Raw genomic sequence first — 139,436 nt, 5'->3', positions numbered from 1 at the left:
CCTGGGCATACAAGTCTCGAACTCCCATCTCTCCATCATATGTCTAGCAAGCCAAGAATCTTCCACAAGACTTGAACTGGAGGAATGTGTGGGATCAAAACTGTCATGTCACCTGGGGGAGTGAACCAGACACCGTGCGTAGGGCCTACGAAATAGATGGCTCAGCGTTACAGTGGGGACAACAAACAATTGTACTCGGGACCTGAGAGGACCACTCCCTGAGAGAGACCTGCCCAATCGAAGCTATTTCCAAGCAGGTGGTCATGAAGGGAGCACTGCCCTTCAGGAAAAAGCCTTTGTGCAGCTGCGCTATTACCAGAACGGAGCAGCTTCACGACCGCATCACACAGCTCATCAGCCTCCCCATCGACACAAAGGAACAGGAGCCAATGCATGACAACCAAAGTTGCATTCATGACAGACTGCATGAAATAGGAAAACAGGTGGACTCGGCAGCCAGGAACTCCACATATGTCTTCACTCATGGATACAGAATACATTCAGCAGTGTCTCTAGGCAAAGTGGCAGCAGAAAGGTTGGCAAAGATGCAGAAGGCTTTCACAAGAGCAAACGACCCCACTTTCTACCTGCAGGGCCAGAGAGAAGACTTCTTCACAAGTTTCCACATGTCCTGCCAAGCAGTGCCCTCTATCACAGCATTTGCTGATTTTTTTATGTGACGAGCTTTCAGGAGCTCTTTGACAGGCAGTGTCTGTGAAGACTGCTCTTGATATAGCCTGGGAAAGGAGCTCTAACTCTCCAGCTTTCAATGGCCATCAATCTCAACTAGAAACGGCTATTCTCCTCTCTCTTGCGGAGGAAGAGAATGGTGAGAAGTTCAGGCAGCACATTCATTTCCCCCAACATGTTTTAGAAGGTTTCGTTGAGAAGTGTGTTAACAACTATTGCTTAGACAAGAACAATTCAAGGCTGAAGAACTTGTTCCATGTTTCCCTGAATTCGTTCCAGACTCTTGTTGCTGCTGCTAGCTTTGCGCCTACAACTCCAGTTGCCCAAGAGAACTGTGGCAATGTCTCCCTGTGGCTAGAGGAATTTGGGAGCAGACTTGGAGCTAATTCTGAACTTCCCAGAAGTCATCTGAAAAGCACTGAGCATCAAGAAAGAAAGGAGCTAGAGCTCCTGAAGGAGGCAATGAGTAAAGCTCTGGCCCCTGTGCTAGCAAACCTGAAACAGGCATTTTCCGTGCCTCATCTGAAAGCTTGGAACTGGAAACCTCATACAATCGGAGTTGAAGGGCTGCACGGCTGCTGGAAGCAATGCCCGTTGTGCAGCGCTCTTTGCACAGACACAATACGTGCTCCTGATGGGGACCACAGTGTTCACTTCCATCGCCCTCAAGTCCTCAATGGTAGCCAGTGGGTTACAAGAAATCAGTTGGTCCCTGCCCTTTGCTCCAGTCTTGTAGCAAGTCACTGTTGCCTTGTACTTGAGGATAACAAGGAAGCTGCCTATACAGAGTCTAGAGAAGCAGGAGCAGCTTCTGCCAATTGGGGCCTCACGCCAGAAAGCTCCCCGCAGGCGTGCTGCAAATGGCTTGTGTGCCGTTTCCGCTCACAATTGCAACAAGATTGCTGTGCACAATTGGAGGCAAAGGAACAACCCGTCCAGAAGGGGAAAAGTGCCCAAAGGAAGAACGAGCCACGGGCTCGGCATGGGCTTGTCAGGGACGACTCTGGGCTTTGGTTGGGCTTTGTGCTGGCGGGAGCTGTGTTGGGGCTGGCCTTGGCGGGCTGCGCCTTGTTGGGGTTTGGGTGAGAGCAGCGTCAGGTGGGGCCTGGGGGTGCCCTGGCAGACAAGGTGTGTGGAAGTGATGTGGCCATGGCATCACAATGCCGGGGTCTTTCTGGAGGTGGGGCTGGGGGAAGTGCCGCTGTCACTTTGCCTGCGAGCGAGCGAGCGAGCGAGTGTGCGAGCGAGTGCGCGAGCAGGTGGAGAGCGTGGTGTTGAGCTGGGGCGAAGGAGCGAGGCAGCGGGGTAAGAGCTGGCTCCTTCCGTCTCTCTGCAGTCTCTCCTCCCCTCGGGGCGCTCTCCCTGGCTTTGTCGCCCCCCCAGCGCCCACCACCCGCTGCACGCTCCCTCGGTGGGCACAAGTGCCACAATCAGGCAAACGTCCCCGCCGCGAAGCCCAGCCACGCTCGGGCACCATTCTGCGCCCTTGCTGCTCACCACCCGGTGTCCCCGCGTCACCCGTGGGAAAGCAGCGGCGGGAGCGGGCAGCCAGGCAAGGCCGACGGAGTGAGCGCACCGTGCCCTGCTTTTTGCAGAGTTGCTCTCGGCGGCCTTTGGCTCTTCTCCTGGTGTCAGATTGACGCTGTCGATCTTGGGGTGCGGAGGAGCGTGCACAGGGTGAGCCGCAGAGCAGAGCGGAGCGGTCAGGGTCGGGGGAGGTTGGTGGAGGGGCGTTGGAGGGGCGGTGGGGAGCAGGGCTTTGGGGGCTGCTGGTCTGCCTTGGTCGGGGAGGGGGAGGGTGGCTGCAAGGGGCGGCGTGCTCAGAGGTGGGTGCTGTGTTTTGGGTGGCACTCTTGGAGCAGGACGTGGAGGCGGAGCGCTGAGCAGGCTGCACGCTCGCGGCGCGCTTCCGGTGGCGGCATGGAGCCTCGGAGGCTGAGCGTCGTGGGCGAGTTTGTGGTGCTGAGCCTCTTTGTGGTGTGCCTGGCCCACATGCCCTCGGTCGTCAACGTCCTCACGATCCTGTGCATAGCGGTGGTGTTGGTGCTGGCGGGGAAAAGGCTCTGGCCCAAGGTAGGAGTCAGCCTGGGCATGGCCCCGAGCTGGCGCGGGCAGCGAGAGGGCTGAGGCCGCGGCAGCACCTGCAGCAAGGGCAGCCTGACGGTGCTGCGCGCAAGCCTGCCTGCAGCCTCAGCTCTGCGTGCCCCGCGCAGCCCTTCCGCGAGCAGGGCGCCTCTTGGCGCAGCGTGGATGCTCGCCACTAAGGCAGCGCTCTCTTGGGCTGTGCAGGGGCCTCGCGGCAGTGCTGGCAGCCTGGGCAACGGCAGCGTGGACGAGCCCGGAGGTGAGCAGCCCCGGCCCAGAGCGTAGGCGCGCTCGGCAGCGCCTCCCGGCCAAGACAGCCCAGCGCCGCCAGCGCCCACCGCCCTCGGCCCCAGCTGGGGCTCCGCCAACGGGCTGCCCTCGCTCACTGCCTCTCTGCCTCCTCTTCCAGCAGCCTCCTTCCTGCCCACGGTGCAGACGCAGGACTGTGCAGCCAGCCGGCAGGCAGGGTAAGCGGAGGCCTGGCCTGCAGGGGGGCTGCCCCACAGCCCTGGCCAGGCCCACCGCAGGCAAGAGCCCGATGCAGCCCAGAGCCACAGACCTGCGCCTGGCCTGGGCCCCCCAAAGAGCAGGGCATGGCATGGCTAGGGCTGGGGTCGACGCGCGGGATGCCCAGGACATGCCGCATGCCTGCTGCTCACCAACTGGGAAGCCCCTTTGCTCCTTGCCCACTGCTGCAGCCCTGGCCCCAGCGCCCCCTCCGCCCGCACCCTGGCACCCTTTGGCGTCTGCTGCCACCACCAGGGCTTCCCCCTGGGGCACCCAAGGCAGCCTCCTCACCTCCTTTCTCCCTCCCAGGCTCACAAGCGAGGACACCTTGCCCCCTCGCCACCTCCTGCCCACCTCGGAGCCGGACACGGATGGATGGAAGTTGGATGGCCCTCTCCCACTGCCACCAACCTCCATCCTGCTGGACGCTCCCCCAACACCTGCAGGAGTGCTGGGTGAGCTGCTTGTGCCCACAGCCCTCCCGCCATCCCCACCACGCAGGCGGGTCCGCTTTGGGCGCAACCAGACCGTGTTGCTGAGCGAGGAAGGTCACGAGCTGCTGGACTGCCTCCCCAAAGCCCCACACCTCGACTGGCCAGCCCACATCCCGCGCCGGTCCATCCTGCACTGTGCCTGGGCACCCGTCCCGCTGGCAGGGGAAGGCACAGTGCGGCCACTTTCACCCGCCGGGCAGTCCGAGGAGGAAGAGGACGAGGAGCCAGCGTGTGCCACCTCCCTGCAGCGCTGGCCCACCATGCAGCTCTGGAGCCCACCACCGGAGGCGCCCTCCCCTCCCGCTGCAGCCACCGGCTGCACAGCGGCCCTGGCCTGCCTGCTGTGCCCAGCCTGCCCAGCCTGCCCTGCAGGCACCTTCAGAGGGCTGCGCAAGGGCCTCCGCAGATGCGCCTCCTTCCTGCGAAGGCCACAGCGAGTGCTCAGGAGGCGCCAGGCAAGGGCCAGCTGATTGGGGCCAGCAGCAGGCTCCGCGCCTGGGCAGAGGTGCCAGTAACCAGCGCCCGCGGAGCTAGACGCCTTCGCCACCTCCGGGCCAGCGTCAATAAACCTCTGAGCAAGACTCTGCGGGAGGCGAGAGTGAAACACCATGTGAAGTGCTATGAAGGCGGCGCAGGAATGCTCCCTGAGTCTTAGGAAGCCAGCCGTTCCCCGAACTCAGGCTTTCCTGCTCCTGACAGGGCTGAGTAGAGCAGCAACATGCAAAAACATGTCTCCAGAACAGAAGTTTAAATGCTTAGCTCAGATGAACCATCACATAGGAAACTGGCTGTCGGAAGAAGTCCGTGAGATCCTTACAAAGTGCGGTGGATGTGATCCTGGGGGCACTCTGGAGCAAGATCTGAATTCCCCTGTGAATGGAGACTATGTAGCCTCCAACAGTGATCTGCAGAAAGAAGTTGTAAAACAGGGGAGAATTGATATTGGTCAGGGGGCTGAGCAGAAAGATTCATCCAAGCCATCACCCTCAGCAGAACAGTGGGAGGATCCTAAAAGGAATGAGCGTTCCAGAGGCCAAGAGGTCCTCCACTTGATCAAACACCCGGGACGAGAAAATTGCTACGCAAGGAAAAGGGGGAGGGCAGATCTTCAGGTTATCGACAAGACTGCCCTGTGTGACAGCCAGCCCAGGATTGGCAGTGAATACCCCTTCCATTTTCGGCACAAGCTGCTGATGCTGGACTACCGTGGAAGGTATCTGGTTTGCCAGGAGCATGGCAAAGCAAAAGAAGGCGTTCTGAGCACTCCAAATGCAACAAGCCTTGGCACTGAGTGCTCAGATAGTGCCTCAGATATTGACAGTGAGTTTTTCAATGCTGAGCGTGAAGAAGGGGATGCCTCTGTTACAGCAGGTCTGACACACACACATGCCATGGACCTCCAGGTGGCGATGTTTCATGGTGCCCCTGATTTCACGAGCCAGTACATTTCAACAAACCTCGCTTTGTGCCACTTGGCGCTCCCCCTCCTGCTACCAAATCCATGCACCGCACCAAGAGAGTTCCCTCAGCCAAGTTAAAAAGAGCTGGAAAGCCACGGAACAATTGGGAAAGCAGACCACAATTCAGAGGAGCAGACCACAATTCAGAGGCACAAAAACAAACCGATTGATCAGGCAGACACACCCATCGTGTCCTTCCTACGGATCGGGAGTTCTCCTTCCTCTTCCAAGGCTCAGCTCCTGAATGCTCTGCCGACTAAACACAAACACGACACTTTCTTCCACCGACATTGCAAAGGCAGCACCAAAGGCTGTCTTCTAACGACAGGTGTTGCGGAGATCTCTTGGTCCTGTGCCAGTGGCAGTGCTGATGACACTTTTGACGGCTGTGTTGCTTTTTGTAACCTGCATGGAGATGCTAGAGGTCATGAACAACAATTGCCGTTTTTACAGCAGATCTCTTCTGTGAAGGAGGCTCTCAGCTAGCTGAGTCTGACCAGAGTGACAAGAAAGGCATGAACATTGTACGTGACCCGTGGCAGTCTCAAAAGCCTTTGATTTGTCTTTTCACTGAAGAAGAGAATGTTGCATGTGGCCGATCTAGCCAGAATGTAAAAAGGGGTATCCAGAACAGAAACACAGCAGAATTAGTAGAGGAGCTGGTAAAAACAATCAGAGACCTGCTAGCAAGGTGAAACAACCTTTTAAGGCTTGATGCTTGTCAGGACACAGCTCGCCAACGTGGATTTATTGTGGCTAAAGAGGCAGAAGAGTGTGTGAGAGCCAAAGCAAAGGCAAGAACCTTGGTGGGATTCTTGACAAAGGAGAAATTGTGTTTGAGATCAAATCACAGCTACTGCCTCTTCAAGGACAACTATGGTACCCATGGTGTAAAAAGGAGAAAGAGCTCCCCCGCTTGCAGGAAAAGAGGAACAAGAACATAGAACATCATGGGAGCCAAACTGAGCCAGAGAAGTGTGCAGGACGAAGAAAGCAACTCGACAGAGCGTTCCCCCTCAAGCAGCTGCTGAAATCAGTCCTCGCTTTTCTCCAGGCACAGGCAAGAGACACCAAGAAATACTTGCTGCAGTGGATGAAGGTCTTTAGGGATGACCTGTCCTCTGAGCACTTGGAGGAACTTCAGAAAGAGTATCATCAGTGAAGGTATCAAATCCTGGAAATAAAGAAAAGCAAGGAAAAAAACCACTCTGAAAACAGCATTGATGAATAAGTTAGAAGCCCTCTCCAATGCAGTCAATGATTCATCCATTGGTCTCAAGCGTCTTTTGAGAGAAGTAGGGCAGATTCATGAAGCTCTAGAATCCTTGAACTCAAAAGATGAATGTTTTTGCAAACTACCTGACGTGGCAGTCGATCTGACGGTTTCAGGGTATGCCCTTGAAGTGGTGGATGGTGATGCTTCGTTAGTACGGTGACGATGGCTTGGGGCAATCTTTGACAAATTGAGAAGCTAGGGGAGAGAAGAGCGTTTGTTCTCTCAGTGCTTGGCATCCAGAGCCCGGGGAAGTCAAGCCTGCTGAATGCCATGTTTGGTCTGCAGTGGAACGTCAGTGCGGGGAGAGGCACGCGGGGAGCGTTTATGCAGCTGCTTGAGGTGGACGAGAAACCCCAAGAGGCCGTGGACTTTGATTACAGGCTGATTGTTGACACAGGAGGACTTTGTGCCATGGAGGTGGCCAATAAGCAGTCACTTAATGATGACAATGAGCTAGCCACCTTTGGCATTGGCATTGGCAACATGACTCTGATCAATATCTTGGGAGAAAATCCTGGAGACATGCAAGATGTCCTTCAGCTAGCTGGGCAGGCTTTTCTCCGCATGAAGCAAGTCAATCTTTCGCCAAGCTGCTGCTTTGTGCACCACAATGTTGGAGAAATAAGTGCCCAGGAACAAAACATGCAAGGACAAAGACGCCTGCAGGAAAAGCTGGAGGAAATGGCAGGGACAGCCGCCCAGCCGCCCAGCAGGCATTCTGCCATGTCACCCACAGTCACTACTTTGCTCACCTCTGGGTGGCAAGGAAACCCACGCCGGGCCCCACCCAACCCCACACACAGCCAGCACGTGCAGCAGTTAAAGAGCACAATTCTCCAAGCTGCCAAGAAGGGATCGCAGGGCACTATTTCAAGGCTCTCGAGCTTGAAAGTTCGTATGAGTGACTTGTGGAAGGCTCTGCTGAATGAAAAGTTTGTTTTCCCTTTCCAAAACACTCGGGAAGTTGCCGCAGACAACAGCTTAGGAACAACCGACAGCCAGTGGACCTGGCAGCTGGGGAGCCACATCCTAGACTTGCAAATGAAACGGAACAATCGGATTAGAAAGGGAGACGTTCCGCATGTGACCCGAAGAAGCCTTATGGAGGAAGTGCAAGATAAATATGAGCCCCTCTGGAAAGGCTTGGAACCGTATTTCAGGGAAGATGACGCCAGTGGGCTTTTGATTCAGCGGAAAGCAAGCATTGAAAATCAACCGCAAGATCGGAGAGAAGCACTTGTGGAAGAGACACAGAGAAAGTCTGCCGAGTTCATTGAACGGGAGAAGAATCAGAGCAAAGGGCATCAGAAGAAGCCAGAATGTGAACACGAGCTTGTCAAGAGAAGGCAACTGGTGGCTTTGTCGCTAAAGAAGGAAGAGGTGCATGAAGAAAAGCTGAGGCAACACTTGGCGAGCCTCTGGAAACAATGGCTCTACAAAGTATCTTCCAGTGCACCTCCTCCTGCAGAACCAAACATAAACCTCCCTGGTGAGACCACTCTGCTGGAACATTTCAAGCAAGAGCCAAACAGAGAGGAAGAAATAAAATGCTTCTTGCCAAAGGATGCATTTCCCATGGCATCCCTTGCAGGCAGTGCAAGAGATCATTGCTGCTGGAAGCTGCATTTCATTTCATCCCTTTGTATTTCAGATGCTAGTCGTACTTCCCAAAACATGTCTACAATAAACTCGCGGGCTAGCCTTCTGGTCAGGGTGTCTGCTGGTGCTGGGCTTGTGGCGGGGGTGCAGGGGGGAGTGGGGCGTTGTGTTGGGGGTGCTGGTCTTGTCGTGGGGGGTGCAGAGGGGAGTTGGTCCTTGTGTTGGGGGTGCTGGTCTTTGTTTTGAGGTGCAGAGGGGATCTGGACCTTGTGTTGGGGGTGCTGAGGGGATCTGGGTGTTGTTGTGGGGGTGCTTAGAGGAGGTGGGCCTTGTGTTGGGGGTGCTGTGTTTGTTGTGGGGGTGCAGAAGGGATCAGGGCCTTGTTTTTGGGGTGCTGGTCTTTGTTCTGGGGTGCAGAGGGGATCAGGGCATTGTGTTGGGGGTGCGGAGGGGATTTGGGTGTTGTTGTGGGGGTGCTTAGAGGAGGTGGGCCTTGTTTTTGGGGTGCTGGGCCTTGTTATGGGAGTGCTGGGCTTGTCATGGGGGTGCTGAGGGGATCAGGGCATTGTGTTGGGGGTGCTGGGCATTGTGTAGGGTTTGCTGGGCTTGTTTTGGGGGTGGAGAGGGGATCTGGGTCTTGTTTTGGGGGTGCTTAGAGGAGGTGGGCCTTGTGTTGGGGGTGCTGGGCTTGTCGTGGGGGTCCTGAGTGGTCATGGTGTTGTGTTGGGGGTGGTGGGCCTTGTTTTGGGAGAACTAGGCTTGTTTTCGGGGTGCTTAGGGCATCTGGGCCTTGTTTTCGGGGTGTGGGCCTTGTTTTGGGGGTACTGGGCTTGTCCTAAGGGTGCTGAGGGGATGTGGGCCTTGTTTTCGGGGTACTGTGGGGATCTGGGCGTTGTTTTGGGGTGCTGGCCCTTGTTGTGGGGGTGTTGAGGGGATCTAGGCCTTTTTTTTGGGGGTGCGGAGAGGGTTCCGGAGCACTCGACCAGGTTGCCCAGAGAGGTTGTGGAGTCTCCTTCCCTGGAGATATTCAAAAGCCGCCTGGCCCAATCCTGGGCAATATGCTCCAGAGGACCCTGGCTGAGCAGGGGCGTTGGACTCCAGGATCTCCGGAGGTCCCTTCCAACCTCCACCATTCTGTGAGCCTGTGATTCTGTGAAATGTTAAGGCTAAAATTTTAACACTCACATCCCAGAAGTTTTCTTTTCCTTTCTTCTCAGAATTGGTTCCCGTTGATGGTCGAGCCCATCACACACCTTCCACAATCGCCTGTAATGTGCTCATGTAGTGTTCCAATGTTATAGGTCCTATGGATTGGCATGGGGTTGGTTCACCTAGTTGATTTAAACCAGTTGAGGGAATGGTTAGAACGTACAGCTAGCAATCTGGTTTTGGAGCTAAGGAAAGGTTTTGCACATTGAGTGACTACTCCCCAAATTACAGCTTGGTTGCCACTGGCCACGCACACAGGGAGCCCCATTCCCCTTGGGATCATTCCAGTTAATATGAAAGAGAGAATCAACCGTATCGGGAATAATACCAACGGTGCGTCTATATGATTGGGGCCTGGGCATACAAGTCTCAAACTCCCATCTCTCCATCATATGTCTAGCAAGCCAAGAATCTTCCACAAGACTTGAACTGGAGGAATGTGTGGGATCAAAACTGTCATGTCACCTGGGGGAGTGAACCAGACACCGTGCGTAGGGCCTACGAAATAGATGGCTCAGCGTTACAGTGGGGACAACAAACAATTGTACTCGGGACCTGAGAGGACCACTCCCTGAGAGAGACCTGCCCAATCGAAGCTATTTCCAAGCAGGTGGTCATGAAGGGAGCACTGCCCTTCAGGAAAAAGCCTTTGTGCAGCTGCGATATTACCAGAACGGAGCAGCTTCACGACCGCATCACACAGCTCATCAGCCTCCCCATCGACACACAGGAACAGGAGCCAATGCATGACAACCAAAGTTGCATTCATGACAGACTGCATGAAATAGGAAAACAGGTGGACTCGGCAGCCAGGAACTCCACATATGTCTTCACTCATGGATACAGAAGACATTCAGCAGTGTCTCTAGGCAAAGTGGCAGCAGAAAGGTTGGCAAAGATGCAGAAGGCTTTCACAAGAGCAAACAACCCCACTTTCTACCTGCGGGGCCAGAGAGAAGACTTCTTCACAAGTTTCCACATGTCCTGCCAAGCAGTGCCCTCTATCACAGCAGTTGCTGATTTTTTTATGTGACGAGCTTTCAGGAGCTCTTTGACAGGCAGTGTCTGTGAAGACTGCTCTTGATATAGCCTGGGAAAGGAGCTCTAACTCTCCAGCTTTCAATGGCCATCGATCTCAACTAGAAACAGCTATTCTCCTCTCTCTTGCGGAGGAAGAGAATGGTGAGAAGTTCAGGCAGCACATTCATTTCCCCCAACATGTTTTAGAAGGTTTCGTTGAGAAGTGTGTTAACAACTATTGCTTAGACAAGAACAATTCAAGGCTGAAGAACTTGTTCCATGTTTCCCTGAATTCATTCCAGACTCTTGCTGCTGCTGCTAGCTTTGCGCCTACAACTCCAGTTGCCCAAGAGAACTGTGGCAATGTCTCCCTATGGCTAGAGGAATTTGGGAGCAGACTTGGAGCTAATTCTGAACTTCCCAGAAGTCATCTGAAAAGCACTGAGCATCAAGAAAGAAAGGAGCTAGAGCTCCTGAAGGAGGCAATGAGTAAAGCTCTGGCCCCTGTGCTAGCAAACCTGAAACAGGCATTTTCCGTGCCTCATCTGAAAGCTTGGAACTGGAAACCTCATACAATCGGAGTTGAAGGGCTGCACGGCTGCTGGAAGCAATGCCCGTTGTGCAGCGCTCTTTGCACAGACACAATACGTGCTCCTGATGGGGACCACAGTGTTCACTTCCATCGCCCTCAAGTCCTCAATGGGACCCAGTGGGTTACAAGAAATCAGTTGGTCCCTGCCCTTTGCTCCAGTCTTGTAGCAAGTCAATGTTTCCTTGTACTTGAGGATAACAAGGAAGCTGCCTATACAAAGTCTAGAGAAGCAGGAGCAGCTTCTGCCAATTGGGGCCTCACGCCAGAAAGCTCCCCGCAGGCATGCTGCAAATGGCTTGTGTGCCGTTTCCGCTCACAATTGCAACAAGATTGCTGTGCACAATTGGAGGCAAAGGAACAACCCGTCCAGAAGGGGAAAAGTGCCCAAAGGAAGAACGAGCCACGGGCTCGGCATGGGCTTGTCAGGGACGACTCTGGGCTTTGGTTGGGCTTTGTGCTGGCGGGAGCTGTGTTGGGGCTGGCCTTGGCGGGCTGCGCCTTGTTGGGGTTTGGGTGAGAGCAGCGTCAGGTGGGGCCTGGGGGTGCCCTGGCAGACCAGGTGTGTGGAAGTGATGTCACCATGGCATCACAATGCCGGGGTCTTTCTGGAGGTGGGGCTGGGGGAAGGGCCGCTGTCACTTTGCCTGCGAGCGAGCGAGCGAGCGAGTGTGCGAGCGAGTGCGCGAGCAGGTGGAGAGCGTGGCGTTGAGCTGGGGCGAAGGAGCGAGGCAGCGGGGTAAGAGCTGGCTCCTTCCGTCTCTCTGCAGTCTCTCCTCCCCTCGGGGCGCTCTCCCTGGCTTTGTCGCCCCCCCATCGCCCACCACCCGCTGCACGCTCCCTCGGTGGGCACAAGTGCCACAATCAGGCAAACGTCCCCGCCGCGAAGCCCAGCCACGCTCGGGCACCATTCTGCGCCCTTGCTGCTCACAACCCGGTGTCCCCGCGTCACCCGTGGGAAAGCAGCGGCGGGAGCGGGCAGCCAGGCAAGGCCGACGGAGTGAGGGCACCGTGCCCTGCTTTTTGCAGAGTTGCTCTCGGCGGCCTTTGGCTCTTCTCCTGGTGTCAGATTGACGCTGTCGATCTTGGGGTGCGGAGGAGCGTGCACAGGGTGAGCCGCAGAGCAGAGCGGAGCGGTCAGGGTCGGGGGAGGTTGGTGGAGGGGCGTTGGAGGGGCGGTGGGGAGCAGGGCTTTGGGGGCTGCTGGTCTGCCTTGGTCGGGGAGGGGGAGGGTGGCTGCAAGGGGCGGCGTGCTCAGAGGTGGGTGCTGTGTTTTGGGTGGCACTCTTGGAGCAGGACGTGGAGGCGGAGCGCTGAGCAGGCTGCACGCTCACGGCGTGCTTCCGGTGGCGGCATGGAGCCTCGGAGGCTGAGCGTCGTGGGCGAGTTTGTGGTGCTGAGCCTCTTTGTGGTGTGCCTGGCCCACATGCCCTCGGTCGTCAACGTCCTCACGATCCTGTGCATAGCGGTGGTGTTGGTGCTGGCGGGGAAAAGGCTCTGGCCCAAGGTAGGAGTCAGCCTGGGCATGGCCCCGAGCTGGCGCGGGCAGCGAGAGGGCTGAGGCCGCGGCAGCACCTGCAGCAAGGGCAGCCTGACGGTGCTGCGCGCAAGCCTGCCTCCAGCCTCAGCTCTGCGTGCCCCGCGCAGCCCTTCCGCGAGCAGGGCGCCTCTTGGCGCAGCGTGGATGCTCGCCACTAAGGCAGCGCTCTCTTGGGCTGTGCAGGGGCCTCGCGGCAGTGCTGGCAGCCTGGGCAACAGCAGCGTGGACGAGCCCGGAGGTGAGCAGCCCCGGCCCAGAGCGTAGGCGCGCTCGGCAGCGCCTCCCGGCCAAGACGGCCCAGCGCCGCCAGCGCCCACCGCCCTTGGCCCCAGCTGGGGCTCCGCCGACGGGCTGCCCTCGCTCACTGCCTCTCTGCCTCCTCTTCCAGCAGCCTCCTTCCTGCCCACGGTGGACACGCAGGACTGTGCAGCCAGCCGGCAGGCAGGGTAAGCGGAGGCCTGGCCTGCAGGGGGGCTGCCCCACAGCCCTGGCCAGGCCCACCGCAGGCAAGAGCCCGATGCAGCCCAGAGCCACAGACCTGTGCCTGGCCTGGGCCCCCCAAAGAGCAGGGCATGGCATGGCTAGGGCTGGGGTCGACGCGCGGGATGCCCAGGACATGCCGCATGCCTGCTGCTCACCAACTGGGAAGCCCCTTTGCTCCTTGCCCACTGCTGCAGCCCTGGCCCCAGCGCCCCCTCTGCCCGCACCCTGGCACCCTTTGGCGTCTGCTGCCGCCACCAGGGCTTCCCCCTGGGGCACCCAAGGCAGCCTCCTCACCTCCTTTCTCCCTCCCAGGCTCACAAGCGAGGACATCTTGCCCCCTCGCCACCTCCTGCCTACCTCGGAGCCGGACACGGATGGATGGAAGTTGGATGGCCCTCTCCCACTGCCACCACCCTCCATCCTGCTGGACGCTCCCCCAACACCTGCAGCAGTGCTGGGTGAGCTGCTTGTGCCCACAGCCCTCCCGCCATCCCCACCATGCAGGCGGGTCCACTTTGGGCACAACCAGACCGTGTTGCTGAGCGAGGAAGGTCACGAGCTGCTGGACTGCCTCCCCAAAGCCCCACACCTCGACTGGCCAGCCCACATCCCACGCCGGTCCATCCTGCACTGTGCCTGGGCACCCGTCCCACTGGCAGGGGAAGGCACAGTGCGGCCACTTTCGCCCCCCGGGCAGTCCGAGGACGAAGAGGACGAGGAGCCAGCGTGTGCCACCTCCCTGCAGCGCTGGCCCACCATGCAGCTCTGGAGCCCACCACCGGAGGCGCCCTCCCCTCCCGCTGCAGCCACCGGCTGCACAGCGGCCCTGGCCTGCCTGCTCTGCCCAGCCTGCCCAGCCTGCCCTGCAGGTGCCTTCAGAGGGCTGCGCAAGGGCCTCCGCAGATGCGCCTCCTTCCTGCGAAGGCCACGGCGAGTGCTCAGGAGGCGCCAGGCAAGGGCCAGCTGATTGGGGCCAGCAGCAGGCTCCGCGCCTGGGCAGAGGTGCCAGTTACCAGCGCCCGCGGAGCTAGACGCCTTCGCCACCTCCGGGCCAGCGTCAATAAACCTCTGAGCAAGACTCTGCGGGAGGCGAGAGTGAAACACCATGTGAAGTGCTATGAAGAAGGCGCAGGAATGCTCCCTGAGTCTTAGGAAGCCAGCCGTTCCCCGAACTCAGGCTTTCCTGCTCCTGACAGGGCTGAGTAGAGCAGCAACATGCAAAAACATGTCTCCAGAACAGAAGTTTAAATGCTTAGCTCAGATGAACCATCACATAGGAAACTGGCTGTCAGAAGAAGTCCGTGAGATCCTTAGAAAGCACGGTGGATGTGATCCTGGGGGCACTCTGGAGCAAGATCTGAATTCCCCTGTGAATGGAGACTATGTAGCCTCCAACAGTGATCTGCAGAAAGAAGTTGTAAAACAGGGGAGAATTGATATTGGTCAGGGGGCTGAGCAGAAAGATTCATCCAAGCCATCACCCTCAGCAGAACAGTGGGAGGATCCTAAAAGGAATGAGCGTTCCAGAGGCCAAGAGGTCCTCCACTTGATCAAACACCCGGGACTAGAAAATTGCTACGCAAGGAAAAGGGGGAGGGCAGATCTTCAGGTTATCGACAAGACTGCCCTGTGTGACAGCCAGCCCAGGATTGGCAGTGAATACCCCTTCCATTTTCGGCACAAGCTGCTGATGCTGGACTACCGTGGAAGGTATCTGGTTTGCCCGGAGCATGGCAAAGCAAAAGAAGGCGTTCTGAGCACTCCGAATGCAACAAGCCTTGGCACTGAGTGCTCAGATAGTGCCTCAGATATTGACAGTGAGTTTTTCAATGCTGAGCGTGAAGAAGGGGATGCCTCTGTTACAGCAGGTCTGACACACACACATGCCATGGACCTCCAGGTGGCGATGTTTCATGGTGCCCCTGATTTCACGAGCCAGTACATTTCAACAAACCTCGCTTTGTGCCACTTGGCGCTCCCCCTCCTGCTACCAAATCCATGCACCGCACCAAGAGAGTTCCCTCAGCCAAGTTAAAAAGAGCTGGAAAGGGACGGAACAATTGGGAAAGCAGACCACAATTCAGAGGAGCAGACCACAATTCAGAGGCACAAAAACAAACCGATTGATCAGGCAGACACACCCATCGTGTCCTTCCTACGGATCGGGAGTTCTCCTTCCTCTTCCAAGGCTCAGCTCCTGAATGCTCTGCCGACTAAACACAAACACGACACTTTCTTCCATCGACATTGCAAAGGCAGCACCAAAGGCTGTCTTCTAATGACAGGTGTTGCGGAGATCTCTTGGTCCTGTGCCAGTGGCAGTGCTGACGACACTTTTGACGGCTGTGTTGCTTTTTGTAACCTGCATGGAGATGCTAGAGGTCATGAACAACAATTGCCGTTTTTACAGCAGATCTCTTCTGTGAAGGAGGCTCTCAGTTAGCTGAGTCTGACCAGAGTGACAAGAAAGGCATGAACATTGTACGTGACCCGTGGCAGTCTCAAAAGCCTTTGATTTGTCTTTTCACTGAAGAAGAGAATGTTGCATGTGGCCGATCTAGCCAGAATGTAAAAAGGGGTATCCAGAACAGAAACACAGCAGAATTAGTAGAGGAGCTGGTAAAAACAATCAGAGACCTGCTAGCAAGGTGAAACAACCTTTTAAGGCTTGATGCTTGTCAGGACACAGCTCGCCAATGTGGATTTATTGTGGCTAAAGAGGCAGAAGAGTGTGTGAGAGCCAAAGCAAAGGCAAGAACCTTGGTGGGATTCTTGACAAAGGAGAAATTGTGTTTGAGATCAAATCACAGCTACTGCCTCTTCAAGGACAACTATGGTACACATGGTGTGAAAAGGAGAAAGAGCTCCCCCGCTTGCAGGAAAAGAGGAACAAGAACATAGAACATCATGGGAGCCAAACTGAGCCAGAGAAGTGTGCAGGACGAAGAAAGCAACTCGACAGAGCGTTCCCCCTCAAGCAGCTGCTGAAATCAGTCCTCGCTTTTCTCCAGGCACAGGCAAGAGACACCAAGAAATACTTGCTGCAGTGGATGAAGGTCTTTAGGGATGACCTGTCCCCTGAGCACTTGGAGGAACTTCAGAAAGAGTATCATCAGTGAAGGTATCAAATCCTGGAAATAAAGAAAAGCAAGGAAAAAAACCACTCTGAAAACAGCATTGATGAATAAGTTAGAAGCCCTCTCCAATGCAGTCAATGATTCATCCATTGGTCTCAAGCGTCTTTTGAGAGAAGTAGGGCAGATTCATGAAGCTCTAGAATCCTTGAACTCAAAAGATGAATGTTTTTGCAAACTACCTGACGTGGCAGTCAATCTTCCGTTTCCAAAACACTTGGGAAGTTGCCGCAGACAACAGCTTAGGAACAACCGACAGCTAGTGGACCTGGCAGCTGGGGAGCCACATCCTAGACTTGCAAATGAAACGGAACAATCAGATTAGAAAGGGAGACGTTCCGCAAGTGACCCGAAGAAGCCTTATGGAGGAAGTGCAAGATAAATATGAGCCCCTCTGGAAAGGCTTGGAACCGTATTTCAGGGAAGATGACGCCAGTGGGCTTTTGATTCAGCGGAAAGCAAGCATTGAAAATCAACCGCAAGATCTGAGAGAAGCACTTGTGGAAGAGACACAGAGAAAGTCTGCTGAGTTCATTGAACGGGAGAAGAATCAGAGCAAAGGGCATCAGAAGAAGCCAGAATGTGAACACGAGCTTGTCAAGAGAAGGCAACTGGTGGCTTTGTCGCTAAAGAAGGAAGAGGTGCATGAAGAAAAGCTGAGGCAACACTTGGCTAGCCTCTGGAAACAATGGCTCTACAAAGTATCTTCCAGTGCACCTCCTCCTGCAGAACCAAACATAAACCTCCCTGGTGAGACCACTCTGCTGGAACATTTCAAGCAAGAGCCAAACAGAGAGGAAGAAATAAAATGCTTCTTGCCAAAGGATGCATTTCCCATGGCATCCCTTGCAGGCAGTGCAAGAGATCATTGCTGCTGGAAGCTGCATTTCATTTCATCCCTTTGTATTTCAGATGCTAGTCGTACTTCCCAAAACATGTCTACAATAAACTCGCGGGCTAGCCTTCTGGTCAGGGTGTCTGCTGGTGCTGGGCTTGTGGCGGGGGTGCAGGGGGGAGTGGGGCGTTGTGTTGGGGGTGCTGGTCTTGTCGTGGGGGGTGCAGAGGGGAGTTGGTCCTTGTGTTGGGGGTGCTGGTCTTTGTTTTGAGGTGCAGAGGGGATCTGGACCTTGTGTTGGGGGTGCAGAGGGGATCTGGGTGTTGTTGTGGGGGTGCTTAGAGGAGGTGGGCCTTGTGTTGGGGGTGCTGGGTTTGTTGTGGGGCTGGAGAGGGGATCAGGGCCTTGTTTTTGGGGTGCTGGGCCTTGTTTTGGGAGTGCTGGGCTTGTGGGGGTGCTGAGGGGATGAGGGCATTGTGTTGGGGGTGCTGGGCATTGTGTAGGGTTTGCTGGGCTTGTTATGGGGGTGGAGAGGGGATCTGGGTCTTGTTTTGGGGGTGCTTAGAGGAGGTGGGCCTTGTGTTGGGGGTGCTGGGCTTGTCGTGGGGGTCCTGAGTGGTCATGGTGTTGTGTTGGGGGTGGTGGGCCTTGTTTTGGGAGAACTAGGCTTGTTTTCGGGGTGCAGAGGGGATCTGGGCCTTGTTTTCGGGGTACTGAGGGGATCTGGGCGTTGTTTTGGCGGTGCTGGGCCTTGTCATGGGGGTGTTGAGGGAATCTAGGCCTTTTTTTTGGGGGTGCGGAGAGGGTTCCGGAGCACTCGACCAGGTTGCCCAGAGAGGTTGTGGAGTCTCCTTCCCTGGAGATATTCAAAAGCCGCCTGGCCCAATCCTGGGCAATATGCTCCAGAGGACCCTGGCTGAGCAGGGGCGTTGGACTCCAGGATCTCCGGAGGTCCCTTCCAACCTCCACCATTCTGTGAGCCTGTGATTCTGTGAAATGTTAAGGCTAAAATTTTAACACTCACATCCCAGAAGTTTTCTTTTCCTTTCTTCTCAGAATTGGTTCCCGTTGATGGTCGAGCCCATCACACACCTTCCACAATCGCCTGTAATGTGCTCATGTAGTGTTCCAATGTTATAGGTCCTATGGATTGGCATGGGGTTGGTTCACCTAGTTGATATAAACCAGTTGAGGGAATGGTTAGAACGTACAGCTAGGATTCTGGTTTTGGAGCTAAGGAAAGGTTTTGCACATTGAGTGACTACTCCCCAAATTACAGCTTGGTTGCCACTGCCCACGCACACAGGGAGCCCCATTCCCCTTGGGATCATTCCAGTCAATATGAAAGAGAGAATCAACCGTATCGGGAATAATACCAACGGTGCGTCTATATGATTGGGGCCTGGGCATACAAGTCTCAAACTCCCATCTCTCCATCATATGTCTAGCAAGCCAAGAATCTTCCACAAGACTTGAACTGGAGGAATGTGTGGGATCAAAACTGTCATGTCACTTGGGGGAGTGAACCAGACACCGTGCGTAGGGCCTACGAAATAGATGGCTCAGCGTTACAGTGGGGACAACAAACAATTGTACTCGGGACCTGAGAGGACCACTCCCTGAGAGAGACCTGCCCAATCGAAGCTATTTCCAAGCAGGTGGTCATGAAGGGAGCACTGCCCTTCAGGAAAAAGCCTTTGTGCAGCTGCGATATTACCAGAACGGAGCAGCTTCACGACCGCATCACACAGCTCATCAGCCTCCCCATCGACACACAGGAACAGGAGCCAATGCATGACAACCAAAGTTGCATTCATGACAGACTGCATGAAATAGGAAAACAGGTGGACTCGGCAGCCAGGAACTCCACATATGTCTTCACTCATGGATACAGAAGACATTCAGCAGTGTCTCTAGGCAAAGTGGCAGCAGAAAGGTTGGCAAAGATGCAGAAGGCTTTCACAAGAGCAAACAACCCCACTTTCTACCTGCAGGGCCAGAGAGAAGACTTCTTCACAAGTTTCCACATGTCCTGCCAAGGAGCGCCCTCTATCACAGCATTTGCTGATTTTTTTTATGTGATGAGCTTTCAGGAGCTCTTTGACAGGCAGTGTCTGTGAAGACTGCTCTTGATATAGCCTGGGAAAGGAGCTCTAACTCTCCAGCTTTCAATGGCCATCGATCTCAACTAGAAACAGCTATTCTCCTGTCTCTTGCGGAGGAAGAGAATGGTGAGAAGTTCAGGCAGCACATTCATTTCCCCCAACATGTTTTAGAAGGTTTCGTTGAGAAGTGTGTTAACAACTATTGCTTAGACAAGAACAATTCAAGGCTGAAGAACTTGTTCCATGTTTCCCTGAATTCATTCCAGACACTTGCTGCTGCTGCTAGCTTTGCGCCTACAACTCCAGTTGTCCAAGAGAACTGTGGCAATGTCTCCCTGTGGCTAGAGGAATTTGGGAGCAGACTTGGAGCTAATTCTGAACTTCCCAGAAGTCATCTGAAAAGCACTGAGCATCAAGAAAGAAAGGAGCTAGAGCTCCTGAAGGAGGCAATGAGTAAAGCTCTGGCCCCTGTGCTAGCAAACCTGAAACAGGCATTTTCCGTGCCTCATCTGAAAGCTTGGAACTGGAAACCTCATACAATCGGAGTTGAAGGGCTGCACGGCTGCTGGAAGCAATGCCCGTTGTGCAGCGCTCTTTGCACAGACACAATACGTGCTCCTGATGGGGACCACAGTGTTCACTTCCATCGCCCTCAAGTCCTCAATGGGACCCAGTGGGTTACAAGAAATCAGTTGGTCCCTGCCCTTTGCTCCAGTCTTGTAGCAAGTCAATGTTTCCTTGTACTTGAGGATAACAAGGAAGCTGCCTATACAAAGTCTAGAGAAGCAGGAGCAGCTTCTGCCAATTGGGGCCTCACGCCAGAAAGCTCCCCGCAGGCATGCTGCAAATGGCTTGTGTGCCGTTTCCGCTCACAATTGCAACAAGATTGCTGTGCACAATTGGAGGGCACAGCAGCAACCCGTCCAGAAGGGGAAAAGTGCCCAAAGGAAGAACGAGCCACGGGCTCGGCATGGGCTTGTCAGGGACGACTCTGGTCTTTGGTTGGGCTTTGTGCTGGCGGGAGCTGTGTTGGGGCTGGCCTTGGCGGGCTGCGCCTTGTTGGGGTTTGGGTGAGAGCAGCGTCAGGTGGGGCCTGGGGGTGCCCTGGCAGACCAGGTGTGTGGAAGTGATGTCGCCATGGCATCACAATGCCGGGGTCTTTCTGGAGGTGGGGCTGGGGGAAGGGCCGCTGTCACTTTGCCTGCGAGCGAGCGAGCGAGCGAGTGTGCGAGCGAGTGCGCGAGCAGGTGGAGAGCGTGGCGTTGAGCTGGGGCGAAGGAGCGAGGCAGCGGGGTAAGAGCTGGCTCCTTCCGTCTCTCTGCAGTCTCTCCTCCCCTCGGGGCGCTCTCCCTGGCTTTGTCGCCCCCCCAGCGCCCACCACGCGCTGCACGCTCCCTCGGTGGGCACAAGTGCCACAATCAGGCAAACGTCCCTGCCGCGAAGCCCAGCCACGCTCGGGCACCATTCTGCGCCCTTGCTGCTCACCACCCGGTGTCCCCGCGTCACCCGTGGGAAAGCAGCGGCGGGAGCGGGCAGCCAGGCAAGGCCGACGGAGTGAGGGCACCGTGCCCTGCTTTTTGCAGAGTTGCTCTCGGCGGCCTTTGGCTCTTCTCCTGGTGTCAGATTGACGCTGTCGATCTTGGGGTGCGGAGGAGCGTGCACAGGGTGAGCCGCAGAGCAGAGCAGAGCGGTCAGGGTCGGGGGAGGTTGGTGGAGGGGCGTTGGAGGGGCGGTGGGGAGCAGGGCTTTGGGGGCTGCTGGTCTGCCTTGGTCGGGGAGGGGGAGGGTGGCTGCAAGGGGCGGCGTGCTCAGAGGTGGGTGCTGTGTTTTGGGTGGCACTCTTGGAGCAGGACGTGGAGGCGGAGCGCTGAGCAGGCTGCACGCTCGCGGCGCGCTTCCGGTGGCGGCATGGAGCCTCGGAGGCTGAGCGTCGTGGGCGAGTTTGTGGTGCTGAGCCTTTTTGTGGTGTGCCTGGCCCACATGCCCTCGGTCGTCAACGTCCTCACGATCCTGTGCATAGCGGTGGTGTTGGTGCTGGCGGGGAAAAGGCTCTGGCCCAAGGTAGGAGTCAGCCTGGGCATGGCCCCGAGCTGGCGCGGGCAGCGAGAGGGCTGAGGCCGCGGCAGCACCTGCAGCAAGGGCAGCCTGACGGTGCTGCGCGCAAGCCTGCCTCCAGCCTCAGCTCTGCGTGCCCCGCGCAGCCCTTCCGCGAGCAGGGCGCCTCTTGGCGCAGCGTGGATGCTCGCCACTAAGGCAGCGCTCTCTTGGGCTGTGCAGGGGCCTCGCGGCAGTGCTGGCAGCCTGGGCAACAGCAGCGTGGACGAGCCCGGAGGTGAGCAGCCCCGGCCCAGAGCGTAGGCGCGCTCGGCAGCGCCTCCCGGCCAAGACGGCCCAGCGCCGCCAGCGCCCACCGCCCTCGGCCCCAGCTGGGGCTCCGCCGACGGGCTGCCCTCGCTCACTGCCTCTCTGCCTCCTCTTCCAGCAGCCTCCTTCCTGCCCACGGTGGAGACGCAGGACTGTGCAGCCAGCCGGCAGGCAGGGTAAGCGGAGGCCTGGCCTGCAGGGGGGCTGCCCCACAGCCCTGGCCAGGCCCACCGCAGGCAAGAGCCCGATGCAGCCCAGAGCCACAGACCTGCGCCTGGCCTGGGCCCCCCAAAGAGCAGGGCATGGCATGGCTAGGGCTGGGGTCGACGCGCGGGATGCCCAGGACATGCCGCATGCCTGCTGCTCACCAACTGGGAAGCCCCTTTGCTCCTTGCCCACTGCTGCAGCCCTGGCCCCAGCACCCCCTCCGCCCGCACCCTGGCACCCTTTGGCGTCTGCCGCCACAACCAGGGCTTCCCCCTGGGGCACCCAAGGCAGCCTCCTCACCTCCTTTCTCCCTCCCAGGCTCACAAGCGAGGACATCTTGCCCCCTCGCCACCTCCTGCCGACCTCGGAGCCGGACACGGATGGATGGAAGTTGGATGGCCCTCTCCCACTGCCACCACCCTCCATCCTGCTGGACGCTCCCCCAACACCTGCAGCAGTGCTGGGTGAGCTGCTTGTGCCCACAGCCCTCCCGCCATCCCCACCACGCAGGCGGGTCCGCTTTGGGCGCAACCAGACCGTGCTGCTCAGCGAGGAAGGTCACGAGCTGCTGGACTGCCTCCCCAAAGCCCCACACCTCGACTGGCCAGCCCACATCCCGCGCCGGTCCATCCTGCACTGTGCCTGGGCACCCGTCCCGCTGGCAGGGGAAGGCACAGTGCAGCCACTTTCACCCCCCGAGCAGTCCGAGGACGAAGAGGACGAGGAGCCAGCGTGTGCCACCTCCCTGCAGCGCTGGCCCACCATGCAGCTCTGGAGCCCACCACCGGAGGCGCCCTCCCCTCCCGCTGCAGCCACCGGCTGCACAGCGGCCCTGGCCTGCCTGCTCTGCCCAGCCTGCCCAGCCTGCCCTGCAGGTGCCTTCAGAGGGCTGCGCAAGGGCCTCCGCAGATGCGCCTCCTTCCTGCGAAGGCCACGGCGAGTGCTCAGGAGGCGCCAGGCAAGGGCCAGCTGATTGGGGCCAGCAGCAGGCTCCGCGCCTGGGCAGAGGTGCCAGTAACCAGCGCCCGCGGAGCTAGACGCCTTCGCCACCTCCGGGCCAGCGTCAATAAACCTCTGAGCAAGACTCTGCGGGAGGCGAGAGTGAAACACCATGTGAAGTGCTATGAAGAAGGCGCAGGAATGCTCCCTGAGTCTTAGGAAGCCAGCCGTTCCCCGAACTCAGGCTTTCCTGCTCCTGACAGGGCTGAGTAGAGCAGCAACATGCAAAAACATGTCTCCAGAACAGAAGTTTAAATGCTTAGCTCAGATGAACCATCACATAGGAAACTGGCTGTCAGAAGAAGTCCGTGAGATCCTTAGAAAGCGCGGTGGATGTGATCCTGGGGGCGCTCTGGAGCAAGATCTGAATTCCCCTGTGAATGGAGACTATGTAGCCTCCAACAGTGATCTGCAGAAAGAAGTTGTAAAACAGGGGAGAATTGATATTGGTCAGGGGGCTGAGCAGAAAGATTCATCCAAGCCATCACCCTCAGCAGAACAGTGGGAGGATCCTAAAAGGAATGAGCGTTCCAGAGGCCAAGAGGTCCTCCACTTGATCAAACACCCGGGACTAGAAAATTGCTACGCAAGGAAAAGGGGGAGGGCAGATCTTCAGGTTATCGACAAGACTGCCCTGTGTGACAGCCAGCCCAGGATTGGCAGTGAATACCCCTTCCATTTTCGGCACAAGCTGCTGATGCTGGACTACCGTGGAAGGTATCTGGTTTGCCCGGAGCATGGCAAAGCAAAAGAAGGCGTTCTGAGCACTCCGAATGCAACAAGCCTTGGCACTGAGTGCTCAGATAGTGCCTCAGATATTGACAGTGAGTTTTTCAATGCTGAGCGTGAAGAAGGGGATGCCTCTGTTACAGCAGGTCTGACACACACACATGCCATGGACCTCCAGGTGGCGATGTTTCATGGTGCCCCTGATTTCACGAGACAGTACATTTCAACAAACCTCGCTTTGTGCCACTTGGCGCTCCCCCTCCTGCTACCAAATCCATGCACCGCACCAAGAGAGTTCCCTCAGCCAAGTTAAAAAGAGCTGGAAAGCCACGGAACAATTGGGAAAGCAGACCACAATTCAGAGGAGCAGACCACAATTCAGAGGCACAAAAACAAACCGATTGATCAGGCAGACACACTCATCGTGTCCTTCCTACGGATCGGGAGTTCTCCTTCCTCTTCCAAGGCTCAGCTCCTGAATGCTCTGCCGACTAAACACAAACACGACACTTTCTTCCATCGACATTGCAAAGGCAGCACCAAAGGCTGTCTTCTAATGACAGGTGTTGCGGAGATCTCTTGGTCCTGTGCCAGTGGCAGTGCTGACGACACTTTTGACGGCTGTGTTGCTTTTTGTAACCTGCATGGAGATGCTAGAGGTCATGAACAACAATTGCCGTTTTTACAGCAGATCTCTTCTGTGAAGGAGGCTCTCAGTTAGCTGAGTCTGACCAGAGTGACAAGAAAGGCATGAACATTGTACGTGACCCGTGGCAGTCTCAAAAGCCTTTGATTTGTCTTTTCACTGAAGAAGAGAATGTTGCATGTGGCCGATCTAGCCAGAATGTAAAAAGGGGTATCCAGAACAGAAACAAAGCAGAATTGGTAGAGGAGCTGGTAAAAACAATCAGAGATCTGCTAGCAAGGTGAAACAACCTTTTAAGGCTTGATGCTTGTCAGGACACAGCTCGCCAACGTGGATTTATTGTGGCTAAAGAGGCAGAAGAGTGTGTGAGAGCCAAAGCAAAGGCAAGAACCTTGGTGGGATTCTTGACAAAGGAGAAATTGTGTTTGAGATCAAATCACAGCTACTGCCTCTTCAAGGACAACTATGGTACCCATGGTGTGAAAAGGAGAAAGAGCTCCCCCGCTTGCAGGAAAAGAGGAACAAGAACATAGAACATCATGGGAGCCAAACTGAGCCAGAGAAGTGTGCAGGACGAAGAAAGCAACTCGACAGAGCGTTCCCCCTCAAGCAGCTGCTGAAATCAGTCCTCGCTTTTCTCCAGGCACAGGCAAGAGACACCAAGAAATACTTGCTGCAGTGGATGAAGGTCTTTAGGGATGACCTGTCCCCTGAGCACTTGGAGGAACTTCAGAAAGAGTATCATCAGTGAAGGTATCAAATCCTGGAAATAAAGAAAAGCAAGGAAAAAAACCAGTCTGAAAACAGCATTGATGAATAAGTTAGAAGCCCTCTCCAATGCAGTCAATGATTCATCCATTGGTCTCAAGCGTCTTTTGAGAGAAGTAGGGCAGATTCATGAAGCTCTAGAATCCTTGAACTCAAAAGATGAATGTTTTTGCAAACTACCTGACGTGGCAGTCAATCTTCCGTTTCCAAAACACTTGGGAAGTTGCCGCAGACAACAGCTTAGGAACAACCGACAGCTAGTGGACCTGGCAGCTGGGGAGCCACATCCTAGACTTGCAAATGAAACGGAACAATCAGATTAGAAAGGGAGACGTTCCGCAAGTGACCCGAAGAAGCCTTATGGAGGAAGTGCAAGATAAATATGCGACCCTCTGGAAAGGCTTGGAACCGTATTTCAGGGAAGATGACGCCAGTGGGCTTTTGATTCAGCGGAAAGCAAGCATTGAAAATCAACCGCAAGATCGGAGAGAAGCACTTGTGGAAGAGACACAGAGAAAGTCTGCCGAGTTCATTGAACTGGAGAAGAATCAGAGCAAAGGGCATCAGAAGAAGCCAGAATGTGAACACGAGCTTGTCAAGAGAAGGCAACTGGTGGCTTTGTCGCTAAAGAAGGAAGAGGTGCATGAAGAAAAGCTGAGGCAACACTTGGCTAGCCTCTGGAAACAATGGCTCTACAAAGTATCTTCCAGTGCACCTCCTCCTGCAGAACCAAACATAAACCTCCCTGGTGAGACCACTCTGCTGGAACATTTCAAGCAAGAGCCAAACAGAGAGGAAGAAATAAAATGCTTCTTGCCAAAGGATGCATTTCCCATGGCATCCCTTGCAGGCAGTGCAAGAGATCATTGCTGCTGGAAGCTGCATTTCATTTCATCCCTTTGTATTTCAGATGCTAGTCGTACTTCCCAAAACATGTCTACAATAAACTCGCGGGCTAGCCTTCTGGTCAGGGTGTCTCGTGGTGCTGGGCTTGTGGCGGGGGTGCAGGGGGGAGTGGGGCGTTGTGTTGGGGGTGCTGGTCTTGTCGTGGGGGGTGCAGAGGGGAGTTGGTCCTTGTGTTGGGGGTGCTGGTCTTTGTTTTGAGGTGCAGAGGGGATCTGGACCTTGTGTTGGGGGTGCAGAGGGGATCTGGGTGTTGTTGTGGGGGTGCTTAGAGGAGGTGGGCCTTGTGTTGGGGGTGCTGTGTTTGTTGTGGGGGTGCAGAGGGGATCAGGGCCTTGTTTTTGGGGTGCTGGGCATTGTGTAGGGTTTGCTGGGCTTGTTATGGGGGTGGAGAGGGGATCTGGGTCTTGCTTTGGGGGTGCTTAGAGGAGGTGGGCCTTGTGTTGGGGGTGTTGTGTTTGTTGTGGGGGTGCAGAGGGGATCAGGGCCTTGTTTTTGGGGTGCTGGGCCTTGTTTTGGGAGTGCTGGGCTTGTTGTGGGGGTGCTGAGGGGATCAGGGCATTGTGTTGGGGGTGCTGGGCATTGTGTAGGGTTTGCTGGGCTTGTTATGGGGGTGGAGAGGGGATCTGGGTCTTGTTTTGGGGGTGCTTAGAGGAGGTGGGCCTTGTGTTGGGGGTGCTGGGCTTGTCGTGGGGGTCCTGAGTGGTCATGGTGTTGTGTTGGGGGTGGTGGGCCTTGTTTTGGGAGAACTAGGCTTGTTTTCGGGGTGCAGAGGGGATCTGGGCCTTGTTTTCGGGGTACTGAGGGGATGTGGGCATTGTTTTGGCGGTGCTGGGCCTTGTCATGGGGGTGTTGAGGGAATCTAGGCCTTTTTTTTGGGGGTGCGGAGAGGGTTCCGGAGCACTCGACCAGGTTGCCCAGAGAGGTTGTGGAGTCTCCTTCCCTGGAGATATTCAAAAGCCGCCTGGCCCAATCCTGGGCAATATGCTCCAGAGGACCCTGGCTGAGCAGGGGCGTTGGACTCCAGGATCTCCGGAGGTCCCTTCCAACCTCCACCATTCTGTGAGCCTGTGATTCTGTGAAATGTTAAGGCTAAAATTTTAACACTCACATCCCAGAAGTTTTCTTTTCCTTTCTTCTCAGAATTGGTTCCCGTCGATGGTCGAGCCCATCACACACCTTCCACAATCACCTGTAATGTGCTCATGTAGTGTTCCAATGTTATAGGTCCTATGGATTGGCATGGGGTTGGTTCACCTAGTTGATTTAAACCAGTTGAGGGAATGGTTAGAACGTACAGCTAGCAATCTGGTTTTGGAGCTAAGGAAAGGTTTTGCACATTGAGTGACTACTCCCCAAATTACAGCTTGGTTGCCACTGGCCACGCACACAGGGAGCCCCATTCCCCTTGGGATCATTCCAGTTACTATGAAAGAGAGAATCAACCGTATCGGGAATAATACCAACGGTGCGTCTATATGATTGGGGCCTGGGCATACAAGTCTCAAACTCCCATCTCTCCATCATATGTCTAGCAAGCCAAGAATCTTCCACAAGACTTGAACTGGAGGAATGTGTGGGATCAAAACTGTCATGTCACCTGGGGGAGTGAACCAGACACCGTGCGTAGGGCCTACGAAATAGATGGCTCAGCGTTACAGTGGGGACAACAAACAATTGTACTCGGGACCTGAGAGGACCACTCCCTGAGAGAGACCTGCCCAATCGAAGCTATTTCCAAGCAGGTGGTCATGAAGGGAGCACTGCCCTTCAGGAAAAAGCCTTTGTGCAGCTGCGCTATTACCAGAACGGAGCAGCTTCACGACCGCATCACACAGCTCATCAGCCTCCCCATCGACACAAAGGAACAGGAGCCAATGCATGACAACCAAAGTTGCATTCATGACAGACTGCATGAAATAGGAAAACAGGTGGACTCGGCAGCCAGGAACTCCACATATGTCTTCACTCATGGATACAGAAGACATTCAGCAGTGTCTCTAGGCAAAGTGGCAGCAGAAAGGTTGGCAAAGATGCAGAAGGCTTTCACAAGAGCAAACAACCCCACTTTCTACCTGCAGGGCCAGAGAGAAGACTTCTTCACAAGTTTCCACATGTCCTGCCAAGGAGCGCCCTCTATCACAGCAGTTGCTGATTTTTTTATGTGACAAGCTTTCAGGAGCTCTTTGACAGGCAGTGTCTGTGAAGACTGCTCTTGATATAGCCTGGGAAAGGAGCTCTAACTCTCCAGCTTTCAATGGCCATCGATCTCAACTAGAAACAGCTATTCTCCTGTCTCTTGCGGAGGAAGAGAATGGTGAGAAGTTCAGGCAGCACATTCATTTCCCCCAACATGTTTTAGAAGGTTTCGTTGAGAAGTGTGTTAACAACTATTGCTTAGACAAGAACAATTCAAGGCTGAAGAACTTGTTCCATGTTTCCCTGAATTCATTCCAGACTCTTGTTGCTGCTGCTAGCTTTGCGCCTACAACTCCAGTTGCCCAAGAGAACTGTGGCAATGTCTCCCTGTGGCTAGAGGAATTTGGGAGCAGACTTGGAGCTAATTCTGAACTTCCCAGAAGTCATCTGAAAAGCACTGAGCATCAAGAAAGAAAGGAGCTAGAGCTCCTGAAGGAGGCAACGAGTAAAGCTCTGGCCCCTGTGCTAGCAAACCTGAAACAGGCATTTTCCGTGCCTCATCTGAAAGCTTGGAACTGGAAACCTCATACAATCGGAGTTGAAGGGCTGCACGGCTGCTGGAAGCAATGCCCGTTGTGCAGCGCTCTTTGCACAGACACAATACGTGCTCCTGATGGGGACCACAGTGTTCACTTCCATCGCCCTCAAGTCCTCAATGGGACCCAGTGGGTTACAAGAAATCAGTTGGTCCCTGCCCTTTGCTCCAGTCTTGTAGCAAGTCAATGTTTCCTTGTACTTGAGGATAACAAGGAAGCTGCCTATACAAAGTCTAGAGAAGCAGGAGCAGCTTCTGCCAATTGGGGCCTCACGCCAGAAAGCTCCCCGCAGGCATGCTGCAAATGGCTTGTGTGCCGTTTCCGCTCACAATTGCAACAAGATTGCTGTGCACAATTGAAGGGCACAGCAGCAACCCGTCCAGAAGGGGAAAAGTGCCCAAAGGAAGAACGAGCCACGGGCTCGGCATGGGCTTGTCAGGGACGACTCTGGTCTTTGGTTGGGCTTTGTGCTGGCGGGAGCTGTGTTGGGGCTGGCCTTGGCGGGCCGCGCCTTGTTGGAGTTTGGGTGAGAGCAGCGTCAGGTTGGGCCTGGGGGTGCCCTGGCAGACCAGGTGTGTGGAAGTGATGTCACCATGGCATCACAATGCCGGGGTCTTTCTGGAGGTGGGGCTGGGGGAAGTGCTGCTGTCACTTTGCCTGCGAGTGAGCGAGCGAGCGAGTGTGCGAGCGAGTGCGCGAGCAGGTGGAGAGCGTGGTGTTGAGCTGGGGCGAAGGAGCGAGGCAGCGGGGTAAGAGCTGGCTCCTTCCGTCTCTCTGCAGTCTCTCCTCCCCTCGGGGCGCTCTCCCTGGCTTTGTCGCCCCCCCAGCGCCCACCACCCGCTGCACGCTCCCTCGGCGGGCACAAGTGCCACAATCAGGCAAACGTCCCTGCCGCGAAGCCCAGCCACGCTCGGGCACCATTCTGCGCCCTTGCTGCTCACGACCCGGTGTCCCCGCGTCACCCGTGGGAAAGCAGCGGCGGGAGCGGGCAGCCAGGCAAGGCCGACGGAGTGAGGGCACCGTGCCCTGCTTTTTGCAGAGTTGCTCTCGGCGGCCTTTGGCTCTTCTCCTGGTGTCAGATTGACGCTGTCGATCTTGGGGTGCGGAGGAGCGTGCACAGGGTGAGCCGCAGAGCAGAGCGGAGCGGTCAGGGTCGGGGGAGGTTGGTGGAGGGGCGTTGGAGGGGCGGTGGGGAGCAGGGCTTTGGGGGCTGCTGGTCTGCCTTGGTCGGGGAGGGGGAGGGTGGCTGCAAGGGGCGGCGTGCTCAGAGGTGGGTGCTGTGTTTTGGGTGGCACTCTTGGAGCAGGACGTGGAGGCGGAGCGCTGAGCAGGCTGCACGCTCGCGGCGCGCTTCCGGTGGCGGCATGGAGCCTCGGAGGCTGAGCGTCGTGGGCGAGTTTGTGGTGCTGAGCCTCTTTGTGGTGTGCCTGGCCCACATGCCCTCGGTCGTCAACGTCCTCACGATCCTGTGCATAGCGGTGGTGTTGGTGCTGGCGGGGAAAAGGCTCTGGCCCAAGGTAGGAGTCAGCCTGGGCATGGCCCCGAGCTGGCGCGGGCAGCGAGAGGGCTGAGGCCGCGGCAGCACCTGCAGCAAGGGCAGCCTGACGGTGCTGCGCGCAAGCCTGCCTCCAGCCTCAGCTCTGCGTGCCCCGCGCAGCCCTTCCGCGAGCAGGGCGCCTCTTGGCGCAGCGAGGATGCTCGCCACTAAGGCAGCGCTCTCTTGGGCTGTGCAGGGGCCTCGCGGCAGTGCTGGCAGCCTGGGCAACGGCAGCGTGGACGAGCCCGGAGGTGAGCAGCCCCGGCCCAGAGCGTAGGCGCGCTCGGCAGCGCCTCCCGGCCAAGACAGCCCAGCGCCGCCAGCGCCCACCGCCCTTGGCCCCAGCTGGGGCTCCGCCGACGGGCTGCCCTCGCTCACTGCCTCTCTGCCTCCTCTTCCAGCAGCCTCCTTCCTGCCCACGGTGGAGACGCAGGACTGTGCAGCCAGCCGGCAGGCAGGGTAAGCGGAGGCCTGGCCTGCAGGGGGGCTGCCCCACAGCCCTGGCCAGGCCCACCGCAGGCAAGAGCCCGATGCAGCCCAGAGCCACAGACCTGCGCCTGGCCTGGGCCCCCCAAAGAGCAGGGCATGGCATGGCTAGGGCTGGGGTCGACGCGCGGGATGCCCAGGACATGCCGCATGCCTGCTGCTCACCAACTGGGAAGCCCCTTTGCTCCTTGCCCACTGCTGCAGCCCTGGCCCCAGCGCCCCCTCTGCCCGCACCCTGGCACCCTTTGGCATCTGCTGCCGCCACCAGGGCTTCCCCCTGGGGCACCCAAGGCAGCCTCCTCACCTCCTTTCTCCCTCCCAGGCTCACAAGCGAGGACACCTTGCCCCCTTGCCACCTCCTGCCGACCTCGGAGCCGGACACGGATGGATGGAAGTTGGATGGCCCTCTCCCACTGCCACCAACCTCCATCCTGCTGGACGCTCCCCCAACACCTGCAGCAGTGCTGGGTGAGCTGCTTGTGCCCACAGCCCTCCCGCCATCCCCACCATGCAGGCGGGTCCGCTTTGGGCACAACCAGACCGTGCTGCTCAGCGAGGAAGGACACGAGCTGCTGGACTGCCTCCCCAAAGCCCCACACCTCGACTGGCCAGCCCACATCCCGCGCCGGTCCATCCTGCACTGTGCCTGGGCACCCGTCCCGCTGGCAGGGGAAGGCACAGTGCAGCCACTTTCGCCCCCCGAGCAGTCCGAGGACGAAGAGGACGAGGAGCCAGCGTGTGCCACCTCCCTGCAGCGCTGGCCCACCATGCAGCTCTGGAGCCCACCACCGGAGGCGCCCTCCCCTCCCGCTGCAGCCGCCGGCTGCACAGCGGCCCTGGCCTGCCTGCTGTGCCCAGCCTGCCCAGCCTGCCCTGCAGGCGCCTTCAGAGGGCTGCGCAAGGGCCTCCGCAGATGCGCCTCCTTCCTGCGAAGGCCACGGCGAGTGCTCAGGAGGCGCCAGGCAAGGGCCAGCTGATTGGGGCCAGCAGCAGGCTCCGCGCCTGGGCAGACGTGCCAGTAACCAGCGCCCGCGGAGCTAGACGCCTTCGCCACCTCCGGGCCAGCGTCAATAAACCTCTGAGCAAGACTCTGTGGGAGGCGAGAGTGAAACACCATGTGAAGTGCTATGAAGGAGGCGCAGGAATGCTCCCTGAGTCTTAGGAAGCCAGCCGTTCCCCGAACTCAGGCTTTCCTGCTCCTGACAGGGCTGAGTAGAGCAGCAACATGCAAAAACATGTCTCCAGAACAGAAGTTTAAATGCTTAGCTCAGATGAACCATCACATAGGAAACTGGCTGTCAGAAGAAGTCCGTGAGATCCTTAGAAAGCACGGTGGATGTGATCCTGGGGGCACTCTGGAGCAAGATCTGAATTCCCCTGTGAATGGAGACTATGTAGCCTCCAACAGTGATCTGCAGAAAGAAGTTGTAAAACAGGGGAGAATTGATATTGGTCAGGGGGCTGAGCAGAAAGATTCATCCAAGCCATCACCCTCAGCAGAACAGTGGGAGGATCCTAAAAGGAATGAGCGTTCCAGAGGCCAAGAGGTCCTCCACTTGATCAAACACTTGGGACTAGTAAATTGCAGCAGACCACAATTCAGAGGCACAAAAACAAACCGATTGATCAGGCAGACACACTCATCGTGTCCTTCATACGGATCGGGAGTTCTCCTTCCTCTTCCAAGGCTCAGCTCCTGAATGCTCTGCCGACTAAACACAAACACGACACTTTCTTCCATCGACATTGCAAAGGCAGCACCAAAGGCTGTCTTCTAATGACAGGTGTTGCGGAGATCTCTTGGTCCTGTGCCAGTGGCAGTGCTGACGACACTTTTGACGGCTGTGTTGCTTTTTGTAACCTGCATGGAGATGCTAGAGGTCATGAACAACAATTGCCGTTTTTACAGCAGATCTCTTCTGTGAAGGAGGCTCTCAGTTAGCTGAGTCTGACCAGAGTGACAAGAAAGGCATGAACATTGTACGTGACCCGTGGCAGTCTCAAAAGCCTTTGATTTGTCTTTTCACTGAAGAAGAGAATGTTGCATGTGGCCGATCTAGCCAGAATGTAAAAAGAGGTATCCAGAACAGAAACACAACAGAATTAGTAGAGGAGCTGGTAAAAACAATCAGAGACCTGCTAGCAAGGTGAAACAACCTTTTAAGGCTTGATGCTTGTCAGGACACAGCTCGCCAACGTGGATTTATTGTGGCTAAAGAGGCAGAAGAGTGTGTGAGAGCCAAAGCAAAGGCAAGAACCTTGGTGGGATTCTTGACAAAGGAGAAATTGTGTTTGAGATCAAATCACAGCTACTGCCTCTTCAAGGACAACTATGGTACACATGGTGTGAAAAGGAGAAAGAGCTCCCCCGCTTGCAGGAAAAGAGGAACAAGAACATAGAACATCATGGGAGCCAAACTGAGCCAGAGAAGTGTGCAGGACGAAGAAAGCAACTCGACAGAGCGTTCCCCCTCAAGCAGCTGATGAAATCAGTCCTCGCTTTTCTCCAGGCACAGGCAAGAGACACCAAGAAATACTTGCTGCAGTGGATGAAGGTCTTTAGGGATGACCTGTCCTCTGAGCACTTGGAGGAACTTCAGAAAGAGTATCATCAGTGAAGGTATCAAATCCTGGAAATAAAGAAAAGCAATGAAAAAAACCAGTCTGAAAACAGCATTGATGAATAAGTTAGAAGCCCTCTCCAATGCAGTCAATGATTCATCCATTGGTCTCAAGCGTCTTTTGAGAGAAGTAGGGCAGATTCATGAAGCTCTAGAATCCTTGAACTCAAAAGATGAATGTTTTTGCAAACTACCTGACGTGGCAGTCAATCTTCCGTTTCCAAAACACTTGGGAAGTTGCCGCAGACAACAGCTTAGGAACAACCGACAGCCAGTGGACCTGGCAGCTGGGGAGCCACATCCTAGACTTGCAAATGAAACGGAACAATCAGATTAGAAAGGGAGACGTTCCGCATGTGACCCGAAGAAGCCTTATGGAGGAAGTGCAAGATAAATATGAGCCCCTCTGGAAAGGCTTGGAACCGTATTTCAGGGAAGATGACGCCAGTGGGCTTTTGATTCAGCGGAAAGCAAGCATTGAAAATCAACCGCAAGATCGGAGAGAAGCACTTGTGGAAGAGACACAGAGAAAGTCTGCTGAGTTCATTGAACGGGAGAAGAATCAGAGCAAAGGGCATCAGAAGAAGCCAGAATGTGAACACGAGCTTGTCAAGAGAAGGCAACTGGTGGCTTTGTCGCTAAAGAAGGAAGAGGTGCATGAAGAAAAGCTGAGGCAACACTTGGCTAGACTCTGGAAACAATGGCTCTACAAAGTATCTTCCAGTGCACCTCCTCCTGCAGAACCAAACATAAACCTCCCTAGTGAGAACACTCTGCTGGAACATTTCAAGCAAGAGCCAAACAGAGAGGAAGAAATAAAATGCTTCTTGCCGAAGGATGCATTTCCCATGGCTATTTCCAAGCAGGTGGTCATGAAGGGAGCACTGCCCTTCAGGAAAAAGCCTTTGCACAGCTGCGATATTACCAGAACGGAGCAGCTTCACGACCGCATCACACAGCTCATCAGCCTCCCCATCGACACAAAGGAACAGGAGCCAATGCATGACAACCAAAGTTGCATTCATGACAGACTGCATGAAATAAGAGAACAGGTGGACTCGGCAGCCAGGAACTCCACATATGTCTTCACTCATGGATACAGAAGACATTCAGCAGTGTCTCTAGGCAAAGTGGCAGCAGAAGGGTTGGCAAAGATGCAGAAGGCTTTCACAAGAGCAAACGACCCCACTTTCTACCTGCAGGGCCAGAGAGAAGACTTCTTCACAAGTTTCCACATGTCCTGCCAAGGAGCGCCCTCTATCACAGCATTTGCTGATTTTTTTATGTGATGAGCTTTCAGGAGCTCTTTGACAGGCAGTGTCTGTGAAGACTGCTCTTGATATAGCCTGGGCTCATACCATCGGAGTTGAAGGGCTGCACGGCTGCTGGAAGCAATGCCCGTTGTGCAGCGCTCTTTGCACAGACACAATACGTGCTCCTGATGGGGACCACAGTGTTCACTTCCATCGCCCTCAAGTCCTCAATGGGACCCAGTGGGTTACAAGAAATCAGTTGGTCCCTGCCCTTTGCTCCAGTCTTGTAGCAAGTCACTGTTGCCTTGTGCTTTAGGATAACAAGGAAGCTGCCTATACAGAGTCTAGAGAAGCAGGAGCAGCTTCTGCCAATTGGAGCCTCACGCCAGAAAGCTCCCCGCAGGCATGCTGCAAATGGCTTACCGTTTCCGCTCACAATTGCAACAAGATTGCTGTGCACAATTGGAGGGCACAGCAGCAACCCCTCCAGAAGGGGAAAAGTGCCCAAAGACAGATGTGATCTCTGAGCTGGAACAGCTATCCCCTCCACATAACATCTCCCAGCACCAAAACGGTCTGCAATGGCAATGGACTGAATGTATTGGCATCCCTTGCCGGCAGTCCAAGAGATCACTCCTGCTGGAAGCTGCATTTCATTTCATCCCTTTGTATTTCAGGTCCCAGTCTTACTTCCCGAAACATGTATGCAATCAACTCAAGCCTTCAGCAAAGAACTCAAACAATAGCCAGCACAGTCGGCAAGATACAAACATGGGTATTTTGGACTTCTGGACTCCATGAAGCAGAGTCTCTGCTGAAGTCTGTGATTTTAAAGTCCAACTGGACTGATAGGATCCCCTCATCTGATGGCCTCGGCAACAAACATGTCACGGAATGTCACCCTTCACCAAGGTCTCTCTCTTGTGTTTGATCCTGTGGCTCTGCTCTGTTTGTAACACATGTTCCCATGTTCATAGCTCTGTACCAGCAACAAGCAGTAAAAGGGGCCTGTTGCCTGCTCTCGCTTCCTGACGTTCTCCTTGTATGTGGGAAGCATCGTGCGGGTGCTGGCGGGGAGGCTGTGGGGAGAGAAAGTGCCAGGTGCCTTTGGGAAGGTCTTCCGCAGGAGCCAGGCCTGAAGCCCCCTTACGAAGCCTTGCTGCAGAGTGCAGGCGTCTTCTGCTGAGCCTGGCAAGAGCTGGTCGCACTCTCCTGTGGCAAGTCAGGTCCAGTACGCTCGTCTGCACGGGCAGGACTGGAGGCTGTTGTCCCAAGAGGGCCACCTCTCCCTCCTGGCTCAGCTGGTGCACATAGAGATTTGCACGGCTCCTGCCACAGACGTGCAGAGATTGAAGCAATGTGGGATGAGGGCCAGGGCGCATACAAGGTGTGAAAAGCAGCAGAGCGGCTGCAACGCTAGTCAGGCTCTCTCCTGGTCCTGCAGACTTCACTTTTTTTTGGAGGGGTGGCACATTTTCTTTCTGATTTTCAGCTATTTCTTTTTTTTTTCTCCCTGTCTTTTGGCAGATGGAGGGTGGTGGTTCTTCATATTTGAGCAGCTTGCGTGCAGGTTTTTTAAATTTATTTATGTAGGAAGTTTTTTTACGGGCTTGAAACTCTCCAGGTTTTTTTGAGGTTGTTTAGGCGTGCTGTGGGGTTCTGGGCCTTGTATTTGGGGTGCTGGGCTTGTCATGGAGGTGCTGAGGAGGTCTGGGCCTTGTGTTGGGGGATCTTGGCTTTATTTTGGGGGTGCTGGGCCTTGTTGTGGGGGTGCTGAAGGGAGCTGGCCTTGTATTGGGGATGCTGGGGTTGTTTTAGGAGTGCTGAGGGGATCTGGGCCTTGTATTGGGAGTGCTGGGCTTGTGTTGGGGGTGCTGAGGGGATCTGGGTGTTGTTTTAGGGGTGCTGGGCTCTATTTTGGAAGTGCTGGGCTTTTTGTGGGGGTGCTGAGGAGATCTGGGCCTTGTGTTGGGTGTGCACAGGGGATCTGGGCCTTGTTTTGGGGGTGCTGGGCTTGTTGTGTCGGTGCTGAGGGGATCTGGGCCTTTTACTGGTGGATCTGGGCATTGTATTGGGGGTGCTGAACTTGTATTGGGGTGCTGGGCTTGTATTGAGGGTGCTGAGGGGATCTGGACATTGTTTTGGGGGTGCTGTGCTTGTCATGTGGGTGCTGAGAGGAGTTAGGTGTTGTATTGGGGGTGCTGGCCTTTTCATGGGGGTGCTGAGGGGATTCTGGGCCTTGTTTTGGGGGTGCTGGGCTTGTTGTGTTGGTGCTGAGGTGATCTGGGCCTTTTGTTGGGGGTCCTAGGCCTTGTTGTGGGGGTGCTGAAGGGGTCTAGGCCTTGTATTGGGGGTGCTGGGTGTTGTGTTGGGGGTACTGAGGGGATCTGGGCCTTGTATTTGGGGTAATGAGCTTGTTTTGGGGTTGCTGAGGGGATCTGGGCCTTGTGTTGGGGGTGTTGGGCTTGATTTGGGGTTGCTGAGGGGATCTGGGTCTTGTGTTGGGGGTAATGAGCTTGTTTTGGGGTTGTTGCTGAGGGGATCTGGGCCTTGTGTTGGGGGTGCTGGGCTTGTTGTGGGGGTGCTGAGGGGATCTGGGCATTGCGTTGGGGGTGTTAGGGTCTATTTTGTGAGAGCAGAGGGGAGCTGGGCCTGCTACAGGGGATCTGAGGGGATCTGGGCCCTCTTATGGGGGTGCTGGGCCCTTTTTTGGGGAATCTCACAGGGTCTGGGCCTCTTATGGGGGTACTATGCCATGTTATGGGGGAACTGAGGGGACCTCGACTGTTATGAGTGTGCTAGGCTTGTTATGGGGGTGCTGGTCCCTGTTTTAGGGGAGCTGGACCTCTTTTGGGGGTACTGTGCCCTGTGATAGTGGAGTTTTGTGGACCAGACCTATTAGGGGGGGTGTGCTTCTGTGGGTGTGCTGGAGCCTGCTACAGGGGAGCTGAGGGGAGCTGCTCAGCCAGGGTCCTCTAGAGTACATTGCCCAGCATCGCGTCCAGGCGGCTTTTGAATATCTCCAGCGAAGGAGACTCCACAACCTCTCTGGGCAACCCTCCCTTCACATACTTGTACGCATTGACAAGATCACCTCTCAGTCTTCTCTTCTCCAGGCTGAACAGGCCCAGCTCTCAGCCTTTCTTCAGAGAAGAGATGCTCCAGTCCCCTCATCATCTTTGTAGCCCTCTGCTGGCCTCTCTCCAGGAGTGCCATGTCTCTCTTGTCCTGGGGAGCCCAGAACTGGGCACAGTACTCCAGGGGAGGCCTCCCCAGGGCTGAGGAGAGGGGCAGGATCACCTCCCTCCACCTGCTGGCAACACCCTGCCTAATGCACCCCAGGATCCCATTGGTCCTCCTGGCCACAAGGGCACACTGCTGGCTCATGCTCAACTTGTTGTCCACCAGCACTCCCATCCCAGGTCCTTCTCGGCAGAGCTGCTTTCCAGCAGGTCAACCCCCAGCCTGTCCTGGTGCATGGGATTCTTTCTCCCTAGGTGCAGGACCTTGCACTTGCCTTTGTTGAACTTCATGAGGTTCCTCTCTGCCCAACTCTCCAGCCTGTCCAGGTCCCTCTGAATGGCAGCACAGCCTTCTGGTGTGTCAGCCGCTCCTCCCAGTTTAGTATCATCAACAAACTTGCTGCTGGTGGAGATGAGTTGGGAGCATGCTGAGAATGTGCTAGGAAGGGACTCCAGAGCCCCAAGTGTGCAATGGCATCCATGTGGGTTTGGGTTGGGGCATGGCAGGTGCCTTGCACATGAATTTGTTGGCACTGAGCACAGCCGAGCGGCACTGACATTCTGCCTGGATTAGACCTCAGTGTTCCTTGGTAACGATAGCAAGTTGTGACTCACATGGAAATACAGCATACAAAGACCAGACTGCTCCAACTCAACCCATTTATTATCAAATACTGCAATGGATTATAACACTGACTGGGCAAGTCACTGACCTTGGCCAACTCCAGGAGTTTCAGGTCCTTGGGGCTCCAGGTGTGTTGCAGGAACTGTGGAGCAAACATGCCATAGCTACCCATCTATCTCCTTGGTCACTGGGATAGTCTCAGCCAGTTGCACATTCTCTATACTATTACACAATTCACACCTGCCTGTCTTGACAGCAGAAACACTTAAGATCACACACTGTCAATAGCTGCTGAGGGAGCTGCAAAAATACGTCGTTCTCTAAACTGGTTATACAAAGGTTCTTAACAACTAGCAAATCACAAAAGCAGTTGGCTTGGCTAAGAGCTAGAGGAAATTTAGCTAGGCCCAGGCACCTGAGCAGGAATGGGTCATGGAAGCCTGGGTACATCTTAACACGTGAAATGCACCTAATGAGTTAAATCACTAGCTAAGTCCACACAGGCTGTTGGCGTTAACTGCTTTAGCAGCTTCAAAGACAGATAGCCACTGGATTACATATAAATAAACAAGAATCTCAAAAAAACAAAATAGCACAGGTCCCCACAATTGTCAAACTGCTCTCAGCTCCCACAGTTCTCTCTTTAAGTGAGACAAATATTTGCTGAATGGAAGCTATTTTTTGGCAGTGCCATTTTCTCAGAACAGCTAGTAAAACTGGTACTTCCTCAGGAAACCTTTACTCTTCATGTGGTACTTGATCTTGGCCATATGACTGCTTGCTGCAGTAATGCTTTTCTTTTTGCTCTAACACAAAGCTGAGTTCAATGTTTGTGGCAAAAAGGGAAGAAAACTCTGACTTTCTCTTGAAGCAGTAGAACTGAGAAGGAATAAGGGGCAGGAGTAGTGCCCCTTATTGCACCCAAATCTTTGAGCAGTTAGATACAGTTTTCTTCGCATGGCTTGAGGACATGATCATAATATGTTGTGGATATACTTGTATTGCATTCTTTTAAAATGCAGAGCACTTACAGTTCTTCCTTCATATCAGCTTAGCCTAAAATTTGTCCAGTTCAGAGATTGCTTCCTGCTTTGTAATTCTCTGCCACAGCTCAGGTATTTCTCCTTTGCCTTGAAATTTCCCGTTGTACAGTTGCTCTAGCTGTCTCCTGAAATGACACACAAACCATTTCCAGTATGCTTGCACAGATGAATCAGGTAGAATGTTCCAAGAAGAATAAGGATGCCCTGCATCCCGGTATCTCCTGTAAGGGATCCATGTGTCTTCACCAATCTTGAATAAACATTCACTTGCAACACTACTGGAACAAATGTCAATAACTAGATTGTCTGTTTTGTGCCACTTGTATCCCGTCAAAACTTTAGGACGATGGAAAACAAGCTGATGGTCTCCATCGTGCTTAGACATAGTGTTTGTGCAAACAGCCCCACAAAAGGGACACTGCTCCCAGCACCCTGCAAACTGCTCAGCCAGCATTGTGTGTGGCTGCCTTTCAAATGAGCTCATATCAGCATTAGCAAACTCTTGCTTCAGTTCATCTCGCAGGGGAGCCAATGCTTCTGTCATGGCATTATTCAGGAACTCTATATCTGTTATCTTCAGATGTTCAATGCCTTTCAGGTCCCTTCTGGGCAAGTTCAGCACCTCTCCAAGTGTGCTGCAGAATTCATCCAGCCAAAGAGAGATTTTGTCATCTCTATCCTTTCTATCTTTGACAACTCTAGTTGATGTAAAAACAGCTGACTGAATGTTTTCATAGTAATGAGTAAGGGAGTCATTTAAGAACATCTCCAGCCTCCTGTTCTTATCTAAACAGTACTCATCAACAAGTTTCTCAATATAGTCCTCAAAAAAATCTTCTGGGGAATGAAGGTAGCGCTTGAATTCCTCAAAATTTTCCTCTTGTGCCAGATATTTCAATATGGAAACCTGCAGCTGAGATCTATTGCCACCAAAATCTGGGATTTTAACTTTCATGTCTCGAGCTATGTCAAGAGCTGTCTTCTCATAGACTGCCTGGCAAAGAGCTGGAGAAATCTTATTGCACAAAAAATCAGCAAAGGTTGTGATAGAAGTCGCTCCTTGACAGGAAATCTGGAAACATTTAAAGAAATCTTCTCTCTTACTCTCTAGGTAGATGGCTGGATCATTTGCTTTTTTGAATGCTGCATGCATGTCTTTAAACCTTTCTGCTGCCATTCTGCACAGATACAGTGATAAATCTATTCTATAATCTTTATTAAAACTATATTTTGCATTGCTAGGGACAGAGTTTATACCTTTCTGTACTTCATTTAGTATTTCATGAATAAAATTTCGATTGTAATCCATTTTCTTCTTCTCTTTCTTATCAATGTTTGCCCTCACATGCGCCATAATGTTCTCTGTAATGCGGTGTATGTGGTTCACCTCAGCATCATCTAAATTGGTAGACCAGAGGCTCCAACTTTTTTTCTTAATGACATGTTTCTTCAAGTCAAGAGAAAATGTGTGCTTTTTGGAAAATATCTTGATTCTCGCTGCTAGATTAGGCTCCTTAAAATAATCTAGAAGGACATCTTCCATATCCACATCAATATCAACCTTTTCTGGAGGTGGAGCATCAGAGGACACTTGAGTAACCCAGAGGACCCAGAGAGCATCAAAGTTCTTTCTCAATTCTTTTTCACTTAATTTTTGGCCTTTTAGAGAAAGAGCCAACTCCCTGCTCCTTTTCAGGAGCTCATTTTCATATTCTGACTTCCTTTCTTCCAGTTTGCCCTGGTTCTTCTTTAATTCCATAAGTTTCTCACATTTCCTTTTAGTTTCACCAAGAAGTGACTCTTTTAGTTCTTTCAGTCTCAGTTCAATGCTGGATTTCCACTGAATCAGTGTCTCACAGTCTTTGTCTTCACTGAAATACTTTTCCAGGTCTTTCATGATGGCATCACTTTTTTCTTGCACTAGTGTTTCAAGGTGTTCTACGGTGACCTTCTGCAATTCCCCATTCCGAATTCGATTGTCCAGTTTCATTTGCAAATCCAGGATGTGACTTCTCAGCTGCCAGGTCCACTGGCTAAATGCTGTTTCCAGCTTCTTGTATGTGGCAATCTCCACTGAATTCTTGAAGCTAAAAACAAAATTTTCATTCAGTAAAGCATTCCACAAGTCACTAATACGAACTTTCAAGCTCGAGAGCCTTAAAATAGTGCCCTGCGATCCCTTCTTGGCAGCTTGGAGAATTTTGCTCTTTAACTGCTGCACGTTTTGGCTGTATGTGGGGTTGGGTGGGGCCATGGGTGGGTTTCCTTCCCAGAGGTGAGCAAAGTAGTGAATGTGGGTGTTCACATCAAAGTGGATGACATCGCTGAAGCAGGTGACATCACAGAATTCCTGCTGGGCAGCTGTCTTTGCCATTTCATCCAGCTTTTCCTGCAGGCGTCTTTGTCCTTGCATGTTTTGTTCCTGGGCAGTTATTTCTCCAACATTCTGGTGCACAAACAAGCAGCTTGGCGAAAGATTGACTTGCTTCATCCGGAGAAAAGCCTGCACAGCTATCTGAAGGACATCTTGCATTTCTGAAGGATTTTCTCCCAAGATATTGATCAGAGTCATGTTGGCAATGCCAATGACAAAGGTGGCTAGCTCATTGTCATGATTAAGTGACTGCTTATTGGCCATCTCTATGGCACGAAGTCCTTCTGTGTCAACAATCAGCATGTAATCAAAGTTCACGTCCTGTTGGAGTTTCTCGTCCACCTTAAGCAGCTGCATAAACGCTCCCCGCGTGCACCTCCCCGCACTGACATTAAACTGCAGACCAAACATGGCATTCAGCAGGGTTGACTTCCCCGTGCTCTGGATGCCAAGCACTGAGAGAACAAACACTCTTCTGTCCCCTAGCTTCTCAATTAACTTGTCAAAGATTGCCCCAATCCATCGTAACGGTACGTACGAAGCATCACCATCCATCAGTTCAATGGGATACCCTGAAACCATCAGATCGACTGCCACTTCAGGTAGTTTGCAAAAACATTCATCTTTTGAGTTCAAGGATTCTAGAGCTTCATGAATCTGCCCTACTTCTCTCAAAAGATGCTCAAGACCAATGGATGAATCATTGATTTCATTTGAGAGGGCTTCTAACTTATTCATCAATGCTGTTTTCAGACTGGTTTTTTCCTTGCTTTTCTTTATTTCCAGGATTTGATACCATAACTGATGATATTCTTTCTTAAGTTCCTCAAGGCGGTCAGAGGACAGGTCATCCATAAAGACCTTCATCCACTGCAGGAAGTATTTCTTGGTGTCTCTTGACTGTGACTGAAGAAAAGCAAGGACTGATTTCATCAGCTGGTTGAGGGGGAATGCTCTGTCGAGTTGCTTTCTTCGTATTGCAGACTTCTCTGACTCAATTTGGCTCCGATGATGTTCTATGCTCTTGTTCCTCTTTTCCTGCAAGCGGGTGAGTTCTTTGTCCTTTTTACACCATGTGTACCATAGTTGTCCTTGAAGAGGCAGTAGCTGTGATTTGATCTCAAACAATTTCTCCTTTTTCAAGAGTTCCACCAAGGTTTTTGCCTTTGCTTTGGCTCTCACACACTCTTCTGCATCTTCATCAACAATAAATCCACGTTGGCGAGCTGTGTCCTGACAAGCATCAAGACTTAAAAGGTTGTTTGACCTTGCTAGTAGGTCTCTGATTGTTTTTACCAGCTCCTCTACTAATTCTGCTTCGTTTCTGTTCTTGATACCTATTTTTACATTCTGGCTAGATCGGCCAGACGCAACATTTTCTTTTTCAGTGAAAAGACAAATCAAAGGCTTTTGAGACTGCCACAGGTCACGTACAATGTTCATGCCTTTCTTGTCACTCTGGTCAGACTCAGATAAGAGAGCCACATTCACAGAAGAGATCTGCTGTAAAAACTGCAATTGTTGTTCATGATCTCTTGCATCTCCATGCAGGTTACAAAAAGCAACACAGCCGTCAAAAGTGTCGTCAGCACTGCCACTGGCACAGTACCAAGAGATCTCCACAACACCTTTCATTAGAAGACAGTCTTTGGTGCTGCCTTTGCAATGTCGATGGAAGAAAGTGTCGTGTTTGCGTTTACTCAGCAGAGCATTCAGGAGCTGAGACTTGGAAGAGGAAGGAGAACTCCCGATCCGTATGAAGGACACGATGGGTGTCTCTGCTTGATAAATCAGTTTGTTTTTGTGACTCTGAATTGTGGTCTGCTTTCCCAATTGTTCCGTGGCTTTCCAGCTCTTTTTAACTTGGCTGAGGGACCAGAGAGGGAACTCTATTTGTGAGGTGCATGGATTTGGCAGCAGGAGGGGGAGCGCCAACTGGCAGAAAGCGAGTTTTGTGGAAATGTACTGTCTCATGAAATCATCGGCACAATGAAAAATCGCCATCTGGATGTCCATGGGGTGCACATGACTCTCCCTGGTTGCAGACTCAGTGGATCCTTCACCAAAATCAGTGAAGAAATCATCAAAGGTGTCAAAGGGTTCATCCTCATTTTCTGGGATTTTTGGTATGTGTGTTACTTCTTGGTTACTTTCATCTTTGCAAAGTAGGTATCTCACTCGATAATCCACCATTAATAGCTTTTGCAAAAAGTAAAATGGTAGTTCATTGTCCTTGCTGGGCTGGCTGTCATGTAAAGATGTCTTGTATATTAGGTGGAAATCTTCTGTCCCCATTTTTCTTGGATAGTAACGTTCTAGTCCAAGGCGCCTGAGTAAACTGAGGAACTCTTGGTTTGCAACGACTTCATTTGTTTTGGATTCACTGCAAGATTTCCACTCAGATTTTGATATAGATTGGCTAGAAGGTTGTATTCCTTGAAAAGTGTCTTCCATGTCTTTGATTATATTGTGTTTTTTCAAATCATCATATGTGTCATCCAAGCATCCATTGATAAAGGAATACAAGTCTCTTTCCAGCATCTCCCAGTTTTTGCATGCGTTGTGCTTTTCAAGGAGAGTTTTTATCTCTGTGGACCATGAGTTTTTCATCTGATCTTTCATGACAACTAAACGGTCATACTTCTGCTCAAGTGACAGCTCTTTGTATTCGGGTGTTACAGTTAGACCCGTCAGCAGCAGGAAGGCCTGAGCTCTGTAAACATCCTGGTCCTTCAGACTCAAATATTCTTTATGTGCCGTTTGCATTTCCTTTATCAGGAAATTAATTTCTGGACATCCAAGGAGGTACTGAAAGGTGCTGCTTTCCACTTGGTATCCTGTGCTGGTCGTAACTAAGAGCACTAACAGTTCTATGTCTTTCTGCGCCCTGTCTCGGAGAAACTGGAGTAAGGAATAAACAGCTAGGCTTATGGTCAGAGTGGCTTTTATCTTTGCTTCATGAATAGCAGATGCAGAGGCTTCTGGTGCATAGGTGACTTCCTGGATATACTCTTTCATTTGCAGCAGTGTCTTAGTGAGATCTTCGAACTCAGAAATATCGGGAGTTTCAGGAATTGTGCGCTCAGTGTGAAATATCCATTGCATAATAAAGGAAGCCCTGGGAAAATCCTTAACAGAATACACATGAGGATCCAGTAGGCACCTCAGCAGAGATTTGATATACATGGTGTTTTCTGAAGATGACTTCTGGTAAGACAAAACGGTATTTACCAGGAACTCCTGCAGTGCTTTGTCTGACAGGCATACATTGATCCAGACACTATGATTTTTTGTTTTTTCATTCAGATTCTGTTTGAAATCTATCAACATGAGCAATTTCTTCTCATCCACCGTGACATCCCAGGCCTTCACTCCCTCTAAGAAAGCTCTGGCATCTTCCACTGCACTGACTAGCTCCTCTCCAAACAACATGCTGACATTGTGATTAGTTAGAGCTTCATATGCAGCCCGGAGGCTGATACTCATTTGATAGGCAGATTTAAAATCGTTGCTGTGGTTAGACAGGACTATATCCCACACTGGGATCAGCTGAAAGCCTCGGTCAATAACACACCAAGTTGTGTTACTAGTTACGAGCCCAGATTTCCACTGAACAAGGGAATCCACTTCTGATGGGCCTCCTGTTTTGGTCACAAAGAGCTGAATTTTTGTCTGCACATCTCTTCTGTCTTTTCCCTGAAAGGATGCCTCGGAACTGGATTTTGAAATACCAGCACTCACTCCTACATTGAAAACAAAGCTGCTGTAGCTGGCCCCAATATAGCAGTTCAGTGCTTCAGATGCTTGCCTCTTCATCTCTTCCCGCTGCTCAGCCCTGAATCCTTCCGCAGAAGCTTTCCACCAGAATATTCCCCCAAAGTGGAGGGGGCCTTGGTTTACATGGGACCCAAACCTGCTGAAGAAACTCCCACACCTGCTCTTCAGCATGTGGAGCCTGTTTGCTTCCTGAGTGATGCTCAAAAGTTGCTCAATGTCTTGCAGCTCCTGCAGGGCCGCATTCGAGAGGCGAAGCTGATGCTTTTGGAAGTAGCAGGAGGCCAGAGGGATGTACTGGTACTTGGTGGTGCAAAGGTATGTCTGCTCAGAGCGTGACCGGTGGGTTTCCTCTGACTGTGAGGAGCTCCTGTAATCTGTGTCAACTTCAACATTAAACCCCCAGAACCCGGCTTTGGCAGCGACGTTGATGCTGAACCCCAGCTGCTCCATGGCCTTGGTGAAAGCGGCTTCTGCTGCAGAGGATGAAAACTCTTTCTTCTCAAGCAGCGACCCTTGTTCTGGACCAGCGAGCTGGAATCCCTCAGGAAGGTTGATGAGCTGCTCTCGCTTTGCCAGCATGTCTGCAAGGCTGTTGGTTCTGTATATGCCCTGCAGGGCCAACCCCCCTGATGCTCGCCTCAAGACTTCCTCATCGGAGACATTCTCACTCCTGCACACTGATTTCTCCTGCTGCTCCAGATGCTTTTGGATGCTCTCCAGCACCTCCACCAATGACTTCTCAGACAGTGTCCAGTGCTCCTGGGGAATGTCCAAAGCTTTCCACAGTGCCTCCTCTTTCTTTCTTATAAACTCTTTGGTGTGGCTGCTGCTGTTTTGTATTTCTTTCAACTCCTTCAGAGCTAACCTTGCTGCTTCTTGCCTCTGTTTTGTCATCTCCAAGCGCTCCTTCTGCAACTCCTCCACAGTTTTCTTCTTGCTTGTTATTTCCAGGAGTTGTTGGAGTGCTTTTGTTTCCCAGGGATACCGTACTTCACACTCCAGCTTAAGGTAGTCTTCATATTGCAGATGTTTCAGTGCTTCTCTGCACTTAACCCCCAGTATCTCCAACAGTTTGGGGAGCCAGTATTCTGCATCCAGTCCTTCTCTCTCACAGCTTTCCACCAGTAATTTTTTAGCCAGATATCCCTTTTCAGGATCATCTGGTCTGCCCTCCTGTGAATCCATGGCTGTGAAAGAGGAAAACATACTTTTGTCATGCAAACCTGATAATTGTCTCAAGTCAGTTGAATACTGAAGAGAATTCTTCAGTGCATAAAGCTTTCATGTGTATTCAGCTTTCCTCCCACCTGCTACACTTTCTTACTGACCTTTTCCAACAATAGGTATTGATCCTATGTACTTGTTACAGTACTCTTTGACCTTTCAGAGCCTTTAATGTCAGCTTATATTTTACAGTCATTGTGTATTTGGACAATACAGTTAATGGATTTGGGGTCTGATCCGTCTCACCCTACAGTAGATGCTCCTTTTGGTCAGATGTTTGACTCTCCAGACGATAAAGGGAGTCAAACTACACAGTTCAACCAGGACAGCACACCATCCCACATCAGGCCTAGCAGACAAGGCAGGGTTGTAAAGATGAAGATAGGGAGTACCTCAAGGATTCAAGAATAAAAACACCAAGACGGAACGTTAAAAAAACCCTAGAAGAGAAAAATAGGCACTCAGGAGATGTTTGGGCAATCCATGAACATCAAGGATTCATTCCAGGGAAGTGTGGAAGCCAAGCCTTCTCCACCTGACCAATGACTGCCCAAGCAGCAGAGACTCCTTGGGGCTTTTGAGGGTATGAGCAGACTAGCATTTAGGCTGAGAGCTCAATCTAGATCACTGTGCAATCACTGTGCACTCCACGCTGTGGTGGAGTTCAGGATCTTACGAGGAGGGAGCAGGGCAATAAGTAGGATTGCAACACTGGACTTCAGGAGAGCTAACTTTGGCTTCTTCAGGGACCTACTTAGGGGAATCTCATGGGATAGGGCCCTAGAAGGAAGAGGGGTCCAGGAGAGCTGGTTAATATTCAAGTATCACCTCCTCCAGGCTCAAGAGCAGTGCATCCCTCTGAGGAAGAAGTCCAGCAAAGCAGGCAGGAGACCTGCATGGATGAGCAAGGAACTCCTGGCCAAACTCCAACAGAAGAAGGAAGTCTACAGAATGTGGAAAAGGGGACAGGCCACTTGGGAGGAATACAGGGACGTTGTCAGAGTGTGCAGGGATGCGACAAGGAAGGCTAAGGCCCAGTTGGAATTAAATCTGGCAAGGGATGTCAAGGACAACAAGAAAGGGTTCTTCAAATACATCCGAGGCAAAAGGAAGACTAGGGAAAACGTGGGCCCGCTGCTGAATGGGGCGGGTGCCCTGGTGACGAAGGATACAGAGAAAGCAGAGTTGCTGAATGCCTTCTTTGCTTCAGTCTTCACTGCTAAGGCCAGTCCTCAGGAATTGCAGACCTTGGAGACAAGAGAGGAAGGCTGGAGAAAGGAAGACTCTCCCTTGGTTGAGGAGGATCAGGTTAGAGATCTTTTGCCCAAACTTGACATCCATAAATCCATGGGCCCTGATAGGATGCACCCACGAGTGCTGAGGGAGCTGGCGGATGTTATTGCTAGGCCACTCTCCATCATCTTGGAAAGGTCCTGGAGATCAGGAGAGGGGCCTGAGGACTGGAGGACAAGAAGGTGATCAGGAGTAGTCAGCAGGGATTCCCCAAAGGGAAATCATGCTTGACCAATCTGATAGCCTTCTATGACGGAATGACTGGCTGGGTAGATGAGGGGAAAGCAGTGGATGTTGTCTCCCTGGACTTCAGCAAGGCTTTGGACACTGTCTCCCATCACATCCTCCTAGGTAAACTCAGGAAGTGGGGTTGGATGAGTGGACAGTGAGGTGGATGGAGAACTGGCTTCTCCACGATGCGACTGTAAAACCAGCTAGAACCAGCCCTCAAAGATACAGCACACAACAGACAGAGGTAACACTTAACCTTCGGATAAGATACAGAACACAATGAACTGAGGTAATGGTTAACCTTTGGACAAGATAAGGCACTATGAAGCAGCAACATAGCAACCATCCTGGGAGGTGGACACGAACCAGTCAAAAGGAAAGAGATCACTGACTCAATAAAGAAGATCGGAAGAGACTGTCACTGGCAGGCAGGGAAATAAGACTGTAAGGAATATAATTACCCCAGAATTTCTTTTTTCGGGGTCCCTCCCCGGAGGCACGAGCTTGAGCTGTTACTTTGCTGTACCGTCATTTAAATAAATAATTTCGCTGTGAGACATATGTGAGACTCTGCTCCTCAGAAACCTAGGGTCAAACTGTTTCTATAACATGAGTTGATCCAAAGAACATGAATGTCTCCCTGAGATTAGCCAGACCAGCATGGGGGAAGCGTATACATGGCTCAGCCCAACGGAGAGTATAAAACCTCAACAACTAACAAGGTTATTTCAAAGAGCAACAGGCTTGATTGGACTTCAACCCACGTATTCCTTCCCAGAGACTGGGGATGCCCAGCATCGTGATGGTGAGCATATTATAGAGACCGGTAATGGCAATCACATTGGTATTGTGATTGAGCTGTGTAAGTGTACACTTGAATTGTCATTTCAGTATATTGCTGGATGTTAGAGAAGGAAATCGTAACTGATTTAGCTTCAGCACTGTTAGAGAAAGAAATTGTTGGTGACTTAGCTTCAGCTTCGCATAAGCCTGACTCTTACTTAACATAAGTGCCTAAAGTAGATGAAGCCTGCAGGCCTCGAGGCTGAACTGTCAATGAACTCCAGAAACATTGCTAACGATATGACATTGCTGATGATGTAACTGCAAAACCAATTAAAACTAGCTAACAAAGATACAAAATTAGCTAATGAGGCTACAAAGTAGAATGCAGGAGACAAGATGGGGTATACCTGGGTTGTGGTTGACCTTTGAGAAGATAAGGGACTGTGGGAAACAGGGACATGAAAACGAGCCTGGGATGTAGGCCAGGACCTGTCAGAAGGAGACAGATACCAATCAGAAGGAGACAAGACAGCAATTAGAAGGAAAGAGACCACCAACTCAGTAAAAAAGATTGGAGGAAACCTTCACTGGCAGGCAGGGAAATAAAACTCTAAAGGGTATAATTATCCCAGAATTTCTTTGTTCGGGGTCCCTCCTCAGAGGCACTCAGTTTGAGCTGTTACTCTGTCATATCAGCATTTAATTAAATAATAATTTTGCTGTTATACATGCGTGAGACTCTGCTCCTTGGAAACCTAGGGTCGAACTATTTCTACAACACTGGATCACTCTGCTAAATCAAAAATCCCCTGTAACATCAAATATCTATAAAAATAAACTTTTTATTAAACACTGCACTCCCTGTATGTGTGGAATATCTAAAAGAACCTGGTCTTTGGTCCTGGACTTTGACATTCACCTTAGCATTTTCCACTCCTGATCCCTCGTCTCTGAATTTCCCTGTTCAATCACTCTGTTACTGGAAGAACCTACATGTTGACTGTAGCCTAGAAACAGGCCAACCAGCTATTGAAATGGCTGGCAGGGTTTTGCTCAATACTCCCATATCTGGATCTTGGCTTCTTCATGTTTCCATTCCTCACTTCTTTCTGAATATGCCTCCCCTTATCCCACCTTCTTGCTTTGCCCTTGGACCCAAGCATGCAATCTCTAATCCCACCATACCCCTTCCTAATGGACTATCCCTTCCTGACTCCTATGGAGCCACTCTTCAGCTCCCAGCCTGCTCTCTCGCCCTGCTCAGCAGTTGCTGCACTCCCCTCAAGTCCATCCCTGCTTCTTTGAGCTGGACCACTCTGCTGCTGACCTACTTTGTTCTTGCCTGCTCTTGAATATCTTTCTGCCAGCCTCGAGCTCAGCCCCTACTTGCAGAGATAGCTGCTACATCCCCAGCCTCACTTGTGTGGTCCAGCACTGGAGGGCTGCCTTCCAAACTCACCACCCTGCCCTGACTTCACCAGTCAGCTCCTGGACACAATTCTGTTTCTAGATCAGGGAAATGAACAGCACTAGGGCACAAGCACAAGTCCACAGCCATCCATGCTGCGACACTGCCAGGCCCCTGGCACAGGTGGGCTTCAGGCCAGCACACCTGGCCCAGTGCCCATCCCCAGGAAGGGTAGGACTTAACCCAGGGAAGGAGCATCCCCAGGGCAGTTTGGATGGCCCCTGGCTGGTGGGGAGAGGCTTCCAGGCTGGCCATGGCCAGCCTGGCCGGGGGCTCGCGGCAGGGAAGGGGCTGCACAGTGCTTAAATTGTGCTGCAGTAGACAGCAATTCTCTCTCCATTCAGTCGTGTTGCCAGTTCTTGAATCCAGGCTTTTCACTTTTGTTTACATCAGTCTGTCCCTGAAACCCTCTCTGGATCCCTCTTTCTTTCCAGCCTGCTCCTACATGCAACCCTCCAGCCTCATGCATACCCTCCCAATTCTGCCCTCGCGTCCGTGGGCACCATGAGTTTCTTGAACAGACTGAGGAGGAGGAGCTGCTTCCTCCATCCCACACACCAGAGCCAAGACCCATTTGTCTTGTGTGCTAGAATCCCTTCTCTCTTTCCCTGTCATCTCTCAGTTCATCCAAAAAAATATGCATCAAATACAAAGCAGAGGAGAAACAAGACCCCCCCAGCCAGTATTGCTTCCTCCCCCTCCCTGCCCCAGAGCGCAGTGAGAAAAATCATACCTTCCCTCTCCAGTGCTCTATGTCTCCCTGCGCCGTTCTCAGCCCAGCTCAGACCCTTCTTTTTATATGGACACAAGTGGTCTTGAATAAGCTCCTCTTCCTGCTTATGCAGACAAGTGAAAAGGGTTTGTCCTTTCTTGGAAATCACATGTTTTCGCAGAGAGGGCTGAAGGCAGCTTGTGAAAGTGAAACCCGGCAGTTGCCGCAGTCAGGGGAGAGTGGAGATGCAACATCCTCCGGCCGAAGGAGCCCTGCCAGATTTCTGTTCCTGCCTCCCTAGTTTTTCCCTCTTCTGTTTCTTGATTGTTTCTGTTGCTTCTGCACAGTGGTGCCAGATTTACCTGTACAAAACTGATAGCGTCTTGATGAAGCTGCTGCCTGTGATCTCAGCGTTAAAGAGAGAGCTAAGAGCAGGGGTTGGACAGCCTTCAGGACTCTGCTGAAAATTTCTCTGACATGCTTCTTTTCCCCTGAGTCCTCCTTTCCGCTTCCTATTTCACTCAGTAGCATTCTCCTTGAGCTCACTTTTGGCTCTTTCGGTCTGAAATTCTTACAGATTTCATTCATTCTCATCAAAAATGTCTGCTTCCTCTTCGTTGCATGCATTTTATGTCAATTGTTTCTCTGCAGGTTTCACAGCACAGCTGTCCCGCTGAGCTGGGCAGCTCAGGGGGATTCAGCTTGTGCTGCAGGAGGCCTCTGCAGTGAGGGGGTCCATCTGCCTCCATGGGAGAGCAATTGCTGGTTGTCTGCCTTGGGGCGAGCAGATTCTTGCTCTAGGCTTGGCTGGGCACAGTGGGAGTTTGGAGATGGAGCCCAGGCTACACCCAGGTGTGCCTAACCAAAGTCCAAGGGCTGGACACCACCCCCAGGTGCTCCAGTTCTTTCCACTTCATTCCCATTCTTCAACAACAGTCTCCTGTCATTCCTTTTCATCTCTCCTCTCCTGCACTGCATCTTTTCCCATCCCAGCCTCAACCTCCTACTCACCACAATCACTTCTGCCACCATTTTCTGCCTGCTCTGCTCTTCATCCCCTCTCGCTTCACCTCTGAATTTTGACCCTCTGATGACTCTCCAGTCTTGCCCCAAAATGAAAGAACAGGGAGTCAGGAGACAGCAACTTAGCTGTCCAACCATCTAGGCTCATTTCTAAAGAATAATGGAAGTCAACCTTTTCCCTCCTGACTGATGACAGCCCAGCCAGCAAAGACTCGTCAGGGGCCTCACTGGGGGTAGTAAGCTGACTAATGCTGAGCCAGAGAGCTCATTAGTCCTAGCTGTCTATTGTGTGCAGTAGCAAATAAATAATTGCTTTTTACTGTTAAGGTTTGAATCTCCTGCTTGCAAAGTCTCTGTCCACATGGCAAAAGGTGCCTGAACAGAGTGAGCCAGAGACCAAGGGATACAAGAGTCCCAAACTGCACACTGAGATTGGTCCCCCAAAAAGGGAGTTCATCTCCATTAAATGTTGACATCTGCTGTGTAGACGTTTATATCCAGCAGCTCAGCGTCTGTGATGCTGCTCATCACAACTCCCTTCATGATCAGTGGAGAGACACACACTCCATCTCCCCTAGAGCAGCGTCTCAGAGAGCCAAGGACTGTCTGTGTCTCGCCTCTGCCTGCACAGGATGGCTGGGGTGACCAGCTCTCCAACAGGAGGCCAAAGCTAGCGTGAAAAAACTCCAACCTTGACTGCAGAGCACATTGCAAAGGGCTACAGCAGGGTCTCATTCCCTGATTCTTGCCTTGCGCTAGTTTGTTATGAGAACTTGTCAGGGCTGGAAGACTCAATCTGCAGGAAGACAAGGGAGGAGCAGGAAGCTGCTTGTGGGTTAGGTGTGTGGGAAGTCAAGGCTGAGGCCGGGGCGGGTGGAAGTGGCATGATCTCAGCACAAGAGGCCCTGGCTCAGAAGGATTGTTTGTAGAGGAGAACAGTGCTTTGTGTTTAAGTGTGTCTGCTGGTGATACCCAGCTTGTGGGTAACACTTCAAAATTGCAGGCCTTTGACACAGATATTGGAAGTGTGCTGGAAATATCCATCTTTCTGGTTCCTGCAGGGACCCCTGCCAAAGGCATCTCCTCTTGGCTTCCTCCACGGAAAATGTTTGGAACCAGGCTGAGCCTGTTCCTGACCTTAAATGCTAAGTTGGCCATTGTGTCTGAAATGAAATGTGGAAAAGGCCTTAGAGCCAGTTTCGGTTCCATAGCCTGGCTCATCCCTCTCGAAGAAAGACTCTAGTTTCTTTGAAACAGAGAAAAGTTGAGCCAGGAATAGGTGAGAGGAAGAAAAACAGAAGTGATTTTTAAGTGTTCTGAATTTGTATAAAGAGCACAAGCCTGAGAGCTGAGAGCAGTTGCAGGGACTGCTGTTTGTCTATCCCTGAAGCATGATGTTTGTCCATCCCTGTTTTTCTATCCCTGAGGCCTGATGGCCCCTGAGGTCACAGCTGCAAACACAGTGCAGGGGGAAAAAGGCTCATCAGCATCACGGAGGGGGCACTTAAAGCTTTCCTGTAAATGTGCGTTTCCTGCCAAATAGGCCTACCACCTCCTTTTTATTTGGCCAATACTTTTCAATCTTTAGGTGCTTTAGTCCATTAAAGAACTTCTTCTTTTTTGATTATATGTTTCAACATGGTTATGAGACATGATGTGGGGTCCAAGGTCAGCACAGGCTGCCACTTTGACATTTAATTCTGCTTTTATCTATTCCTTCAGCAAGTCATCAGTAGCATTAATCAGTCATAAAGGCCTGGAAAGTCTCTTTCCAGGTCTGCCCAGCTCTGGTGACAAAGTTTTCCATATGTTCTTCAATGAGATAGATGTTTCTTCTCCTTTTTGTCTTCTCCTTCTTGTCATCTGGTTCATGACAAGAGAAAACCAAACGAAATGGTCTTTAGTTGACCATTCATAAATGCTTACATCTTATTTTTCCTTTAGAGCACTCTGAACTCAATTCCTCCGTGTCATCAGTTCTGTTCTTCCAACTTGCATCCAAAGTTCATCTTCCAACTTGCATCCAAAAGTCATCTTGAAGTTAAAGGTTCATTACACTTACCTTACAACAGTCAACACGTACAATGTCATGGAGAGTAGCATTTCTGAAGGGACAGGCAGAATTTGCTGCTTCTGAACTTGTAGCTATTGGGCACATCTGCCCACCTGTAGATGCCAGCCCAAGAATGTGCCAGCACTGTGCAGCTTGCCACTCTACCTGAATAAAGAGATCCTGAGCATAGGTGCTGATAGCTCCAATTCACCTTGCTGAACAGGTCCAAGGCCCTGCCAGGCCCAAACAGTAGATATTGCCAGCCTTGAAGCCTGCCCCCCTACTTCCTTCTTAAACCCAGACCCTCCCACACAGCTTGCCCTTGTCCCAGTCCTCCCCATGAGCCTATTTCTGAGGTCCTGCATGCCTCACTCCTCATTTGCTGAGAAGGGCTGGCAAGGGGTTGCAGCAGAGCAGTACACAGCCCATGATGGAGCCTGTCAACCCGAGCCTGTCGACCCCATGCAAAATACACCACTCCTTCAACTACACATTGCAGGCCTTTTTGTATAGTCTGCTCAGCCTGGAGTCTCTGTGGTTGGCATTGCTGAGCTGGTATTATGTCAGTCTGATCTGCCTTTCTTATCAGATATGTTCTTTTCCAAAAAGGGCTGAGGTCTCCAGTGTGGTTGTGGCTCTTCACCCAATTGGCAGCTATCACCGCCCAAACACATCTTCCTGGTTTTGTGGGCTGTCGCATTAAAAAGGACTTAAAACTGCACACACTCCAGGAACAGCAAATGGGGAAAGACTTAGTGAAAGATCAGCCATTCTCTTTGTTATCTCCTTTTATCTGCAGAAGTAGAAAAAAAAAACAGGCCCTGACATTAATGTCAGTAATTTTATCTCTTTGTTGAAATGAATGAGGCTATCTCAGCCTGAAAGATGCATTATTTTCTAGCCCTCTGCAAACTTTGACTAGTGACACTGTACAGGTCATACTGGAGTCCCTTTTGTAAGGTATTTTGCAATCTTGTAAGCTGCTCAGGCAAATGACTAACTAACCAGTGGCAAGGCTCATTTTCTGCCACAATTGGCCCGATCTGGCCATGGCAATGCTATGAAACTCTCTCCCACTTCCAAACAGGGTGGTCCCATCTAAGCACCCCTTTGGGACTGACCCCCTCTTAGCCCCTTGTTCCTACCCTACAAGTGTTGGGCTGCTGCCATGCTTACATGTGAGGCAGCTTCTGCAGAACTTTAGGTTCAATAAGTCTTTCTTCAACAAACTTATCCCCAAATGAGACATGAAGGTCTACACAAGCATAGCAAGACTTATGGGTCTTTTCAGGCTTTGCTGGAGTGGCTGTTTTGTAATGAAACTATCCACAAGTTCTGGGTCTTTGGAGAGCCTGGGCTGTGTCATCGTTTTTAAGTCAAGAGGAGAATGCTGTGCATCAGGGAGTTGGGCAAATATTTCTTCGCTACTGCACGTATGTGAGTGTCCAAGGTTCACCACAGCTTTTTCAGATCCATTGTGTTCACACAGGGAAAAGTCTGTCTTCGTTGCCATCACTCTCAGTGAGATCCATTGAGAAGATGCAACTCCATCAGTCAAGCGGATCTAGGTGGCCTTTCCAGGCTCTTGCAGTGCAGTATCTTATTGAGAAGAGCGGAATGGAAGTTCCCCATTGTATCCCCAAGCTGCAGGGAGCCTAATGAATATTAGGCAGATCTTAAATCTGATGAGCCAAACTGATGGCATAGTGAGTATTTTCTTGCTGCTAGCTCTTATAATTCCTGAATATGGACTGTGTTATAGCAACTCTTGACAGCAGCCAACATTAATACTACAGCCTAAGGCTGTCGTGAAGAAACAGAAACTCCAAGAAGGCTTCATCTTACTTCTCTGTAGCCATGGAACGATTAGGTAACTAAGGCCATTGAGTTCTTCAAAATGCTCTGCAGAGAAACATCTCTTGGGATACCTCTTTCCATTTAGTCTAGAGGGACCTAGCTGCCTAACATGAACTCTTGGACTAATTTTAAGCTACCTAAAAATGACTCTGAGAGCCAACGTCATTTGGGATCTATAAGGGTCAACAGGCAAACGGTAGCATCTGTCGTGGGAACATCACATGCTTATTGCTGAGACTGGGCACTACAGTTCATCTCAGCAAACTGTCCTGTCTTTCTTTAGAGCCTGTACCAGCTTTTTTATGCAGGACATCTTTTATTAGAATCACTCTATGATTCTAGAAAATAGAGCTAGATAGATCTTGAGAGGTCATTAAAACCTTGAGATGCCATGTAAAGCTTTTCTGAGCATGATCAATTATCTCTGCCCACAAGCACCCTCCAGAAATGGATATTTAATTCCTTATCAGACAATCTAGCTATCTGAGTGCTTCCTAGTCTTGTTGAAAAAGTTGCCCTGCCTTGGGTTTCTCTTACTATAATCTAACCCACAGAGAACACAAAGAATTCAGTTGCTTTCACTTTAGAGCTACCTCTTACATCATTGAGGATCCTCTATCATGTTTCTCCTCTTCAGCTTTTCCCCACAGGCTCTACTTTCCTGGATCTCTGGCCACTCTCGTTCATCTCCTCTGGACAGTTTGTCCACGTGTTCTAAAACTGCAATGTCCAGCACTATTGTTGTGGGAAAAAAATGGAATGCAATTTAGGTTCAGGTCAGAGCAGAAGCAGTTTATTACTATAGCTCACGGGGAGAGCACAGAGCAGCAGAGTGGCAGCCTCTGCTGATATAAACTCCTTTACCTCTTGCCTTCCCCAAGAAGGAGAGCCATAGGAACTGCCCCAGAGATGCCCTACTCCAGGCTAACCCCTGACCCTGCCAGGGGTGGATTGGAGCTAGGCGTGTTGGCTGCCCCCACACCCTTGCCAGGCCCGGGCTGACAGACGAGGTGCAACACCCAGCCATGGCACTGGGGAATTACTGGCATGGACACAGCCTGCCCACCCTCCAGAGTAATAGCTCTGGCTTCTGAGATTGCTTTGGCCAGTTCTCCAAGGGGGTGAATTCTATCAGTCCTAGAAGATCTGGAAACATTTCTCCTACCTAAATGGCCTCTAACCTGGTCCTTCCTTTTTGTAGTCTGAGCTCCGCTGCCGCTGCAGGCTCCGTTAACCATCTGGTCATACTTCACCCTCTTGGGTAAGACAGAAGCAAAATGGGCAGAACCCCCTAAATCAAGCTGTAAATGCTCCCTGCTGCAAATGGGAATGACTCTTCTCACAAGCCAGCCCTGAGCTTTTTGCGTGCCATGCTTCCACCTGACCGTCAGCCTCTTCAGAGCAGTCATGTGTTGTTGTGTTCACGCATCTTCTTTTCATCCACAAAGCTTACAGCTCTCAATTGCAACATCTGCTTTAGGTAAATACCCATCAGTTTAACCGTCAGAGCACAACTGCTTATGACTGTCAAGTGAAAACACAGGTTGCCCCCCGCTCCAAGAGAGCACGTGACCAGAAGAAGAGATCTCCCCCATCAGCTAGCTCTTCATTGCCAACTATAAATATGTATCGTTAAAGAACTGATATTTACTAATATTAACTAGCAGTAAAGATTGAGGTGGCCCTGCTCCACGCCAGTAGGGCTAGTAAATGAGCTTGTGAAAAGCTAGGGCTAGAAATCCTTACTGAGGGGCTGCTGCTTCCACTGCCGCTGCTGCTGGGATGCCCCAAGTGCGTGCGACTATTAAAGAGCCTGTGGCACCTCTAGGAGCTGTTCAAGCTTTTCCTCACTTTTATTTTTAGCGAGAGAAATTGCTGCCAGTTTTCCTGGGGGTGGTCGCCATTGGGTTCCTTTCACTCGAAATGTGGCAGTTCTTCCCTGGTGTGCGTGATTGACTCCCATGTTTTCCTAAACGCGTTGCTTTGAGAAGCGATGGTTTGCTTTTAACGCAGCTGCCTTCAAGCTTTACACTTATTCTACACCCTCTCTGAAACAGGCACCCATCACCATTTTCACATCCGGTGCCTTGAGGTTTCCGGTCTGTGTTTTTCCCGTTTGTTTGCCCCCCTTTACATTCACTAGCCTACCTTTGCGGCCAGCCGTACCGAGGACACCCATGGGAGATCTGGCAAGGAGTTGGGTGCCTGGCAAAGCACGTGAAAGCAGCCCTGGAGCGTGCTCGCTGCACCAAAACCCGCCGGGGCTGGGCATGCATATTCCATTTTGTCAACAGTGTCTAGCCGCTTCGCAGCCAGTAGCTACTTGCGCTGAGCGCAGTCAAGAGAAGGAAATAGTTTTGGTAAATACAAGCGCCTCATCCAGTCGTCTGACCTGCCTGACCCGTGCGTCCAGCAGCCTCCCATCAGCGGACCCGTCAGCACGGTTCCTGGGGCTCCCTGCGCAGTTTGGAGTGTTAATCCTTCGTTAAATCTACTCTGTTCAACCCCTCACGAACCTTGAGTGTCCACCCTTCCCTTTCCTGCCTGACAGTCAGGCCAGCTTATTGTTTTTTCTCTGAAGGAAGTGGAATCTTTTCAAACTGTGAAGGAAAAGGTCCCAGTTTAAATCACACGGTAAATTGCACACGGTGTTTTTTAGCTGGAGTTTTGTGAACCATAAGCCCACCCTGCTCTGCAGAAACCCCCGCCATCACCATTTCGCTGGGGCACTGAGTAAGCATGGTCTTTACCCATGCAGACAGCAGCAGGAGCACAGCACCCGGCAAGCACACAGATGACTCAGCACGCACAGCAGCATCTCTGCTTTTCGTCCCAGCTGCTAGACAAAGGTCACTCTTTGCCTCTTCGTGACGTTGTTGTGCAGTATCAAGGTCCGTCAGTGAAACAAAGCCAGAAGGCCTCGCCTACATGGAGGAAGCTTGGGTTAACACACAGGCGAGACCCGTGAGGTGAAATCAGTGAAGTTAGAGAGGGTTCAGTAGTTGAGAACTGCAAGGTGGCACATTGCACCTCCAGCCACGCAGCGTTCATTAACCTCTGAGCCTCTCCAAACCCTGCCTGTAATTTAGGGAAGGCCTTGCCTACCTGTGTGACGCATCTGCTTTGCCTTTGTACTCAGCGAGCAGCCCTGAAGGCCTAGGGGTCCAGGTTCTCCTCATGAAGAAGCCCTATTGAGATCCAAGGGTCTGAATAGTAGGGGAAGGATGTGGTGGACAGGGACTGAACTTGAACTGGGAGAGCAGCAGCATAGGGCAGAGCTGGGGCTCTCCCCCGTGCTGGCAGAGCCTGCAGCAAAGCAAGCCAAGAAGGCAGGCCAGAGCGTGGCACCAGGACCCAGTGGGCAGAGCAGCCAGAAAGGAGTCAGCTGGCTCCGCTGGTGCCAGTAATTTAGCAGTCCTCCTGAAATCCATATACCCTGATTTTCTTCTTTCTTTTATTTTTTGTAAGCCCCCTGCCCAAAGATCTTCCTGCCACACTCTCCACTAGGTCACGAAGAGAGGGTGGGGGGGGGCCTTTACATGCTCTGGTACATCCCTTGCTTGGATAGCATTACCCATGCTGCCATTCAGGGCTACCATGAAGGATGCTTCAGTCTCTAGGCTCTAGCAACTGGCAGGGCCCCATGAGCACTGAGCTGCCTGCCTTGGGGGTCCTACCCACTCCTCCAGCACTGCAGCATCCCCACAGACCCTTTCTGCCTCATCCCCAGCCCCTGAGCAATCCTCAATGGGGTCACAGCATGGCACACAGCAGACCTGCTGGGACGACTTCCCCCACCACCAGCCCTCCCACGTCCAGCACGCTCTGCAGCCCATCTCCCAGCCCCTCTAGGTATCTGCAGCCCCCGTAGGGTCCTTAATGTTCTGATTCAATGCAAAACTGGAGGGCCAGAGTGTGTACCTCCAGCAAGACACTTTGTAGAGGCGAAACAGCCAAGGCAGGGGAGAACCACCCTTGTCTGAGCCAGGAGAGAAAGGAACCAGGTATGAACATACCACCCATCCTGGTCAGGCACAGCAGAGAGCACAGCTTGTTCCAGGGCGGGAGAGGCAGCTGAAAGGCCTGAAGGACTCTGTACAGATCTGACCTTTTTCTGTGGGTAGGAGGAGGAAGCTCAACCACCCACGAGCTCCAGGTAGCACAATCTGGAGGGTATGTTGAAGTTGCCCTGCCAGAGCTAGGAGGGCAACTCCCTGTTGAAGAGGGGACATATCTTAGCCAGACACCCAGCGATGGAGCAGGAGACATTCCAAGGGTAGAGGCAGCAACCGGGCAGGTGGCAAGTGCTGGTGTAGGCGAAGGGAAGAAAATAGGATGGAGGGAGTCAAGCCCCTCTTGTCTTCCAGGCAAGCCCACCCTGGTGGAAGCCGCTGTGGAGGGATGCAGTAGGAATGTGCACATCCCTCTGTAATGCACGCCGCTGCTTGCCGAATCCTGCTCTACACTAGGGATAGCTTAAATCATATGAGTGCACTAGGTGGCATCTGATGCTCAGCGCAGGAGATTCAGTAACTGCGGAATAGGAGAGGGAAAAAAGAAATAGCTCCAGTTTCCACACTCTGACCTAGTCTGTCTGTGTCCACTTTGTCCCTTCAGCACCTTGGCCTGATCCTGCAGCATTCATCCAACACCTTCAGCTTAGGGAGACTCCAGGGCTGTTTCTCTTGGCTGCACAGGACACAGAACCTCTGGAGGTGACTGAGATCCTCAGCACCTTGAAAGAGGTGCTTGACACCAGGGTTTGGGGCCATTTGTCATGGGAGGCCTGGGAGGGGTGGCTGAGCTGACCACAGAGCATCCTCAGGCTCTGGTCCCCACAGCGCTCCACGCTACAAGAAAGGTGGAGGTAGAGGTGTCCCTGTTGCTTATGAACGGGTTCACAATTAACGGCCAGAAACAAAGTTTTAATACGTAACACTGGTAGCAATAACAATTAAAAGCTAGTGATAACAACAACAATAGTAGCAATACACTGTTAATCAGTCAGCAACCACACACTGAACTCCCCACACAACACAGAGCCCAGCTCACCTGTGGTAGAAGGCTGCTCCTGTCACCACCATGGAGTATTCGTTAGTCCATTTGGAGGTGCATCCCCATCTGCCTTTGCTGCTGTCCCAGCTCGGCCCGGCTTGTACTCACCCAGGGCCAAGTAGTAGAAGGAGAAGTCAGCCAGGCTGGTGGAGAACTCGGGAGCTCATAAAGCCCACCTGGCTGGGCATTTCACATCACATAGTTCCTGGCGACGTGAGAGTTTATCCTGCCCTGGATAATCTGGAATAAAAAAAACACAAAAGTAAGGGACAAGGAGAAAACAGAGGTGGTGACTGCAGATTCCTCCTCATTGCACTGGAGAAGAATGCTAGTGGTGGGCTATCACTGCCAAAACAGGGGTGCAGGCACTCACGCTTATTCAAGACGTCTTCAGTGTCCATGAAGATCTAGTCAACAAATCAGCATACTTGTACCATCTCTTCCTAAAGCAGACACTTGCACTTGACCAGAGAATCACACTCCAGACTCCAAGAGGGGCTTCTCCACACATAATAATGGAGAACAGCTGTGGTGCCAACATGTGAATCAGGTGAGATGCACCCCCACTCTGGCACTGGTAGATAAGAGCAGGGCGTCCCTATCAGGGAGCTGCTCAGCACAGTTGCAACTGCAGCAGCAGGTCTCTGCTTGGGTCAGCAGGGCATCAGTCCGGACAGCCAGAGCATGTAGCCTTAAAACCAGCAGGAAACACCAAATAAACTGTCCTCCAGCATCAAGTTTTGGGAGCACAGTCACTGTTCTTCACACAAGAAACAGGCGCGAGGGGAAGTTGGGCCAGTGTCCCATGGGACTACATAAACCCCATGTTTCCTGCCTGCCAAGGCCCTAGTGTGGAAGGGAAAGAAATGGGGTATAGAGCAACCTTTGGGCAATACTGGACCCAGTTCAGATGGGCAGGTCAGATTCTATTAATCTCATCAAAATCACACTCTGATAGGTTTCACATGTCCCAAGGACAAAACGTCACGTTACAGAGCAGCTGCCACTCACAGATTAGCAGTTGGGAAACCGAGGCAGGGAGACTGGCAGAAGTCACCCAGGAGACTAGGGACGTGGGCAGGATTCAAACCATTGGGTGCACACAGACACAGACACGCACTGCTTTGCACGCATGCAGGCTTACGCGCACAGGCACAAGCAGAGCAGGCACACATGATGCATGCACATATGTGTGCACGCAGAGAGAGCTGCATCGCGAGCACGCTTGTGACTGCTTTGCCACACATCCTGTGATCTGCGCTTTCTGCCTTGAAGGGCCTCATCTCTACGTCTAACACCCACAACAGCATCACTGCACACCGCATCTTTCTGCTAGAAAACCCCGGGGTTTTATAAGAAACTCAAGCACTCAAGCAGCGCCAAAACATTCCAGGATGAAGTTCATGCTGGTCATGCTTTCTAGCGCTGAAAGAGGAAGAGGAGACACCCTGTCTTCCCTGAAGAATCGTGAGGACTGAGTCTTTCATCCTCCCACCCAAGCATATCCCTCACCTGGTCTGAGCTCCTGTGCCAGAAGGCTTCGGTCCCTCTCTCTGCCAGCTGCAGCCCTTGCCTCCAGCATGGTCAGCATGATTTTCTCTACTGAGGAAAAATAGGTCTCCCACAGGAACTGAGTCTGCTGCTGAAGGGCCAGCACTTTGTCTTCATTTATAGATCGCATTATCGATGGGATCTGGAAGAGGCAGAGGAGGAGCACTGGGACAGAAGCAGAAATAGAGCTATGGCAGGAAGGAGCTAGCTGGCCCAGGTCTGCCTTGGGCCAGGTCCTGACTATGTAGCCAGATGCTCCCAGGAGCTCAGCATCCAGGACCCTGAGCAATTTGGAAACTGGCCCTGGACAAGGGCACTGGGCACTTGAAAGTCTTCATTCATGGTACCTCAAAGCACACTGCTACTTAGTCCTGTGCCCATCATACGGACATGGGAGAGGACACCCAGGAGGGGTCTAAAGCCACCCAGGGAGTTGTCCCTACATCTAGGCTAGATCTGTGCTCCCCACCGCACCACACTGGGGTGCTGCTCTCAGCCCTGTGTTCCCCACCATCCTCAGCTCTGCCACAGCCCTTCAGTTGCCTGGCAGGCCCTTCCAGCGGGTCAACCCCAGGCCGTCCCATGTACCTGAACCACACTCAGCCCTGTCTGCAGTGCCCTGACCGACACGGCTTTGTGCATGTGCTGCATGAAGAGGTGGGCCCACACTGCCTGACCCCACCGCAGCACGCAGGAGCATGCAGGCAGGGGATGGCCCTGCGTGGCCACGTTACCTGCGGCAAGAGCCTTTCATCTCCAATGATGGCTGCTTTCTTCCAGTCAATGACTTCGGAGAAGGGCAGCTCCCAGCTGCTGCTCAGCAGCACTGAGATGCAGGCAGCCTGCAGAGGGAAAAGCAGGAAGAGCAAGGGAGGGAGAGATGGGGCTGGTATCTGAGGCCTCCAGGCTGGAGACACTCCGAGGTTTCATCCCTTTCCACCTGGCTAGGGCAGGAGCCTTGCTCACCTGCAGAGCCTCCAGGAAGCAGAAGGAGCCCAGGTGCTGGCCCCGTGGTACCAGGCAGAAGCTGGAGCTGTGCAGCAGCTCCTGGCCATTGTACCTGCAGGGGAGAGACCCCGGCTCAGCCACAGCCGGAGACGGAGCAGGTTCACAGAGAAGACACAAGGTGGGCTGGCTGGCCAGCCCCCTCCATCTCGCATCACCCTGTTCACTGCAGTTCAGCTGCTCCCCACATCTCTTGAGTTGCCCCTGAGCCAGCCAGCCCCTGAAATAACCAGCCCCAGAGCAGGGGGACCCACTGCTTTCCAAATCAATCCCAGCCATCCCTGTTTTGTGTCACCAGCCACCAGCACAGTGCTGAGCCCCAAAGCTCTTTCCAAACCCACAACCCATCTGATTTTCAGCTCCCTGATACCATTACATAGCTGACAGGTCCCCAGAGACGGGGAGCTTCTCACCGCCTGGAGATGACAATCACATCTTGCAAAGTGGGAGAAGAGCAGAGAGGGAGGATGAGAAATCCCAGGGTGGCAACAGAGAAGCCAAGAAAGTTTGAGGGAAGCCGATAGCACCCCAAGAAGGATGGGGATAGATCAGACTCTCCCCTTCCAGTCCATGAAGAAGAGATACAGACCCAAGGCGAGCATTGCCTCTGCCAGTGGGTTGCAGGGCCAGATGTGGCCATGTTCACATCCCAGTTTTGGATTGCAAGCAAAAGGCAGGTTGGGCTCAACCCCAGCTCTAACACAAGTGGGCAAATGCACCTTTGGAAATAACCTGCTGGCGAACCAGCCCTCAGAGTGCGTTTGATGCACAGCCATTGTGTTTCTATCCCTGCTTCTCTCCTTCCTGCCCAGCCTCTCAGACCATCTCTGTCAAAGCACACACGGGAACACCCAGTGGTGGAGCTGCTGGACTCCTCATCCTCAGCAAACCTGCATGCCGGCTGGAAGGGCTTCCTGCCACAGCATCGGCCCTCCCTCTTGCCGGAGCAGGATGTTTTGCAGGGAAGCCAGAGCCCTGTAGAGAGCTGAGAATCCCTTTTGTGTAGAGAAGGAGCCAAAAACCTTTGGGAAAGGCTGGTGGTGCAGTGAGGCTGGCAGAGCCCCAGGAACTGGGACCCAGAGTGAATTGAGGGTTGAAGCTACCCAGTGCATGGGGATAGAGACCAACCTCTGACCAAGGTCCAACTCCACGCTGATCAACATGGCCAGCTCCTTTCCCTTGCCACATGATCTCCTCCTCCAGTCTTTCCTTATAATGCAGAGCTCACATTAGACCTTTGGGGCCCCAAGCAGAGATGGAGATGTATCAGTCCTCCTCCCATTCACATGGCAGCTGCTTTGCACAAATCTAGTCCTGTGCATGCCTACCACAGCATCACAGAACCACAGAGCGGTTGAGGTTGGAAGGGACCTCTGGAGATCATCTAGTCCAACCCCCCTGCTCAAGCAGGGTCACCTACAGCACGTTACCCATGTTATTGACGCACTCATACGTGCTCACACCAGCTCCAGCCCCAAGAAATGCCTGGAGCCAGCTGAATGCACACCTGCAGCCAAAGAGCAGAGCCTGCATGTGCATCTTTGTGTGCGCATCAATCCCTACATGCCTGAAACTCATTCACCCCTGCCACGTCCCTGAACACTTCACCATCGCTGTGCCCAATTGCACATTACTGTAAAGGTGATTTTGCATCTGGGAACATCCCTGTGATCCTTAGCAAGCGCTAATGAGCTTCAAAAGCAGACAGGCACAAACACAGCTCCAGCAATGCGACTGCAGCATGTGGATCCCAGCTGGGCAGAAATAGATGCTGCCCCAAAACATGAGTGGTCCCGTTGCATTAAGCACACTTCTGGCAGTTGTCTCGGTGAGTGCATGCTGCCTCTTGGATCGTCTTGTGTCAGTCAGGGAAAGGAAAGTGAACTCTGCCTCACGTTTGCTGTTCCCCGATAAGACTGGAGAGGAACCTGGCATTTCAATTAGCAGAGGTAGGAAATCGGGCTGCTGCTGTGGCTGGGCAGTACAGGAGCACACCAAGGTATTACTGATGGTGCATTTTGTCTCTTATCAGCTGAGCAGCACAGAAGAACATTAATACTTGATCGTACTTTTCATTCACTGTCCAAATGCCTGATGCTAAAAGAAAGAACAAATAGGGTCCTATAGTCAGACAGCTTAGGCTTTGAGTTTGCTATGAACTGGAAGTACATCTCCTCCCAAACCCAGCTCCAAGCCAAAGGCTGGCCCAGTCCCTCTAGCTAATAAAGAAAACCCCTGATCATTTTTGCTGGGGAGGTGAACGCAGTCCCTGTGACACTGCCAGGATGCCCTTTGCAGGCTGTAGGCGCATCTCTTCTTCTCTGACAGTTCAAGTGATTTCTTTGGCTCATTTTTTCCTTTGACCACTAATTTTTAACTCGGGGAGCCCACATTCCTCTGCCTGCTCCTTCCAGCCCTACACAAGATGCCAGCCCACGTGGCCCAGCAGACACAGCCGTGCAGACATCACCCAGCGCGCGGCAGAGTGGGGCTGGCCCCACTCCCAGGCTAGATGCAGCGGAGGGGTTTTGCCTGCCAAGACCTGCTGCTTTTTTAGAAGACCTGGCTTGTTTTCTCAGAAAAAGGCACCATTTGCCAGCCACCTCTTCCTCCGCCCCATCACATGCTGTCAGAAATGCTAACAGGAGAAGGGAGGTTGCCCTGAGCCCTCTCCCTGAATCCTGCTCTTTCCCACCCCTCTCCTGGCCTAGGTGTCACCCAGCACAGGCTGTGCGGGTAAAAGTGAGAAGTCCAATCCAGCCCCTGGGTTAACTGAGCCGGGAAGCAGAGAGACACCACCCTAATGAACCCGATGCCCATCAAGGGGCTAACGAAGGCCTGAAGGAGGAGGCCCTGTGGACTGGGGAGCACCCAGGCACAGCACTCGGGGATGCACCATGAGCTGGATACTACTCACAGCTGGAGCTGTGCACAGGGATGTAGTCAGGAACCAGCTAGAAAGGGTCGGGCGGTTTTGCAGCACAAGAGACTGCACAAGGCAGGAAGCAAGGTATAACACAGAAGGAGACGGATTAAACAGCTGCAGGAAGAGCTGCCCAGATGGAGCGGAGGAGATCTGACCCATGCCGGTAAAAGGATCCTGGTGGCTGGCACTCTTCACTCCTGCTGCTCTGCCAGTGGGCAGGTAGACCCCGGGGGAGCAGCCGGGTCCTAATCCTTTGGCCAGCCCAGAGCCCTGGCCCTTGTCCTGGTCTGTGTTTGGGAGGTGAGTTTGAGCCCATCTCGGGGTGGTCTCCTCTGCAGGCCAGGTCGACTGCACATACGGCCCCAGATGCCCTAAGTGGTGAGCTTGCATCTTCTTTCCCCCCTGCTTTAGGGACCCCTGTGCTGAGGGTTTCTCCCACCAGCAAGTCTGCCTGCTGCTAGCATGGGCTAGGGCATCTCACGAGGCAGCTAATGCAGTCATGGTTTTCATCCCTAATTCACTAAAAAGCAAAGTTTTCCAGCAGGATTTGGGGGCAAGTGCTGGGGAAGGCTGCAAAAGGAGGAGAATTGGTGAAGAGGGAGCAAACGGGAGATAGCGGCTCTGCCAGCGCCCCTAGAACTAACCTACTCGCTCCCAGACCCTCTCCTGGGGCTTGCAGGGACAGGACCACTCCATCAGGCTGACACAGGGCACAGCAAGGACTCCTCAGTTTAACATGGTCCCAGGGCTGGGCACTGTGGTTAGCCAAATTCGGGAGCGAGCTGAGACACACATATGTCGCAGCGAAGGCAAATAACCACTGGATTGGCTTGCTCAGAGCTGCAGTGGATTCACCAGCACTGGAGAATTTTAACTCAAAATGTAATGCTTTTCTAAAAGCTCTGCACTAGTTCGAAGGGGAGTTAAATGAGGGGATTCACAGCAAAGCAACCTCAAGTGATGTAAAACGCCATGGGGACACCTGCTTCTGGGAACTAATGTGGTGGCAGTATAGGCAGGTAGGAGTTCCTTCCCCTAATTTCTGATTTCCTATTGCAGAGGCCTCCATCAAAGCTGGTCACCTTTATATCAGCAGAGAGAAACAGGCACTGGCAGGACACAGCCCAACCATCCTAGCTGAGCTGCCAGCTGCTGGGTGTGGTGAATCACCCCCCCCAAGCGCTGGTTTCCTTGCAACCGCACGAAGGGGTGCTGCAGGCAACAAGCTCTGATGGAGGCTGTAGATATCTGTACGTCCTGAGATGAGTTCCAGCCCGTATGCGTCTTCACCTTGCAGTGACTTTTGGACCCGTTGGTCACTGCAACTAAATGGCAACCCAGAACAGCTATGTCCCCACAAATTTCAGGAAGGTATCTGGTTCAGGCAGACCACAGTCTCTGATAGCCTTCAGCTCCGGGTGCTCACGAAGCCATAACGCTGATGCAAAGACACAAACGCTTCTGGAGGAGAGGAGACAGAGCAGGAGAACCCCAAATCCCCCAGCCATCTTCCCCAGGCCCTGTCCTGAGACCTGACCAGCTTTACCTAAACCCTTCCTGAACGGCCCCCATCTCCCTATTGCTTGAAACCAGCAGGTCCGGTGCTCCCATGTCTCCCAGCCAGCCCTCCCAGCAGGCAGATATCCCCATCCTCACACAGCCTTTGCTCACAGCTGCCCCAAATCTCCTCACAGCAGTTTTAGGACATTACTTCTTGCTCTTCTTCCGGGCCACCACTTGAGTCCATTCCCTGGCTCCCATAGTGGCGATTTCTCCCCTGCTCTCCATGGGAAGAGGGCTGCTCTGGGCTCGCCAGCATCACTCAAATACAAATAGATAAAAGCTGGTGAAGTTTCCCTGTGCTTCCGCAGAATTATTAAAATCTGGCTAGTGGTTTAATGGCCTGTCGAGATGTTGCTGCTCAGCATGGATATGTCAGGAGCAAGATCTGCTCCTGCAAGGTGTGATGCATTAATAGGCTGGAGCGTAAGTACAGTACGGCGCCGCAGAACTAGTTGGCATTCACCGCACACCTCCAGGCACTATTTAGGGAGCTTTCTTGTGCTGGTTAGCCGCGGTGTTTTTCTAAGGGATTAAAAAGAGTTATGCAAATGTGTATGCAAAGTAGCCCCGGCCTTCTGACCCCAGGAAGCAGCCCATGTGGCCAGGAAGAGGAGTTGCTGGGCTTAAAGAAGCCCATTTCAATAGGAACCAGAATGGGAATGGCGCAGGGCTGCGGGATCCATCTGCTTCCCTTCAAAAGCCAAACTGCCTGGCTGTGTCAAGTGAGGGTCAGACCCTCAGACCAGCCACGCAGCCTTCTACCAGGAAGATGCTGCTCGGGAGCGGTTCACAGTCACTCATTATTATCTACCGAACCCACCGCAGGTGGGTGGGCAGGAGACACAGACTGGCCATGTGGCACTTGCTCCTGCTGAGCACCTCCGAAAGCCAAGGGTTCAGACTGCTCTTGGTTGTTACAGGGGGAATAACCCTTTTCCTGGAGCATAAGCACAAGTTTTACACCCTTTCTACCCTGCAGAGCCCCAGGCCAAGGAGAACATCTGGCTGCAGTCAACATCTAGTGCTGCTCGTGCTTTGTCTTCCCGCAGGGAGCTGAACGCTGAATCCTAATTCAGGAACCAGCTACCAGCAGTGAGTTTGTATTGGCTGCCAACACCAGGCTTTTCCATCCTAATTCAGCATTAGTTCCATCTTCCAGCACATGGCAGGCAGATACCCAGGCCTCTGCCACTTCTCTCCAGGGTGGCAGGACTGCAGAGGCACCACAGAGCTTGTAAACTAGGAGTCAGGTGTGGAACAGAGACAAGTGAGTTGGAAATAGGATAGAGGGCCACCAAATCATGAGTGTCTTGGAGAGCGCGGGTGGAGACTAACTGGGTATCATCTCTTCCACGACAAGAATTAAGGACCTTTGCTCTCACCCAGGATGACCTCTTATGCAGCCCAGCCATCCTTGCCCACCATGGCCACCTGATTCAGCTCCCCAGAGCATGCTGAACCCCCTTCCCGACCACACCAGGAAATTAGGCATGTCCAGATGGACCTGGCACAGAGCACACCACCTGCAAAGCTGCTTGGGGGGGTGTCCTGATACCACTGTGAAGCTTTTCATCTGCAAATAGGCTGTGAAACAGCTCAAGAGCTAGGAAACTGAGGGGATTTATGGCCTGTTGGCCTTTAAAATGACTCTTTAAAAAAAAGAACAGCCCAACAAGGTGGCTCTGAATAGTAGATTAACTCCTGCCTGCTAACCTGAGAGCTCTACATCTCCTGCTTTCAAGGCATGCACTGCTTCTAGCTCCAGGGCTATCCCCTAGCTTCAGCACTTGGCTGCCAGCCCCTTGCTCTGAGGAGGCTGATGATGGTCATGATCAAAGGCAGGACAAGGTGCAGATGGAGCTGTGGTCTCTCCTAGGCTGCAGCAGGTCTGCGGGGTGATCTGCGCGGTGGGAGCGTTCCCAGTGTGCTGATGCTCTCCCAGCGGGGAAGGAGGCCCCCAGATGCACCCTGGGGACAAGCTGTCAGTTTGATTGCTGGCGGGGGCTGATGCTCCAAGAGGACAAGATCCCACCTGGTCTCAACCAGTTCTGCTGTCCCTACACATCTGCAGTTTTAATTGCAGCAGACACACGCTAAAGGATGAGCTCGTGGGACAGTCAGGAGAGGAGGGTGTCTCGGCGCTCTCCGGTGTGGTGCTTGAGCTCCGGAGGGGCAGAGCAACTCATGCCATCCTCTCTAGCGACCTTGAGTCGCACAAGTTAGTGAAAGCTGCTTTCGGCAGCTGTTTCTTTCTCCGCTTGGATGCGCAGGTAGCGGGGAAATGTCTCTTCGCCCCTGCCGGGTCCAAATCACAGAAGGACGGGCAGCGGGAAGCGCCGGCAGCAGGAGCCGCTGAACAGGGCAATAAAACCTGCCGTGCACCACGGTGAAGGGCCTCTGCGTTCACCATCCCGCAGATAAACAGCGTCAGCAAGCCGCACTCGAACGATGAAAGCACAAAAGCCGGAGCAGGGTGAATCCCTGCCTGGGGCTCGCTTGCGGTCCTGCTCCAGCCCCTCGCCACCCACTCCGGGTGGGAAAAGAGGAGTGAGCGGCACCGAGTGACGAGATGACATGACCTGAGCTGCACATACCTGCACACGCGCATGCACATACCTGCACATGTGCATGCACATGCCCATACATGCACATACCTGCACACGCGCATGCACATACCTACACATGCACGTACCCACACACGCATGCACATACCTGCACACATGCATGCACATACCCCCACATGCACATACCTGCACACGTGTATGCACATACCCGCACGCTCTTCGGCTCCCACTTGCCCTCGCTGCCAGGCGTGACGCTGCAGGGCCAGGGCCAGGTCGGCTGCAGGAGCAGGCACACCGTGCTGGGCTAAAGGAAGGAGGGTCTTGAAGCCCCTGAGCGCCCTTCTCCACCTGGCAAACGCTGGATGGATGGCCACAGCTCCCAGACGTGGTCGGCACCCAAGGCAGAGAGCTGCACGTGGCGGCCGGGCGCCTCTGTGGGCACGGGGCTCCCCTCCCGGCGCAAGCGCGCCATGCCCCCGGCACCAGCGACCCACCCGGCTGGGACGGGGTGAAGAACGGGGACGGCTGAGCCTGTGCCCCGTTCCCAGCCCCACCAGGCAGCAGGGCCTGCAGGGGTGGATGGTGGGGCTGCACCGTGGGGGTCCCGCCTGGAGAGACTCCAGCCCATTGCAAGCTCCTTCCAGCACCAGCTCCTCCCAGGCGTGCGTGGCTGCCCGCTAAGAGCTTTTCTTGGCGAAAGACTATTAACTGAGCATTTAGGGTGGATTAGCTAAATAACTCTTTAATTTTCGTGCCGGGGCCGGAGCATGCAACGTCCTCATCTCCTTTCTGCCCAGTGGCGCCAGGGCTGGGGTAGGGGGGAGCCGTGCAAGAGCAGGCAAGCACCGGAGGGCGGGCGCCTGCTTTTCCGGCGGGCAAGGCTCGCAGGTTGGCAACGTGCACAAGAAAAAACAAGTTGCCTAAATAAACCCAAGAAATACTCAGCGTTGTGCCAAGAGTTGGTCCCTGTACAAGAAACTTGCTACCAACGCCAAGCCCCAGCTGCCCTTCCCCGGGGGAGCATCCCGCGGGGTCCACCCCGGGGCCCCGGCGGCCCGTGCAGCCAGGGACCCACACGCCGCGCTGTCCTTGGGCAGGGTCTGGCATGGTGAGGGGACACTGAGGACCCCAAGAGAGCACTTTTTGGGGTGCAGGCATGCAGGGTTTGGGAAGCCAAGGGTCACAGCCCCATCAGGGGGGATCTTTCCCCCACAGTCAGTGCCCTGTCCCGGGGGTGTCCCCCAAAGACCTTTGGGGTGTCATGGAGCCCCCTGCAGCCCCCCAGAGCTCCCTGAGCCCCCCCCCCCAAGTGCCCTGGAGCTCCCCAGTCCCCTGAGCGCCCTGGTGCTCAGAGCACCCCAGAGACCCTTGGACCCTAGAGTCCCCTGGAGCCCCCCGGCTCCCAGAGCTCCCCAATCTCCTGGAGCACCCCAGCCCCTGGAGCCCACCAAGCCCCTGGAGACCCCCAGCATCCCTCAGCCCCCTCAAAGTCCACTGAGCTCCCAAGACCCTCCCCATCCTCTGGTGCCCTGAAGCCCACCAAAGCTCCAGCGCCCAGAGACCCTCAACCCCAGAGCCTCCTGGCCCCCCAAGAGCTGCTCAGCACCCAGAGCTCCCCAGTCCCCTGCAACCACTCAGGGACCTTGGGGCATGGAGACTCCCCAGCCCCCTGGAGCCCCCCACAGCCTGTTGGAGCATCCCAGCACCTGGGAATCCCCCCAATTCCCCAGAGCCCCCCAGAACCCCACAGCCTGCCAGAGTGCCCTGGTGCACAGAGACCCCCCCAGCTCCCCAGAGCCCTGCAGCCTGCCAGAGCATCCCAGCACCTAAAGACCCCCCCCAACTTCCCAGAGCCCCCTCCCCCCCCAGAGCCCTGGAGCCTGTCAGTGCACCCTGGCACCCCAGAGACCCCCCCAACTGCTCAAAGGCCCACAACCTGTCAGAGAGCCCCAGCGCCTGAGGACCCTCACCTCCTCCGGGAGCCCCCCCAGTCCCCGGAGCTCCCCAGCCTTTCGGAGCCCCCCAGCACCTGGACACCCCCAGCCCATCAGAGCCTCCTGGAGCCCCACGGCTGCCCAGAGCCCCTGTGACCCTGGCACCCCCCAGAGCCCCCCAGAGCCTCCTAGTCACCTGGAGAAGAAGGAAGTACACAGAATGTGGAAAAGGGGGCAGGCCACTTGGGAGGAATACAGGGACGTTGTCAGAGTGTGCAGGGATGCGACAAGGAAGGCTAAGGCCCAGTTGGAATTAAATCTGGCAAGGGATGTCAAGGACAACAAGAAGGCCTTCTTCAAATACATCCGAGGCAAAAGGAAGACTAGGGAAAACGTGGGCCCCCTGCTGAATGGGGCGGGTGCCCTGGTGACGAAGGATACAGAGAAAGCAGAGTTGCTGAATGCCTTCTTTGCTTCAGTCTTCACTGCTAAGGCCAGTCCTGAGGAATTGCAGACCTTGGAGACAAGAGAGGAAGGCTGGAGAAAGGAAGACTCCCCCTTGGTTGAGGAGGATCAGGTTAGAGATCTTTTGTCCAAACTTGACATCCATAAATCCATGGGCCCTGATAGGATGCACCCACGAGTGCTGAGGGAGCTGGCGGATGTTATTGCTAGGCCACTCTCCATCATCTTGGAAAGGTCCTGGAGATCAGGAGAAGGGCCTGAGGACTGGAGGACAAGAAGATGATCAGGAGTAGTCAGCATGGATTCCCCAAAGGGAAATCATGCTTGACCAATCTGATAGCCTTCTATGACGGAATGACTGGCTGGGTAGATGAGGGGAAAGCAGTGGATGTTGTCTCCCTGGACTTCAGCAAGGCTTTGGACACTGTCTGCCATCACATCCTCCTAGGTAAGCTCAGGAAGTGTGGGCTAGACGAGTGGACAGTGAGGTGGATGGAGAACTGGCTGGCTGGCCGAGCTCAGAGGGTTATGGTGAATGGCGCAGAGTCAAGTTGGAGGCCTGTGGCTAGTGGTGTCCCCCAGGGGTCAGTCCTGGGTCCAGTCTTGTTCAATATATTCATCAATGACCTGGAGGAAGGCACAGAGTGCACCCTCAGCAAGTTTGCTGATGATACTAAACTGGGGGGAGAGGCTAACACACCAGAAGACTGGGCTGCCATTGCGAGGGACCTGGACAGGCTGGCGAGCTGGGCCGAGGGGACCTCCTGAAGTTCAACAAAGGCAAGTGCAAGGTCCTGCACCTAGGCAGGAATAATCCCCTGCACCAGTACAGGCTGGGGGTTGTTGACCTGCTGGAAAGTAGCTCTGCCGAGAAGGACCTGGGAGTGCTGGTGGACAACAAGTTGAGCATGAGGCAGCAGTGTGCCCTTGTGGCCAAGAAGGCCAATGGCATCCTGGGGTGCATTAGGCAGAGTGTTGCCAGCAGGTGGAGGGAGGTGATCCTGCCCCTCTCCTCAGCCCTGCTGAGGCCTCCCCTGGAGTACAGTGTCCAGTTCTGGGCTCCCCAGGACAAGAGAGACATGGCACTCCTGGAGAGAGTCCAGCGGAGGGCTACCAAGAGGATTAGAGGGCTGGAGCACCTCTCCTATGAAGAAAGACTGCAAGAGCTGGGCCTGTTCAGCCTGGAGAAGAGAAGATTGAGAGGGGATCTCATCAAGGTGTACAAGTATCTGAAGGGGGAGTGTCAAGAGGATGAGGCCAGCCTCTTCTCCGTGGTGCCCAGCAACAGGACAAGAGGCAATGGGCAGAAACTGAACCACAGGCAGTTCCATCTGAACCTGAGAAAAAACTTCTTCACTGTGAGGGTGACAGAGCATTGGAACAGGTTGCCCAGAGAGGTGGTGGAGTCCTCTTTCCCTGGAGAAATTCAAAACCCGTCTGGATGTGATCCTGGGCAATATGCTCTAGGTGACCCTGGTTGAGCAGGGAGGTTGGACTAGATGATCTCCAGAGGTCCCTTCCAACCTAAACGATTCTGTGATTCTGTGATTCTGAGCACCTGGGAACCCAGAGCTCCCTGGAGTCTCCCAGAGCCCCCCATCCCTGTGGAGCCCCGCAAAGACCCCCAGCCCCCTCGCCACCCAGAGCCCCCTGAAGTCTCCTGGAGCCCCCCAGGTCCCCAGCTGCCCAGAGCTCCCAGGAAGCTGGAGCCCCCCAGAGTCTCCCGCAGCCCCCCGACCGCCCCTCACTGCGCGCAGTCCTCGTCGTGGTGGCGCTGGGGATGCTCAGGTGGCCCCTTGGAGATGCTCGGGTGGCTCTAGGAGATATTTGGGCAGCACTGGGGGATGCTCAGGAGGCCCTGGGGGTGCTCGTGTGGCCCTGGTGGATGCTTGGATGGCTCTGGGGGATGGAGGCTCTGAGGTCTGCTCAGGTGGCCCTGGGGGATGCTTGGATGGCTCCAAGAGATGCTCGGGCTGCCCTGGGGGAGGCTCTGGAGGATGCTCGAGCGGCCCTGCAGATGCTTGGCCAGCCCTGGGGTCTGCTCAGGCAGCTCCGGGAGATGCTCAGGCAGCTCTGGGAGATGCTCGGGAGGCTCTGGGGGTGCTTGAGTGGCTCTGTGAGATGCTCGGGTGGCCCTGGAAGATGCTCAGGCGGCTCTGGGAGATGCTTGGGAGGCTCTGTGAGATGCTCAGGCAGCCCTAGGGGTGCTCGGGTGGCCCTGGGGGATGCTCAGGCAGCTCTAGGAGATGCTTGGGAGGCTCTGGGGGTGCTTGGGTGGCTCTGTGAGATGCTCGGGTGGCCCTGGGGGATGCTCAGGCAGCTCTAGGAGATGCTTGGGAGGCTCTGGGGGTGCTTGGGTGGCTCTGTGAGATGCTCGGGTGGCCCTGGGGGATGCTCAGGCAGCTCTAGGAGATGCTTGGGAGGCTCTGGGGGTGCTTGGGTGGCTCTGTGAGATGCTCGGGTGGCCCTGGGGGATGCTCAGGCAGCTCTGGGGGATGCTTGGCAGCCAGAAGGACTGGCTGCCTGGGGTCTGCCCGGCTGTGGGTGCTCCATGGACAGAGAGCAGGACTGGGACTCCCTCGACGTCCTCCACCTTAGCCTGTGGCAGCTCCCATTTAAGCACTGGGGGAGGCTGGGTGTGCTGGGAGAGGGGGGACAGCATTTCCTCCCACGTTCTGGTTTTTAGCTCTTTTTCTGCCTGCTCTGGTCGACGGGAGCACCAGCCGCCACGGCTGCAAGCCTGCTCGCGGGCTGGGGCTGCCGCGCTGCCCTCCAGGCCTCTGGCTGGGGCCGGCGCTGGACAACACCGGCCCTCGCCTTCCTCCTGGCCCTGCGGTCCTCCCCGGGGGCCTCCTGGGAAGCGGTAGAGCCACTTTGCAAAGGAAGAAAGGAAAGTGCCTTTCAGCTGAGCCCGGAAACATGAGCTGGAGCTCAAAGCAGGCTGCAAAAACCAGCCTCAGCATCGGGCTTTTCCCCACAAAACGCCCCAGGCTCCTTCGGCACCAGGGGAGCAGAGGGAGCCCCGGCCGGGTAGGGTCTCAGGCAGCCCTGCGGCAGGCAGGGCTTCCTCTCCGCCGGGGACGGCCTTTCTTCCGGCAGGGATTCGGGAGCAATCCCTCCATGGGTCACCGCAGGTCCCCACGGTGCAAAACTGGTGGCAGTCGCCGGGGCCGGGAGCTGCTGGCACACTCCACCTTTGGGCTTCCCCAAAATGGGGAAGGAGGGTGACTTCGGGACTCCCCGCGGCGCAGCAGCCCCACCACCCCAGCCGCCCACATCTCCATAGACGGTGCTGCGGGATCCCCTGGGGATGATCCAGCTTCCCTGCAAATGGGGGGGGGGGGGTTCATTAACGGGGTCACCAGAGCCAGTGGCCGGGCAGCCCCATCCCACAGTGGCTCTCAGTTTGCGCTGCTGCCCGTCACCCTGGTATCTGGGCAGCACTGTACTCCCAACGCTTCGCCACCGGGGATGAGCCCCCCCGCTGCGTGCCACGGGTACGGTCGCCCACAGCTCGCCGTCCCCTGAAAAGCCCCCGCAGCAGCCGCAGTCCTTTTTAACGAGTTCTCCTCGAAAGCCCCGTTCCACCTTTCAGGACCTGCTTGTTCAACCTCCGCGGGAAACCGGCTCTGGATATTTCAGCATAACTAGCCCACAGCATTTAGCCAATTACAGAGCTGGACATAATCACTCACATTATTAATAGACTAACTTTAATCTCTTCCAAACACCTTCTAATTCTCTCTTCTAAAATGCTTCCATGTGGCAGGTTTCTGAAGAGGTAGGTGGCTTTCAGCTGGCGGAGGGCATCTAGTCTTTCCTTGAACTTTTCTCCTTTTTCACATCATAAAAGCCTTGAAACTTCTGCTTTTGGGGAAAAAGATGAAATCAGGAGCTTCAGATTTAACTTTACGTTCTTAAAGACGCATCGCAGTCCCTTCAAAGAAGGGCGGAAATCAAAAAAAAAAAAAAAATCAACTCAACTGTTTTCCATTTTGTGTAAAATGTATTTTATACACACGCCCGCACCCAGGCAACCAGCTGCAGCAGGGAACAGCGAAGAGCAGCCCGCCGCCAACAGCTCCAGCACAGCAGCCAGTCCCTGTCAGCGTTTTCATGGTTGTTTGTTTGTTTGTTTTTTAAATATAAGAAAGATAACTTACAAAATATTGAAGTAGCACATCTCTGTGTGTTGGCATCAGAGAGAGACTGTTACAACCTCACACTCGCAGAATCACACAGCATCGCAGAACGGTCGAGGTTGGAGGGGACCTCTGGAGATCGTCTAGTCCAACCTCCAATGACAGGCTCTTTAAGCACAAGATTGGGCCTGTCTGACATCCACCCGCTGCTTTTAAAACGTTAAGGTTAAAGAGGACATGTAGCTGCTTTCAAAGACAACGGTCGAGAGTGCTCACCTCTAACTTTGAGCTTCGGAAAGAGGAGCCGCGGTCTAGCGGGACACCACAGGGCTAGCACAGCCCCAGCATCGTGACTTGGGTCAGCTCCCCATCTCCCGTTTTACTTGTAAACTCTCAGTAACACAGGAACAGCCGCTGTGACGCGGCGGGGAGGCAACCTCGACGCCCGCTTCCAGGTACCGCCACGGCCAGCAGGAGCAGGGCACAGTGGCGTTCCTGCATTTTCAAAATGCTAGACACTGAAAATCCATAATTAGGGAATTACAGAGAAGCAGGAATTATCAAAAAAAAAAAACCCTCTCATCAAAACACATGTCATTGTGGTGATTTATTTAGGCTCTGGAGCTCAAGGTGAATTCTGGGCAGATTTCAGACAGTCTGTGTCCCATTTTCAAGAGATCAGTAAGCAGGTACCTGGTAACATCTCAGAGCACAGAGCCCTCAGAACAAACAGCACAGAAAAAGTCCATATGCTGCAGGCAAGCAGAAGGGGGAAAAGAAACGGTCAAACTTTCTGTTTTTTCTGGTGTATTGTCACTATGTTATGGCTAACATCAGCGACGCTCATTTCTCAGAAGCAATTTGCTAATTCCAGTGCTGTTTTGACACCCTGCAGCCCACTTCCTCCTCGCAGGCCAGGTCAGCCTGTTCAGTTTGAATCTGTTTCTCAAAATAACTGTTACTCTCTACAAGGCACATCAGCTCACATCTTAGCCTGCAGACTTTCAACACTTTACAGTTCTCCTTAACTCCAAACTTAATTTTTTGTACAAAGTTTTGGAATCATTCTTCCTATTAGCAAGATTTGGTGGGGAGAAGATCTACAGTGGAAATCTGTTTAGTTACAAGGACCCTCGACAGACTAAGAACCATAGTAACTTTTCCAGGGAGAGGGAATATTTTCTAGTGGGTGTTCATTGGTTGAAAATTATCAGTAGCATTCTGCAGCATTAGTAGTATTCTGAGTAGCTAGAAGATATTTACAAAGACCACCAAAAATCCTCAGAAGGATTGTACACATGTGATTATTGAAATGGCATTGCAAGGCACAGGACGTATGAATATCCATTCAGCAGCCCCTTGTTCCATTATTGAGGGTAAAGCTCCACTATCATTGCATGCCCCTGAAATGAAGAAAGAGAGAGAAGAACGGTCACAGACAGGGCTAATTGTTCCAGACACGCAGTCAGTACGAGATGCCTGCCTCCTAACCCTCTTAACCATATTAAAACAAAAGGGCAGATGAAAACCCGGGGCCAATTCACTAACAATATTCTGCAGACAGTGGTTTGATGGCTTCATAACACAGGTGTGCTTCAGGCTGGCCAAGCGCCAGGTTGGTCTGAGGGCCAAACTAGCTCTTAAAGCAATGCAGTGAGGAGACAACGTCCAGACCAGCGCCCTTAGGTTACAAGAAGGCCAGCTATGCTAGGTCCCTACAGAACTGCCAGCAGGCACTACAACATTCAACCAGGGCTCCCATCCAGAAGTCTCAAGAGTCACTGAAAATCTGGTACAATCCCTCTCACCCTCATTTTTCGTGTGAAGATCTTTCTTCCCAGGATTAGAAGAAGGATCCTCACGTGCCACAATTTGGGCAGTCTTTATAAATGAGTCAGCAAACAAAACCCTCAGAACAAGGGAGAAAGGTTCTCCTTCCCTTTCACATCACACAGGCAGTGACAGGCTGCGCTCGCCATTACACAGGAATGATTCTGATATTAAGCTGCAGAGTCTCTTAAGCGGAAACGGAGGGAGCTTACTGAACTAAGTTGCACTAAGGAGGCAGCCAGCCGAGCTGGAGGGCGTTATGAGCGCTCAAGGCCACGGCACTTCAGAGCTGCCCCCATTATGGGCACCCAATGCCAAGAGACGTCAGAGCTATCCCAGACCTGATGCAACTGGACAGGACTTCATAGTACCAAAAGGAGCAGAGATGGAATTCTTGCCCCTCTTCAGAGGGGACAGGACAGACCACACAGCATCACTACCTGTCCTCCTGCAGCACAGGCAGCAACCAGACCGTACTGTCCTCCTTCCTTCTTCAATCTATGGGCAGCAGTAATTACTAGACGGCAACCGGTGGCAGCGAAAGGATGTCCCAGTGACAGGGAGCCACCCCAGTTATTGAACTTCTCCAGAGGTGGGGCTCCAACCTGCAAAAACACACACAAAGACACACAATCACCAGTTTGGAAGGAGAGACTGCCTGGCCTTGCCACAGCACCACCAAACCTACAACGCCTGCCTGGACTGCTATAACGTGTTGTTCCTTAGCATGTAGAAATACCTGACGACAGTACAAAACCATGCCAAAGGCTTTACTGCTTCATCTGCAGTCAAGTATATCACAAGCTGCTAGAAGGTATGCAGAAGGACAAAGGTTCTCCCATCACTTTTAATTCCCTCCTTCCCAGCTATTAGTATTATGGTTCGAGATCTCCATCTCCTGCTGTCAACAGGAATACCACCATTTCCCAAAGAAACTGCTCATATTGGGATTTGCTAACCCAAAGTTCAAGAAATATTACTTCTCACTGAACATAATAGAAGCCCTGCTTCGCAGCACTAGCATACCTTTCTGCCACGTGGAATTTGAATAATACTCGAACTAAAGATAAAAGCTTCCTGATTGCATCCTTACCTTTGACTTTCTGCCCACGTAGTTTTGTGCAAACCAGTCTGAATCCAGAGCTTTCAGGTTGGCCAAAATTTGCCCCTAGAAGGGAAAGGAGAGCAACTGTAACCGGGATAACAGAATCACAGAATCGTTTAGGTTGGAAGGGACCTCTGGAGATCATCTAGTCCAACCTCCCTGTTCAAGCAGGGTCACCTAGAGCATATTTTGCCCAGGATCACATCCAGACGGGTTTTGAATTTCTCCAGGGAAAGAGGACTCCACCACCTCTCTGGGCAACCTGTTCCAATGCTCTGTCACCCTTACAGTGAAGAAGTTTTTTCTCAGGTTCAGATGGAACTTCCTGTGGTTCAGTTTCTGCCCGTTGCCTCTTGTCCTGTTGCTGGGCACCACGGAGAAGAGGCTGGCCTCATCCTCTTGACACTCCCCCTTCAGACACTTGTACACCTTGATGAGATCCCCTCTCAATCTTCTCTTCTCCAGGCTGAACAGGCCCAGCTCTTGCAGTCTTTCTTCATAGGAGAGATGCTCCAGCCCTCTAATCCTCTTGGTAGCCCTCCGCTGGACTCTCTCCAGGAGTGCCATGTCTCTCTTGTCCTGGGGAGCCCAGAACTGGGCACAGTACTCCAGGGGAGGCCTCAGCAGGGCTGAGGAGAGGGGCAGGATCACCTCCCTCCACCTGCTGGCAACACTCTGCCTAATGCACCCCAGGATGCCATTGGCCTTCTTGGCCACAAGGGCACACTGCTGCCTCATGCTCAACTTGTTGTCCACCAGCACTCCCAGGTCCTTCTCGGCAGAGCTACTTTCCAGCAGGTCAACAACCCCCAGCCTGTACTGGTGCAGGGGATTATTCCTGCCTAGGTGCAGGACCTTGCACTTGCCTTTGTTGAACTTCAGGAGGTCCCCTCGGCCCAGCTCGCCAGCCTGTCCAGGTCCCTCGCAATGGCAGCCCAGTCTTCTGGTGTGTTAGCCTCTCCCCCCAGTTTAGTATCATCAGCAAACTTGCTGAGGGTGCACTCTGCCCCTTCCTCCAGGTCATTGATGAATATATTGAACAAGACTGGACCCAGGACTGAGCCCTGGGGGACACCACTAGCCACAGGCCTCCAACTTGACTCTGCGCCATTCACCACAACCCTCTGAGCTCGGCCAGCCAGCCAGTTCTCCATCCACCTCACTGTCCACTCGTCTAGCCCACACTTCCTGAGCTTACCTAGGAGGATGTGATGGCAGACAGTGTCCAAAGCCTTGCTGAAGTCCAGGGAGACAACATCCACTGCTCTGCCCTCATCTACCCAGCCAGTCATTCCGTCATAGAAGGCTATCAGATTGGTCAAGCATGATTTCCCTTTGGGGAATCCATGCTGACTACTCCTGATCACCTTCTTGTCCTCCACATAACGACAGGAAAGCCTACAGGCAGTGCTAGTTACATACTGCTAGGAGATATCTTGAGATTAGCTTCAGCCAAAAGACCTAATACACCCAACAGCAGAAAATCATTTTACAGGATCACCCCAATATTAGCTCAAACCTAGCTTGAGAAATACACTGTCAAATTAACATTCCGTCTCACCATAGTAATACATAGCCCCAACCCAATTAGTAGATGACTTGAGAAGTGGGGGTTTTTTTCCATACAAGGGTCGTGGTGAAGTTTTTTTCCAGGTTGTTTTAGAAGAATCTGCACTCAATTGGTGACTTCAAGCAACATAAGTCACCTTCAGCATAGATTACGGTAACCTATAAAATGTTAGTTATATACTTAAAATATATAAAGTACTTACATATTACATATAGATGTAATTTTACATTTGTATCTATATGTAGCTCTACATTTAGTGAAAGCGTTAATAAGAGCTTTCACCTACATGAAAACAGAAGTCTACAGAACGGTATTTTACAGCTTTACATGCCCTTAGAGTTTCAGAGTTACTTACAGCAAAAGCTTCGTGAAATTCAAATGCATCAATATCAGCCATGGTTAGACCAGTCTTCTCTAGCACTTTGGAAGTAGCATATGTTGGGCTGAAGGAGAGTTAAGAAACAGAGGTCAAACATGAACATGTTTCCTCACAGTATCGCCCCCTTTTCCACAGCGAGCCACGTTACATTCCTCCTCTCTAGGATGCATAATAGCAAGGCTGTTTGGGGATGCTCTTCATTATTGTCACCTACCCAAGTAGCAGTTGGTCCTTTGGATCCTGGGACACATACACAAAGTCCCTGCACAGAAAAAATGCTATTAGTAACAGAAAGAGGAGAGGAAGGAAGCAAGAGCAGATTTCAGAGGCCATGCAGAGCACTCCCTTTTTACCTTAGGTAGGCCTTTGGTTTGTATCCCATGGCCAGAGCCTTCTCCTCGGACATGAGCAGAATCGCCGAAGCACCATCTGTCTGAAACAGGCAGATAAACCAACCCAGTGAGGTAACTGCCTGAAGATCAATCACGCTGTGCACACAAAACAAGTCTGACAACTCTGTTGTAGAGTAGCTGGCAAAAAATTACCCCAAACATAACCAGAGCTTCCAGGATCTGCCATGGCATCCCAAGATGTTCAGAGAGGACTTGGCTGCTGCATTCTGATGAATAACTGTTTGCCAAAGAGCTATAACCAGGCACAGGCCTCACACAAGAGGACAATTTCACGAGGAATTATTTATCTCCTCCAGAAGCCTTATGGTATGGGACAAGAAATAAGTCTGCATGACTAAGCAGGTGGATAGCCGATCTTTGAATGATGTTAGTACACACACTGCTAAAGCACCTCACTACAGTCCAGATGCCCAAACTCTTTCTCATTTCAAATAGGACGGAGGTGCCCTGCAAACCCTAAGGACAAGCTGGTTTTCCCAAATGCTAACCTCTCTGTTCAGCTCCATTCCAAAACTGGAATATAATTCTGGGATGACACAAGTCATGGGTTCACCACATTGCAAAAACAAACATGATGCCCTTGGCTCACGGTCACTTATTACTGGGATAACATCCCTAAGGTGGCCTACAGGTCTGCTGTGTACAGCATACTAACTCAATAGTTCCTAACACCACCAAGATTATGGCATTACCAGGCTTTCCTAAGTCCCCAGGAACCCTAAAGAGTAAGCGTAATTGCAGCTGAAAGAGCCCCAGCATTAGTTACTTGCTTCCTTTGAAGTACTCACTACAGAGTGTACCATTGCCTTTTAAACGTACAAGAATCTATCAGGGCCACATGCAAGAACAAGACTGTAACCTCAAGCCTTCTTGAGCTTGGGAGACTTTCTGTGGCAACCGCCTTCTACTGAGTCACAGGAACTGGGGCTCAGATTCACCCAGCCTAATTTACGCAACTACTTTAGATTTCAGCATCTAAAAGGCTCCCTTTAAAGGTACTAGAGAAAGGGAGACACGCAGAACACAACGGAGCTCGTCAGAAATATGCTAAAGAAATCTCTCCCAGCCCTCTGGATTTCAGGGTAAGCCTTAAAGTGATGAGTTCACTCATCACTTTAAACTACCAACTTCTAGATTTAAAATATGATTAATCCCATCCTGGGACAGAATTTCTACATGTGCCTTTGAACGTCAACCCTTTTGTGCTCTTCAAAAAGCAGTCACCAAAACCCAAACAGGTAAAACATGGCAAAACTTCAGGGGTTTAGTTTTGGATTTTAAATAGAAACAATCCATCCAGCACCCAAATTCACTAGATGATAACGCAGTTCAAAGCTACCTTTGCAAAGTCTTGAAACAGGTGATCTCACAAACGAGCCAATTCATTTAAATAGATTATATCATCTTAATCTGGGTACCTATGTGAGGCAGAGGGTAAAACAGACATTTTTCCCTTCTAGCTCACACAGTGATGGTAACATGCATTACCAGGAAGGATGAGTTGGCAGCTGTGACTGTTCCATACGGCTTGACAAAAGCTGGCTTCAGCTTGCCCATCTGCTCCATTGAGGAAGGACGGATTCCATTATCTTTGGTAACCGTATCTTTGCCTGTTGATGGAAGAAAAAAAAAAAGTATTTATATTAAGAAAGTGAGCAACATACACAAATTTGCACATCAGAAGTCCAGAAAAAAAATTCAGAAAACTCTGCTTTACATGACAAGTGGGAGGAGAAAAAAGGGAAAAAATTCATTAATGGTATCAGAATAATTTGAATATGGCTAAAGATTAACACTTAAAAAATTGAAGCTACGTTACTTTCTTTTTAAAGATCAAAAAAAGAAGTGCTGAAGTCTACTTACATAAGAAAAAATTACCACATGGAAAAACTCAGCTGATAAAAGAATTTAAATTTAGATTATAAAATCTAAATTGGAGAATTGTTTCTAAATCAGTACACGCTTGTGTCCCAAATTTTGAGGAAGTCAGACCATGAGGAAACAAATATATTCATCTTCAGCTATACTGACTGCTTAAATAAGCCAGTTTACAAAAAGTATCAATTTTAGCTTAAAGGCCATGTAACTGTGGATCTATAGGTAAGGTCTCTTTAGGAAACTAACTACGAAGTAAAAACAACTAGACCAAAGCCCTCCCATTGGCTGATCAGAGGATGAGGGTGGAAATCAGTCCAAAGAAGGGGTAGTTTAAAATTTGTCCCCAAACTGTTTCATATTTGAGCAATGACCGTGTTGCCGAGTGACCTGGAGTCTTCCAAGTGAATCACATTTCAGGTCTTCCAAATCAGCTCCTGATTTATTCGACCAGGATTTAATTAGGCTTACTATGTGCCGCTAATAGTTGAGGGTATAAAAATTGGTTCTCTTGTATGACTCAAAGAGCAGAGGGATTCTTCGTCAAACAGTTCCAATTTTCCTTGCTCTCTCGACACATTAGCAGGGAGAGGAGATGGGTACTACACGATTTAGACATGCAAGAACAGTTTAGAAACATGGTCTTAGATAGTATTTCTTCAGGAAGAAATAGGCTGCGTATCAAAGAGTTAAAATCCATAACTGAGATGCACAGAAAACTATGAACCCGAGCCCAGCTCTTCCTCTCCTTTTTTACATAAAACATTTCTTTATTGAACTACCACATGCTAGCTACAAAACACTTGCGGTTTTACCTGGCACTTTGAAGGGTACCACATCGACTAACAAGCCCTCATCCTGGGCTTTCTTGGCTAGCGTGTGTGAACGGAAGGCATACTCATCTTGCTCCACACGGGAGATTTCAAAAGCAGCAGCCAAACGATCGGCAGAGTGGCCCATAGTCTCGTTGGTGGAGAACTCTGTCACACCTGGTAGCTACACAAGGGAAAAGTAAAGTCAGCGTACATAAACACCTGTCCCCGCAGCAGTTACAGGCAGTTAAGAAACATGATTAAAGTTCAGAAGTCGGTTAAGCCCTATATAATCAGTCAATGAGGTCCTTCCATTAAATAGAGCACTTACTGTTTACACAAATAACACGTGGTAACACACCAGAATCCACCCAATCAAATGTATTAGAGGAGCTGTCACTTTTAAAGCATATGATGGATAAAATGAGATCCACACTGCTGCTTGCCCCAGGGACTCAAGAACTGTATTGGAGTTGCACACAGGGAACGAAGAGCAGCTGCCCTCTGAATTTAACATGGAGGCTACAGACTCCGCTATCAAGGGTGACTAGACTTATTGGGTCAAGGTGAAACAACACATCCTATGACCTTAAAAATCCATGCCAAAGACCTCCTCAAGCAAAACAAGAGACAGCAAGGCAGCTGCTGAGTGAACTTAGTTGCTACCATGTTCAGCTGAGCTTTTATTTTTCCAGCAGCACACAGGGAATTCCTGCATGCATTTAAGCCTGCAATTTCCATAACTTATTTGGACTTGATCTCATCTCGGCTATACGTACGCTGCACTTCTGTGCATCCCGGCACTCAAGCTAAAGGAGGCCATCAGCAGCACGAATGCACAGTTTCTCACGACGAGCTCAGTTCACTCACTGATAGTGAAGGAGGGAACGCTTCTCCTTCCCATCTCTATCGTTTCATGGTTCACCTTTCTCATGATCTCAAAGACAGAGAAGAGTAGCTCCCTCTATAGCAAACTCCTGACATTAACCAGAAGACTGCCAGTTCTCATCGCAGCCCACATGTGTGAGCTGAACCCATTCAGTACCTGGCAGGATTTGGCCAGGAAGAGCCATCATAATGCCTGTTTCAGATGCATGAATCAAACAACAGTTACTTCAATATCAGAGAGGAACATATCCTCAGTATATTAAGTGTGGTACTTCTACTATTTAGGAAACAAAAATTCCTTTGACCCTTTAGGACTCTTGCAAAAGCTTTATTTGATGAAAAAATGCTTCTACTTGTAGAGTCTCCAGCATACATTTGGGCTAGGAGTTGCAGAAAGAGGCGCGCATTTTGAAATCTTGAGACAAGTTAGGCTTATTGAAGACCAACACGTAAGAAAACAAATTAAAATAAAGGAGAGATTCAGGAATGGTACAGAAGTTGCATGAATCAATTGCACTTCTAACCTAAAGCACTGGATGACAGAGATCCAATAAAGGTGAGCCACAGAAAGCCATCTCACCCCTTTTAAAATCCTTTTAAGCTTGTTAGTGAGATAACTCATTTTGCACCTCCTTATAGAACAGTTCAGCTCAAATAGCTAAATGCCTAAAAAAATTACCTCAGGAGCAAAGTAGTCAGGCCGAATTTTGGAAATCAGAGAGAGCTTCTGGCCCAAAGTCTTGGCTTTGTTAAGCGTGAGCATAGTCTTCCTCATCTTCCTACTGTGACGAATGGGAATATCCGACATTAACTCCACACCCCCCGCTACGACGACATCACACTGGCCAGCTGCAATCATACCCACACCTACAGAACGAGACAATTTCCCATGAAAACTGCGGGGAGAAGTAACACTTACCACATTAGTATCAGCAGATGTCCTTGGATGTTACTGCATTTTGTTTCCTCCTCCAGCCTCTAGCTTTAGCCAAGTTACACAACACAGGCTAAACAGAGACTGAGCAGACTGAACAGACATTTTCTGACTCATACTAGCTCTGCAATTTTACCTCCGCTTCTCTTTGTCACACATGGCAGGTGGAAGAACAGTCTCCCTAGTGATTCAGGATAGTAACTGAGTCTCAATTTTTCACTCAATTTAGGCTAAATCAAAGATGACAGGAGCCTGCCTAAAAGGCAGCAACTTCCTTATCGAGCTTGAGTCTATACCTCTCAAACTAACACGGACACTGAACAGAGACTACTGCTGAATGCAAATGGTGTCAAGCTGCTGGCAGGCCTATAGCAGATACTCAGTTTGTGCTATATTTTGTTGGTTCAAAAACTTTTCCCTTCCATCCCAGAATTTCTTTGGATGCTTAGCTTTCAAAAACGCAACTTGTTCTTCCAGCCAACATACCTGTGGTAATAGCCTGGTTTGAAGAAATGCAAGCCATAGTGACTGTGTGGGCTGGAGTTTTGTCAGAGAAACCAGCTCCCAAGGCAGCCTACGAGCATAAAGAACGACTGTTAAACCTATGCCTCTGCCCCCATGGGGCTAGAGCTGCCTTCTGCCCAGTAACACACCTTTGCAGACTAAGCTGAAAACAAGTGCATCAAGTTTCCATCCAACCAATTATTGCATCCCCCCCTCCCCGGATGCACTCCAGAAACAGGAGGAGAGGGCAGCTGCCCACCTGTCCAGGCTCTCAAGCAAGTTCTGGGGACAACCACCAGCCTTTCCCATTAATAAAGGGACAAATTAATTACACACATCACGATTCCAAAAAGAGCTTTCAAACACACATTGTTCTTGCTTCCCCTTATTTGCAAAGGCAGCACACGAAAAGAATTATTTAGATAGACCTCTGAGTACAAGGCACTGTGACTTGCTCTGAACAGAACAGAAAACACTTCCTGTAGTTCAAACTCGCCAGAAAGAAGTGTGTCATTTGACCCAGCTGAGAGCACAGGCTCCCATCACAGGAGAACTGCCTGCAGGAGGACCTTCCCTAGTTGAGACATGGCCAACTAGTTTAAAGTTCAACAGTTCTTCCCAGGTTAAAATTAAACCACAGCTTCATCTGACTGGCATGTGACCAAAGCAAGTATTTGCACATACAAGGATAAAGCTGCCAACGGAATTGGAGTTACTGATCACCTCGTAAGTCTTTCCACGACGGGTTACGTAATGCTCGTAACACTTTTGGGTGGTTGCAAGGAATATCAGGAAAGGCTTCAGACTACAGAAAAATCACATGTCATCTCCATAACATTACTTTAGCGGAGCAGGTTCTTTCTCTGTGCAAGATATGAACTGTGGTTTTTTGCCTGCCAGAAGAAAGGGCAGCCAAGCGACTACGTTTCAAATCATTCAAACGCTGCATTTGATCAGCCAACTAAAATAAATAAATACCACAATATAGAAACGTATCACAGCATGCTCGGATCCTCTCAAGTACTTCTGGCAAGCCAGCATTCAAGTCCAACCGGCAGTAAGAGTTGAGTGATCAGCAATCATTAACAATGTTTGCTAATCATTAATAAAAGCTCCCCTTTAAGGGAAGAATCAAGCTTCACAGCATCAAAATAAACTTAATCTCTGGTAGATTTCAAGAGGAGGCAGAGTCCCACACAGCTATTTTATGGACAATACTACTGCTCAACTAGCTTATATTCCCAAACCATGTTTAAACGAACTGCAAAAATAGATTATCTTTCATAAGGTTTTGTTATCTTTATGCTAGCTGCTTAAATCAGGCTTACAGGAGAAATGCTGCACATAACCCACCTCTCTGGCAACATTACTTGTTTTCACTTCCTGGATAACTGTGCCGTAAACAATGTAATCAACAGCATCTTTTGGGACACTGGTCCGATTCAACAACCCTCTGAGAAGAGAGAAACAAACAGAATTCGTACCAGGTAAGCAATAACCTCACCACGGTTTTCAAACATCCATCTTCTACCAGCTGGGCCAGAGAACCAAGGCAACAACAGAGCTACGTGTTGTATCCCTAATTCAGAAGAAATCTTTCACGCACATATACTTGATGAAAGATGCAAATGACTATAGACTGCAAATAATCATAGCAATAATATCACTATATAAATGACTACACAGATAGTTTCATGAAAGCAGTTACTCTTCTTTCCTCAGAGAAGCGGCTGTTAATACCTTCCCTAACTCAGAGCATTCTGATATCAAAATTAAAGGAATAAGGGCTTAGGGATAACAAAGCCGATTACCTTCGGTGTAGGAACATGTATTAGTCTCATAAAGACACACAGAAAATGAGCAGTTAAGTTTTCACAGTTCATTAGAAAACATATCACACCATTTGCCAAAACATCTTGGCAAATACGCTAAGACAGCAAATCCCATTGGGGGTATTCATTAAGGCTAGTGCGATTCAAATGTAGTTTCATGCATTACAAAAACACCAAACAAAAGTAAAAACATCTCAATAAAGACCTCCTCTCCAGCAGTGCACTAAAACCACCTCAGCCTTCAATCTCTGTGGCACAGCCCTCACACACTTGACACACTGCATGTCAACCTAATTGGCCTTCCTCTGGCTCCCCAAAGATGACATTCAGATTTGGCACGACTGCACCCAACCCCACACCTCACAATCCTTCCTTGTGACTTGAAATCTCCATGCCCCCCAAGTCATGCCTTGTCAACAGTACTCTTCTCGACAGCATGTCCTGTTTTTGCCCTGTTTCTTAATTAAAAAAACACGGCTAGTGACCTACAGCTCTTGTCAAATCACAGCAGGATGGAAGCAACGTGCAAGACAACAGAATTAGCTTGTTACTCTCCGTCTCACTTAGTTGTCTTTGAATCACCATGTCACTTAGATGTCTCTGTCTTGAACTTTAGGCACACTGAGATAGTAGCTATGACCTCTGTATTAGAAAACCATACACAGTCAGAATCCAAATCAAGTGAAATTAAGTCAAACAACACAACAATGCAATCTCCTTTTAACAATACTCTTTTGCACGAGTCTATTGTACGCTCTACTGATTGAACCCCCTACTAAGGCAGTGGCAGACCACGAAAAATGAATCACTTGGATCGTATTGTTTAGCAACAAAACTAGAACCTTGGCTCTCAGCTTAGCTGAAGTCACTGTACCAGCACCCTGGAGTCCAGCAGAAGACAATTTTTTGGGCTCTTCTGACAGTCCATTTACTTACTGCAATGCTGCTCTGGCTAAGTCATGTGGCATAAGATCCGCATACCTGGAAGTTCAAGGAGAGAGGCAGAAACTTAGTGTCAGAAACCAACGCAGGCGTCTTCTTCACTGTAAGTGCACACCAGCAGCACAGAACTGGTGAAGACACCAGAAATGCTCTGAATCACAGGGACAGTGCATTCATAAGCAAACATTTCATAGCTGCGGTTACAAAGACTATCTAGGTGTAAGTCAGCATACGTTCACTATACTAAAGCACTGAAAAGCAACAGTAATAGAATAAAGATATTCCTTCTGGTCCTAATTTAGCTGTGATTTTGGTGGTATAATAGTCTAATAAGAAGAGTCTGCAGCAGATTCTCCGCCCCTGTCCTGCTAGTTTTGTGAAACGCTTTGCTTTATCTGCTACAGGGGCATCAATGGGCTCCTCCAGATGTGCAGCACAAATCTGCATTCTCCTTTGAATTCATATTCATGGCCAATCTTCTTCAAGCCACGTTTTTTCATAATATAAGCTGGAAAAACTGTCAGCAGCCTAACTTTGCCATCTTAGTATTTTTATGTACAAAAGTAACTATATTGAAATCAACATAGCAAACCATATTCCACATTTTCCACCAAAAGATTCTACTATTAACCCAGTCAAAGTATTTTCTTATTATTTTATACTTACGAGGTGCCAGACTGCAAAAATGGAATACGGACACCCTCTACCACAACAATATTCTTCACGCCACTTTTGGCTAATGTCTTCTTACTCTTCGGCTGGACTGCTTAGAGAGAAGTTTAAGTAATTATTGCCAAGAATATGAGCAAGCTTAAAGCCAGATCCTGTTAGAGCTACTAGAAAACTCAGGAAAGAGTCCCCTTTGGTGCATAAGACAAAAGTAGAGTAGGTAGGAGATGCGAGGCAAAATCTTGTCCCTGTCTGGTTGAGCATGCCGTTTGTGAAAAATGGTTTAACAACACAGAATTTCAGCTTCCCTCATCAGCAGAGAGATTCATCCATAGCTATATCGAGGCAATGGCACAGCTCAGAATAAAGGAACATAATCCTCAAACTCCATTACTACTGACAAAAATATCGCAGGAAAAGACACCTCCAAGAATGCTGAATGACTTAGGATATAAATGAGGCGGACCAAATTCAAAGACGAGCAACCAGGGTAAGACCTCAAAGTCTTTCACTCGGGAAGCAACAAGGACTGGAAACAATCCACCTTCCATAGCAATTGCTCACTTATGTGCTCCTATTGCACAGCAAAGGTGAGATAATTCAGAGTAAATAAAAACACAGTGCAAGAAGTCAACTAACTTTCACTTCCATAGGAAAGTACTAGCAAAAAGAGGGCACAAAGCTGTTGTGGGTAGCTTGCTACTCCCTCATAATGCCTGGGAGTATCTCAGGTTTGAGACAAAGCAACGCCATGATACAGCATCATTTAATACACCACTGTCAGTGCTGTTCTAGAGAGATGATTAACAAGGAGCTCAATGAGAATTTCCTAATGCAGTCAGGTTTACAATTCTTAACCAGCAGACACAGCAGCATGAGGCAGCTGCATTTACAAGCCAGAAAAGGAAAAGGCATGTAAAAGCAGATTAAATCCAGCTAAATACTGTGCTCAAGCAAGTGAAAGCACAAGTATGAAACTCCAGCACTAAACTTGAGTCATATAAGAGGGTTCTCCAGATGAAGCTAAGGAGACAAGCGGGGGCTGCTGTCTTTTTGCAATCCAGGCAGCTCAAAGCATCACAGTCACCTGAGTGACCCCAGAACACATCCCAGAACCCCACACTACCCAAACGGCTTAAAAACACACACATCTAACAATCAATGTAATTGTGCACACTAAGCCGCTCTACTGAGACCTGAGCCTCTCATAGGTCTTACTGGACCTTTGAGCTAATTCCACAAGCCTCTCTTAGTCAGGGGCAACCTCCACCCCTCCCGGGCAAGAGACTTGGTTATAACCAGACAGCTTATAACCTCCTAGCTTAGCCTCTCTGTCTAGGATCCTAGAAATAGCAATCTATCAGGTGACAATGTGGCACGAGCTTCAGACCAGGCACAGTTGTTGGGGGTGAGGGAGATTCAGATGTTTAGAGGACTCTTTATTGGAAACACTGTTTTGCCTGTAGCTTTACTTTTTTGCAACTTTAGAAGGGCCCTCTAGAATTAACGAAGTCTGCCTTGTGTTTCTGAGATCTATGTAGAATGAGTATCTGGAAAAGGGAGGCAGCTTCAAAAATAGTCTCTAATAGAAACCCACTGAAGCTTTCACTTTACCTGCTGCCTGTAACTGTGAAGAGCAGCTGAGTGATCTTGCAGCTGAAAAACAAGAACCACAAAAGGAGCATTTATCAAATTATAATTATAAAAACATTTCTATTTATTTTTGTAAGAAACGTTAAAAAAAAAGAAGTTCCAATACAAGTGCACCTGAATATCTGCAAGGTTTTTTTTTTAAGTTACTGTGTTCATAAAAACAACATAGTACATATTACCAGTTAACATGAGATTCCTCCCATATTGGGAGATCTGGGAAACAACAAATACGTCAACAACAGAATTAGTTGTTTAAAAAAAAAAAAAAACCATAACGTAACAGAGATTCAGACAAAAGTGTCCCTGCCAAACGTAATGCTTAAAACAAAGAGAACTTTATGACCTACCAGTTCAAGTCTCTAATGAACATAAAGATACTTACAGACCCTGGCAGCCCATGCTGAGGAAGCAGGGAGGTTTCTGATGATATGGGTCAGCATGGAAGTCATCTTGAGGTCTAGAGAGGTGAAGAAAGACTGCTATTAGTCCAATCTGGCTTATTCAGAACAATTTCAAGGTAAGCATACTGCTTGATTCACACAGAGCCAAAAAAGCAGAGGAAGAGAAGACACATCAAGGGCAGTCAAGTGCAGCAGCACAGGGAATTACATTCTGTTGTACTTTCTGAACAGCATCTAGCACGTGAGAAGTCTGACTTATGACTGCGGCTTGCAAACATTGCTGTAAATAAGCAGTCATCTCGCTGATGACCCAGCACTGTACTATCACTATCAGCAGCGCAGCAGCCAGCACAGTTTTAGATTCCCCTCGCAATACCCGTTCCACCACTTCCCCGCTGGAAAATTGTCCCAGAGCCCAGCCAATCTCCCCGCCAGCATGACTCTCCTAACGCGCGCTCCTTGGCGCAACCTCGTGCCGCTGCCCTGAATTTCAACTGCTGACTCTGAGCTCAGTGACTTTCGTGGCGTATCCCCACGGGAAGCAGAACGAGCTGGCCACCGCCACCCCAAAAGCTTCCCCCAGCGGCTTTCTCCGTGCTCGTTCCGCAGCGGGACCGCAAGGCTTCCCTGCGGACAAACCCCCAGCCGCGCTTCTTCCTGCGGAGGGCCAAACCGGCCCCTGCTGCTCCTGCTCTTCAGCTGCCTCCGGATAAGACGCGCCTCATCCTGCCACGCTTTTAACGCTTAACACCGCCCCCCCCCCCCCGCACTACACACCCACGACTCACACCCCACAGCCCTGGCGCGTGACAAACACCCCTTCACAAACACCACGGGCGCACATGCATGTCCACACACCCACACACACCCCCTCACACCCCCCCACACACACCCTCATACTCCCCATACCTGCCCACACCCCTACACGCATCCCCACACCCCCTACGCACACACCCCACACACCCCCACACCCCCCTACACACCCACCCCTACACGCACCCCCCATATCCCACACACACTCCCCCCACACCTACACCCCCCACACCCCTACACACCCCCCCACATCCCCACACCCCCCACACTCCCCCCCACATCCCCACACCCCCCACACACACTCCCCTCCACACAGACCCCCTACACCCCCCACACACCCCCCACACACTCCCCCCCACACCCCCCCACACACACTCCCCTCATCCCTACACCCCCCTACACACACACCTCCCCACACCCCCCCCACACACTCCCCCCCACACACCCCACACACACCCCCCACACACTCTCCTCCACACACACCCCACATCCCTACACCCCCCCACACCCCCCTCCGCACACACCTCCCCACACCCCCCCCACACACTCCCCTCCACACACACCCCACATCCCTACACCCCCCCACACCCCCCTCCGCACACACCTCCCCACACCCCCCCCACACACTCCCCTCCACACACACCCCACATCCCTACACCCCCCCACACCCCCCTCCGCACACACCTCCCCACACCCCCCCCACACACTCCCCTCCACACACACCCCACATCCCTACACCCCCCCACACCCCCCTCCGCACACACCTCCCCACACCCCCCCACACACTCCCCTCCACACACTCCCCACATCCCTACACCCCCCACACCCCCCTACACACACACCTCCCCACACCCCCCACACACCCCACACACACCCCCCACACACTCTCCTCCACACACACCCCACATCCCTACACCCCCCCACACCCCCCTCCGCACACACCTCCCCACACCCCCCCACACACTCCCCTCCACACACACCCCACATCCCTACACCCCCCCACACCCCCCTACACACACTCCCCCCCACCCCCCCCACACACTCCCCTCCCCACACACCCCACATCCCTACACCCCCCCCACACACTCCCGTACACACACACCTCCCCACACACACTCCCCCCCCCACACACACCCCCACACCGACCTACACGCCGCTGTCTCTCACACACCTCTGGACGCCTCACACCCGCAAACCCCACTTCCGTCCCGCGTCCCCCCCCCGCCCCATGAGGTCCGTCGCCGCCGTCGCCCGCGCACCTCCGGCCCGACCCGGCCCCGCCGCCGCCGCCTGCGCCCTCCTGCCACCACCGCCGCCACCGCGCTGCCACTCTGGAAGGACCCCGCTCCCCCCGCCCCGCGCGGGCTGCCCCGACGCGCGCCTGACCGACACGGCAGCCCTGACAGCCCGGCTGTCCGCCTTCCCGCCGCTCCGCCCGCCCGCTCCCGTTCGGAGGAGGTGAGGGACGGTCGAGGCGCCGCGGGGAGAAGAGTGGAGCGAGGAGGGCGGGAGCGGTTGGCGGCGGAGGGGGAGCGGTTGGCGGCGCGGGCAGGCGCGGGCGGGGCGGGGCCGGGAGGGAGGGAGGGACAGGGAGCGCCGAAGGCCCCCGGCGGCGCCCGCGACGCTTCTCCCTCACTCGACCTCGCGCGCAGCAAAGATGGCGGCCGCGGTGCGCGCTATCGGCAGCCTGGGGCGCTTCATGGCCGCCGCCAAGCACTGCCCGCCCCGCCGCCAGCGGCCCCCGGGTGAGCTGCGGCGACGGCAGCGTGGGGCCCCGCCGCCGGGCCGGGAGCGAGCGAGCGGGCGGTTGGGAGGAGGAGGAGGCGCGGCCTCCCGGGGCGGTGCCCACGCGTGTGCGTGTCACTGAGGGGCGCTGTGGGGGCACGGAAAGCACCTGGCGGTGGGGCCACGCACGGGGGGGGGCACCGGGAAGTGGGGCCTCGCGTGTGTGTGTCCCCGGGGGGGTGCCCACGCGCGTGCGTGTCCCCGGGGTGGGGGGGGTGAGGGACAGGGGTTACTGAGCTCATGTATGTATGTGTCACTGTGAGGGATTAGGTGTCACTGGGAGGTGTCGCTGAGGAAGGGGGGGGTCTTCTTAGGAGGCATCCACGGGTGTTCGTGTTTCTGGGGGGCTCTAGGGAGGGGACAGCCCCCGTATGCCTGTGTCCCTGGGGCGGCTGGTGTCCCAACAGCCGGTACCTGCCCGGGGGGGAGGGCGTCCAGGTGTCCCCCCGCCATCCCCCAGGTGCGCGGGCGTCCTGGGGGACAGCGGTGTGCCTGCACGTGTTGGTGTCCCCACGCGGGACGTGCTCCCACGCGCCTCCCTGGGGCGGCGTCCCCATGTCCTCGCCCGCGGGCACGTTTTAGGCTAGAGGGTCCCTGCAGCCCTGCGAGCTGACCCTACGGGGAGGGGGTGTGCGCTCGCGTCCTGGCACGCTGCGCGTGTCCCCAGTATCCGTGCGTGGCGGGGTGGGGGGGGGGGCGTCCCCATGCCCTTGCGCGCGGGTGTCCTGCGGCTGTCCCCCAGGAGCGGTTTCCCACGCGTGCCCACGGCAAGGGGTGTTCTGCCCCCGCCCGTGCGTGCGTGCCCCCCCGGGGGACAGCTCTGTCCTTGGGGGTCTGTGCGCGTGGCCCTGAGGGGAGGGGGCCCCCGTGTCCCTGCGTGGCGGAGGGAACGCACCGTCCCCATGCGTGCCTGTGTCTGCAGGGGCCTCGCCAGCTGTCTTTGGGCCGCGTCTAGGTCACGTTTAGAAGCGTCCCGGTCATCGACCGCTGCTCCGTTGCCATCTGCTGACTGAGCCCGAGCCCCCTCCTGCTTGGGCGCGATGGCTGCTGGCGGCTGAGTCTTGGTGCTTTGTCCCGGAGGTACCAAAGAAAGGAGTTGCAAGGTGCCCCTGGGGAGGGCCTAAGGTTAAGACTTATTAGAAACAAGCTCTTATTTCTCTGCTTTGAAGGGCCTTAGGGTCTGGTGTCAATGTAGAGCTGAAGTCAGGCAGTGTTTCATTTAAGCCTAATGCCTGTTTTACATGCAGGATTGGAGCAAGTTTATATGTGACTTCATCGCTAGAAGAGCAGAGCACTGCAACTGATAACGAGCAGATCGGTAGTAATTCCAGAGATTGCTTAAACAGCCTCTTGTGGGCTTCTCATTATAACTGGCAATATTCTTCATTACAAATACTTTGTTCCGGGAACGCTGTCAGGACTATCTGTCTATCTATCTGTGGCTAATGTCACGTCATGCGACATAATTAATAGCAGTCTTTCTACGTGTTGTTCTTCCGTAACAACGTATTTGCCAAAACGGATGCGAATCTATCACGGGCAGCCCAAAAAAGAACTGCAAAAGGCAGTAAGTAGGCAGAAGGCCGTGCAAGCTTAAGAGCTAGCCTTACCTGCTCTTCCGTATGTATATGTATATTATGTATATATCATACCATATGCTGACAGGTTCCCAGAGGTGGTAGTAAATAGCTCAGTTTGTTGGAAGTTTCCCGTCTTGCGGCTCGCAGTTCAGTGCTCAGTGCGATCAGCTCGCAGGTACAGCCGTCTTCGTGAGCTTCAGCTCTTCTGTTCTGCTGGCGCTTGCCCAGTCCAGGACTACAAGAAGCCTTTCCTCGTGAACCATCTATGGACGATGTTCCCCCTTCAAGTGATGTGCTGCTTCGGGGGGAATGGAAAGGCAGGAAGGGGAAGTGCAGGACAAGGAAGCAGCCAAGGAAGTGACAGAGGAAAGAGAAAGTGGGACGAAACAGGTCCCAGCCAGATTGTTTGAAAGGGGGCTTTTCCATTCCCTGCTTGCTTCTGAAGCTCTCTGCTAAATCCTGAGAACAATTTTCTGAAGTGTTTGGTGTTCCTTTGTACAGACAGTCTTTCATTTGTCCAAAGAGCAAAGAATGTGAAATAGTGAAAATTGAATATATATTCAGGGCTTTTAGTTCTAGAATGAACATTAATAAAATGGCAGAAATGTACATCTGGCCTGCTGTTATTCCTACAGAATTTGGAAGAGGTTTTTTCTGGCTTCAATCTTGGCAAGTTATCACAGCTCCTTCTGAATGAAATCAAAACCTAAAGCAGTTGTACTGTGACTGCATAAATGTGCTTTTAATTTTAGACGTAGAAATTGTTTTCCAAGAGTATACTGGACCCTAAAATAAAATATTGTCAAGAAAAACACACAGAAAGTTATAATTAAAAAAAAAAAACCTCACTCAAATAATAAGCAACTGTTACTCTAACAGCAGTACGTTTCCCAAAAGAGCTTATATTGAAACGCGGTGAGGTTTGTTCTGTCTTGCCCTTGATGATTTTTTTTTCCTGCTCTGTATCTGTTGTTTTAAAACTGAAAGGTAAAGTGGAATTCAAGGTTTAAAATTTTCTTGGAAAATTTTCCTTCCCCCACCCCACCTTTAGGAGGTGCCTGACTGAGGGTGTGGGAGGAAAGCATTATCACTTGATCTGCAGCTGGGATGTTTGTTTGATCTGATTCTCGTTCCTGCCATGCCTGTCACTATGGAGTAATACAGGGATTAAAGTGAAGACGTTCAGTAGGATTGTTCAGTGCTCACCTGGCTAATGTAGTGGAGTTGGATGGGCAGCCTGCTCTAGGTGACCCTGCTTGAGCAGGGGGTTGGACTGGATGATCTCTGAAGGTCCCTTCCAGCCTCCACCATTCTGTGATTCTGTGGGTGGCTTGCTAATTGTGGTATTTTAACCCAATGAAGTGCATCGGATTCTGCTGAGGTGCGTACGTCAGTGGAGAAACTGTTGGCAGACAATGCTCTGTTTTGTGGAAAATGAGAGCTGGTGCTTCGTTCCAGGAGTACCCGACTTTAGTGCACAGAAAGTCTAAGGAAATTAATGTTGACCTGAGTAATTGCAGTCTGGGCCTTGTTCAGGCCCATAAATATTTTAAAGCCGCTTTGGAGTGGAAACCAGTTCACGCTTTGTTTATAAAATGGTATCGCAAGTACGTGACCCCCTGCTCCCATCAAAGAGAAGTCTGTTGAGACGGACTGACACACAGTTTCCATCCCCAGCCCGTGGCATCCTGCCAGGTGTCCTGGGCTTGGGGAATGGAGCGCAAAGGTCATTCCCCAGTGCCAGCACCTGTGACAAAGTGGAAAGAGGGTCAAAGTGCAAAGGAGCTCTAGCCCCGAGCCCGTGGCCCGGGGCTGTGGGGAGGGAAGCGTGTCTGTTTGCGAGGTGCAGGCCAAGGTTTTAAGGTTGTTTTCGTTCTCCTGGGTTTTCTGCCTTCTTGCTGCTGGGACAGGGATTGTTTCAGCCCCGAGCGTTTTACCAGTGCTGCGTAGTAAATGGCTGTGTTCCAATTGGTAGGTGTACAGTACGTTGCTTAAGAAGTAACACTTTTAGACTTTGAGAATTCAAACAGCTTTGGCAGAGATTCAGCCTAGATCTGCGTTGGGTGATCCTCTCAGTCAAGATCAAGGTCGTTTGAACAGAACTGAGACTCGCTTGCGTAGTGAGAGATCATCAGGCAGAATACAAATTCTTGGCAGGAAAGGGGAATCTGGGATATTTGTGCGAGTAAAGTAGCATTTCACTGTTATACAGATTTTGGTCATCCCTCGTGCTGTTTTTTCAGAGCAAGTTTCAAAACAAGACAAGTTTGTCTAGGTACTTGCGTATGTAATTTGTAGAGATGGATCAACCATTGCCTTGATAGATTGTGGAGGAGAGAATAAACATTGTGTGCTGTTTCTTTGTGGCTTAACAGCTATGTTTCCTGTGATCTGTGCAATAACACTTGGAATGCCAACATTTACAGGCATAGTAGTGCATTTTTGCAGAGATATTCTAGGACATTTCTATTTAGTCTGGGGAGAACTTTATACGCAGGCTTGAAAGTGTCCAAAGGGTGGTAAGGTCTCTCTAATTTAGCATGTGAAGAAGTGTTGAACCGTGCACGCCTAATGTCAAAACCCCTCCGTAGGTCCCCTGCTTAATCTGTTGTCAGCTCTTTAGTAAAAAGGTTTTGATTTTTGCCCTCAGTTTGGCATTCCTGTTATTGGAAAGTCCCGTGTGGGATCTGTCCTGCCAATGTCACTTCAGTAGCATGGAGTCCACTGAATTCTGGTGGTGGCACAGGTCGAGCCATAGCAGAAGGAACTGGCCGGTATTCAGGATTTTCTGAAACACCGGCCTCGGCAGATAAGGGAAGATGGGAGAGTATATTAAGATCTGAGCTGAGATCACCTTAAAAGCTTACCGAGAATGCCTGTAACATCTGCAACATCTCTTCCTTAGGTTATGCTTGCCGTGGTATCTCCACCTCCACTGTTCTTCAGGGTAAGCGTAAAGCTTTTGTATGTGAGTTGATTTTTCTTTCCTAAAATCCACTAAACATAAGCTAATAAAGTGTTTCCGTTTGTTTCCAGCTAGAACCCACGTTAGCTGTGATATCAAAGGAGATGTCGCTGTTGTACGTTTCAGCACACCAGATTCAAAGGTGCGGTTTTGTTGACTGTGATTAATAGGCATATCAGAGGAAAGAGCAGGAATACAGGTAGTACAGAGAAGGCATTGAAAATTGGTAACTGAAGACTAAGAACTTTCCTAACCTGCTGCCAGTCAGATTTGAAAGTGGAAATTTGAGAATGAGAATCGGGGCATATAATAAAAGAACATACTGGGAAGTGCCCCCTGGAAATATTTTATTTGTACCAAATTGACTTGTCTCTCTCACCAGCACAAGGTGTCACTGAACATTAAGTTCTCGATTCAAAGTGGCTGAGGAGAGGGTCCATTCTGTTGAACAAAACAGCTTAGAAGCTCTTAAAACATGTATTGGTGAGGCTGAAGAAGAAACTTCTTAAGAGCAGATTACTTGATAACCTGCTGCAAGGTTTCATCTTGGGGTTTTCTTTCTGGCTGTGTTGTGATACAGGGTGAAATGAACTTTATAGCCAAGCTGGGCTCAATTTGTGTGCCCAGAAACATTAGAATTGTGCCAGAATGCAAATTTTAAAAGGCTATAGAGCTACTGCTTCCACTGCCTTCAGACAGATTGGAAAATCCATTTAGACTTACCATTGGCTTTGGCTTTTTCCTCAGTCTTTCTTCTGTGAGAGTTTTCCGATGATATGATGATTGAGTCCAGCACTTAATCAGAGGTTTAACTCCACTGTCTCGTGGGCTCTCTATTTACAATGTGTATTGGCTACCTTCAGGTGAACACTCTGTCCAAACAATTGAGCTCCGAGATGAGTGATGTATTGAATGAAGTCTGGGCCAATGAAGCTGTCAAAAGTGCCGTCCTCATCTCTTCAAAGCCAGGCTCTTTCATTGCTGGAGCAGATCTTGAGTAAGTTTGGGTGGCAGTAGAAACTATGCTGATGGAGCTTTCTCTAAAGTCCAGCATCTCGGGCAAAAGGTCTGGTGTGCTGTGAAGACTGAGCAGTTTGTCACTGACCTCTCCCCAAGGGTGAGGTAGAGAATGAATATGAAATCCATGTGCGCAGGATGTATAACTTGACAGGGACTTGCTGAAATGAAGTTATGGCCTTGATAAAGAGGAACCTGGCTAGTCATTAAACCCCATTTGCTTCTAGCACTGGGTCGCTCCTTCCTGCGTGCCAGGGTGCAGCCAAGGAAAATTCCCTTTCTGGCTCAGGGGTAAGCCTTGTGCTTTGGTCTGGGGCACAACGAGAGCAGATAATTTACATGCAGAACTTCATTTGAGCTGGATCTTGAGTGTCTGGCAGTCTGCCAGCACAGCTCCTTGATTGGGCAGTCTTGGCTCTCTGCCATATGGAGCATCTGAGCAGCTTCCCAGGCTGGGTAACTCTTGTCGGGTGCGAGTACGCCCTGTATGAGTGCTCTCACCTGGGCCTGGAGTGCCGTCAATTGCCAGTCCTGCATTGGGCACGACAGAACAGTTGTTTAAAGACATTAAAATCCGGAAGCTTTGAGCAGAGAAGGTAAATGCATATCAGCCCTTCCAGAGCTTGTTACCTTTTTGTCCAGCCTTATTCAGGAGCAGAGACTTGATCTATCCTGTGGTGGGAAGGAGGCAGTAGCTTTAGCTGGTAAGCAGGACAAAAGGACAGGCTGTGTTTAAGAGGTCTCGGCTGGTCTCAGTGCAGCAAGCCTGCTGATTAGTGCCTGCCTGGCAAACGCTGCTAGCCTCTGTGAGAATAATTGGCTCGGAAAGTCTCTAATTGGCGGAGTGCAATGTCAGAGCACTGGCCATCTGCTTCTCTCAAATGTGATCCTGGGCTCTCCCTTCCACCCTTCCTGGCAAGTGCTTTGAGGCTTCCTGTGACCCTTCCTTCTCTCCCCAAAAGGCTTTCAGAGCTCTGGCACAAGGAGACTCATTCACTGCCTGCAGGCACAGTCCCGTGTCAGTATGCAGTGACTTAACCCACTGATTTGAGTAGTCTTCCTGTGTTCTCTGTTAATCTAAATCTGTGGGACTAAATAGCTCTTGCCTGTCTGTCAGTCATTGGAGCTTTGTGGGAAGAGGGGAATAAAATCCTTGAAGCACTCTCCATTTTACTGCTGTTTTCTCAGCGCTTTTCCAATTCTGATCAGCCTTTCTGCCTCACTGCAGCATGATTGGCGCCTGCAAGACTTCTCAGGAAGTGACTCAGCTCTCTCAGGAAGGACAGAAGATGTTAGAAAAAATTGAGCGGTCTTCAAAGCCCATAGTTGCTGCCATCAGTGGCTCCTGCCTGGGAGGAGGACTGGAGGTACTGGACAGTTTGGGGTCTGCCAAGCAGCAGTGGGAGTTGGTAGCGCTAGTTCTCCAAACTAGCCGAATGATGCCCGCAGGACTATCCTGAAAGGGTGCGAGAAGGATCTGAGACCTGGCGTGGATTCTGTACAGCCATTCAAATGAATCTGTGGCAAATTAACGGGTTGGTTGTGCTTCATGGCTCTGCCATGCTAATTTTTCTGCTGCTGTTGAAAGAGAGCTAATCAAATATGAATCTCTGCGTGCTAGGCTAATATTTAGGTGAGTGCACTCCTGGGAAAACAAGCTGTTTCCAGCAGGCATTGGATCTAGAGAAATGCTGTTGGCAGAATCCGGGCTGGAAATAGCTTCTTTTCAGTTGAAATGAACCTCACATCCCAGCAACTTCTTTTAAAGGTTCTTGTGAGAAGGATGAGTGTGGGGAACCTGGTAAGGCTCCAACCTGGCCTACATTCTCTCTTGCTTGCCAATTCAGCTGGGTGCAGTATTTGCTTCCTAATCTCTGTTTAGGATTATGCATTTTTAAGTAGCTAATCTTCTCATCTCTGCCCAGCGTGATGAGGAAGGAGGAGGCTTTGTCAACTGAAAGGCGCTGTGATTATTTCTGCAGCAAAGTTTTCACTACATTGGAATAACTTTGTTTCTGAGAATGGGGTCTCTTCAGCTGTGTACTGATTTCTCAAGCAATTTCAGCTTTTTGCAAGCACAGTGATGAAGGATCTGGGCTTGGTGATCCAGTGATGGGCTGAGTGTCGTGGCTGATCTGTAAATGGGACAGTGCTCTTGAGTGCAGTGAATGAATTTAGCCCCCGAGAGTCCAGATGAGATTTAAAAACAGCTTGGCTCAAATCTGTAGTCTTGTGTTCATGCCAATAGCTGCTTGCTATCATCAGCCCCGTTTGCCCTCTTCTCGCTGGAGGAAGCCATGAATGAGCACAGAGGGAATTTGGGCAGTTGAACTAGGGGTGAGCCAGGAGGAAAGCTGGGGAAGGGTGTGGAAGGGAGCTTTGTGATGGGTGCCCAGTTCTTCTGTGGTCTCTCAACGGGAACTCTTGAGATGGTTTCTCTTCCTATTTTAAGGTTGCCCTTGCCTGTCACTACAGAATAGCAACAAAGGACAAGAAAACGGTCTTGGCCACACCTGAAGTGTCACTGGGACTCCTGCCAGGGGCAGGGGCCACTCAGAGGCTGCCAAAGCTGGTAAGTAGGAGACAAATCTTAATAGCCCTTTCTGCTTCACAGCGTGCTCCCACTCTGAAAACCTCTTTCTGCCCCTGCAGGTAGGACTTCCTGCTGCCTTTGATATGATGCTAACTGGGAAGAGCATCCGTCCTGACAGAGCAAAGAAGATGGGTCTGGTTGACCAGCTGGTGGACCCACTAGGTCAGACATGAGGACGCTAGCATTGTCTTCAGCTGCTTAGGAAGCTGATCTGCTGTCTGTCGGTTAACCTCTCCACCTTGCTGAAATGGGCAGAGAAGCCCTCCATGCAGCCAGCAGTCTAATGGAGGCAGAGCGTGTGGTCTGGAAAGTCCTTACGATGCTCTGCAGTGCAACCACCATTCCCACCTGAGAAGCACGTGCACAGGGACCTTGACATGTCAGGCTCAGTCTAAAGCTAAGTGAATAGAGAAAGGTTAGAGCGAAGGGTCGGCCTGTTGGCTCTCTTGCATAAGCGAATTGTACAGATAAGAACCTGCATTCCTCATTTATCATGTCAGAGGGACAGATTGCAACCGCTAATAAAAGGAGACTAGGTGACTGATGCCTACATTTATGCAGCCTGCAGATCAATGACAAGATCTGTGGGGGAAGCCAACCCCTACAACTTAGGTGCTCTGACTTGCTAACTGACTTTCAGTTGGATGGAGAAATTCCTTGCAAGTTGCAGACCAAATTGCACTTCCAAGTGGGCTAATGAATAATTCCTTGCTTCTGCTGTTCCTGCATCAGGGCAACTTTTTTGGAAGGTAACTATGTGGAGGGGCCAACCCTCTGCAGCCTCTGCTGAAAGCTCTGAACAGCTGCAGCTGGGAGTTAAACCATTGTGGCCGTTGATACTACCACATAGTTGCAGCATGCTGAGCTGTTTCCCCAGTCAGAGCGCAGCTGAAGGACCCAACGGGCCCTTAGTGCCTTAGTTTAATGAACAAAAAATCAGCCTAGCCTGAGAAAAGCGGGGGAAGCCCTTGTATCTGTTTTGTCTCGCATACCACTCTTCAGCTGGGTGAGGTGTCTTTAGCCTTCCTCTGACTTATGAAATGGGTCAGTGGTACCTAGGTTTGAGTTAAAAATCTGCATTACCACTGCATAGTTGCTTAAGTATGGTATTGCAAATGTGGCTCTTTATAGCAATGAACACTCTGGCTCGCTAAAAGGAAACCTGAACTTTTAAAGAGCTGTTAGGAATCCTAACTCAGACCAGATAAGCACTTCGGAGGAGACAAAAAAAGAAAACAATCAAAAAAAAAAAAAAGACCTGTGAACGTTGGAGGCATTCTTTGTTTGTTCAAGCAGCACCCAGTGCCAGAAGGTTTTCTGCTGCGTAATCGCATATTCATTCTGAATGTCTGGGCAAAAGCAGCTTTATCTGTGGTGATGCTTTAACTGATAATAAAGCTTTAAAAGGAAAAAGGCAGCATTAATCAGGCAATTTCTTCTAGTGCGAATGGTGTGGAAGTGGACGAACTGTAGAATCCAAGGAGGAAGTCTTGTGGGGTGCTTTTGTGGGGTGCTATTAGTTCTCCTTCAGTAAGGAACTCCTCAGCATTCTCTTACTCCGCTTACTAATATGCCCAGATCTTTTATATAGCTAAGTAGATGCTAGTTGACAGCTTGGAGCTTCCTTGGTTAAGACCCTACAGCAATTAAATTGTTGAAAGGCAACTGCAGGTAAAGCAGCACGTACGTGGATTTCACCACCTTGCCTAAATAGTTCTTACAGCTCAGGTCTATAAATGAAGTGTTTTTTTCCAGCTGCGGTATCAAAGTTCAGAGCTTGTGGGCATTGTACACAAAGCTGATGGAAAGGGGAAATCAGGTATTCACATGCTGTAGCACATCAGATCATTAAAGCTTAAAGGTCCCGTGCTGCCTTGAAATGGTGGAAGGGAACTTGGGGGCTGGTAAGATTTCAGCTCAGAAATCCCTTCACCCTTAGAGGTGGGAATACTTTCCGATGAATGCTCTAAATGCTCTGGCCATTGGTGAAATGCAGACGAGGCAGCAGCTCTGGGGTAAGTTTTCCGAGCTGACTGTAAAATGAAATCTGCTATACAATTAAGTTTGGACTGTTTTTCTCTAGACTGGCTCTGACTTACTTCCAGGGTAAGGTAAGACTTCCTAATGGTGAGCTCTTATAATCTGGTCAAAATGCATGTGTTCCTTTATTTGCTCCTTGCCAGGAGACCCTCCAGCAGGCAGCAGGATCTGGAGTCTGCAGGATATGTGCTCTCAGGTCTCTGTGAAAAAAGAAGTGAAACCTTCAAGTTGTATAGGGTTGTGGACTTTTCAGTGTTTTCTTTGCTGTTGTTTGTTTGTTTGTTGTTGGTAGGTTTTTGTTTGTTTGCTTCTTCAATAACTGTTTCCCCTATCATAGCAGACAACTGCTCCTTGATGTGTTTTTAGCTCTGAGGACCCTGTACAGGATGTAGGTGTGGTTGGAACCATTTCTAGCGAAGACTAATGAGATTGCTCAGCCTAAGGATGCAGAGTTGTAATCTTGTCAAGTTTGTTCTGCTAGTTCAGAGGCAGCCCAGCTCAAGGCTACACTTCTAGCTACAGTTTCCTTATGGTGGTCCAGTGAAAAATTACTGGGCAGTGCTTCTTCATTAAGGACTCATTTTATTTGCCTTCAACAGCTTAATACGCATAACTGCATTTTCAACCCTACACTCTGTCCTCCTGCATTAAGGACATCAGCCCTGTGCTTGGAAATTGTGCAACCCACCCCCAGAGTTTGCTAAACCATGCCTTTGTAACAACTTGCTTTGTTGTTTTTGGGACAGGTTTGAGTTAGCACAGATGGGCAGCGAGGTGGATTGCACGCCACTGGGGATCTGGTTAGAATTGACTGTATTTGGTACTAGCTAAAGCAAGTAAGATTTCCTGCACCGAAGGTCTAAGGTTGATGAAGTTTTATCATGCATTGGCTCCAGTACAGGTAATGTTTAAGGAGGCAGTTCTTGATAAGTGTTGTCTAGATGTTTAATAGCAATAGTGTTGTTACAACTCAGTTGTGCAGACTTACTCTACCACGTAAGAAAGCAGAGGTGCAACAAGAGGTGGGAAGGCAGGACACTTGCGTTCTGTTAAGATATAGATGTTGCCTGCAGTTACACAAAGCGAAAGGATGAGAGGCAATAGACAAAAATTGTGGCAAGTGCTGTTTTAATTAAATGTTACAAAAATATCTTCCCAATGAGGATGGTCAGACATTGAACACAAGTGCAGAGAAGTGGCAGGATCTCCATCCTTGGAAGCACTCAGAACGTGACAGAACATGTCCCTGAGCAACCTGATCTAATTCCAAAGTTGGATTTAACTTGGAAGTTGGCCCTGCTTTGAGCAGTGGGTTAGACCGGATGGCCTCCAGTCTTCCCTTACATCGAAAATTAGTCCATGAAAGGAGTGTTGATATTTAAGTGACATACTGCTGTCTGCTCCCATTGGGGGTTGACATTTTGGCGTTTCTGCCTAATGCCATGGATATTAAATGTTTGGGGCTTTTCATATGATTTCCTGCTGAGCCTGTCCGTCTTTGTTCATAGCTTTTCTTTTGTTCCCAGGACCAGGTCTAAAAACTCCAGAAGCAAGAACAATTGAGTACTTGGAGGAAGTAGCAATTAGCTTTGCCAGAGGACTAGCCAACAGGACTGTGTCTACCAGAAAATCAAAAGGGCTAATGCAGAGTAAGTCTTATCGGCATCATAGCCAACTCCCAAGAGACTGTAGTGAGTATAATGCAACTTTGATTTTCGGGGGTATATTCATGCTCTTAATCCAAAACAAAGTTCTTTCATGTTGTAACAGTCTCTAGAACCAGATCGGTTGATAGAAGAAACATTACTCTGCAGATCTGATCTTAAAGTGGCGTTGCCAGAGCTGTGCATGGTGGCCCCTGAAGTGTACTAGAAGGTTGCTAGGCCTGAGGGAGGGAGCGTCAGCTCCCCCCACAGAGGACTATCCATCTTGTAAGCTTTAGTGGCAAGTTTTGTACCAAGCTTGTGTGACGAGAAGCCCGTGGACCTGCTCTGCGCTGATCCTCTTCAGCAGAGCCCTAACGCAGTTCGCAGAGCCCAGAAATGATGACCTCTGTCTGTGCAAGTTCTGCTCCATAGGTCAGTTTTGTAGTCTGTCACTGGCTGCACGAGGAGGATAGTTTAGCCCTAAAAGGGACATGTCCATGGAACAAGCCATAGAAATCCATTTGACCAGACCAATGCTAGCTGTGTCTAAGTGGGTTTCAGGTGCACGTTTCTATTCCACATGTGCAACATTCACACCTGTAATGTTCAGCGTTCAGGTTAATCATTTGAAGGCTGGTTGTGTATATAGGACTGTGCTGAGATGTGTTTTGTCCCATCTTAGAGATAACAGATTATGCCATGGCTGTTCCATTTGTGAGGCAGCAAGTCTACAAGACAGTGGAGAGCAAAGTTCAGAAGCAGACCAAAGGACTCTACCCTGCTCCACTAAAAATCATTGAGGTAATCCCTGCTCTGAGAAATATGAAACTGCAGTGAAGGTGAATCTGCAGGATGACATGGAAACAAAGAGAGGGAAGGTGGTTCCTTTGTCTGAGTCAAATTACGCGTTACTTTACAGAAGATCAGTCTTGATGGCTGCTAGCTGTGTGGTATATGGAGCAAACATTCAAATTCAGAATAGCTTCCCGGAATATCACCAGCAATTCATGTGGTGCTGGCACCAGTAAGGGAAAGATCAAGAAGCCCTATTGAGGGAAGGCTTAACTGGAATAATTTCTGTGAAACTTCTAGCTGCAATTTCTTCAGGTTTCCTGTACAGTTTCTAAGGAGATAGATTAACCTGTTTGAAGCAAGGAAAGTATCAGTTGCTATTTTCATAGCACTAAGCACCCAAAGCTTTAAAACTTAGTCCCCTAAGTAACGCAGGTGTTGTATTACTTGAAAACATTGTCCACGGTTGAATCCTTCTTTTAAAATGACTTTTCACTATTTAAATTGTTGTCAAGACTTCTCTAAAACCAGCGTATGTCCCCCTCTGATTCTGGGAGCAATGACATTACAGGAGCACAGTCCTACGGAAACAATTCCTGAAAGTGCAAGGTATGTGTAAAAAATTAACCTGAGAGAAAGTGCCTTGCCATTGTAGCTACGCTGTGCTGGAAGGACGAGATGGTTCATAGCTCGGCTTTGGACAGCATTGACAGGACCCAGAGAGTCTCAGGTGCCCCTGAAATGTTGGGGAGGGGCTGATGGTGAAAACAGGAGGCGCACAGCTAGACAAGTGATCTCTTTAAAGTGTAGCTGTTGGCAGGCGTGCCTTAACAGTGGCATATCTTTACTGCTCTTCTTTGACTAGGTTGTAAAGACTGGTCTTGATCAGGGGCGTGACGCTGGATACCTCACTGAATCCCAGGTAAGAAGATTAGGTCGCTGGTAGTAATTGGTAGTTTATGTAGATGTGGAAGATTTGTGTTTAGCCATGCACAAAGGAAGATACTCTTCACAAGCTGCTCAAAATGATGCCTTGATCCCTGCCCCCTCTTTTGGGAGAGGGACTGTGAAAATGGCCTATCTTAAACAACAGTCCCGTTATTCAAGTTTCTTAATCTGTGAAAAGAGCCGGTGGCCTTCTTTATTCCTGTTTGGTTTGTCTTTTTTGAGTTGGGAGTAGCCAGATGAAGTTCAGCATTCTACATGTCCCATGGTAGGATTTTCTATTTGATTTTCTTTTTTTTTTTTTTCCTTTGATTGCCATATGGGACAGGTATTCTATAGGTGGGTATAGTGCTGTTTTAGTCTCCTGAGTATTCCTAGGTAATGTGGTGCAAATAAGTCATTTCTTCCAAAACTTGTTACCTTTCCTTTTTACCAGTGTTCAGTTTCCTCTGCCACTTTTTTCCACCATCATGTTTGCTTAGAGTGTTGATTCTCTATTACTCTTGTTTTGCTTTGTCATGTTTTATATTCCAGACACCTAGTGCTAGCCCTTTTTCACCCATTGATAATTGTGTACTCGTGAATAGATGTTGTTTTTTCAGTTCTTGTTTCTCATCCAAAACAGGACTTCTCTGTCCCTCTGTGGATCTTACTTATCTATTTACCACACCAGTCAGAATAGTGGCTGGTACTGGCCATTCGGAGGGACAGTGACAAGCTGGAGAACTGGACAAACAGGAATCTCATGAAGTTCAAACAAAAATACTTTTTTTTTTTAAACGTTTCTCTCTCTCCCTGCCAGGATAGGAGGCTTGCAGATTCTCTTACAGGCTTCCTGTGTCTGGTATTTCACCCAGTCTCTAACTCACAGGACAATGACAAAGGAAGATACTGCCTGCTCTGAAATATGTTGTATTGATGGTTTTCCTAGGGCTGGATTTTCCTTAGCTGGTTTGGCTTGGACAGCCTTGTTAGTTTGCTGTCACCTTAGACTGTCTGTTGTCTTCCTGTCTGTTCCTGTTTCATGCTGACTGCTGAGAGTTTATGCAGGCCTCTGTGTTGCCCGTGCTCTGAAAACAGGCATCAGGCTACAGTTCTCAGCGAGAGCTGGCTTGTTTAAAGATTTGAATAGTTAAGGTGCCTCAGAGTCTGAGGGCAGGATCCTTTTATCTGGAAGTCACTGGGGCACTGGTCCCCAGCTAGTTGAAGATGTGCGTGGAGTAGAAAGGGGCGCGTTCTTGCCCTGTTCCCTTACCAGTGAAGTAAAAGCCTGCCGCTGGGGAAGTAGAATCGATTCCTTCACTGATCTCTTACCGACTCCACAGCTGCTGGCTGGCGGAGGCACCGGCGTCGCTTCTCGTTTACCAGCCCAACAGTGAACTGCCAATGAATGCTCTTTCCCAGTGCGGTGGGAGAGTCATCTGATGAGTGGAAACAAGCTGTGAATGGGTCAGTGGGTAGGAAGGACTTGGACGTGGAAGTATCCTGGCTATTCTTGTTCCCCAGCAGGCTCCTGCCAGGCAGATGCTGAGGGTCAGAGGCACATACTCTTTTCAGAGGCTTTGAATTATATTGTTTGTGGAAAGGGACGTTAAAAGAGCAGTTTCCTACTGCCTTCTGGCAGCCCATGTGGGAGATGATAGCGCAAAGCCGGCTGTGCTTAGCACTGAAGGTAACTCTGCAAAGAGGGCGCACGTGCCCTGCCTGCTCTTCCATTTCTGTTCAGGTTACTAGTCTGTGTAATTGCATGGGTGGTTGTGCTGCCCCTTTGCCATATTTTTGATGCGTACACGTTGGAAGTGTGACAGCAGTTAAAGGCCAAACTCTTTGCCTCCCTCTCTCCTTTCTTTCAGAATTTTGGCCAACTTGCAATGACTAAAGAAAGCAAGGCACTGATTGGACTTTACCGTGGGCAGGTGCAATGCAAGAAGAACAAGTTTGGAACACCTCAGCGAGAAGTCAAGTAAGTGCAAGTGTGGGATACCTAAAGGAGCATTTGGAGGGCCTCTGCTGAAAGGCTCTTGGGGCCCACTGGCCTAGAGCCCCAAAAAGCAGCATAGTATAGCAGAGATGTTTCCAGCTCCAGAAGGCCCATCCTCTGCAGTTTAGAGGTCTCATTCACAAGTGCAATCTTCTTGTGTGACCTCACTAGAAGTACTGCCTGGATGGACAGGATCTGTATAAGTCTGACCGGCAGTAGAAATTCAGCTGTTTCTGGCTTTGAACGCGTCTACCCTTTCTGTGCAGGACCCTGGCTGTGCTGGGAGCAGGGCTCATGGGAGCCGGAATTGCACAGGTTTCAGTGGATAAAGGACTGAACACCATTCTGAAGGACACAGTACAGCAAGGCTTGGAGAGAGGACAGCAGCAGGTCTTCAAGGGGTATGTGAGTTTAAAGGAATTCACTCGGGATTGGCTGGGGCCTCCTTCAGTTAAAATACTCCTCTGCTTTCAGGCGATCAGGAACTCCTGACACCTCTGTTCCTTTGGAGTCATCTTCCATGAGCTATCACAACAGTGCTTTCTTTTAGAGTTGCGTATGCAGTGTGCTGGGATATTGCTACAAAATAGGTCCAGTGTATTCAGCCTTAGTTCCTTAGGTAGGCAGACCACCTAATACGTGACTGCTTTAGTTTTTAGATTTAGCAGGAGCTTATAGAACTAAGGGGAGGGAGGTACCCATGTCGGGACGCATCGGGTCCAACTTCTGAAAAGCTGGATTTCTTTCCCCTGTACTCCTGGCTCAGCAGAGATAGTGCTCAGCTGCACAACTCTTAAGGAGCGTAAATGATTGACCTTCAGACTAATGCACCAAGAGCTGTGTAAAGAGGGCCCTACTTCTTCTGGATGGAAAGAAGGGCCAGTAGGCAGAGTGACAGTCTTGCTGGACTGGAGATGGTGTTTTAGGTCTCAGCTCCAGGAAAGACGGATGAGCTTGGTGTCACAATGTACCAGGGCCTCCCTGGAGCTCTGACAGAGCTGTCCTTCCCTAGGCTGAACAGCAAGGTGAAGAAGAAGAGTCTAACACCGTTTGAGAGGGACTTGTTTCTCAGCAACCTGACGGGCCAGCTGGACTACAAAGGCTTTGATAAAGCAGACATGGTGATCGAGGCTGTGTTCGAGGACATTAACATCAAGCACAAAGTGTTGAAAGAAGTGGAGGCCGTGAGTGTCAGTTCTGAGCAGCCTGTGCTAGACATAGCCCCTGTACGCTAGAGACTCAGGGTGTCTTGCCCTGCTGGGTTTTCCACATCTCTTCTGTGCTGCAGTTTAGTGCTTGGTACTAGTTACTCATTTCAGTACATGGGTGGGTGCCAAGGGCGGTGTTCCTGTCCAGTTGTGACATAACTGGACTCCTGGGAGCCACTCCAAAAAAGTTTCCATTTGTCTGAATACTTTGATGTGACAGGTATGTCCTCCTGTATCTCCACAATATGTAGTCCTTTACCTGCTGTCCCTAGCTTGCTGCCACTGCTCCTTTTCTATCCAAGAATACACTTAAGAGAGTGACTGTGTATGTTAAAGAAACTGGCCTATGCTCCTCTCTGGGGTCCATCCTCACAGTGTCTAACGTGGTTGCAGTGAACTGGCAGAATCATGGTGGATCTGAGACAGACCAGTATCACAAACCCTGGAGGCAGATCAGTGTAGCTGTCCTGCAAGTCAGATCTGGTTGACTTGGACTGCTGCTTTAGGATGAGTTTCTAATGCTGCCTGCCCTGACAGATTAAAAGAGGTTTGTCTTGTTTGTAAGGCATTACCAAATGCTGGGAACGCTCTGTGCTGGCACTCTTCTCTCGGGGCTCTGCACATCACAGTCCGAATCTGGCCTTGGACATTTAAACTGTCTTTTCCCCTCTCCCCCCCAGGTGATCCCTGCTCACTGTGTCTTTGCCAGTAACACATCTGCCCTCCCAATCAGCCAAATTGCCGCTGTTAGCAAGAGGCCAGAGAAGGTGAGTGCCCAACACCAAGGGCCTGCTGTGAGTCTGCTCTGTGCTGAGCTGCCTGCTAGTGGCAAAATGGCTTTGCTATTGATGAGATATTGATGAGATTGCTGGGATCTTCTGCTTCCGCCTCAGAACATGGAACAGCTTGACCTCTGCCTTCAGTACAAACTTTGAACAAAGAGTATGTGATCCTTGGATTAGGTACAAAGGGGATGAAGGTGGACTTGCCCCAAGTGAGATGTTGGTGCGGCAGGGCACAGTACTGCAGGGAGGTCAGCGCTTCAGGAAGCATTAATGCACACAAGAGGCAGAAAAGCTGTGAAAGGACTTGAGCTGAGAAAATTCATTAGGCATAGGAGTCATTTGCCATGGTGGGGAAGTAGCTTCCTAGAGAGAAGGGTGCTAATGTAGCAGCAAAAAGGGAAGAAAAGTCAGTGGCTGCTAGCTGAACTCAGAGGTGCTGAAACTGGGAGCATGGGCCCATTTTTTACTGGCCACATATAGGATCAGCTCTTGAGGCGGGTGGGGGGGTTTTCTCTGTGGTTCCAAATGACACAGGCCTTACAGGAGACCTGCACCCTTCAGGAACAGCAGCAGGAGGCCAGACATGACACTGCAGTATCCAGAGTGGTGTGAGGGATCTGTGTGATCAGGTGGAGTCACCTCCCATGGCTAAGCATCAGTCTGGGTGGCCTTGATGTAGCAAGGGAGAAGTGCTTTCCCCTAGCTTGAGGAATCTGCTTTGCCTGCCTGGGGCCAGCAGGCTGCAGAAAATGCAGGCCGGAGTGAGCATGTCCCACAGCAAGACGATCCCATGGCAAGAACCAGACTCTCTATGAGATATGTGGGAAGGGGAGGCAGTAGCAGCTTTGGGAGAAGGAAAGGGAAGCTCTAGAGCTCCATCAGAGTGTTACGCAAATGCTGCTGCACAGGTGCCTTCAGCTGCTTCCCTGAATTCCTACAAGGATCTCATATCTGCCCAGGGCAGTCCATTGCCTCTGCTGCTTGTCTTCCTGTAGAAGATCTGTGAACACGTGTAAAAGTTATGGAGTAAAAATGTGCGTCCCGACTGTTAGAGGTATCTGTGACCTTCATGAGCCTCTTTATGGCTTGCTATTCAGATCTTAGTTGCATCTGAAATGCAAACTCTTGCTGGATAAACTGTCCATGTAATATCTCTTTATGGGGAAACTAATAGGAAATCAATTAACTAATTAATGTATTTTCTATAATTAATTTTGCAGTCTGTGGCTTTCCTACAAGGTGTCTCTGACTTATGCAGATCTTAGTGCCAAGTGTTGCTTCCAGGAGTCATGAAGGTGACATCCTGATTGCGTGGCTGTGTTAGGAAGATCAGGCACACAGATGAATAATGTACATATAAATGCCTTTCCCAAAGGAAAGCTTCACTTTCCTCTATAATTAATTTCTGGAAACGTGCCTTCTTGTCCATAGATCAACTTCATCACTTAACCACAAGCAGAACACTAGGCACAGAGTTGCTTTCCCAAGTCAGATAGCACCTGCGGATCATGCAGTGCCCATGACTCACCTGGGGTCTGAGCTAAGCTAAGATTCCTGGGGAAGTTTTGTTGCCAGACTGTTAACAAATACAGACAGACCTGAGCAGCACACGCTATAATCTTCAGTGGGCTGAGAGATGTGTGTGTGTGCTGCACCCTTGGGAAAGCCAAGGAGAGAGGGAGTTGGAAAGTGCTCCCCTCGGAGAAGGATCTGGTGGAATATATGCAGCATGGTGATGAAGTCTTGCAGCCTGTGCTGGCCTGCTTCCTCCGGCAGTTGGGCACTTGACTTTCCTAGATGATTGCTGTAGGCACCAGAGTCTGTTTTAACCCTCTGTTCTTGCTTCTGCTCTAGGTGATCGGGATGCACTACTTCTCTCCTGTTGACAGAATGCAGCTGCTGGAAATCATCACGACAGACAAAACATCCCAGGACACAGCTGCCTCTGCTGTTGCTGTTGGGCTCAAACAGGGCAAGATTGTCATCGTGGTAAAGGTGAGGGAACACTGCCCAAATACCAACTGGGATAATAAAGGTCAGTCTTGTGCACTAAGCTGAGGATGTAACGTGGCTGTGAATACACTGGCATTAGCTCTGCATGCTGCAAAGTCAAAATAGAGGTTGGAAGAGGGCTAGTGCCTAGGTGATCCCTCAGGAGGCTGAAGTCTAAAGTGGCATCTGAGATGAAGCGGCGTCTGGGCGGTACTCTCACTGTCTCTTCTCCCTGCAGAGCAGCAGGAGTAGAGGAACCTGTGAGCAGTAACCCTCATCTCTTTGGATTTAAATCTTGTGTGAGAGGGAGGGCAGAAATACATGTGCACAAAGCAGGGGGAGAGGACCGAGTGCAGCACAGCGAGTCAGGAGTTGTGAACGAACTGTGGTGGCCTCCAGGAAGAGGCAGCAGAGCACAAAGCCATGGGTTTTGGCTGGTTTATTAGGCTGTCAGTTGCTATTAAGCACATGCCCCTCTAAACAGAGCAGGTCTCCTGCTCCGTAGTAGAAAGCATCGGTGATGCCGTTTCACCTGTGTGGGAGGATTAGTTTGTAGGTTCAGAGCAGTTGGATAAGTGTATGTTCAGATTTGTCTTTTCATTGAAGCGTGAGGTTGCCAGTGCTGCAGACTAGATGTTTCCTGTTGCACTGGTAACACTGGCTTGGCTAAAAGTGCTCTAGATGTCTCCGTAGGCCAGTGGAGATACCGTGCTTCTTCTCAAATTCTCACTCCCAAATTAGATGCTTCCCCGAATGGCAGTCTGCAGCTAATCTGATGCTTCCTGACTTTGTGGGCAATGTCAGCAGGTGAAGCAATAGGTTAATGCCTATTTCACTCATGCTGAGCACCCTTTACCCTCAGGCAGTCTTTTGGGATTGATGTGAAGCGAGGGGACTTCTGCAGCCTGCCTGGGACCTCCAGGCAATATTTTTAATAAAATCAGTCTGGGGACTTCCAGGGAGTGCATTTCTGAAGGTCTTCAAACCCTGGTGGAGCCTTACGGGTGAAAGCTGTTCTAGGAGTCAGTTGCATACCATTCAAAATAGAGCAGTTCAGTGTCTCCACCTGCCAGTGCCCGAACTGCAGCTCAGCCTGTGAAACAGTCCCTGTGCGGTCAGTAAAAGCTGTATTCTTGCTGTTTGAACTTACCTGCCTTCCTGTTGCGCTTCTCTCCCCTAGGATGGGCCTGGTTTCTATACCACCAGGTGTCTGGGGCCAATGCTGTCTGAAGTGGTCCGAGTTCTCCAGGTGTGTATTCGGTCAGCTACTGAGCGTCCAACAAAGCCTTTGTCCAGCCCCTGCACTCAATTCCTGCTTGGGTACATGTCCGGTCAGCCACATCTCTTACCCAAAGCTGTCGAGAAGCTTAGTTGGACAGTTGTTGCGATATGGTATCTAGATTTGAAAACATCCAGAGTACATGTGAGGCAGTGGGCAAACTGCAGTTGCAAGGGTGCCCCTTTGTCTGTGCTGTGTGACATGTGAAAAGGACACTGCCTGTCTGCAAGGCAGCTCTCCCTAAGCTGCAAGCTGCCTGCCCTGGCAAAACAGCCTAGAGCTGCAAAGCAGAGAGCAGTGTTTTAGTCACAGGAGTCAAAATGGCAACTAGGAGCAAGGCAAGGAGTGAGCATGCAGGTTTCTCTTGGCTCTGCTGTTGGCCCTTTGGGCAGGCTTGAGAGCGTCTTCCTGGGCATGATGAGTCAGGCTGTCCTCATCAGGGCATGGCCTGCAATGGCAGGGTGGACCATGAGCAGATCCCAGCCTGCCATGTCCTACCTTTGCCCCGTTTGGTCTTTGAGGTGAACAGGTTTTTGTCCTGTTCAAGGCAAAGTGCCTTGCAGAAGAGAGCCTTGTCCTGCCCCAGACCTGATGTCAGCTGTAAGAAACGTGTATCACACTTTGTCAACACGTGGCAGTGGGATGCCAGCCCCAGCTTCCCCCGATGTCCCTAGCTTGCTCTTGTCTGAGCTGTGGTGTGACGGGACCCAGCGTAGGCAGTGATGAGGCTCTTTCCTCCCTGCACAGCAGCAGGGGACAGTCAGGAGTGGTGCAAACATGGTTATGCTGCTCCTATCTGTTCTCCAATAGCTAATGGGGCTGGTTGCATCAGTGATCCCGGATGGGGGAGGGCCCTCATCCAGAGAGATCTCATTGCTTTTCCTCCTATTCCTGCAGGAGGGTTTTGACCCGAAGAAAATAGACAGCCTCTCCACAGCCTTCGGCTTCCCGGTCGGTGCTGTCACGCTGATCGATGAGGTGGGTGTGGATGTAGCCACGCACGTGGCTGAGGACCTCGGCAAGGCCTTTGGTGAGCGCTTTGGAGGAGGCAACATCGAGTTGTTCAAGCTCATGGTGGAGAAGGGCTTCTTAGGTGAGACATGAGGCTGATATAAATCAACATATTTCCCCTTTGTTCAAGGAAGAGTACTAGCATCCATCAGATTCCTCTGCCTCAGGCGAGAGAGCAGTCAGAGAAGGTCCTGGGAATGGGGCAGGAGTCCCTCTCAGCTGTACCCTGGGTAAACCGTAGGCTGCGCTCAGAGCTTCCTTTGCAGAAATGGCTGCAGCAGGCAAAGATGTTACCCAGAGCAGAGGCAGCAGACGAGATCACGTGAAACTCCATCTGGCCCCTTCGTTAAACCTGCGCGAACACTCTGGGCTGTGGGGAGGAAGCGATTGGAAATAAAGGTGCTCAAGTGAAACAAGCCGCAAGCTGAGGTTTGGAAGCTGTGTGCAAGGAAAGCTCATGGCTCCTCCGTCTGGCAGCTGTTCCCCAGTGGTACTAGGTGCTGAGGCAATTGTGCTACTGAGCGCACCAGGCTAGAGCAGTGCGTGTCAGTGGGACCCGCACTTGAACCGTGACTGCTTTTGCTCTCAAAACAGGCATTGCCTCTGACCGAACCTGGCAGTGAGTGTTACTTGGGAGATCTGCTTGGGAGATCTTATCATCTCTGTCCTTCCCTCCCAAGCATGTACAAGGACTATGCCTTTTTGCTGCTGTAGCCATGGAAGCAGTGACTTTGTTTGACTGTTTTGTGCACCTAGCAAAGGCATTCGGGCCTGGCGCAGCGGCAGCATCTTGCCAAGGAGTCAGATGAACAGTCTCCTTCCCTCTGTATCCTTGGTGAGGCAGCAAACAGGTTTACTTTGAAGTGCAGAGAAGCTGCCTGTGCTGGGAGGGTCTGCTTGTGCTAACAGAAGCACAAGAGAAGCTCAGAGGCAAAGGTGTCCCAAGCAAGCAAGACATGATGTGACTGTCTCTTTTTTTCCCCTGGCAGGCCGCAAGGCAGGAAAGGGCTTTTACATTTACCAGGAGGGAGTGAAGAACAGGAACGTGAATTCTGGCATGGATGAGATCTTGACGCGGTTCAAAGTGCCAGCCAACCCTGAAGTGTAAGTAACTGTGCAAGCCAAGCAGCTGTGCGGGCTGGCTCTTCCCCTCTGCCAAGTGCTCCTTCTCTTGGCTCTGAGCAGCAGGAGGAGGGCCGCATCAGGCAGGACTGGAGGACAGAGTTGAACATGAAGTCAACTATAGATGGCATTTGGCTGGTCCTGGCTGGCATATATGGGGGTAGGCTGTTAGCTGTGGAGAGCCTGGGCTAGCAGGGACATGGGCATGCTTGAATTTATCAGCATTCGCTTGAGCACCTCTGCAGGTGGAGCAGGTGGGTTGGTGCATCCCCTGCCTTTCTCTCCAGGAACCCTGACCTTCCTGGTGTCAGACCTACTAGACAGCCTGGCACTGAAGTGTCTTTTGCAGTGGTTCCCATTCTGCTTGGTCAAGTCCTTGCCACTTTACTTGTCTGCCTTGGGTTGCCACACAGAACTTTGCCCTTAGAGTTAGGGATCCTGCCAGTGAAAAACAATTCTTTCCCCCGACACCAAGCCTGGCACTGAACCCCTTCTCTGCTAGCTTCACGTGCTCCTCTCTCCAACTGCTCTGTTACTTTCAGAGCCTTAAAGACTCTTTCCTTCCAGCTGCACTGAGGAGGACATCCAGATGCGGTTGGTGACGAGGTTCGTGAATGAGGCAGCCATGTGTCTCCAGGAAGGGATCCTCAGCAACCCCGTGGAGGGAGATATCGGTGCTGTGTTTGGCCTGGGCTTCCCGCCATGCCTGGGAGGTAAGTGGGTTCAGCTGTGAGACTGCAGAATTCGTCTCAAAAGCAGTGTCGTGGACCTGCCTAGTGGGCTTTAGCCACCAGAGACGAGCAGCCTTTAAGGCAGGTTTGAGCTGCAAATCCTGTTCAGCCTGAGTGTCCTATAAAGCCTGAGCCAGCGATGTCGTTCCAGCATTGTCAGCCCCACAAGAGGGGGTGGTGGGGCCAAGAGCTGCTTAAAGGTGTGTGATACGTTTCTGCTAGGACCCTGCAGAGTTCCTCTCTGCTGGGACACCTGTATTACAGGGCTTTCCAGGCTTATGAGGAATCAAACTGGACCATTTTCTGTGTCTTCAGATATGATTAAGAAGGCAGAGCCTTGCTGGCCCCAGCCTTGTCAGCCCTTTCCATAACCCCAAAGGAAGACTTCTTAGCAAGGTTGCTAGTCATGGGGTATGTGGGAGATCTGTAAAGGACCTACATTTTTCAAGAGTTCCCTAGCTTGCTCTTGTGCGGTCTTGCACATCTCAGCCAGTGGAAAGTGAGGCTGAACTTCGGCTCTGGTATCTCTTCTCTTGGCAGAGCTGCTCGCCTGGGTGGGCAGGCAGAGTTCTTGCAACACTTGTGGAAACCTGTTCTCCCACTGCATGCAGAGCTCAGGAATGATGCTCAAGTACCCACTGTTCCCCTCCTCACGCCCACAAATGGCGCGGATAAAGCTGAGCTGATAAGCACCATGCAGCATGACCGTGATTTTCAGGCCAAGGCTCACTTGCTCAAGCCAGCCAAGAGCATGGGCAGGGCTCTCTTGGACCCATCTGCAACCTGGCTGGGTGGACACAGCCAGAGCCTGGGCAGCGGATGAGGCACAAGCTGAGGTTTGGGTTACAGTTGAAGGGTACTAGGAGATCTTGGTCCTAAGCTGGTGCTGCTACTGGGAGTACCCACCACTTTACCTTCTTTGGACGAGCCCATACTCGGAGACAAATCCCAGCTGATCTGTACCCCAGTTTGTCTCCTTCCTTGTGTTCACAAGGCTTGCGTTACCTCCAGCACATCCTCTGGCCTCAGGGGAGCCTTGCAGCTTTGCTGCCAACGTTAGCATGGATGTTTCGGACCAAACAAAAGCACTTGCAGTGGCTGACACGAGAAGTAAAGGTGGTAGCCACATATCTGTTTCCCGCTGAGCTGGGGTCACACTTGGGAAAGACAGGATGCTGGCTGCAGCATATCGGCAGCTGGGCTCTGACTGGGACGAGGCTCATATACACACTGGGACTATCCCAAAGGTGCCACCACAGTGGTTCAGTCTGCCTCTGCTCAGTGCAGATCAGCAGGCAGAGAGCAGGGATCCTGTACCGTTTGCCCATGTGGCCTTTTGTCCAGAGGTTTGGGTCCCTTCTGGGTAAGGATGGATCAGCTGAATCCAGTGCTTTCACCCTTCCAGGCACGTTGGTGCTTCTCGCTGCCTTGGTGCAAATGTATCCTGCTTTTGTCCCCCTGTGCTTGGTAGGTCCCTTCAGGTACGCAGACTCGTATGGAGCCAAGCAGCTGGTGGACAAGCTGCGGAAGTACGAGGCCGTCTATGGAAGCCAGTTCACGCCGTGCCAGCTGCTGCTGGACTATGCCAACAACCCAAGCAAGAAATTCCACCAGTGAGAGCGGCCCATTGCCTCCTGCCTGTGATGCACCGACAGCCGGAGCTGAGGGCACTGGCTCTCCAGCAACACCTGATTCTCTGTAGGTTCATCTGCAACGTACCTGGGGCAGGCAAGGAAGGAAGGAGGGAAGCAGCGGACTACCTTGTGGCTTGTAGTCATTTCAAGTGCCTTATCAGCTACTGTACGTTGGGCACTTCCGTCCTCTGCCAGCATGGACCTGGGGTCTCCATGTTGGAAGAGAAATTCTTCTGCATTCACCTCCATGTTGCACTCGCCAGAACTCGCAGCATGGCATGCAGTATCCGTGACACGGCTGGCTCTGAGGCCTTGCTTTCCATAAACCTCCAACAATAAATCCCCATCTCCTGGCTCTGGACTCCAATGCCTGCTTCTAATCCTGTCTCGCTGGGGCAGCAGCCTCTAGGCACTGAGGAATGGAACCACTCGGGGTGGAAATAAAGCGTTCAGGCAATCCTCTGGGGTCCTCTTGATGTGTTAGGGGCCGCCCACGCTGGCCAGCAGTGTGCTGAGCTGTGAGACCGACAAAGAGGCAGTCGGCGGTTGCCAGAGGGTGGGGAAAGGCAGGGGAGGGTAGCAGCGCAGAACAAAGACCTGTTCTGTCACCTCCGCCATCAATCAATGCTTGCGAGGAGCCTCCAGCTCTTTTGTCTGGCCCTGAGCACTGCCGCCAGGGTTATCCTGGCAGATGGACCCTCCTGTAATTGCAAATCAAGCAGCCAAAGGCCAGAAGGGTCCCCCTTGGGGAGAGCTCAATTTAAACTAAAAGGCTTTAAATCTCTGTGCACCTGTCACTAATTTCAGAGCTGGCCTGGCCTCCACTTCCTGGGCCGACTGCGGTGCTGGGGGGCCACAGCTCTGCCTTGTCTGGGCTCCAGCCTTTCTCCGTAGCCCGAGCAGGGCTGTCTTACCTCAGGCCAGGACCTGGGCACTGCTGCTCTTTTCAAGTGCTGTTTGCGCTCATTTCTCAAAGTTACCGCTATAAAAACAGGCTGACGCATAATCTCGTCCTGCCTCTGCTGTCCTCTGTAAAGCCGTGGGAGGCATCCGGCTGCTTGCAGAGCTGGAAAACAACATTCAGCCCTATCCCCAGAGGAGAAGCAGCATCCCCGGGAGCCTTGTCCCTGCCCGGGTGCCCCTTCCCTGGGAACAGTGCTGCCGTGGGGCCGAGCCTTCGGGGCTCAGGCCCTCCTCGGGGGGGCTGCCCTGAGGTCCTTCCTCTCCTGCCTGGCCCCACCGGGTTTGGTGATCCCCACCATGCCCAGGGCCACTCAGGGATTCGAGCCGCAGCTGTGGGTGGTGTGAAGGCTCTGGGCTGCTCCAGCTCTTGGAGGTTGCAGCGTGTTGTTTCGGGGAGGTTTGGGGACGATGGTGCTTCGCGAGGGCTGAGGCCGGCCTTGAAAGGGCACCGACCTGCTCCCGGGGTGATGCCACGGGGCAGGGCCCAGGCCACGTGCCGGGGAGGGGGCACCTCCACGCGCCCGCTCCAGGTGGGGTGGCCAAAGGTGTGCAGGGCACTGGGATGGGGGCGAGCAGCGCCCCGAGCCACCTTCCCCAAGGGCCCCTTTCCGCCCTGCCTCCCCAAGGAAGGGGCCTCTCCAGTGGCTCGTTTTCTCCCGTACGTTTTATTACGCTAATCCACAAGGATTAAGTTAAACCAGTCAAAGCAAACTTCAATATTTTCCAGCCCTTTGGGGCCAAAATTACCGTCCAGTGTTAAAACAGAAAAGGGGCTGGGGTGGGGACGAGCTCCCCGGGAGGACGGGGCGAGTGACCACGGGGCACAAGGAAGGAGAAGGAGGAGAAGACCCTGCAGGGGACAGCCCGGTGGCACTGGGCACCCCGGAGTGGGGCAGGGGGAGATTTCAGTCCAAGGGACGGGGAGGGGACAAGGGAGCCGTGACTTATCGCTGCTCCGTGGGAGCCCTGGCCAAGAAGCCTCCTTGGCTCGGCTTTGAGGCACGGTGGATGCTCCTGGTCCAGGGTGGCCAGGCAGGACCGGTGGCAAGGCCGCGGCCGTGGGGCAAACGGCCCGGGAGGTGCACCGAGTTCGCCAGCAGAGCCGGCGTGGGCGGGGGGGACCCAGGCGTCCGGCTAGATCTTGGGTCTCCAGCCCTTGATGAACTGCATGATTTTCTTCACCTGGAGCTTGGTGAGGCGGAAGTCGTCGGCCAGGATCTCCTCGCTGAGCTGCACGAAGATGCTGCCGTCGATGCGCTCGCGGGCGAAGAAGCTGACGACGTCCTCGGAGAGGCCGATGAAGCGCAGGCACTTGGACACCTCCTCCAGCGAGAGGGCCGAGAGGTCGGCGGGCGGCAGCCAAGGCGAGCCGTCGCCGCTGGGCCGGGGGGCGGCCGGTGGCGGGACCCCCGCTTCGCCCCTCGCCGCCGCCGCCGGGGGCACCTCGATGACGCCCTGCGCCAGGTAGAGGCGGGTGACGCCGCCCTCGGCCCCGCGCAGGATGGCGGGCGAGAGCGGCGCCGCGCCGCGGATGACGATGTTGTCGCCCTCGAAGCCTTTGGGCGGCCGCGTCGGCTGCTCCGGACCCTCCGAGGGGGCCAAGAGCTCCGGCGAAGAGGAGCAGGAGGGAGCCACCACCGCTGCTGCTGGTGGTGGTGGTGGTGGTGGTGGCACCTTGGGCCACTCTAGGCTCTCCAACCACTCGGTGGAGGAGGCCGGACCGGCGAAGGGGTTGAGCGCCCCGAAAGGGGCGAAGCGCTTCTGGCCCTGGGGGGGCTTGAGGCGGGGGCAGCTACGGCAAGGCTTGAGCGACGGCTCGGCCCCCAGCGGCTCGGACCAGGAGGCGGTGGCGGCGGGCAGCGGCCGCCCGGGGGGGTCCCCGGCTTTGCAGTCGCCCCAAGCGCAGGGGTAGCAGTAGAGCGAGTAGGCGTCGGGCGAGGGCGAGCAGCTGCCGCTCCGCGGGCCGGACCTGCCGGAGGTGATGGTGGCATCAGGCCGGATATGTCCCCCACCCCCTGCCACCACCACCGCACCGGAGGGGTTGGGGACCCCCCCCCCCAACCTCCTCCTCTGGAGCCACTCACCCGTCGTGGAGGCCGGCGGAGTAGTAGGAGAGGCTGGGGCTGGGCGACGGTGCCGGCGGGAGGCGGGCGAAGGTGGCGGGCGGCGGGCGGCTGCCCCGGGGCGGCACGGGCGGCGCGTGCAGCAGCCGGCACTCCTCCTTCACCTGGGGAGCGGGCGCCGGTCAGGCATCGGGGTGTCCCTCCCCATACACACACACATAATCCCCCTCTCCTCCGGTGCCCCACGCTTTGGAGAGGAGGCCGTGGAGGGGGGGCTCGGTCCCACCGGTCCCCACTTGTCCAGCCAGCCCCTATCGCGCCCTGAGGCTCTGGGAGCCCCACGGTGCAGGGCAACCTGGGAGATTTGGGGACCTAGTGGCCAAGGAGGAGCTGGAGACCTTGGGTACCCCACGGTGCAGGGCAGCCTGGGGGATTCAGGTGCCCAATGGCCAAGGAGGAGCTGGAGACCTTGGGTGCCCCATGGTGCAGGGCAGCCTGGGGGATTCAGGTGCCCAGTGGCCAAGGAGGACTTGGAGGCTTTGGGTGCCCCACGGTGCAGGGCAGCCCATGAGATTTGGGGACCTAGTGGTCAAGGAGGACCTGGAGGCTCTGGGTGCTCCACGGTGCAGAGCAGCTGGGGAGATTTGGGGACCCAGTGGCCAAGGAGGACCTGGAGGCTTTGGGTACCCCACGGTGCTGGGCAACCTGGGGGCTTCAGGTACCTAGTGGCCAAGGACGACCTGGAGGCTTTGGGTACCCCACGGTGCAGGGCAGCCTGGGGGATTCGGGTACCCAAAGGTGCCAGGGTGGGGGGGGGAGTGGGGAGGTCCCAGAGGCACTGGGCACCCGATGGTGCAGGGAAGCCTGAAGGCACGCACCCTGGGGTCCCTTGGGGACCAGAGCCCAGGCTAGCCCCAGCGCAGCAGCTAGCAAGCATGACCTCCCCGTCCCATCAGCCGGGCACCCTCTGGCACAAGGAGCTGCCCCTCAGCAGGGGGAACTGACTCCAGGGCTCCCGGCACAGCCCACGCTGGGCACATGAGACACATCAGCACCCAACAAGAGCAAGTGGGGGCCCAGGTGAAGGACTGCCTTGTGGCCACCACGACGGACCAGCTGCCAGCCCCACCAACCCACAGAGGTATCTGGTTGGCCATGCCATGGGGCCAGGAGGCTCACGGTGAGCCCCTAGGGTGCATGTCACAGAATCACAGAATCACAGAATCGTTTAGGTTGGAAGGGACCTCTGGAGATCATCTAGTCCAACCTCCCTGCTCAAGCAGGGTCACCTAGAGCATATTGCCCAGGATCACATCCAGACGGGTTTTGAATATCTCCAGCGAAGGAGACTCCACCACCCCTCTGGGCAACCTGTTCCAATGCTCTGTCACCCTCACAGTGAAGAAGTTTTTTCTCAGGTTCAGATGTCCCCTGCCCACAGCATAGGGTTGCCCACGGGGCCCATGCCGAGCCTTGCTGCCCAGCTCCAGCGATACGCCTACTCTGGCCAGGGCCGACCAAGGTAGGCAGGACCCTGGGGAGGCCTCATTTCCCAGGCCCCAGGGACAAGGCCGTGGTGGGCGCCCAGCTCTTACCGCCTCCGATTTGGGTGGCACAGGGGGTGGGGTGTCCCCGAGAGGGTCATCCCTGGGGGCGCCAGGGCGGTGCGGGGAGCCCAGTGGGGACACGGCCCTGAAGGAGATGAGGTCCTGCCGCCCCTTGTTGGTGCAGCCCAGCCCCAGCGGGTTGCTGCTGGGCTCCGAGAAGCTCTCCAGGCTCTGGTTGCTCCAAAGCTCCTCGTAGGGGATCTCCAGCTGCTCCTGAGTCCTGAACTCGGGCTCGGCCCAGTCGGGCGTCATGTACTCTCTGTCGGGGTCGGAGAAATCGGGCAGCGCCGAGTGCTCGTGCTGGGTGCTCCCACTTGCACCCAGCGGGTCCTGGCACCGGGCGGCCGTGTCCTCGGGCGCATGGGCCAGCGCCCCACGGTAGACGCAGAGTGAGAGGCGCTGCAAGGGCTGGCTGAGCTCGTCCCGGCCGTAGCCCTGCAGGCAGAGCCGGATGCGCCGGGGGCTGGCGCACTCCTCCGAGAAGTCAGGCTTGGCCTCCCGCACGGCCTTGGAGTACTCGTCGGGGTTGAAGCGCTCGTGGCAGTACGCGGCGCTGTCCCGCAGCAGCTTCTCCAGCTGGGGGTCCCCGCAGAGCAGCCCCTCGGGCAGCTGGAAGCGGGGCATGTCGGTGAGCAGCAGGAAGTGGAAGGGCACCAGCTCGTCCTTGCGCAGGATGCAGCACAGCACCACCGTCTTGGAGATGATGCTGACCAGCTTGTAGCAGTGGCCCTCGCGGATGGCGTGCAGGTCGTAGGGGTTGCGCGCGGGGCGGCTGGGCACGGCCACGTTGACGGGCAGCCGCACCTTCTCGATGATGCTGCGGATGGTGTGCTCGCCCTCCTGGAGGCGCAGCTCCAGCGGGCTGCGGGTGCTGAAGCGCCCCTTGCACTGGAAGGGTAGGCTGAGGCTCTCGTTGGTGCGGTGGTTCATGCAGATCAGGCAGGGCATCTTGCCCTTCACCTGCTTGCCCCCGGCCACCGGCGCCGCCTTGCCCAGCTTCCGCAGGATGGTGTTGAAGCGCGACTTCTCCTTCACCGTCTTGGCGCAGAGGATTTCCGCTTGGCCCATCAGCGTCAGCTCGTCCCCCGCGTGCAGCGTGAAGTTGTACACCTCGCTGTCCTCGCTGAACTCCCCCGACACCACCTGCCCCAGAACGGCCAACAGCTGAGCGGGGCACCCGGCATGGGGCCAGTGCCACGTGGCAGCCCCGGGACCTGCCACCCCTCATGTCTCGTCAGCATCCCCCCATGTCCTCTGCTGTCTCACCACCACCCGCTGCTATCCCATCTCCATCCCCTGATGTCCCACCACCATCCTCTGCTGCCTCACCACCATCCCCTGATGTCCCACCACCATCCGCTGCTGCCTCACCACCATCCCCTGATGTCCCACCACCATCCTCTGCTGCCTCACCACCATCCCCTGATGTCCCACCACCATCCTCTGCTGCCTCACCACCATCCCCTGATGTCCCACCACCATCCTCTGCTGCCTCACCACCATCCCCTGATGTCCCACCACCATCCTCTGCTGCCTCACCACCATCCCCTGATGTCCCACCACCATCCTCTGCTGCCTCACCACCACCCCCTGATGTCCCACCACCATCCGCTGCTGCCTCACCACCATCCCCTGATGTCCCACCACCATCCGCTGCTGCCTCACCACCATCCCCTGATGTCCCACCACCATCCGCTGCTGCCTCACCACTATGCCCTAAATGTCCCTCTGCCATTCCCTGATGTCCCACCACCATCCCCTGATGCCTGCTGCTGTCCCCACACCAACCTTCACGCTGAAGGTGATGGCCTCCATGACGAAGACACGGTCTGGGAAGATACTGGCCACCTCCTCCACGCTATTGAAATACTGCACGGGCTCACGGATGTCCCGGTCCTGATCCAGCAGCTTGAACTTGCCTGCAAGAGAGACACCCAGCCCCGCGGCGGTGAGAGGAGCCCGGCGGCGAGGACGTCGGCCCCGCGGGCTTGGCAGGCTGCAAAGCTGCCCGCGGGCTCGAGCAGCAGCGCTGCCGCCGGGGCACAAAGCCCGAGTCGGAAAATTACTCTGGGGAAAAAAAGTGCACCGGGACACGCCAGAACTAGCAGTATTTGCACCCGGCCGTGCGCCCAGCAGAGCTGCCCCGGACCCGGCGAGACCCCCCCCCCCGCGGCCATGCACGGTGTTTTCCCCCACCCCCACCCCCAAAAAAGGGCAGAAACGAGGTGTTCAGGCCGGGTGCAGCAAAGCGTGGTGGCAGGCAAAGACCCCCCCCCCCCAGGGTGAAAGCGAGCAGTGACCCGGCCGGCGGGGTGGGGGCTCAGCGCTGCCACGGCGCTGTGCACCGAAGGCGGAGGGGTCGGCTGCGCCCGGTCTGCCTGCTAACGGGGGCCGCGGCGGAGCAGGCGGCTCAGCCTGGCGGCGAAATCCGGCTTTCATGAGCATCAGGCTCGGTGGGAGCGTTTCCTGACCGGCATACTAATCTGGCTGTGCCGGGGAAAGGGGGTGGTGGTGGTTTGGGGGGCGGGGGGGGGGGAGCAGCACTGTCCCCATGCCAGGACATCCAGGGCCACCGCGGGCCGCTGCTCCACTGAGCGGGGAGGCAGGACGCGGTGGGGGGGGGGGACAGGGGGCATGGTGCGTCCTGGCCGCCAGCGCGAGGATGCCGCTTTCCAGCCCCGTTTCTGCTTCTGTTACTGGGACGCAAGCGGGCGCCGAGCAGGAGGACGAGGAGGAAGAGGAGCAGGAGGAGGAGGAGCAGGAGCAGGAGGAGCAGGAGGAGGAAGAGGGGCAGGAGGAGGAGGAAGAGGAGCAGGAGGAGGAAGAGGAGCAGGAGGAGGAAGAGAAGCAGGACGAGGAAGAGAAGCAGGAGGAGGAAGAGGAGGAGGAGCAGGAGAAGGAGCAGGAGGAGGAAGAGGGGCAGGAGGAGGAAGAGGTGCAGGACAAGGACAAGGAGCAGGAGGAGGAGAAGGAGGAGGAGGAGGAAGAGGTGCAGGAAGAGGACAAGGAGCAGGATGAGGAAGAGGAGCAGGAGGAGGAGGAACAGGGGCAGAAGGAGGACAAGGAGGAGAAGGAGGAGGAAGAGGAGCAGGACGAGGCGGAAGAGGAGCAGGAGGAGGAGGAAGAGGAGCAGGAGGAGGAAGAGGAGCAGGAGGAGGCGGAAGAGGAGCCGGACAAGGAGGAAGAGGAGCAGGAGGAGGAGGATCAGGATGAGGAAGAGGAGCAGGAGGAGGAGGACAAGGAGCAGGAGGAGGAGGATCAGAATGAGGAAGAGGAGCAGGAGGAGGAAGGAGGACAAGGAGCAGGAGGAGGAAGGGGAGCAGGAGGAGGAGGAGCAGGATGAGGAAGAGGAGCAGGAGCAGGAGGACAAGGAGCAGGAGGAGGAGGATCAGGATGAGGAAGAGGAGGAGGACGAGGAGGAAGAGGAGCAGAAAGAGGAAGAGGAGCAGCAGGAGGAGGATCAGGTGGAGGAAGAGGAGCAGGAGGAGGAGGAAGAAGAGGAGCAGGAGGAAGCCGGCTGCCCAGGCCGGGCAGTGCCAGGGCCGTGGGCAGCCGCCGGGCTGTGGGCAGCCCCTCGCCCCCGGCCCACCGCCGGGCAGGAACGAGCCCAGTAAAGCAAGTTAACACCCCCCCGGCCCCCTCCCCGGCTGATTAACCCTCCCCTGCTCCATCTCCCATGACTTATTTATTAGCAGGACTCATTAGGGCTACGGCGAGCACTTAGCGCCGTCATTAAGGCCGCTGCCGGGGCGGCCGCGGGGCTCTCGCGCCCCGGGGTGATGCCGGTGGTGGTGGGTGGGGGGGTCCCGAGCGGTCCCCGGCACCCTCCATCCCCCACCCGGACGCCTGGGCCCCCCTGGCCCCACACCTGGGTACTGCAAGGGGATGTCGATCTTGGGCCCGATGACGTAGTGGCCTTCCTCCAGGCTGTGAGCCGTCACCGTGGTCCACTGGCGGCACGAGTGGATCAGCAGCACGTCCTGGGCGCTCACCCCCTCCACGTCCTCGCCTGCCGGGGGGGGGGTCGGGCTGGTGAGGGCGGCCAGAAGCCCCCCTCCTCATGCCACCCGACCTTACCCGGAGTAGGGGGGCAAGGGGAAACAGCCTCCGCAAGGTCCCCCCCCCCTGTCCCGCCAGGGGCCTTGGCCCTCGTCTGAGCCCGCGGCGGCGGGAAGGGGCCGGGGCGGGCGGCGGGCTCCCGGCCGGGCCGAGCAGGTGCCTGCTGCCAAGAGCCTCCAGTTGCCCCTGGAAACAATTTCTTTGTCCTCCTTGAAAAAGCTGCTGAAGCAGCGGCCGCCAACAAGGAGTTTATTGACGCGGAGCCGGGACTGCCAGCCTTCGTGGGGGGGAGAGAGAGATGGCTGCCGGGGTAGCGAGCCCTCGGCCGAGCAGCGCCGGCGCAGCTCCCGGCCTCTGCTCCCGGCTGCAGCACGCGGCTCCCCCAGCCCTGCTCTGCGGAGAGCGAAGCACCCTGCTCCGGGGAGGGGATGCACCCTGCTCCGGGGAGGGGATGCACCCTGCTCTGGGGAGGGGATGCACCCTGCTCCGGGGAGAGCGATGCACCCTGCTCCGGGGAGAGCGATGCACCCTGCTCCAAGGAGGGGATGCACCCTGCTCCGGGGAGAGCGATGCACCCTGCTCCGGGGAGAGCGATGCACCCTGCTCTGGGGAGAGCGATGCACCCTGCTCCGGGGAGGGGATGCACCCTGCTCCGGGGAGAGCGATGCACCCTGCTCCAAGGAGGGGATGCACCCTGCTCCGGGGAGAGCGATGCACCCTGCTCTGGGGAGGGGATGCACCCTGCTCCGGGGAGAGCGATGCACCCTGCTCCGGGGAGGGGATGCACCCTGCTCCGGGGAGAGCGATGCACCCTGCTCTGGGGAGGGGATGCACCCTGCTCCGGGGAGGGGATGCACCCTGCTCTGGGGAGGGGATGCACCCTGCTCCGGGGAGGGGATGCACCCTGCTCCAGGGAGAGCGATGCACCCTGCTCCGGGGAGAGCGATGCACCCTGCTCTGGGGAGGGGATGCACCCTGCTCTGGGGAGGGGATGCACCCTGCTCTGGGGAGAGCGATGCACCCTGCTCCAGGGAGGGGATGCACCCTGCTCCGGGGAGAGCGATGCACCCTGCTCTGGGGAGGGGATGCACCCTGCTCCAGGGAGAGCGATGCACCCTGCTCCGGGGAGAGCGATGCACCCTGCTCTGGGGAGAGCGATGCACCCTGCTCCGGGGAGGGGATGCACCCTGCTCCGGGGAGAGCGATGCACCCTGCTCCGGGGAGAGCGATGCACCCTGCTCCAGGGAGAGCGATGCACCCTGCTCCGGGGAGGGGATGCACCCTGCTCCGGGGAGAGCGATGCACCCTGCTCCGGGGAGGGGATGCACCCTGCTCCGGGGAGAGCGATGCACCCTGCTCCGGGGAGGGGATGCACCCTGCTCCGGGGAGGGGATGCACCCTGCTCCAGGGAGAGCGATGCACCCTGCTCCGGGGAGGGGATGCACCCTGCTCCGGGGAGGGGATGCACCCTGCTCCAGGGAGGGGATGCACCCTGCTCCGGGGAGGGGATGCACCCTGCTCCGGGGAGAGCGATGCACCCTGCTCCGGGGAGGGGATGCACCCTGCTCTGGGGAGGGGATGCACCCTGCTCCGGGGAGAGCGATGCACCCTGCTCCGGGGAGGGGATGCACCCTGCTCCGGGGAGGGGATGCACCCTGCTCCGGGGAGAGCGATGCACCCTGCTCTGGGGAGGGGATGCACCCTGCTCCGGGGAGGGGATGCACCCTGCTCTGGGGAGAGCGATGCACCCTGCTCTGGGGAGGGGATGCACCCTGCTCCGGGGAGAGCGATGCACCCTGCTCCGGGGAGGGGATGCACCCTGCTCCGGGGAGGGGATGCACCCTGCTCCGGGGAGAGCGATGCACCCTGCTCCGGGGAGAGCGATGCACCCTGCTCCGGGGAGGGGATGCACCCTGCTCCAAGGAGGGGATGCACCCTGCTCCGGGGAGAGCGATGCACCCTGCTCCGGGGAGGGGATGCACCCTGCTCTGGGGAGGGGATGCACCCTGCTCTGGGGAGGGGATGCACCCTGCTCCGGGGAGAGCGATGCACCCTGCTCCGGGGAGAGCGATGCACCCTGCTCCGGGGAGAGCGATGCACCCTGCTCTGGGGAGGGGATGCACCCTGCTCTGGGGAGGGGATGCACCCTGCTCCGGGGAGAGCGATGCACCCTGCTCCGGGGAGGGGATGCACCCTGCTCTGGGGAGGGGATGCACCCTGCTCTGGGGAGGGGATGCACCCTGCTCCGGGGAGAGCGAAGCACCCTGCTCCGGGGAGAGCGATGCACCCTGCTCCGGGGAGAGCGATGCACCCTGCTCCGGGGAGGGGATGCACCCTGCTCTGGGGAGGGGATGCACCCTGCTCCGGGGAGAGCGATGCACCCTGCTCCAGGGAGGGGATGCATCCTGCTCTGGGGAGGGGATGCACCCTGCTCCAGGGAGAGCGATGCACCCTGCTCCGGGGAGAGCGATGCACCCTGCTCCAAGGAGGGGATGCACCCTGCTCCGGGGAGAGCGATGCACCCTGCTCCGGGGAGGGGATACACCCTGCTCCAGGGAGAGCGATGCACCCTGCTCCGGGGAGGGGATGCACCCTGCTCCGGGGAGAGCGATGCACCCTGCTCCGGGGAGGGGATGCACCCTGCTCCGGGGAGAGCGATGCACCCTGCTCTGGGGAGGGGATGCACCCTGCTCCGGGGAGGGGATGCACCCTGCTCCGGGGAGAGCGATGCACCCTGCTCTGGGGAGGGGATGCACCCTGCTCCGGGGAGGGGATGCACCCTGCTCCGGGGAGAGCGATGCACCCTGCTCTGGGGAGAGCGATGCACCCTGCTCCGGGGAGGGGATGCACCCTGCTCCGGGGAGAGCGATGCACCCTGCTCTGGGGAGGGGATGCACCCTGCTCCGGGGAGAGCGATGCACCCTGCTCCGGGGAGGGGATGCACCCTGCTCTGGGGAGGGGATGCACCCTGCTCCGGGGAGGGGATGCACCCTTCTCCGGGGAGAGCGATGCACCCTGCTCCGGGGAGGGGATGCACCCTGCTCCGGGGAGAGCGATGCACCCTGCTCCGGGGAAAGTGATGCACCCTGCTCCGGGGAGGGGATGCATCCTGCTCTGGGGAGGGGATGCACCCTGCTCCGGGGAGGGGATGCACCCTGCTCCAGGGAGAGCGATGCACCCTGCTCCGGGGAGAGCGATGCACCCTGCTCCGGGGAGAGCGATGCACCCTGCTCTGGGGAGGGGATGCACCCTGCTCTGGGGAGGGGATGCACCCTGCTCTGGGGAGAGCGATGCACCCTGCTCCAGGGAGGGGATGCACCCTGCTCCGGGGAGAGCGATGCACCCTGCTCTGGGGAGGGGATGCACCCTGCTCCAGGGAGAGCGATGCACCCTGCTCCGGGGAGAGCGATGCACCCTGCTCTGGGGAGAGCGATGCACCCTGCTCCAGGGAGAGCGATGCACCCTGCTCCGGGGAGGGGATGCACCCTGCTCCGGGGAGAGCGATGCACCCTGCTCCGGGGAGGGGATGCACCCTGCTCCGGGGAGAGCGATGCACCCTGCTCCGGGGAGGGGATGCACCCTGCTCCGGGGAGGGGATGCACCCTGCTCCGGGGAGAGCGATGCACCCTGCTCCGGGGAGGGGATGCACCCTGCTCCGGGGAGGGGATGCACCCTGCTCCAGGGAGGGGATGCACCCTGCTCCGGGGAGGGGATGCACCCTGCTCCGGGGAGAGCGATGCACCCTGCTCCGGGGAAGGGATGCACCCTGCTCTGGGGAGGGGATGCACCCTGCTCCGGGGAGAGCGATGCACCCTGCTCCGGGGAGGGGATGCACCCTGCTCCGGGGAGGGGATGCACCCTGCTCCGGGGAGAGCGATGCACCCTGCTCTGGGGAGGGGATGCACCCTGCTCCAAGGAGGGGATGCACCCTGCTCCGGGGAGGGGATGCACCCTGCTCCGGGGAGAGCGATGCACCCTGCTCTGGGGAGAGCGATGCACCCTGCTCCAGGGAGGGGATGCACCCTGCTCCAGGGAGAGCGATGCACCCTGCTCCGGGGAGGGGATGCACCCTGCTCCGGGGAGAGCGATGCACCCTGCTCCGGGGAGGGGATGCACCCTGCTCTGGGGAGAGCGATGCACCCTGCTCCGGGGAGGGGATGCACCCTGCTCCGGGGAGGGGATGCACCCTGCTCTGGGGAGAGCGATGCACCCTGCTCCGGGGAGAGCGATGCACCCTGCTCCGGGGAGGGGATGCACCCTGCTCCGGGGAGGGGATGCACCCTGCTCCGGGGAGAGCGATGCACCCTGCTCTGGGGACAGCATTGCACCCTGCTCCAGGGAGAGTGAAGCACCCGCTCCCAACCCCCCCCTGCCCTGCCCTTGCCCCCCCCCAGCCGCGGTGCAGCTGCTGCTCGCGTCCGAGCTCTGGGAGCCGCCGACCCAGCACGGCGCCGGGCGCTGCCCCCAGCGCCCCTTGCAGCACCGAGTCCGGCCGCCACGTTTAGCGGCAGCGTGACGTTCGGCCTGGGCGTTAAGCGCGCCCGGATCCGCCGGAGGCAACCTAATTGCGCGGTCAGGCGGCAAGGGGCCGAGCGACGTCCTGAACGGACGGCATTGTGCGCGGCGGGCCGAGCCGCGGCGGCGCGGGGAAAGCGGGAGGCCGCGGCCGCCGTCCTGCCCGCGCTGCCGGCCCCCACCAAGCCTCCGCGCCCCGACCGCCTCCGGGGAGAAGGGCCAAAACTTGGCGCCAGCTCCTTGCACGGGACACGCGGCCCTGCCCCGTCTCCCCTGGTCCTTCAGCCCTCCCTCCTCCCCATCCCTCCAGCCCTCCCTCCAGCCTCCATCCCTCCATCCCTCCCTCCATCCTTCCCTCCAGCCTCCATCCCTCCAGCCTCCATCCCTCCATCCCTCCCTCCAGCCTCCATCCCTCCAGCCTCCATCCCTCCATCCCTCCCTCCAGCCTCCATCCTTCCCTCCAGCCTCCATCCCTCCATCCCTCCCTCCAGCCTCCATCCTTCCCTCCAGCCTCCATCCCTCCATCCCTCCATCCCTCCCTCCAGCCTCCATCCTTCCCTCCAGCCTCCATCCTTCCATCCCTCCCTCCAGCCTCCATCCCTCCCTCCAGCCTCCATCCTTCCCTCCAGCCTCCATCCCTCCATCCTTCCCTCCAGCCTCCATCCCTCCCTCCAGCCTCCATCCTTCCCTCCAGCCTCCATCCCTCCATCCCTCCCTCCAGCCTCCATCCCTCCATCCCTCCCTCCAGCCTCCATCCTTCCCTCCAGCCTCCATCCCTCCATCCCTCCCTCCAGCCTCCATCCTTCCCTCCAGCCTCCATCCCTCCAGCCTCCATCCCTCCATCCCTCCCTCCAGCCTCCATCCTTCCCTCCAGCCTCCATCCCTCCATCCCTCCCTCCATCCCTCCATTCGTCCCTCCATCCCTCCATCCCTCCCTCCATCCCTCCATTCCTCCCTCCATCCTTCCCTCCAGCCTCCGTCCCTCTCTCCTCCCCATCCCTCCAGCCTCCATCCTTCCCTCCAGCCTCCATCCCTCCATCCCTCCCTCCAGCCTCCCTCCCTCCAGCCTCCATCCCTCCAGCTTTCATTTCACCCCCCATCACCCCCTCTCCTCCCCATCCCTCCAGCCTCCATCCCTCCATCCCTCCCTCCAGCCTCCATCCCTCCTTCCAGCCTCCATCCCTCCATCCCTCCCTCCAGCCTCCATCCTTCCCTCCAGCCTCCATCCCTCCAGCCTTCATTTCACCCCCCATCACCCCCTCTCCTCCCCATCCCTCCAGCCTCCATCCCTCCATCCTTCCCTCCAGCCTCCGTCCCTCTCTCCTCCTCATCCCTCCAGCCTTCATCTCACCACCCCATCATCTCCTCTCCTCCCCATCCCTCCAGCCTCCATCCCTCCCTAGGCCCTCCAGCCTCCCATCCTGCAACCCTCCCCGTACCCCTCCATGCCAGCCCTGCCCTTCCACCCCTCCCCTCCGCCCCCTCACCACTCCCCTCCCTCCTGCGCTCCCTGTCCCTTCGCTACTCCCACCCCTCTGTTGCGCTCTGTCCCCGGCATCCCTTCCCTGGTCCCATCCCTTCATCCCATGCCGGCTCCTCCACTGCCTTCCCCACTCCCATCCCGCCATCGCTCCCCATCCCCTCCATCCCTTCCCCACTCGCACCACCCCATCCCTCCCCTCCCCTCCAGCCCTTCGCTACTCCCATCCCTCCATCCCACCACGGCTCCTCCACTGCCTTCCCTGCTCGCAGCCCCCAGTGCTGGTCCCTTCCAGCCCGTCCCTGCTCCCATCCCTCCATCCCATCCCCGCTCCATCCCTCCATCGCACCCTGTCCCCTCCAACTCTCCCTGTCCCCTCCATCCCATCCTCACTCCCATCCCTCCATCCCTTCCCGTCCCCTCCATCTCTTCCCTGTTCCCATCCCTCCTCGTCCCCTCCATCCCACTCCATCCCCTCCCTGCGCCCATCCCTCCATCCTTGCCCGTCCCCCTCGGCCTGTCCCCACTCCCATCCCTCCAGCCCTGCCCGTCCTCTCCATCTCGTCTCTGTTCCCATCCCTCCCTCCCTTCCCTGTTCCCATCCCTCCTTGTTCCACTCCATCCCACTCCGTCCCCTCCATCCCATCACTGCTCCTACCCCTCCATCCCTGCCGGGCCCCTCCATCCCATCCCCACTCCCATCTCTCCATCCCTTCTTGTCTCCTCCATCCCATCCCTGCTCCCATCCCTCCATCCCTGCCAGTCCCCTCCATCCCATCCCCACTCCCATCCCTCCATCCCTGCTGGTCCCTTCCATCCCTTCTTGTCCCTCCACCCCTTCCCGTCCCCTCCATCCCTTCTCATCCCCTCCATCCTGTCCCCACTCCCATCCCTCCACCCCTTCTCATCCCCTCCATCCCTGCTGGTCCCCTCCATCCCATCCCCACTCCCATCCCTCCATCCCTTCTTGTCCCTCCATCCCTGCTGGTCCCCTCCATCCCATCCCCACTCCCACCCCTCCATCCCTTCTCGTCCCCTCCATCCCTTCTCGTCCCTCCATCCCATCCCCACTCCCACCCCTCCATCCCTTCTTGTCCCTCCATCCCATCCCCACTCCCACCCCTCCATCCCTTCTCGTCCCCTCCATCCTGTCCCCACTCCCACCCCTCCATCCTTTCTCGTCCCCTCCATCCCTTCTCGTCCCTCCATCCCTTCTCGTCCCCTCCATCCCTTCTTGTCCCCTCCATCCCTTCTCATCCCCTCCATCCCTTCTCGTCCCCTCCATCCCATCCCCACTCCCATCCCTCCATCCCTTCTTGTCCCTCCATCCCATCCCCACTCCCATCCCTCCATCCCTTCTCATCCCTCCATCCCGTCCCCACTCCCACCCCTCCATGCTTTCTCGTCCCCTCCATCCCTTCTCGTCCCTCCATCCCTTCTCGTCCCCTCCATCCCTTCTTGTCCCCTCCATCCCTTCTCGTCCCTCCATCCCTTCTCGTCCCCTCCATCCCGTCCCCACTCCCACCCCTCCATCTCTTCTCGTCCCCTCCATCCCATCCCCACTCCCATCCCTCCATCCCTTCTCATCCCTCCATCCCGTCCCCACTCCCACCCCTCCATCCTTTCTCGTCCCCTCCATCCCTTCTCGTCCCTCCATCCCTTCTCGTCCCCTCCATCCCGTCCCCACTCCCACCCCTCCATCCCTTCTTGTCCCCTCCATCCCATCCCCACTCCCATCCCTCCATCCCTTCTTGTCCCTCCATCCCTTCTCGTCCCCTCCATCCCGTCCCCACTCCCACCCCTCCATCCCTTCTCGTCCCCTCCATCCCATCCCCACTCCCATCCCTCCATCCCTTCTTGTCCCTCCATCCCTTCTCGTCCCCTCCATCCCGTCCCCACTCCCACCCCTCCATCTCTTCTCGTCCCTCCATCCCGTCCCCACTCCCATCCCTCCATCCCTTCTCGTCCCTCCATCCCTTCTCGTCCCCTCCATCCCTTCTCGTCCCTCCATCCCTGCCGGGCCCCTCCACCCCGTCCCCTCTCCATCCCCCCGTCCCGTCCCCGTCCCGTCCCGGCTCCATCCCTCCTCGGCGGTCGGTCCCCGCCGTCCCCGGCCTGCACCGCTCACCCTGGCCCAGGCACACCAGCGTGGGCAGCCGGCACTTGCTGACGATCACATCGAGGGGCAGCGCCGCGGGGCTCCAGCGCAGCCGGGCCAGCCCGGCCGCCAGCTTCTCCATGGCGCCGCCGGCATCGGCATCGCCGCCGCCGCCGCTGCCCGGGCCGGGACCGGGACCGGGACCGGGGGGCAGCGGCGCCCGCTCGCCCCGCGCCGCTCGGCAGCCGCCGCCGCCCGCCCCCGGCCCGGCCTCCCGCCCCGCCGCCGCTCCGCGCCCCCGAGGGTCCCGGCGCCGCCCCCACCCGGCCGCTCCCCCCCCCGCCCCCGGCCCCGCCGCCTCCTCCTCCTCCCTCCGCGGCGGCAGCGGCTCCCGGGGCGGGGAGACCCCGAAACCTCCTCGGAGGGGTCCGTGTGCCCCCCCCGGTGAGCAGAGAGGGGGAGACCCTGCACCCCCCCCGGAGGGGTCCGTGTGCCCCCCCGGTGAGCAGAGAGGGGGAGACCCTGCACCCCCCCCGGAGGGGTCCGTGTGCCCCCCCGGTGAGCAGAGAGGGGGAGACCCTGCACCCCCCCCGGAGGGGTCCGTGTGCCCCTCCCCGGTGAGCGCAGAGGGGGAGACCCCGAAACCTCCTCGGAGGGGTCCGTGTGCCCCCCCCCGGTGAGCAGAGAGGGGGAGACCCTGCACCCCCCCCGGAGGGGTCCGTGTGCCCCTCCCCGGTGAGCGCAGAGGGGGAGACCCTGCACCCCCCCGGAGGGGTCCGTGTGCCCCCCCCGGTGAGCAGAGAGGGGGAGACCCTGCACCCCCCCGGAGGGGTCCATGTCCCCCCTCCGGTGAGCAGAGAGGGGGAGACCCTGCACCCCCCCGGAGGGGTCCGTGTGCCCCCCCCGGTGAGCGCAGAGGGGGAGACCCTGCACCCCCCCGGAGGGGTCCGTGTGCCCCCCCCGGTGAGCGCAGAGGGGGAGACCCTGCACCCCCCCGGAGGGGTCCGTGTGCCCCCCCCGGTGAGCAGAGAGGGGGAGACCCTGCACCCCCCCGGAGGGGTCCATGTCCCCCCTCCGGTGAGCAGAGAGGGGGAGACCCTGCACCCCCCCGGAGGGGTCCGTGTGCCCCCCCCGGTGAGCGCAGAGGGGGAGACCCTGCACCCCCCCCGGAGGGGTCCGTGTGCCCCCCCGGTGAGCAGAGAGGGGGAGACCCTGCACCCCCCCCGGAGGGGTCCGTGTGCCCCCCCCGGTGAGCAGAGAGGGGGAGACCCTGCACCCCCCCCGGAGGGGTCCGTGTCCCCCCCCCCCGGCAGGGCAGAGCAGAAGGAGACCCCGCACCCACCAGAGGGGTCCGTATTCCCCCTCCAGCAGGGCAGAGCAGGGGGAGACCCCACACCCCCCCGGAGGGTCCCAAGGCAGCCGACCCCCAGCCCCTGCAGCCTCCCTGCAGCCCCCAGGGGTGCCCAGAGGTGCCCGGATGCAGCTCCCAGGGGCCCCCAGGGGTGCCCGAGGGTGCCCAGATCCAGCCCCAGCAATGCCTGGAGGGTGCCCGGATCCAGCCCCCAGGGTGCCCCACAGGGGTGCCCGGATCCAGCCCCAGTGGTGCCTGGAGGGTGCCCAGATCCAGCCCCAGAGGCCCCCAGAGGTGCCTGGATGCAGCCCCAGGGTGCCCGGAGGTGCCCGGATCCAGCCCCAGCAGCACCCAGAGGTGCCCAGATCCAGCCCCAGCAGTGCCCAG

General features: G+C 53.7%; 4 protein-coding genes across 14 annotated transcripts; 1 reads left to right on the top strand and 3 right to left on the bottom strand.

Moving 5' to 3' along the window:
- Window positions 1-38,162: 38,162 nt before the first annotated feature.
- Window positions 38,163-51,257, bottom strand: LOC104140730 (interferon-induced very large GTPase 1). Of its 2 annotated transcripts, XM_068936671.1 has the most exons (3): window positions 51,071-51,257; window positions 49,277-49,358; window positions 38,163-46,522 (listed from the first exon to the last, which is right to left on the bottom strand). In XM_068936671.1, the coding sequence occupies exon 3, from the start codon at window positions 46,518-46,520 to the stop codon at window positions 39,198-39,200; it is 7,323 nt and encodes a 2,440-aa protein (XP_068792772.1). In that variant the 5' UTR covers window positions 46,521-46,522; window positions 49,277-49,358; window positions 51,071-51,257; the 3' UTR covers window positions 38,163-39,197. The 2 variants fall into 2 exon arrangements, with proteins under 2 accessions (XP_068792772.1, XP_009667952.2); XM_009669657.2 differs by lacking the exon at window positions 49,277-49,358.
- Window positions 51,258-77,779: 26,522 nt separating this feature from the next.
- Window positions 77,780-95,455, bottom strand: HADHB (hydroxyacyl-CoA dehydrogenase trifunctional multienzyme complex subunit beta). Of its 10 annotated transcripts, none has more exons than XM_068936668.1 (16): window positions 95,194-95,455; window positions 92,976-93,050; window positions 92,555-92,596; window positions 90,938-91,037; window positions 90,266-90,310; window positions 88,851-88,950; window positions 87,480-87,567; window positions 86,739-86,926; window positions 85,175-85,355; window positions 83,973-84,094; window positions 82,425-82,504; window positions 82,286-82,333; window positions 82,048-82,135; window positions 80,111-80,185; window positions 79,458-79,622; window positions 77,780-78,590 (listed from the first exon to the last, which is right to left on the bottom strand). In XM_068936668.1, exons 2-16 carry the CDS (start codon window positions 93,040-93,042, stop codon window positions 78,555-78,557), a joined length of 1,425 nt encoding a protein of 474 aa, XP_068792769.1. In that variant the 5' UTR covers window positions 93,043-93,050; window positions 95,194-95,455; the 3' UTR covers window positions 77,780-78,554. The 10 variants fall into 10 exon arrangements, with proteins under 10 accessions (XP_068792769.1, XP_068792768.1, XP_068792763.1 ...); XM_068936667.1 differs by having other exon boundaries at window positions 90,938-91,034; window positions 95,194-95,454; XM_068936662.1 differs by lacking the exon at window positions 95,194-95,455 and adding an exon at window positions 95,067-95,188 and having other exon boundaries at window positions 90,938-91,034.
- Window positions 95,397-121,372, top strand: HADHA (hydroxyacyl-CoA dehydrogenase trifunctional multienzyme complex subunit alpha). Its single transcript, XM_068936659.1, has 20 exons — window positions 95,397-95,552; window positions 100,078-100,119; window positions 100,209-100,279; window positions 101,001-101,134; window positions 102,383-102,521; window positions 103,607-103,726; window positions 103,807-103,909; window positions 107,314-107,436; window positions 108,116-108,234; window positions 109,091-109,147; window positions 111,024-111,133; window positions 111,418-111,552; window positions 112,164-112,335; window positions 113,040-113,126; window positions 114,999-115,139; window positions 116,317-116,385; window positions 117,313-117,508; window positions 118,416-118,530; window positions 119,116-119,261; window positions 120,751-121,372. Exons 1-20 carry the CDS (start codon window positions 95,465-95,467, stop codon window positions 120,894-120,896), a joined length of 2,313 nt encoding a protein of 770 aa, XP_068792760.1. The 5' UTR covers window positions 95,397-95,464; the 3' UTR covers window positions 120,897-121,372.
- Window positions 121,373-122,522: 1,150 nt separating this feature from the next.
- On the bottom strand, window positions 122,523-137,840 carry GAREM2 (GRB2 associated regulator of MAPK1 subtype 2). Its single transcript, XM_068936658.1, has 6 exons — window positions 137,729-137,840; window positions 129,415-129,555; window positions 127,335-127,465; window positions 125,535-126,689; window positions 123,961-124,103; window positions 122,523-123,845 (listed from the first exon to the last, which is right to left on the bottom strand). Exons 1-6 carry the CDS (start codon window positions 137,838-137,840, stop codon window positions 123,011-123,013), a joined length of 2,517 nt encoding a protein of 838 aa, XP_068792759.1. The 3' UTR covers window positions 122,523-123,010.
- Between the last annotated feature and the right edge of the window lie 1,596 nt (window positions 137,841-139,436).

The sequence above is a fragment of the Struthio camelus genome, chromosome 3, assembly GCF_040807025.1.
Source record: "Struthio camelus isolate bStrCam1 chromosome 3, bStrCam1.hap1, whole genome shotgun sequence".
Classification (NCBI taxonomy): Eukaryota; Metazoa; Chordata; class Aves; order Struthioniformes; family Struthionidae; genus Struthio; species Struthio camelus.
The sequence above is the reverse complement of the archived record's forward strand: the minus strand, read 5'-3'. Positions and strand labels throughout refer to the sequence as shown.

Excerpts from the sequence above, each read along its gene's own strand:
- HADHA (XM_068936659.1), top strand. The coding sequence starts at position 95,465 with ATGGCGGCCGCGGTGCGCGCTATCGGCAGCCTGGGGCGCTTCATGGCC. Across the intron at positions 102,522-103,606 it reads GCCTGGGAGGAGGACTGGAG|GTTGCCCTTGCCTGTCACTA; the intron begins GTACTGGACAGT and ends TCCTATTTTAAG. Across the intron at positions 116,386-117,312 it reads AAGTGGTCCGAGTTCTCCAG|GAGGGTTTTGACCCGAAGAA; the intron begins GTGTGTATTCGG and ends CTATTCCTGCAG.
- HADHB (XM_068936668.1), bottom strand. The coding sequence starts at position 93,042 with ATGACTTCCATGCTGACCCATATCATCAGAAACCTCCCTGCTTCCTCA. Across the intron at positions 92,597-92,975 it reads AGCATGGGCTGCCAGGGTCT|CTGCAAGATCACTCAGCTGC; the intron begins GTAAGTATCTTT and ends CTTGTTTTTCAG. Across the intron at positions 86,927-87,479 it reads AAACCAGGCTATTACCACAG|GTGTGGGTATGATTGCAGCT; the intron begins GTATGTTGGCTG and ends CTCGTTCTGTAG.
- GAREM2 (XM_068936658.1), bottom strand. The coding sequence starts at position 137,840 with ATGGAGAAGCTGGCGGCCGGGCTGGCCCGGCTGCGCTGGAGCCCCGCG. Across the intron at positions 129,556-137,728 it reads GCTGGTGTGCCTGGGCCAGG|GCGAGGACGTGGAGGGGGTG; the intron begins GTGAGCGGTGCA and ends CCCCCCCGGCAG. Across the intron at positions 123,846-123,960 it reads TCCGCCGGCCTCCACGACGG|GTCCGGCCCGCGGAGCGGCA; the intron begins GTGAGTGGCTCC and ends CACCTCCGGCAG.
- LOC104140730 (XM_068936671.1), bottom strand. The coding sequence starts at position 46,520 with ATGGATTCACAGGAGGGCAGACCAGATGATCCTGAAAAGGGATATCTG.